Source organism: Canis lupus, chromosome 22, assembly GCF_003254725.2.
Source record: "Canis lupus dingo isolate Sandy chromosome 22, ASM325472v2, whole genome shotgun sequence".
Taxonomy (NCBI): Eukaryota; Metazoa; Chordata; class Mammalia; order Carnivora; family Canidae; genus Canis; species Canis lupus.
Window position 1 is genome coordinate 17,045,151 of NC_064264.1, and position 144,179 is coordinate 17,189,329.

General features: G+C 35.4%; 1 protein-coding gene and 3 long non-coding RNA genes across 9 annotated transcripts; 2 read left to right on the forward strand and 2 right to left on the reverse strand.

The window, feature by feature from the left end:
• Positions 1–6,372: 6,372 nt before the first annotated feature.
• Positions 6,373–41,233, reverse strand: LOC118351930 (uncharacterized). Its single transcript, XR_004808177.2, has 3 exons — positions 40,605–41,233; positions 40,394–40,529; positions 6,373–6,614 (listed from the first exon to the last, which is right to left on the reverse strand). It is a non-coding gene; the product is annotated as an uncharacterized LOC118351930 (long non-coding RNA).
• Positions 33,003–68,923, forward strand: LOC112678785 (uncharacterized). Of its 2 annotated transcripts, XR_003147852.3 has the most exons (5): positions 33,003–33,144; positions 34,646–34,728; positions 63,332–63,408; positions 66,013–66,183; positions 68,581–68,923. It is a non-coding gene; the product is annotated as an uncharacterized LOC112678785 (long non-coding RNA). The 2 variants fall into 2 exon arrangements; XR_007404811.1 differs by lacking the exon at positions 68,581–68,923 and having other exon boundaries at positions 66,013–66,204.
• A 510-nt stretch (positions 68,924–69,433) lies between these two features.
• Positions 69,434–75,049, reverse strand: PCDH20 (protocadherin 20). Its single transcript, XM_025478104.3, has 2 exons — positions 74,698–75,049; positions 69,434–73,574 (listed from the first exon to the last, which is right to left on the reverse strand). Exons 1-2 carry the CDS (start codon positions 74,746–74,748, stop codon positions 70,848–70,850), a joined length of 2,778 nt encoding a protein of 925 aa, XP_025333889.1. The 5' UTR covers positions 74,749–75,049; the 3' UTR covers positions 69,434–70,847.
• A 444-nt stretch (positions 75,050–75,493) lies between these two features.
• Positions 75,494–118,043, forward strand: LOC112678783 (uncharacterized). Of its 5 annotated transcripts, none has more exons than XR_003147845.3 (8): positions 75,494–75,632; positions 76,212–77,575; positions 79,882–80,067; positions 81,033–81,129; positions 94,491–94,575; positions 97,260–97,463; positions 108,517–108,793; positions 116,713–118,043. It is a non-coding gene; the product is annotated as an uncharacterized LOC112678783 (long non-coding RNA). The 5 variants fall into 5 exon arrangements; XR_003147848.3 differs by having other exon boundaries at positions 108,621–108,793; XR_003147847.3 differs by having other exon boundaries at positions 76,212–76,554.
• The last annotated feature ends 26,136 nt before the right edge of the window (positions 118,044–144,179 follow it).

Consider the following 144,179-nt stretch of genomic DNA (forward strand, 5'->3'; position numbering starts at 1 on the left):
ATTGAAATTTTAATGTAGCTTTAAAGACCCTACAGTGAATTATTATTTGAATATAAAAGCTTTCCTCTCCTGAGGCAGATGCTAAAATCTGTAGTGTTGAGGTTTCAGGTATTGAAATTTGTTTAGATTTAAATAAATGTTTTCATTTCTGTAACACTAATGGCTTCCCATTGAAGGTATGAATGCACTCGGGGATTCCTGCCGCAGTTCATAAACTACTCAAGTGCTGTGGCCATCTTCTGAATTATGGTATTACAGTCATTTGATGATCATCTATTATCCTATATATCATAATCTTCCATTTCTAGGCTTTGAGTGCATAATTGAAATAATATGTTGGTGTTATATTATTAGAAATACGAATCTATAAGTTATCTTCTCTTGCCGAGTTTAGAGAAAATTTATTAGTATATGTCTCACTAAACTGATGGAGTTCATAAATACAGGTTACATAAATATCAGTTTTAAAGCTATGAATTTTTTTAGTACAGCTTCTCCAACTCATTTTTATCATTCGATTTTGAGGAAATGTCTTTTTTTCAAGGATTAAATAACTGAGCTGTGAAATTAGTTGTTGTTGACTATATATATCAGATGAAAGTAGAATGGGAGGGGGCAAGTGAAAGTAACTCTTCCTTGAGACTTCAGTGAGCCAAGTTCCTGGGAAATGCTTAGTGAGAAACAATAAATTAAAAAGAGTTGAAGGAAGTGCCTTTTATGCAACTCATAATTAACCCTTGGAACCCTGCCATAATATATTATGAAGGCAAATAACTTAGCAAGATTCAACAAGAAATTAGATACTATATCTGAATCAGAATGTCACTTGCAGTTAATCTGCCTCTAGTAAAAATTATAGAGGTTATCAATTGTTAACTTTAAACAGAGCAAAGAGCAATTTTATTTAAGTAAAAAAAAAAAGTTCATTCTGGAATAGCAGAGGAATTACAATTCTGGACAAGCAGGCTATGTTGAACCATAGGCAAATTTGAAGAGACAAAGGGAAGGTCAACTTTAATTAGGTTTCAGGAGGAAATTGGGAGAGGATTGTTTTGAACAAAAGTTTATTGGAAAAGAACAAGAGTATTGGGTCGTGGCTAATACCCATTGGTGGTTAGTGTGCTCTTCCTGGGGCAGGGAGGGATCTTCTTTTCTTCAAAGCAGGAGATAAAATTCCTATGTGCACTATGTCCTCCCTTGTCAGAGTATTCCTCTTCCTTCTTCCTGCTGATTATGCAATCTTTTGAGAGAGGGACCTGAGTGAGAGTGCTCCCTTCAGGATGTTCTGACTTTGTTTTAAATGAAGCTCCCTCTACTTTCACACAATGCTCATTATGCTTACATTTTAAATGATCACAAACTAGGACAAAAGAATAACATTATTTATGAATTAGCACCAGAAGCTGAGCTACATGTTTTGGAGTTTGGTTAGATCGTGCTACCATGGAGTTTTTAGCTCTTACAAATTTTATTCTTCTGACGTCTATGGTAGTGTTGCAAAAAAACAAAAACAAAAACAACAAACAACAAACAAAAAACAAACAAAACAAAACAAAAACAAACAAACAAACAAAAAAAACCCCAGAAGTATTCTGTCTTTTTCTTTCTGGATCAAAACATCAGATTATTCTTTTTTTCCTCACCTTACTCCCACCCTCATTCATATTTTTAATTACAATGGCAGCTTTCATCATGCCCCTCGACACTGGATAGTGAAAACAGTGAATAGCAGGAACTAAAAGATGCTCTGAATTGTTGTTCGTATTGAATTGGATGTTCATCCGGTTATCATCTCACATGTTGAATTAGGCAGTGGACAGGAGTCTTTTTTAACTTAGCCAAGTAGGTCTATGAGGGTAGACATGCATGTGCTTTCTCGCCTCAGAGGAATAAACTGCCCTGGGAAAATAAGCTATGCAGAACCTCCACAAAATAAAGTGGATCCTGATTTGTTAAGGGTTCAACCCAATTGGAATTTACAAAAATTTAAAATTAGATAATTCCTTTGAGATGTAGGCTAAAGAAAATCTGAGCATTTTCTATTACCCAAAGTCAAAAAGGAGAGTTTGGACTCATTGCTGTCTCTAGTCTGTCCTAGTGATACTGGCTCTTATTTTCAGTATTTTTATATTCATTTCAGTATGTGACTTGCCATGTGATTTTACTTATGACAAGAAAGAGAAGGCAACGGAGTAGGAAAAATCAAAACACAGCAGAAAAGTGCCAAAGTGAGAAACTGTCAGTTTGTGTCATTTGAATACCGTGTCTCCGGTTTGGAATCAGTTCCAGCTCTATCAGTTTGGCCATTTTGTTCCTATTAGTCAGAATATCATACTTCGAGTTATTATTAGGTTCATCCTTATTTATCCTCCTTAAAGGAATGAACTATGAAGAAGCAAAGATTTTTTTTTATCAGAATAAATTAGATATCAAGATATGAACAAATATCCAACAGCATTTTTTAAAAATTAGTATTTGGAAGAGCACTTTTTGTTGAAGCTAAACTACATGTTTCTGTTCTGTGTGTCTGAAGACTTCTCATAGAATTTAATGTGAAAGACTGATGTGGGTTTTCTAAGACAAAGTGAAAGCTTCCTTTCATCAAGTCATAAGTTAGATAATTATAGTAATAATTTTGAATATTTTGCAGTATAATCTTCCAAGCATTTTTACTTTGCCGGAATAACACAAGCCATCTCAACTGTTAATCTTCTGAAAGACAGTACGGTTGCAGGTCTTTTGTTTTATAATGTCCTGTATATGAGCAGATCTGTCTGGTCCCATATTCAGTTTGCAGTTATTAATATAAATACTTTGCGTATATAACTTATTTAAAAGTTTAATTTCTCATCTGTTCCAGTGATCACAGTTGTAAAATCTACTTTCTGGCTACATAGCTCGTTATTAAACTGTAATATTAGTTACCTTATTTTCATGAAAAACTGCGCTGGTTATACTGTGAATATATTAATGCCTATATAAAGTAAAAGTATTGATGCAGAAACTATCGACAGCCACATTTTTCTTCATTATAAATTTTCAATTTAGAAACAACCTGCCATTTTTTCCCTAGGTAAGAGAGCAATTTTTGGCCATTTGAGGGCATGCAAATGTTTCAGTTTAGTATTATAGAAAAGCAATGCTTACTGAATCTGTGGTGGTCTCAGAATTTTCATGTATACCTAGCAAGTTTACTATTAACTACATTTTATTTCTTTATCCCTATTTGGAAATTGTGATGGTAAGCATGTTTGTTTGTTTTTATTAGAGAAGAAAAGGACACAACAGCTGTAATATAAGTGCCTGACAGTTTTGGCATATATATTTTTTTATTGTAATGCAAGTGCCTGACTTAAGTTTTTGATTGCAGAGGCAGACATTTCAAAGACTGGCATCTTGAATAAACACATTGCAAGCCCCATAGTGAAGAGTTAGGCTGGTCCACCCCCCCCCCACCCCCGCCCCATCGTTTCCTTTGTTTTAGAGATACCTGATTGACTTAATAACAGATTTTTTTGACCTCTGATTTTCTTTTCCTTGCTTTAATGCCCACTCTGATGTTTTATATTCACCAAAGTGAACCTGAGAAACTCTACCCCCTACCCTCACCCCAATCAAAGCAGAACCCCAGGCCAGCACTCTCTCTACCAGCGACCTCACTGTATGGCCCTAGGCATGCTGTGTTCCCTCCAGGACTTATGAGTAATAAACCTTGTCTTTCAAAGTTTCCTGATGCAAGGAACGTTATTGCTTAGGGCATCTTGCAATCATAATAAGAGCCATAAAGGCTGGCCCAGCCACAACATTGGTTTTGAAAGGGGAGAAGTCTGCAAGGAGCTTGCCTGGCTCAGGTGAGTGCCCTCAAGCATTTTTAGCTGGTAACATCTCTACTGATAGGCTGGATCCAGCACACATAGCAACACACCTCTTTAAATCAGTTGGGTTCAAATTTATGAGTCTTGCTTATAGGGTAGAGTGAAAGAAAGCCTATTATGGGTGAAAAATGTTGCCAGATATTTTATATTCACATGTCTTGGTACATTTAAGGTTCACTCAGACTCTACTGAAAGTATGCCTCATTTACATTATCTGGAAAATTGAGGTATTGAAATAAATGCATCTTCAGTAATAGGGCAGGGTTTTGAGATACACACAGAGACTTTCTCTTCTTACTCTGAGTTGCTCAGAGGTTCACCTCGTGATTCAGAGCGCAGCCTGTGGTTCACATTCACTGGGTTTACTGAACCCTAGTTTCGCCCTTCACTACCTTCTACGATCTTAGGCAAAATGGTTAACTCTCTTAGGATATTTTCTGATTTTCCAGTTATAAAGAAGAGAGTAATAATAGAGCCTGCCTCATTCCACATGATGGTTGTTACAGGGATAAATGAAGCAATCCATGTAAAGTGCCGAGCATGGTTCCTGGCATACCAAGCCTAGATACTTATCAAAATTAGTTACTATCATTTACATTTATAAGTGCTCACATATATCCTTGCACAATCTAAAAGATTTCAAAACGGAGCAAGCAAGTAAGCCTCCTTAAGACAGTCTCTTTTTAAAAAAGGGTTTCGTTATTTTTTTTTTTTTAAGATTTTATTTACTTATTCATGAGAAAGGCAGAGACACAGGCAGAGGGAGAAACAGACTCCTCACAGGGAGCCCAATGTGGGACTCGATCCTGGATACCAGCATCATGCCCTGAGCCAAAGACAGACGCTCAACTGCTCCCTAAAGTAGGGTTTTTGAGACTATAAGATAAGAGGAATTTATGCATATTCTCACAGGAGGAACCTTGAACTTTTTAAAAAACCTTTCAGCCAGCCATGAGCCTAATCATTCCCATTCTTGGGAGCCAGTGTGATTTCACAAGTTTCAATACCTCATTTACATATCAACTCAACCAATCCCAGTTAATCTAGTTTTGATCCCTGTTTTGAATAGAGGACCCGAATGAGAACTACACTCATAGCCTTTTGCCTATATAACTCTACCTTCCTCTTTGTTTTTCTGGGAGCACAGTTCAGGTTTCTGTTTGAATCTGTGTCCCCCAAATTGCAATTCTAATTGCCTGATTAAATTCCTGTTTTCTTAAATTTTTACTTAAGTCTTGGTCTACATCAAATATATCCTTTCTCTACTCCCATACCTAACATCATAGCAATTATCAGAGCTAGACTTCAATTCAGAGCTTCCACTTTTTATTTTTCTCTTTTTTTCTCTTTATTTTGGAATATCTATACCATGAAACATAGAGTCTGAAATAAAAAAAAATTAAATATATAACAACTGAAATTTAAAAAAATATGAAACCTGGTACAATTTACTGTATGTCATTAAAAAACAAAATTCAGCCCAGTAAATTTGAAGATCTAATTGTCTTTAGACAATGATTTATGAATTGGGCAACATCCCAACTAGCAAGTAGAGGGGAGCTCCAAGGCGCTGTATAATATGGAACGTTTTTAAAGGCAGAGATGAGGTGGGGAAAAAAAGGAATTTAATAGCAAGGAATATGTTGCTTTCAGCAAGGCCCTAACCTTCTGGAAGGGAACTGAAGGAGCAATTAGGGATCATCTCCTGGTGTTAACCAGGAATTTCCAGCTTGGCTGGAAATTAACGTTTATATTCCTAGGGAGGTTGAAACTGTAGTTAGGTTAGCTATTAAATCTTGATTTACTACCATGGGGCCTTAACATAAGTGACTCCATTTGGGGCCTGTGATTTTCTTTTTAACAATGTTCACATGTTGTTTCATTTGCTTTGAATATTTTATCAGAATTTTATAATTCTTTGGGTGCAATTGCTTAAGCCTCCTTTATACTTTATCTCTCCGTAGACACTCCATTCCAATCCCTCTTTTGCTTCTTAGAATAAATCACCACTCTGCAGCTTGTATCTCTCCCAGTCAAGTTTTTAAAAATTCACCGCATGTGTATGTGTTCAAAAATAATGTACTGATATTGTTTTGTAAGTTTTAAAGTTTTATGTAAATGGCATTATGCCATGTGTATCTTTCTGCAAATTGCTTTTGCCTTCAATATTGTAGTTCTGCAATTTATTTATGGTGAATATAAAGATACAGTTGGTTTATTTGAACAGTTCTAGAATATAACCTGTGTGACTATATCCATTCTCCTATTGATAACACGTAGATTGTTTCCAATTTTCTCTATTACAAAAAGTACAGCAATGAACAACTGTATTCATATCAGATTGTGCAAAAGTGCAAGAATTTCTCAAGAGCTTATATTTAGAATAGAATTGCTGACTAATAGGGCATGTACCTCTCCTGCTCTATTAGTTTTTTATGGATACTGTAATGAATTATCACAGACTGTCTTAAAACAACACTTATTTATTATCTTATTTTTCAGTAGACTCTCAGTATGCCACAGTCTCACTGAGCTTAAATCAGTGTTTCAGCAGGGCTGCATTTCTTACTGGAGCTGTACAGAGAATCTGTTTCCTTGCCTTTTCTTGGTTTTAGAGGCTGTCTGCATTCTTTGGCTCGTGATACCCTTCTTCCATATTCAAAGCCAGCGATGAAGAGTTGAGTCCTCTCATTTCATTCCCTGGACATCTTCCATAGTCAGATCTCCCTCTGACTAGAGCTGAGAAAGATCCATATTTAAGAACTCAGGTTATTACATTGGGTCCAGTTAGATAATCCAGAATAATCACCCTATTTTAAGGTCAAGTGATCACACTTGATCTTAGCCAAAAGGCTGAGAAGCCATTAAGGGTCAAATGATCAGTATCCTGAATTCCATCTGCCACTGTAATCCTCTTTTGCTTGTAACCTAACATATTCATAGGTTCCTAGGTTTAGGACACTGACATTTTTGAGGTCGTTATTCTGTCTACCACATCAGCATTTTGTAATATTGTCTAATAGCTCTCTAAGATGTTTGTACCTGCTATGTTCCCACAAGGAGTGGCCGAGTATTCCCTTTTCTTTATCTCTGGTCAATGTTGAATATTGTTGGGTATTTGCATTTTTGCCAGTCTGAAGTCTCTCATTGTTGGTTTAATTTTTATTTTCTTAATTAATAGTGAAATTAAACTTTTTATGATATATTCATTAATTATTTTGACCTCCCCTTTTGAGAATTGTTCTGTTATCTATTGTTCCTTTTGCTAGCTGCATTGCTTTTGTTTTCATATTAATTTCAGGAGTTACTTATGTTATCTGTTAATTCTTGGTAGGTTGGGTGGCTTCTCTCAGACTGTCACCTTATTAAAAACTGCTTTTTTAAAAAAAATAAATAATGCTTTTCCCTGATTTTTATTTAAGAGTTAAAATTTCAATGCAACAAAATTTATCAATCTTTTTTAGTTTGTATATTTTATTTTTTATTTAAGAAGCCACTCTTAATCACAGGTTAGATATTGCCTTATTTTTCTTTAATATTTAAAAAAGGTTTTTCCTTAACACATTTAAGTCCTTAATCCACCTGGAATTTTCTGGGCTGTAAGGCAAAGACTCAATTTTATTTTATTTTCCATATGGATTGCAATTGTTTCAATCCCATATTGAAACATATACTGAATTTTCAATCCTTTCCCCATGCCTTTCCTCCTTCTGGAAGCCTGCCATTACAGATTTCTATTTAAGATTTAATCCTTTGTCTTTAACTACTTACCTGCTTCTACTATAACCCTACTCTCACCAACATTTAATGAATGCTTATCTGCTCTACCTTAACCTGGGTTTTGAGGACATTCATGTATTAGTTTTGCTGCAATAATAAATGGCTTCTAATTTCTTTTAGTTTTCAACACAAAAGTTTATCTGCCATTTAGGTTACATGTTGACTGTGTGTCAGTTGCTCCCCTGCTTCTGCCCCATATGTCTTTTCATTTTTGAATCCAGGCTGAAGTTGGAGATGTTCCCTCTCTGGAAAGTACAGGAAAAAGAGAAAGAGAGCTGTTGGAATCATGTAGTGACTCTCAAAGTCTCTGCTTGAATGTGGACTGCATCATATCCATGCATTTCCATTTGTCAGAGTCATGTGATTAAGCCATATCTTAATGGGGCCAGACAGTACCCCCCTTCAGCAGAAGACATTGCAACTCACAACATACAGAGCAAAGGATGTAGAATTCTTTTTTTTATTTATTTATTTATTTTTTTTTTAGCATTCTCTTTCAGAATGGGAGAGTGAATAATTGTAAAAATTAATAAGTTTGCCAGAATGAGTATGATTGTATCACTTATATTTGTTAATTGTATATGTTTTAGGCACTTGCATATTTGATATATTTTACATTAAAAATAGTAAATTAATAATCTGTACATCCCAACTGAAAGACTTACTGGATGCAATAGCAGAAAGTATGAAACAAAAAATGAAGAAACTCATGTAGTTTACACTCAGAATATCCCGGTAGAGATAATGATGACATGGTAATATAAAGTTTGAAGAAAAATAAAGAATATTTTCTAGAAATAATGTTTCACATACAGATGAGAAAGGAGCTCACACAGTTCCAACCAAGATGGATAAATGACAAAGTAAAGGAGGAAATTCATAAAAAGGAAGAATTGGTTGAACCTGTTACTAATGCCATGTCAATGAAGCTTAGAGTTTTAAGCTGAAGATGTAGCATGTTAGATTCATCCATATATGATTCATCCTGAATTCATTTTCATAGATCATACCAGTTTCCTCTCCATTCTTCTTAAGATCTTTACTTGCCATTTCAGGCATATTGATTTTTTATTTTCTTAAACAGTCATGCTCTTTCATTCCTGCCCAGGCAGTTCTTACTGCCTGGACTTTCCTTCATCTTTTCTATGCTAATAATCACCCCATCCTCTGTGCTTCATTGACCTTTATACATACTTTTGTTATAGTCCTTATCACTCAAGGTATACTATGCTTCTCTCTATTTCTACTTACCGACTAATATCTAGGGGAGCAACTTACAGAGTATTTGATTAGTGGGGGAATTGTGCCCCTTACTTTTTTCAGTACTTTTTCCAACTTTTCTGCTGAGATTTAACCCATCATTCAATACAGTAATTTTTAATGGTAGTCACACCATTCAAGTAGTGCCTCCTGAGAGGAGTAGAAATAATTTTGGGAAAGTGCCACTTCAAGGAAACTTTGGCCTGAAGTCACAGATTCTGTCTTAAGTGTTGAGTGGTCTAAGTGGTTATTTTAGTCTAAGTCTTCTTTATCAAGAAAAAACAAGCCTTAATTAACTTAAAGGTGTTAGAAGGAAAAGTAAGAGATGCCCATTCATTTTTATCATTGCTGTGAAAATAACTTATTATTATAATTACTTTGAGCATAAACAGCACAACTGATCACTTGATTAATGATAAAGACTTTATAAATTGTGGTGAAACCTATATTTTTAAATTATAAGATAAAAATTTAAATAATTTTTCCTTACAGTTTTTGTAACTTTGAATCTCAGGCCTTATTTTTACTATGATAAAATAAAAGATGAATTACAGAAGTGTTTTCATGACCTACAAGTGAGCCAAATATTGTGTTACATGTATTAGAGAGGTACACAATGATAACTTATCTGGGATTTATAAATCCCAGTGGAACAGAGCAAATAGACACCAGTGTCTATTTGATGCAGTTTAAAATTATGAAATACCAACCACATTATAGGATAAGGCAAGGCAGAGGCAGCAAAATTAGGTACCTGGGGGTACCTAATTACCTACCTAATTTATTTTAGTCATCCTCTTTAGAGTGTTCAGTATAATCTAATTTGATTAAATTTGATTTTGAAGGCTGCTTTCATAAATTAGATAGCTGAATGAATATCTGATTTGGGGGTTGGATAACTTAGACTACTATATATTTAGACATTTATATCTTTATATTTGAGTAATTTAGGAAACATTAAGTGTATTTATTCTTATAGTAGTGAATGCTTGAAAATGTAATACAACCAATTAAGCCCAAGGAGGAAAAATAAACCAGAGGTAGTAAAGAGAATGAAAACATAAAGAAGTGTCATAATTTTGAAACATATTGGATATATTATGCCATATAAACTTACAAGAAGTAGTAAAACTTTTGTCTTACATAAATTGTTTATAATGTACTAGAATTCATAGACATATTGGTGGAGGGTTTTGTTTTCTTTTTTTACTTTAGTTTACTTTTTTTTTTTTTCACTTTCTTATATTGCACTAAATAATTTCGTTTTGGGCAGCCCAATATCTAAACCCATTCCATTCCAGTTTGGGTGAAATCTTACATGAATCATTGTATGTGGCAGAGGCCATGTTTCCCATAATAATAGAATCAGCCATTCTGTCTCTTCTAATGACCCATACCTTGTACATCTTCAAGAATTGTTTAGGTTAACACAGATTTTGTGCTATAGATGTCTATGACTTAAAAAAAATAAACAAGAAGTTATTAAATGGATTCAGATTGCCACAATTCTAAAGAGACTCAACTAGTTAGCAGTCAATTTGGGGTCTCTTTGTACAAAGATCTGTGAATGGTTTGAGATTTTACCTACTTTCAAGTTAACAAGTTTGTCTGTCACAGTTTAATGGATCCTGGTAAAGATATAAGACTTCGGCATCAGAGAAAAAGGATAGTTTTTCCACTCACAGGAACATGCTCACAGCAATAGCAGTAGCCAAAGTACTAGCACTTTTGCATGTTTCCTGAGTCCCATTGTCTTCAGAGCTATATGAAGAGTGGTAGATGACACTTGTATACTCAGTGAGGTGCATGACAAAATAGGAGCATTGAGAGTCTGAATCTTTCATGGACAACAAGCATACCTACTCTTTGCTACAGAAGGAAGCACTATCCGACTCTTGTTTTCTCAAGTGCTTCACTATACAAACATCCTTGAAGGGTAGTAAGTGCCTTGCTCACAAGATGTACAGAAATTTGATTGACTGATCAAAAGTTTTTTGATATCCAACACTCATGTATCAGGATTATTCTATATTATAAGATCTATGCCTCAGAATAGTATGCTCTTAAGTGATAACAAGAAAGAAAACTTTAATCTGGAATTTTTTTTTTATAATTTTGTATTAATGCTACTATTCTTAAGTAGAAAACACTTATATAAAGAATATCAAATTTAAATTCCATTTACAGGTCTCTTATGAGGAAGAAAAGTGGTAAAGTGTTCTGAGTATAAAGTTTTATAACTCTCAACAAAGATTACCACATATATATTTAATAACTGTTTTATGTCTATTAAAGCCAATGATGAGAGGCAAATCTAATTCTGTTCTAAAGACTAATCATTGACTAACTTATTCCTTGTGATTTAGGAAAAGTTTTGTTTTGTTTTTACAATTTGAAAAGATTCATTCCATTTTAATGCTAGGTTTATAACAAGCAAACATACTGGTTGAACATGAATTTTTAAGATTTTTTCCCCATGTTTATTAGACATGTTTTATGGTATATTCATTGTTTGATTTTTATTTATTTATTTTTTAATATTTTTTTTTATTTATTTGAAAGAGAGAGAGAGAGAGAAAGAGGGAAAGCAGCAGGTGGGTTTGGGGGGAGGCAGAAGAAGCAAGAGTCCTAAGCAGATTCTGATGCAGGGGCTCGATCCCACAGCCTTGAGATCAGGACCTTCAGGACCCCAGCTGAAACCAAGAGTCAGATGCTCAACCAACTATACCACCCAGATAAATATTCATTGTTTTAAATGCACACACAGAATTGTTTCTTCAATTTCTTTTTTCCCCCTTGATAATGCCATTTCTGTGGCATTAGCAACTGAATGCTATTTTTTCCATTGTCATGAATAATAGTGACAATGGCATTAGTACCAGATACACAAGTGGCTCTGATAATACATAATCTGACCTTTATCTCTAATCTGATCAGCATGGGCTGCCACCCTTCTAGCTGTGACATAACAGCTGTTTTGATAGCTGACTGCAATCAATCATTGCACTTGCCTGATTCAGCAATGTTGAATTGCTTTGAGCTTTTCTCTGAGAAAGACTACTTCACTCTGGGAGTTGGTGGCTAATATTTGTCTTCCTCTATGTGGCTTTTGAGAAAATCTGATGGAATTATTAATAAAACAGAATGACAATGCATATGCAAGCCTAATTTAAATAAACATATGTTTAAAACTATGTTGTGAACCAAAATTAAAATTAGGGAGCTGGTTTTAGAAGTTTGGAATGAATGTCTTAGATACCAAAGTTAAAAAAAGAAAATCTAAGGCCACTTTACATACTTGTTAGGCTCTAATATTAATCTTATTAACTAACAATAAAACTGAATGCCAGTAGAAAACAATGTTTTCTAAGACCTAAAAATTAAACAAAGGTAGACATATTGAATTAAAAGTGCCATTTTATTTATCTTTACTTTTAATACTTGGGGAATATGAGAACTCTGAGAATCTGAGAGGTCATTATATACATGCCCATTGTTTTGTGGGTTCAAAAACTAAAGTATGGAGATATTAAGTGATGTTTCCAACAACCATGGTGGTACCAGAGGAGAGCCTTGGTCAGAAAAAAGACATGTAGTAGAAGTCCACTTATAGAGCTAGAAGAAAGGGGTGAGAGCCTCTGAGAGCCAGTTTTCCTCAAGGCAGAAGTATATAGGTATCAGTAAACTCACCACTAGACGGGGCTTTAAATGACTTATCTGTCCAAATACATAATATATTGGTTTCTTTATGACTGCTGGCAGCCCTATATACACTGTCCAACCAGAATCTAGTGATGTCTTTGGGGTGCCAGTACAATTACCAATTCATAGTACTGTAATGGAACCAACATGAGTTTTTTCCTTGGTGAGTCAGAAACGACACCAGGTTGAGTTGTCCCACAAAGAAAAGTTGATCTGTAGCACACAAGGAGATCACAAAGAATGGCTTCCAAAGCCATGATGCCCCAAGCAAGCCTTTTATTTAAGGTTCCTTTTATTTAGGGTTAGGGTGAATATTTAGACAGGGAAGCTTTGTCATCAGATGTATATAGAGGTGGGCAGAAGGTTGCACATGTGCCTTAAGGAAACATGCCAATACATACATTGTATCTTATGTAAACAAGGCTTGTGCCTTCCTTGGCTGGAGATTTTAGTATTCTAATGAGGTAATGGTTATCACTGGTCACACCAGAGGTCACTCCATGGTCCATCTGCACAGATACGAGTCAGGAGTTAAGCTCAAACTGGTCTGAGTGGTCTGGGCCTACTGGAGGTCTTGTCTGGGCAGGTGCAGTTACTCAAGAAGCAGTTTTGCTTTCCATTTACCTGAGTTAAGAGATAAGCTGGAAAGAAGAGCTTAAGGGAAAATATGGGACAAGGTTGGTGAGTATAAGTAGGTGGGCAGTAAAGGTCAGATCTTAGGGTCTAGCTGGTGGCAGTACTACCATAGCCATTTATTTCACCTTGATTTTTTGCTGTAATATTTTAAACTGTCATCTTGTAACTAAGTAGGCTTTTAAAGAGCTGAATAAGGAAATTCTTTTTAAAATGTTTAATAGGGAAATTTTAGCTGATGTTTTTCTTTTCTTCCCTTTAGCAATTTCCCTTATAGCAAGCAGATGCATTTATAATAATTTCTTCGACCTTAAAGGCTACTCAAAGCATGGTGGAAACTGATCAGTAATTTTACATCATTGATAATATGATGTTAGTGTTTCTTCAGCTGAAAAGCCAATTATTTAGCTACTTTCTTCATCACAAGGCAAAGTGTCTCTTTCCAGCTCAGCTGAAATAGTTTATTAATTATATTTCCTTATCTATCTAGACTCAACATTTTGTTTGATATTACTTTCACTTGCAAAAGCCAATGTACATACAAATGTGGGTGTAAAAAGTACAAACAAATGGATTCGCATGCATATTCCATGCATTGATATGAATGAAGGCTGTTACTCCTGGTGGTCGATATTAATTAATGAGGTCATAGGAGGAGGTGATGGTTTTCTATGATGTTATACATGTACACATTTCACATACACAATTAAATTTGATAATGTTATTCCATGTCTTATGTTTATACCTATTTTCCCTTTGCTTATGCCTAATGAACATAGACCACATCTTCTAATACTTTCTACTGAGTACTTCTTTTTAAAAAGTATTTTATTTAAATTTGCCAACATATAGTATAACACCCAGTGCTCATCATATCACATACCCTCCTTAATGTCTGTCACCCAGTTACCCAGCCCCTCACCCCCCTTCTGTAACCCTTTGTTTCCCATAATTAGGAGTCTCTCATGGTTTGTCTTCCTCTTTAATTTTTCCCCACTCAGTTTCCTTCCTTTCCCTTATAGTCTCTTTTGCTATTTCTTATATTCCACATATAAGTGAAACCATATCATGATTATCTTTCTCCAATTGACTTATTTTACTCAGCATTATACCCTCCAGTTCCATCCATGTCAAAGCAAATGGTGGGTATTCATCCCTTCTGAATGGCTGAATAATATTCCATTATGTATATATATAATATATATATGTATTATACACATATATGCATATACATATATATACCACCTCTTTTTTATCCTTTCATCTGTCAAAGGACATCGTGGCTCCTTCCACAGTTTGGCTATTGTGGACATTGCTGCTATGAACATTGGGGTGCATATGTCCCATTGTTTCACTACATCTGTATCTTTGGGGTAAACACCCAGTACTGAGTACTTCTAATACTTCTAACACTAATTCCTTTAAAATTATTTCTCAACATTGTTCTCCATATACTATGAACAATTTCTTGTTTTTAGTGGTGGGGAGGGGACAGGGGCAAAGGGAGAAAGAGAGAGAGAATCCCAGCCAGGCTCCACACCCAATGCGGAGCTTAATGCAGGTTCAATTTCATGACCTTGATCATGACCTGAGCCAAAATCAAGAGTCAGATGCCCAACCTACTGAGCCACATAGCCCCGCTATGTACAATTTCTAAATTATGTTGACTTGTATTATAAAATATAAGACTGCACCTATTCTCTCAAAATGTGCTTGTATTAACTAAAAGTTATACTCTGGCAAACTACTGAGCAGAGAGTTTACTTCAATGTTTTTTTTGATAGTAAATAAACACCTAGGTTAGAACACATTTAATACTATTTTCTTCTGTCTCCTTTATCCTACTCTACTTTTAAAAATTACTAATTTTGACATCCTATTTCATGATGAAGGAAAATGCACTTTTAAATTAGAGTTGTGCAGTTTTAGAATTAGAAGGAATGCCTTATCACCACCAAGTAACCTGATATTTCTGTTGACTTTATTTTTGGTATTAAGTATTTATTTCATTGCTTTTTTTATTTTCAAGCTTTGTTGAGATCATTAACATATAGCATTGTGTAAGTTTAATGTTTATGGTGTGATGATTTGACTTATGCTTATACTGATAAATTATTAACAAAATAAGGTTGGTTAACATATCCATCATCTCACATCATTATCATTTTGCTTATGAGTGTACTAATAACTTTTCAGATTTACTCTTAGCAACTGTTAACAATATAGTATTGTTAACTATAGCCACCATATGGTACATAATATTCCCAGAACTTATTTATATGATAATTACATATTATAACCATTGGACTACATGCGCTTCTCCCCAGTCCCTCCACCAGCTTATTCTCTATAGACCTCACCAGTGGAGGGCATCTGGGTGGCTCAGTGTTTGAGCATCTGCTTTTGGCTCAGGTCTTGATCCCGGGATCCTGGGATGGACTCCTGCATTGGTTTGCTGTGGGGAGCTTGCTTCTCCCTCTGCCTATGTCTCTGCCTCTTTTTCTGTGACTCTCATGAATAAATAAATAAAATCTTAAAAAAAAAAACATAAATTTTCTGGTCCTGAGTTTTCTTTATTGGGAGCTTATTAATTACTGATTCAATTATGTTATCATTACTAATGGTCAATTAGGTTATCATTCAGGTTTTCTGTGTTTCTTCATGACTCAGTCTGGGTCAATTTTACCTTTCTAAAACTTCATCTATATTTTGCGAGGTTGTCCAGTTTGTTGGTGTGTAGTGTTCATAGTAATCTCTTATGGTTCTTTATAGTTCTGGGATATCTCTTTTAAAGTCTCTTCTTTAACTCATAAATTTATTGATTTGAATCCTCTATCAAAATTTCTTGTTAGTCTACCTAAGGTTTTGTCAGTTTTCTTTATCATTTAAAGAGCCAACACAGTTTTAAAAATATTTTCTGTTGTTTTCCTACCCTCAATTTCATTTATTTCTGCTCTGATCTTTATTGTTTCCTCTCTTCTGCTAACATTGGGCTTAGTTTCTTCTTCTTTCTCTAGTTCTTTGACGTGTATAGTTTGGTTGATTGATATTTTTATTCTTGATATATGTATTTAGCTGTAAATTTTCCTCTTGGAATTGCTTTTGCTGCATACCATAATTTTTGGTATGTTGTGTTTCCATTTTTACTTGACTCAATATATATTTTTTAATTTGAAAAATTTCAATTCCAGTATAATTGACGTATAATATTATATTAGTTTCAGGTGTACAATATAGTGATTCAAAAATTCTATACATCATTACTAGTGATGATCAAGATAAATGTACTCATAATCCCCTTTATATATTTTGTCCACCCCTCCCATCCACCTCCCCTCTGGTAACCATCAATTCTCTATCGTTATGGGTTTATTTTTTTGTTTGTCTATTTTTTTCTTTGTTCGTTTAGTTTTTTAAATTCCACATATAAGTGAAATCATATGGTATTTGTCTTTGTCTGACTGACTTATTTCACTTAGTATTATACCCCCTAGATCCATCCATGTTGTTGCAAATGGCAAGATTTCATTCGTTTATATGTCTGAGTAATATCCCATTGTATATATACAAAGTATACATATACACTTGTTTTATCCATTCATATGGATATCAGTGGGCCCTTGGGCTGCCTCCATAATTTGATTATTGTAAGTAATGCTACAATAGACAAGGGTCCATATATCTTTCTGAGTTAGTGTTTTCATGTTCTTTGGGTAAATACCCCATAGTGGAATTACTGGGTCATATGGTAGTTCTATTTTTAATTTTTTCAGGGATGTTTATATAGTTTTTCACAGTGGCTGTTTGCATTCCCACCAACAGTGCATGAGGTTTCCTTTTTATCTACATCCTCACCAACACTTGTTTCTTGTGTTTTTTATTTTAGCCATTCTAACAGGTATGAGGTGATATGTCATTAGAGTTTTGATTTTCATTTCCCTCATGATGAGTGATGTTGAGCATTTTTGCAGGTGTCTGTTGGCCATCTGTATGTCTTTGGAGAAATACCTGTTCATGTCTTCTGTCCATTTTTAATCGGTTTATTTGTTTTTCTGGTGTTGAGTTCTATAAGTTCTTTATTTATTTAGGACATTAACCCTTTATTAGATATGTCATTTGAAAATACCTATTCTCATTCAGTAGCTTGTCTTTTAGTTTTGTTGACTGTTTCCTTTGCTGTGCAAAAGCTTTTCATTTTGATATACTCTCAATAGTTTATTTTTGCTTTTGTTTCCCTTGCCTCAGGGGATATATCTAGAAAAATGTTGCCAATGTAAGAGAAATTAATGCCGGTGCTCTCTCCTAGGATTTTTATGGTTTCAGGTCTCACATTTAAGTCCTTAATCCCCAATCTGAGTATTATCTATGAGGTGAGCCTATTATCTTCCTATTTCACCATTTTCCTCAGAAGTATTGTCCCAGTGTATTTTTGATTACCCATTTGATTTCTTATTTGACCCATTGGTTATTCAGGAATGTGTTGTTTAGTTTCCACATATTTGTGAATTTTCTAGTTTTCCTCCTATTCCTCCAGTTTTATACCATTATGTTTGGAAAGATTCCTGATACAGTTTCTATCTTCTTGAATTTGTTGAAATTTGGTTTGTGGCCAAACATGATAGATGCTGGAAATGTTCTGTGTGTGCTTAAAAGAATGTGTATTCTTCTGTTGTTGGATGCAATGTTCTGTATATGTCTATTAGGTCGATTTGGTGTATATTGTTATAAAATCTGCTTTTGCTATATTGATTTTCTGTCTAGATAATCTATCCACTGTTGATAGTGGAGTATTAAAGCTCCATTTATTATTATACTGCTGTATATTTTCCTTTTAGTTCTGTTAGATTTGCTTTATATATTTAGGTGCTCTGATATTAGGTGCATAAATATTTACAATTGTTTAGCTTCTTTTTTTAAAAATATTTTTAAAATTTATTTATTCATGAGAGACACACACACACACAGAGAGAGAGAGAGAGAGAGAGAGAGGAAGAGACACAGGCAGCAGGAGAAGCAGACTCCATGCAGGGAGCCTGATGCAGGACTTGAGGATCAAGCCCTGGGCCAAAGGTGGCACTAAACCGCCAAGCCACCCAGACTGCCCTGTTTTAGCTTCTTGATAATTTGATCCCCCTATCATTATATAATGACCTTTTGTGTCTCTTCTGAACATTTTAATTTTATTTTATTTTTAAAGAGTTTATTTATTTATTTGAGCGAGAAAGAGAAGGTGTGTGAAAGAGAGACCACAAGTATGGGAAAGGGCAGTGGGAGAGGGGGAATTGCTTTCTATCCCAGATATTTTGTTTCTTGCTTCCTCTCATGCTCTCCTCCTTTGTGACTTGATGATTTTGTGGCCATGTGCTTTGATTCCTTTATCATAATCTCTTCTGTATCAGCTATAGGATTTTCCTTTCTGGTTACCTTGAGACTTACATAAAATGTTTTCATAACATTCTATTTTAAGCTCAAAACAATGTACAGAACTTAATACTTTTACTTTTCCTTCCTCACAGTTTAGGTTACTGATGTTACAATTTATATCCATTTCATATTTTGTACCCAATAACAAATTATGATAGTTATAGTTATTTTTAAATAATTTGCTTTTTAGGGATCCCTGGGTGGCACAGCGGTTTGGCGCCTGCCTTTGGCCCAGGGCGCGATCCTGGAGACCCGAGATCGAGTCCCACGTCGGGCTCCCGGTGCATGGAGCCTGCTTCTCCCTCTGCCTGTGTCTCTGCCTCTCTCTCTCTCACTGTGTGCCTATCATAAATAAATAAAAAAAATAAATAAATAATAATTTGCTTTTTAACTTTTAAACTAGAATTTTGTTGATACACCACCATTATAATATTACAGAATCTGACTTTAACTCTATATTTACCTTTACCTATAAGTTTTATACATTCATATGTTTTTACAATGTTCATTAGCATTCTCTCATTTCAACTTGAAGTTCTGTCTTTAGCATTTCTTGTAAAGACATGTCTAGTTATAAAGAATTCCCTCACTTTTTGTTTGCCTGGGAAAGCCTTTGTTTTTCCTTAATTTATTTTTTTTTAAGATTTTATTTATTTATTCATGAGACACAGAGAGAGAGAGGCAGAGACATAGGCAGAGGGAGAAGCAGGCCCTCCGAAGGGAGCCCAATGTGGAACTCGATCCCAGGACCCTGGGATCATGTCCCAAGCCAGAGGCAGATGCTCAGCCACTACGCCACCCAGGCATCCCTCTTTCATTTCTTATGAACTGTTTGGCAGTATAGCATTCTTGGATGACAGTTTTTTTTCTTTCAGTATATTGAATATATCATTCCACTCTTTCCTGGCCTATAAAGCTTCTGCTAAGAAACCCACTTATAGTCTTATGGGGGCTCTCTTGTATGTGATGAGTTGCTTTTCTCTTGCTAGTTTCAAAATTCTGTCTTTGTCCTTTACTTTTGACAATTATGATATTTCTCATTGCAACCCTTTTCCAATTCAACTTACTTGGATTCTATTGGACCTCAAGAATCTGGAGGTTCATTTCTCTTCCCAAATTTTTGGAGATGCCCAACCATTACTGCTTTCTATCCTTTTATCCTTTTCTGTTTCTTCCAGGAATCTTATAATGAGAATACTGTTACTTTCAGTCCTGTCCATGTGGTCTTTCTTCATCCTATTTCATTTTTTTTTTCCCCAATAGCTTCTTTGACTGAAGAATTTAAAATAATTTGTTTTCTATATCATTGATTCTTTCTTCTGTTTGGTTGAGTTGATGTAGAAGCTCTTTATTAAATTCTTCAGATTAGCCATATCTTTAGTTCTAGGATTTCTGTTTTCTTTTTCTTTTGATGGTTTCTGTGTCTTTTTGGAACTTATTTTCATCATTCATTATTTTTCTTACTTCTTTTAGTTGTCTGTCTGTGTTCTAGGTTGCTGACATTATTTAAAAGGATTATTCTTAAGTATTGGTCAGACAATTCATAGATTCCCATTTCTTCAGGGTCAGTTATCAGAGTTTAATAGTATCCATTGCTGGTGTGAAGTTTATCTGATCCTTTGTAATCATGGTATCCTTGTAGTTAGTATCTGTGCATTTGAATAAGTTGTTCAGACGTTACAGGTTCTCCTTTTCAAGGGAGGACCTTCACCAGTCAGTTCAACTTGGACTCCAGGATGGATCAGCGGGTAGTGTCCCTGGATAGGCAGGCTTGCTATTACATCTCTAGTTGGGTAAGGTCACTGCCTGTGCTCTGAGGTCAAGGAGGGTGCTGCTGATTGGGCTCTATAGTTGGGTGAACCACTGCTAGCTATGTTCCACAGTCTAATGGAGCCACTGTGTGGTCTGTCTGCTAGGCCAAGCCTGCTGGGTGTGTTATGTCATCAAATGGGGCCACTAGCTTATCTCTACAATCACGTCTGGTCAGGTGTGATCATAGGCTGTGTTTCCTAGTGAGGTAATACTACTGGTTGAAAATCTGCAATTGGGCAGGCTATGGGCTATGGTCTTTCATTGTTTCTGGTCAGTCAGGCCTCTAGTTTTGCTCTTAACTGGTTGGTGCTGCTGGCTGAACTCCATGTTTAAGAAGGACATAGGCTGTGCTTCATGGTCAGATAGTTTCTTTGATTCTATTCTGTAGTCAGGCAGGGCTCCAGGCTGTGTTTTGAAGTTGAGCAGGGCTGCAGGCTAGGCTTCACAGAGGTCATTGGCTATGTTTCAGTGTTGGGCATTGGACCTTGTGGCTGGTTGCAGTCAGGCTCTTTCATCAAGTAGAGCTTTCACCTGTACCCTACAGTAGGGTATTGCTGGAAATTGCTGTGTGATTAGGCTGGGTGACTGTCCAGACTTCACTGTTGGGTAAAGCTCCAGAATATGCTCCATATTTGGGCAGGATCATGGCTGGGCTTCCTGCTTGGGTAAGGCTACAGGCTGTGTTCAGCAATCAGGCAGCAATTAGGGTGGGCTCTTCTGCTTGCTGAAATTTTAGACTGGATTCTGTGGCTAGACAGTGCTGTAGACTGGGCTCCAAGGCTCAGGGTTAATGGTTGTAGACTGTTGTTAATGCTGTAGACTGGGCTCCTTGGTACACACAGATGACAGGCATCTGTGGCCAGACTTCCCAGTGGGCTGAGACTGGAAGCTATGCTTTGAAACTGAGTAAGGCTGCTAATTTTGCTCCCCTGCCTTGGTGAGAATATAGAATAGTCTCCATGGCCAGTATGGCCCTTTAGCTGAGAACTCAAATCAGGTAGAACTATCAATCAAGTTCCCTAGCCAGACCTAGCTCAGTTCTACAGATGGATAGAGCCAATGGCTGAGATTTCTGTTTGGGTGCTGCTGCAAGCAAGATTTTGGGTCTACAAGATCTAAGCACTAATAACTGTTCTCTACCCCTTTCAATTTCTGTCAGATCCCCAATGTTAGAGTTCCACAATTTCTCTGTGTGATCCCTGTGAGGTAAGATCTGTGTGGGCCTCTTAAAAAATGTTTTGCGATACTGCAAATGCAAATGCCCACCTTCAGTCTCTTTTTCCCTTTGGAAAAACAGTAGGCCCAAGAGGGCGTTCTTGGTGCTGCACTACACCAATCTGGTGGGGGTGGGGCATGATGCAGTCAAAGCAAAGCTGTTCCTCTTAACTCCTTTAATGGGGTTCTTCCCAGTCTTTGTGTTTTGGGAGACTGCTTCACCTTTATACCCAGGTTCTGGGATTTTCACAACGGTGTCTTGCCTATGGAAAGTTGTTAGTTGGCCTTCTTGTCAGGGGAACAGAAATTAGGGACAACCTCTGTCAACATCTTAATGTTACTCTTCTACTGGCTCTTTTTTAAGTTTGAGGCCATAGAGCTACTTCAGGAGTGTAGTCAGAATAGAAATCCTAAATTTAGGCCAACAGAGCTTTTTCAAGATGCTACTCTGATATTTAAAGATTATTGGATTTTCCTGGGCAGAAATCATATCTCATTAACCTGCTTACCATTCTCTCTCAATATCAAAATTTTCCTCAAAGGTCAGTTTCAGTTATTTATTTTTTTGAACCTCAAATCCTAGCTTATATCTATTATTTGTCAAGATCACAGTGATCCTGTGCATTTCACAACTTTTGCTGAAATGTAACCTTAGGGACTGACAGTGAAGAAACAAATTAGAATTTTCCTGCTGATCAAACCCCCAGGGTAAAATGAATTGCTTCAGAGCGTTCTGTGGAAAGAGAAGGCAAAGGGGACAATTTATGTGTATCAGTTTAACCTCTCTGGGCTGTTGACATTGGAACTGCCTAATGGCAAACTGTTAAGACCTATTAAGTTCTCATTAGCGATGCCCCTGGATTAGTGCCATGTGGTACAGGACATCATTTAATAGTAAATATTAAAACATATTTATGAAAAGAAGAGAAAGGCACATCTGCATTATTTAAAAGAAAATAGAAGAGTAGAACTTAATTGGTATCAAAACCAGGTCAGAGACTAATTATGATTTCAGTTCCATGTAACTTTACCTTCTCATTTCTTGACTTAGTAATTGTTTCGGGCAGTGCTATGGCTAGAAGAATAAAGTGCTTTCAGAAATGTGAGCAGCTCAGAATCATTATTAACCTCAGGCTGTCTACACAATTAATAATTCAATGTAATTTTATCTATACTAGTTTTCAGAATGCTTTGTTATGAGATAAGGTATTATTAATCCATCTGCCAGGGAGCAATCTCTAAAAAAGAATACAACTCATATATCAATTAATTTATTGTTAGTTTGGAAGTCTGTATGTGGACTGCAGTGTGGCATGCCAATTATTAATGATTTAAATCTGAGTGAATCCTTAAATATCATTGAAATATTAAGGTACAATAAAGCAAACGTAGCAACACATATTGTCATGCTGATAGCACTGAAAAGATCTATATAAAACGTGTGCAAAAGCTGAGTGTATTTCAAGGCATCAGAAGAAAAACTTAGTCACACCTTATGAAAAACATCATATTCATTTGTGAGCTTTATGTACATATATTTTAAATTTCTTATAATAAACACATAATTACGTGGTCAAAACAGTATATATTGTATGAAGACATTAAGTGGCCATTTTATTTAAGTTCAGTTCTCTTAAATTTGATTAGCTCTCCTTAAGTACTTACCTGGAGACCACTTGTTAGACTGTTTTAAACAAATTAGATTTATTATTATTATACATTGAATGTTTGTTTTTTGTGTCTAAGATTGTTTATTGTCTAAAATTGTCTGATCTATGAAAAAAAATTAACATAAAACTTTGAAGATCAAAAAAACTTTAGCAATGCAGAATTTAAAACTAGGGACAATGTAAACACCCAGAATTAAAATTTAGATAAAAACAGTATTTTACTGAAAGAAATTGTTAACCTTTTTATATTCTGCTTTTGTCTTACTGTGTGACCATATGCACATCAGTGTGCCTGTCTATTTTGACTTCCTTATCTGTAATGTGCAGTTAATACATTCTACTTAGTTTATTAGTTTGTAGTGAGAGTGTAAAAGTGAAGTATAGTGTTATATTTGTAAAGCACCCAGTTTGGGTGTTAATGGCAGATGAAAATCTCATTAACATTCTGAGAGCCGGGATCTCTGGGTGGCGCAGCGGTTTGGCGCCTGCCTTTGGCCCAGGGCGTGATCCTGGAGACCCAGGATCGAATCCCACGTCGGGCTCCTGGTGCATGGAGCCTGCTTCTCCCTCTGCCTGTGTCTCTGTCTCTCTCTCTCTCTCTCTCTCTGTGACTATCGTAAATAAATAAAAAAAATTAAAAAAAAAATTCTGAGAGCCGTTTAATCTCTCTCTTTTTCTTCGTTTGCAAAGTGTTCTGAGTATTACAGATAAACTGTCAAGCACCAGGCACACAGTAGGTATTTAGCCAGTGGATCTATTTTCTAATCTTATTTACTACACAAGACTCTGTAGGAAGACTGATAACCTATTGTAAATTTCTCAAAGTGCAGTTTTCCGCTAACACTGAGGAAAGGACAATGTTGTGCAAATAACAATATATGCACATAACAATATATGCACAAATAACAATATGAAACCATGATTTTGGTATGTACATTCAATCAAACTATTATGACAAATTATACTTCATGATGATAGATGATTTTGTCTAAACACTTAGCTCTTTAGCAGTCTCCATTTTATTTATTTATTTTTTTAAATTTTTTTATATTTATTTAAGATTTTATTTATTTGACAGAGAGAGAACACAAGCAGGGGAAGCAGATGGCAGAGGGAGAGGCAGACTTCCTGCTGTGCAGGGAGCCTGACATGGTGTGTGTTGGGGGGTTGATCCCAGGACCCTGGGATCATGACCTGAGCTGAAGGCAGATGCTTAACCCACATAGCTACCCAGGAGCCCCTCAGAGTGTCTATTTTAATTGTGAATTTTATCCTACAGGTATCTATTGGGTACTGAAAATTCACAATACTTTTTTTTTTCCACAGAAAGTTTTAGGGTTCCCAAGTAAAAGCCAATTTCCTGCCATATTCAACAGAAACATAAGTAGCAGTTTTGAATCTCTATTACCTAGAAGACATAGTTTGATAGCAATAATTCCAAATTGCTCCTTTGAATGTCTTTGAATCTCAAGTATTAAACTCCCAACCCAGCCTGGTTTGGGAGCTGAGTCAAGAGGTGAATGGAGCTTAACTGGATTGAGAATAATGGTAACTTCAGCAGCATGGAAATTAAAAGGGAGAGTCAATGAAGGGAAAGTCTCTAGCAGCAGGGAGGCAGGGTAAAAAGTAAAAACTTATGCCTATAGTTCATTGAAGGTTGAAGATTGACAATGTCTTCCCTTATGATTTACTACGTACATATGCCAGATGTGGTGGGATGTAATGTATGACACTCTTGACATGTGTATCTATGTTATAAGTCATAGAATCTCACATTTGGAGGAGACATTAGTGATTATTTACTATAACCCGTGTGCAATTTCAAATCTCATAAGCTCAATTTATAAGTTATCCTTGGATTAAATGAGAACTTCAGTATCAGTATTTATTTTGATGTACCTGTTTTATATCCTCTCTTTTTCACTTTAATAAGAATATATGTGATTTAGACTTTGTGCCATTTAGTTCAATTTAAATTGACAGCTTATAGAGCAGGAGCCCTCTTGTTGACTACTGAACACTAGTAAAATGAATGATTGGCAACTTTGACTCTGCTCATTACTTAAAAAAGAAAAAGAAAAAAAAAGAAATTTGATGATAATAGTAATAATAAAGTGAAGGTTCTGTAGCAACATATTTCCAGTTAGTTGATACCCACTTAATACTTAGCTGCTTTTGGAAAAAACAACAAAAAGCCACTAGAATACACAATGCTATTTATAGTGACCAAATCTAGAAAAACCATAATATTTTTCTTAGAGGATCAGTGGGGATTTTTATCAAAAGCTGGAAGTGACAGCTGATAGATTTTATTTTATTATTTGCTATAAGAAAGGGATACATTTTGTCTCCTGAATGTGTGGCATATACTTTGTCAAAGGAAACAATAGTACCTTCCAAATGGATTTAAATCACATATATATAATAATTCCCATTATCTCAAAAAGCTGCTTTGTGTCTATTCATAGATTATAAAAAGAAACCCTTAATAATTTAAAATTATAAATTTTTAAATTGTTTATGATTGGATATAAGGACAAGAAGGTGGTATTTTCCACACCTTTCATTTTTTATACATTAGAAACCCGTAACAACCACCACAAATAGAGATTTGGTTTGGGCTTTATTTGTTTATTTTCTCTTGTGGTTTTGATCTATAAATTTTAGGTATTTTTAAAGACATGAATTACCAGAGATGGAAAATTCTTAGCTAAAAATATAGGATAATAAAGCAAATTCCTTTAGATGAGCTTAACTGCCATAAAAAAGATAAAGGTATTTTATGTTATGGCCTGAGGCATTATATCTAGACTTGTGAATATCCACATACTATGAAATTTTTATATCTTGGGAAATTATAAAATAAAAGCACCTAGTGGTGTAGAACCTGTATAAAGTATATTTTGGAGAGTAGAAAAAGAGAAAAAGAGGACAATTTGGAGGCACCAAAATGTTAATTTACATTTGATTTAGTTGTAAACACTTCCAAGTTGTGATGCTAAAATTATAAGATCTTAATCTTATAAGCATAGACATGTCTTGATTATCACTAAAATATTATTCATGCCCCAAAGTAGTCTGCAGTTTCTACACTCTTTAACTTCTGTGCACCTCTCCATAATCTGGAACTAAACTTTGGTTGGCTAATCAAAAACTGAATACTCAGCCTTCTGTTAGTTTTCACTGTAGTGAGGAAATAAGGTTTTACTACTCAACCATGACCTCTCTAGGTTTGGTTAGGCTTTTCTGAGCTCTCTAAAGACAAGGGAAGAATAGTCTTTTTTGTACCTGTTATTTCCCAGCTACCTTCAATGACATAAATATATTATTTTAAGGAAATTTGCCAATACATTGTAGCATACAATGCACTCCTACTCAGATTTTCAGGAGAGATATTAGCATGTGATGGCAAGGAAAGTGATGATAAATTATCTAAGAGAGTTAAGAAAAATTGTGTGTGCATTTAATAGGAAATTTTAAAAATAGACACTTGACAACAAAATTGACTTAAATTTTAAGCAAGAGAAAAATATATTAGATATGTTTCTTGGAGCTATAGACTATCACTGTGATAAGGTCATAATTACATTTAATTAGTTTTACATGGTTATTTTGTTTCTTTTAATCTTGGGCATGCCAGAGAGTGCAGATAACTTTGACGGATAAAAGGTAAAGACTTTTCAAATATGCCAGGCTTTACTGTTTGTTGCAAATGGAGCTATTGACAGCTTCACTTGAAATTTTCTGGCAAATTTGGTAGGCCATCTTTACCAATAATATGAATAACCCCAGGGTAAAAAAAAAATGTAGTTGTTGATTTTAAATGACATAATAAATTGTCAACTGATAGAGTGGAAAATTTAATTCATGGCCCAGGAAAGAAATCTATAAAATATACAAGTTATATTTTTGCTTTTGTTTGATTGCTTTTTTCCATGCGACCAGTCATCTCTTTTTCTTTCTTTCTTTCTTTCTTTCTTTCTTTCTTTCTTTCTTTCTTTCTTTCTGAGAGAGATAATCAGAGCATGAGCGGGGTGAGGGGCAGAGGGAGAAGTGGACTCTCCGCTGAGCAGGGCGCCGAACATGAATCTTGATCCTAGAATTCTAGGATCATGACCTGAGCCAAAAGTGGACACTCAACTGACTGAGCCACCCAGGCATCCCAGGACTAGTCATCTTCTAAAATGTTCTCTCCATATTTTCCAAAGATTTTACTATTTAATAGATGTGAATTTGTATGTGTGGGTATGTGGATGTATGGGGAGAGATAGACAGATAGACAGGTAGACAGACAACAGATAATGTAACCACAAGAGAAATAAAATGTGTTATCTAATAGTCTTGGGTTATTGATTTCAACAATAAAGATCACTGGTGTTTGAGTTTGTCCTGCATGATCACTCATGAGGTGAAAAGTCTGAACATTTGTTTATGGATTAGCAAGAAGTTTTTATTTTATTTTAGTTTTATTCATTCTAACCACAAGTCGATCACATACAACTTCACTAATTGACATAATTGGCAACTCTTCAGACTAGTTTCGAACATTAAGATTCATTGTGACATCTTTCCTTTTGGGACAACTTAACACTAAAGTAACCCATCTACCTGATGGAGCATATAGTCTCAATCAAATCAGTACTGGAAAATTTTCAAAGTAAGAAAGATTCATTTGTGGAAACAATAGGTATTTTTTTCTTATAAAACAATTTAAAATACTGAAAGCATATATAGTTATATATGTACAACATAAAATATTACATTTTTGTTGTCTGTTGTTGATTAATAATGTGAATCACTGGGCAGCCCAGGTGGCTCAGCGGTTTGGCGCCACCTTCGGCCCAGGGCGTGATCCTGTAGACCCAAGATCAAGTCCTGCATCTGGCTCCCTGCATGGAGCCTGCTTCTCCCTCTGCCTGTGTCTCTGCCTCTCTCTCTTTCTCTGTCTCTAATAAATAATAAATAAAATCTTAAAAAATAATAATACTGTGAATCATCCTAAAACATTAGTAGCTTAAACACAATATTTTTCTGTAACAATTCTGTGGCTTGGCAAGGCTCAAATAGGTGGTTCTATCTTTCATGTGATTATTGTCAGAAAGCTGTTGGGCTGGAGATGTCTGGAGACCCAGCTGGACCAGATATCCAAGATGGCTTGCTCACATGGATGACAGTTGATGCTACTTGTCATCAGAGAGCAGAGTGGCTGTCTACAGTACCTTGTGCATAGTCTCCTGAGATGTTTTAGGCTCCTTACAGCAAGGCAGTTGAGTTCCAAGAATGAGTAATTTGAGAGGCAGGAAACGGCTGCCAATATTGTAAGGCCCACAGACAGAAACTGTGTCAACATTTCCACCATGGTATGTCAAAGTGGACACAAAACCTGCTCACCTTCCCAGGAAGAAAATATTAACCTCACTTTTCCATGGTAGGAGTAAAAGGAATTTGTGGCTGATTTTATTTCCCCATAATATTTGTTTTATAAATAATTTCAGTAATGTACTACATAGTCTTGCTTTTTGTGAAAACGAGGAAAGTACTATCTTTCCCAGTTCCATTCTGTTCCCTTGATAAATCATTTTATTTTGGTAACTAGATTTGCATAACTTGAATAAAATTTTCATAAATGAAATAATTTTCTATGAGAAAGACTTGGGAAATACATAAATAATATGTAAATAATAAATAGCTAATTATCAATCTGCGTCTAGTGATCAATCTATGATCTAAGTTAAACAATTAAAGATTTCAGAATAATTGAGCCAAACATCCATATAAATGTATTGCACTATGACTCTGGTAGATAGGTACAAATTAACAATTTATAAAGAACTTTCAACTTTTAAATGCTTAGTGACTTTTAAATTATTTTGTCTCATTGACTTTATGACAGTTTACTATGGTTTTTTCAAAGTGAGGAAGATTTCAGTTATTCTTTTAATATCTGAAAATTATCAAAAAAATTATCATACCAAATGCCTACGGATTGGTAGATTCTGAAGAATAATTTGGGAGTGGGCTATGAGTAAAATCAAAAGCTACAAACGTTTCAGAATAGAGTACTTCTGAAAATTGGTACATTTTTCCTTCTCATTTGACATTTATTATGGTCTTCACTGCATTTCTCTTTGAACAGTGTCTTTTTTAATTATTAATTTTTTTTAAAGTTGGCTCTGTGCCCAACATGGGGCTCAAAATTCATAATCTTGAGATCACAGTTACCAACTCTACCAACTCTGCCAGCAGGAAGCCCCTGAACACTGTCTTTTTATTCCTTTAATTATTTGTTTCACTGATACAGTAATCATAATATATCATTATAAATGTTGCATAGTGAATATGGTGATAGAGTATTTTAACAAAAAATATTGAAAAAGGGAAATTAGTGTTATTTTACCTTTCTCCACCTTTATGATACAAATAGGAATTTACATATTTGTGGTGACTTACCTTTTATAAATGTATGTAGCTGTAACTGTATTTAAAATGAATACAGTATAATAAAAGGTGATGATAATTAAATGTAATATAAGAAATTTTCTTATTAGACATTTTGTCTACCAAAAAAAATTAATGAAATAGTATGTCAAATACCTGCAATGAGCCATACTTCCTTTCTTGTTAAATAACCCTAAATGAAGCAAATCAGATTTTTTTTCAATTGATTCCACATTATAGAATGACATAGTACCTGAGCTAACTTTGAGTTCCCTTTGGTCAATTGCCCTGAAATGATAATCTTCAAAGTTTGTAGGTGAAATGTAATGATAGTTTTTGTAAGTCTCCACTAAAAGAACAAACAACAGAAGAATGTGTAAGAAGAATATGTACAAGGGATCCCTGGGTGGCGCAGCGGTTTGGCGCCTGCCTTTGGCCTAGGGCGTGATCCTGGAGACCCAGGATCGAATCCCACGTCGGGCTCCTGGTGCATGGAGCCTGCTTCTCCCTCTGCCTGTGTCTCTGCCTCTCTCTCTCTCTCTCTCTCTCTCTCTGTGACTACCATAAATAAATAAAATTAAAAAAAAAAAAAAAAAGAAGAATATGTACAATTCTAGGCTGCCATGTTATTCATAGTGTTAATACTTTTCTACCTTATTATTCTAGAATATCAATGATGGTCTCATCTCAAATTTATATTTTCCTAGAAGTAGAATAGATTCTTAGACTTCCTTTAGAATAACCTGTTTTTGCAGGCATAATTAAATCCTTATTATTATAAAAAGTATGTCATAACCTCTTAAAAAGTTTTACAAATGAAACCTTTCAAACATCTATTTCGAGCCGTATCTTCCTAAACTATGACTTTAATTGCCTAATTTAGGTACACATTTCTTTGTTGTTAAGATATAATTTCATATCATTTGAGAAAAAGATTTTGCTTACCGTAGAAAGAAGAATCCTGAACAAAATTATTGCATAAGACATTACCATGAGTCATATCAAATTCATTGTTTAAAAAAGAGGTAAAATTTCAACAACTGTGAAAATTTAAAAATTTTATCCTACTTAGAAGCTAACAAATTAGCCTACCATAGTTTCATGAATGGTGATAGAAGACATGAGACTCTTGGGTCAGAGATGGACAGTTTATTGTTCACAGCAATAGAAGACACAGTGTTATCATTTTGCTCCATTTTACAAAACTCCAATTGTCATACAGAAACATTAAAGAGAGTCAACTGATACATGTGCATATGGTAGATGCATTATAGGAGAGGAACCCTGAATTTAGGGGACCTGAAGTATGCCTATTCTTTGCCCTTCAGGAGACATTATCTTTATTCCATCAAACAGTAAGCATATATTGCTTTTGCTCCAGAGGGGCATGATCTGTATGTTGGAAGGCTTTAAGCAAGCCTGTCCTTTCATACTTTTTACTATACAAACATCCTTAAAAAGACAATGTGGATCAATGGGTCATCAGTGCCTCACTTTGCTAAATGAGCAAAAATATAAGAAACCCATGGAGAATTGTTTCTCAACAGTAAAATGTACAATATAAATTTCCTAAAACAAAAATAAGATAGAAATAAAGACTAGCAGTGTAACACATTGACTGTTCATTCATAATGCCTCAATTGAATGTCTAATTGGGTAGCAACTTTTCAAGTTTCTTATTTATACAAAATATTGAAATAGTAAGTTTTAGGAAAATATCAGTCATTTGACTTTTTCCACAAAATCTGAAAGTGAACAAATGGTACCTCGTTTTTGCAAATTTATGCTAGGCATTATGGCAGTACCAAAAAATTATATGCTCTGAAATAATGTATGATTTCTTTGGAGAGACATAATGTCCATATATAAAGCAAGCTAGAGAACAACTTATTGTACTGTATATTGAAATACTAGATTGTGGATATAGAATTAATATCCTATTGATTTAATTTATAAACCATTTTAGCATATATTGCCTCATTTTGTATCCATGCCTCATTTGTATTATGATATTTTATTGATTTTTGCAATTTAAAATTTTTATCATCTCTGAAATAACCATGGATCTTATATTTGGTGGCATCTTACAAATAAAACAGCAGTATTTTCTGAGTGGTACAGACAATAATGGTACATTTTTCATCATTTGAAATGCATAATTTCCATTTGGAGAAGAAAGTGAAGCTCAAAAATATTAAGTTATTTTCCCAGGATGTCACAGCCAGTAGATGTAGAAGACATAATTTCTATCTAGGTCTTTTTATTCTATCACTGTTTAATCTAAGAAGAAGTGCTTTCTGCCTCTTGGCTTAACACCTCATGCTATTTCATTATTGATAGCACTGAGAGTTTCAAAAGAATACTATTTGCTCAGATTAGCTTAATATCAAACAGATCTTTTGTTTTAGTCCCACTGAGAATATCTTCAAAGAGTTTAAAGGTTAAATACAATAAGGCTGATGCGAAAATGAAGGAAAATACTATATGTTTGCCTGCGACCATCTGAGCTGTGTTTTTCTTCCTCTTTAGTATATAGATCTTTTACTGTATTAGTAACATAAAAACTTTGTCATAAGTATTTAAGATGTTTTCATTTTTTAGTTTTTGTTGGTTTTATGCTCTGTCTTTTGCTAAACTAGAATAATCTATATTTCAAGCCTTCAATATAAATTTATAAACTTTCACATAGTTTGTTTATGCACTCTTTCATATGTGTGGTTTTTATTTTCATTATTGACATTGATATTTTTACTTTTATTATTATTATTATTATTATTATTATTTGTTTATTTTAACAAATCAGTCTTTTCTGTTTCTTTTGTAATTGTTTGAAGATTTGTGAGTCTGGATAAGGTAAGATGGATCACAAAGTGGTCCAGTTTTAAGGACTGATGAAGTTACCGGATTCACCCAAGGCAACTTCTACTAAATTTATAAATTAGCATTGCAATACTCCAAATGTTTGCATATGAAACAAATGAGTGTCAGGATCCTCAGTGGGTACCACAACCTGGTCCCTCCCTTCTTCCTCTGGCAGATACTCCCTAAAGTTTGGTCTAAACTATGGATGCAGATTGAGGAATAGTTTGAAAGAAGTTCCTGACCGTACTTTTTAGTAGGAATTGGGGCACAGTGGTAACCCACGTTGCTTGAACCTAAAGTACAGATTCCAAGTTTTTGCTGTCGTAGAGTTCTATATTCTAGTTACAGAATGCTTACAAATTCACTGTTTTCATATTTTATTTCAGATTTCATCTCCACAGGCTCTGTTATGGTCTCCCACAGTAGGATGCTAGGGGGAGGTTAATTATAGTTCTGTGCTTAAGAGAATGTCTGTAAGTATAAACAAGCCAAAGATATGTGGCCTATTTTGGGGTTTCCTGGGGCCTGATGACTCATAGAAGTACAGGCCATGCTATTTGTCTTTTTGATCTCCTAGGTAACTCATATTTTTATGGTCTTTTCTTAATAGTTAGGAAGTAATAGAAATTCTCCTTATCTTCATACCTTGAGAAATAGGACTTTTTAATTTCATTTTTTTCTCTCCTTTTTAGTTTCTTCTTTCATTTTTCTTTTCTTTTTTTGATGGGAGCAGTACCAGAGAACCTGTATCATGTCATCTCCTAATCAGTACTCTCAAAACTAAACACCATATTGACTTTTCTTACCTTCAGTGTCTTGCAAAATTATCTGGAAAGAGAGAGGTCACACCTTCTTATTCTCAAAGGGATCTGTATCCCTCAAAAGTTAACTAACATTTTTCTGGAAGTGTAATCATTATGATACTATAGTGAGTTGTTGAAAGAAAAGAGTGTAAAAGTGTATTATCTTAGAACCACTTAGTTTTAACTTCAAATATAATACCAGGTACTGCATACTATAAAAATGTAGCAAACAGGAAGTAGAGGATCTAGAAAAATAAAATGTATTGATCATCTACTGTGTGTCAGGCATTACATTTGAATTATTTCTAGTTTAGTGATTACTGTGATGCATTTCAGATTCCCAAGACAGTGTTTAGAAACATTGTGAAAGAGAGATAGCAATTATGGGCATCTGGATTGCCCTAGGCATGACTCAAACATTTTTATCTATCCTCTCCTTTTAAATGAGAGTGGTATCTAACACTGACTGCCTAGATAAGAATATTGCCAAGAACAGTAATGAAATTACAAAGTCTTAATTGCTGTATATTTTTATGATTGAAATTTATTATTACTTGAAATTTCTTTTGTCTTTTTTTGCAACTTGCTGAGAATTTGTTTTTAGAGGATGGTCTTATTACCTTATAATAATCTAGTAATTTCCTCCAAGATTCTTCAACCTGGGTTTTTCAACTTAGGTTCATAGGCTTTGAGGGGAACTAGAAAAGGTTAGACATCAGGATCTTTCATTACTTCTTACTCTTATTTATAGTTTAAATAAGTATGGGTCTGTAAACATTCTACTCCATTTTTCCTGCTTCCTTTTTATATTTTACTATAAATACAAATGACTATAATCATTGAGTATATATTATTTTTTTGTCTGGCTTAATATTGTGAGATTCTTCTGTATTGTCATTAAAAAATTTATACATTCAGGTGAGGGCTTAATAGTATCTCATGATATTGATGGCCATTTCTCTGAATATTTTCCATCTGGATAATCTTCATAACAGTTTATTGCAAATTATGCTGTTGTTAAATATAAGAGAGGAAAAAATAACCATGATAATGAAGAAAAAAGGGAAAAAAGAGAAAAAAAGAAAAAAGACAATTTGGTGATTTACAATAGAAAATATATTTTTCATACACGGTCCTCAGTCATCTTGAGTTGACTGACTCTCCTCCATAGGTTCTATACCCTGGGACCTAAGCTGATGAAGAAGCCTCATTACGAGCATTGCTTGTCTCATGCCAAATGGAAAGGAGAACATGGTAGGTACACCCCATGGCTGAAAGCTTTTACTCAGAAGTGACACATGTCACTAGTATTTTTACTCAGAAGTGACACATTTTCACTAGTATTTCATTAGCCATAGGAATTTTCATGGTGAAAATTTTTCATCATTGATCCATTTTTCTCCTTGATCAGTTTTCCTTCCAACTTGTTAGTGCTTTTACTTTGGTTTTGTTGGTCTTCCTTTATTTTTTTCTATTTTATTAGTTCCCCATTTTATCTTTGCTATTTATTTATAATAATCCTTAATTTAGTGTGTCTTTCATATATTGACCTCTGATGTATACTTGGCTTGTTGATTACCAACATTCTCATTTTTAATATATACATTTGATGGTATACATAATGATATATATTTCCCTCTGATTTAAGTTGTACCTCACAAGTTTTAACATGTGCTATTTTCATTGTCATTCAAAGTACTTTTAAAAAAAATTAAATCATGACTTTTTAATTCAATCAATAAGTTAAAATTTCTAAACACCTTGAGATTTACTCATTCATTTGTAGCTTAATTGTGGTTATGGAAATACTTTGTATGATTTCCATCTCTTCACCTTAATTGTCAGGAATAGGGAAGTTATGTAATAAGTGTTCTCTATGCAGAAAAAGGTATATTGTAGTTATTAATAGGGAAATGGCCTACATGCACATTCTTATAAGATCAATTTATTAATCTCTTTTGTTCAGTATATTATATCAAGTGGTGTGGAAAGCTCAAGACAACTTTCCTGGGGCTAATCTACGTATTTTTTCCCTCCTCGAGATTAATGACAGATGTGGAGAGCTTGAAATCTGCCATGGTGGGAGAACTAACGCCACAAAAATTAGTAAATCCTCCAAACCAGGGCTTTTATTCTTGAGAGCCAGTAATTACACATTTACCAGGACCAGTGGCTATATTCTTATGTGTTTGTATGTGCATTCATACTACCAGCCATTGAGAATAAGTATGTTAACGTTTCCCGCAAATATCATGTATAGATATATTCCTGGTAGGGTTGTCAATGGTTATATATTTTGAAGCTACATCATTCTAAATTTAAAATGGTTACTTCTGATTGCTGAATTGAACCTTTTATTACAATGAGCTGTCCTTCTTTATCTCTAGTGATAGTTTTGCTTTATCATCTTTGAAATTAACAGCAACACCAGTTACTTTTATGAGATTTTCCATGGAATATATCTTTCTATTCTTTGCTTCCATCCTGAAAAGTTATGTTTAAATATGCCTCTCCTAAATAGAATATAATTGAGGTTTTATTTTTTATTCAATTGACAATCTTGTCTAATAAATGAAGCACTTAGTTGATTTACATTTAATATTGTTATTCACATATTTCAGTTTAAATCTCCCAATTTATTAAGTGATTTGTCTTTGCTTCATCTGTACTATGTCTTGGTTCTGTTGGAAGTGATTGTGTGAATGTTATTATTTTATTTTTTCTTTTCTTCCAATTTAGAAATATTCTTTAAAATTCACTTTCAAGTGAATTTATATTTATATTCAGAAAAACAAAAATGGAAAGAATATTGTGTCTACTTAAATTAATATAGACAGAGAGAGGGGGTGTATTATAATATTAGGGAATATTTAACTTTTAAGCTAATGAAAAGAAAAATAAAACAAAATGCACATAGTCATTCCTGAAAGGTACAAGGACAGTGAGAAAAAAAAAAGCATAGAATGAAGCAAAGGGAAATCACTTAATAAAATGGTACATTTAAGTAACAATATCAAAAGTAAGTAAACTAAATGTTCCATTTATAAGGCCAGATTATTAAACCGGATGAAAATTTTCAATTATATTCTGTTTGTAATAGGTTTTATAGTTTTTTTTTTAAGTCTATTGCTAATAACTCCAGTATCTGTAGTGCTCATAGTTCTGCTTCTATTTTTTGTTGTTTCTCTGGGTTTTGTTAATTTATCTACTCAATTTTTGGATTATTTTTATAGTGTGTTAGATATTGAATTTGCAATATTGTTTATAGAAATATTTGTATGGCTGGCATGTTATTCCTCCAAGAAGGATTTACAGTTGTTTCTGCCAGTCAGCCATAGAAAGTAGCCATCCAGAATCACAGCAATCAGTTTCATGTATTGAGTTAATTGGAAGCTGAATTTAAGTCCTAGTGGTAGTCTGTCATTTCTTACTCAGATTCATGCCTGAATTTCAGCCCTTTGTTAGTTCAGCCAAAGCAAGGACTTTCATCAAGGATCTTCTAAAGAGTCCTTTGATTACATCTCTGTACCCCTGAGTGCCCTAGGCCACTAAATTCTCTCTCAGCATCTCTGCTTCTCAGTTGTCTCTCTCTTCAACGGAAGGTTCCGATTTCTTGTCTTACTTCTCTTAAACATTTGAGAACTTAAAAATATTTTTCCAGCAGGATACTTATTCCAGTTTTAGTCAATCATTACTGAAAAGTAAGCCGTTGATATCATGGGAATTTATTTTGATAAATTTGACAAAAAGCTATTATCTTTTAGTGCCTTACTTTTTTAGCAAGCTGTTCCAGTCTTTATCGTTAGGAAATTCATTTTCCTTTTAAGTTGAAATATGGAAAGGAATCATCTCCATTGTACACACAACACAATTAAGACATAGGATATGAGGCATGAATATGTTAGTTTATTATATATCTCATTAACATGGATACAAAGTTGGGGATTTGAGTACTTAACTTCTTTCTACATAAGTAGCATTAGCAGTGATAGAGGATCCTGGCTACAGCTGAACTAGGAGAAATGGCCATATTAAGATTTCTCCTTTTTCTTTTACATACCAAATGGCTGACCTTAAGAATAACACACCTTCCCTAGGCTTATGTCTTATTTAGATGAAAAGTGATTGTTAGGGATCCCTGGGTGGCGCAGCGGTTTGGCGCCTGCCTTTGGCCCAGGGCGTGATCCTGGAGACCCGGGATCGAATCCCACATCGGCCTCCCGGTGCATGGAGCCTGCTTCTCCCTCTGCCTGTGTCTCTGTCTTTCTCTCTCTCTCTCTGTGTGTGACTATCATAAATAAATAAAAATTTATAAAAAAAAAATAACCTAAATCCTTTCTAATGTTGTTCTATTGAAACTGAAATTCATTACAATATCTTTTTTTTCTTTTTTGCACATTAATGATATTTAATGATATGTTCTATAAGAAACAGTTGGATTTCTGGTTACATAAAAAATAATAACTTTCTATGTGGAACATAAAAATATAAAAGCATTCTCATGTCTATTTATCTGTGGCAACACATTTCATTTGGATATATCTGACAGAGAATGGTATTTTAATATAGTTGAGATTAAGATTTCTCTTGAAAGATTAAGAAAAAGCATTTCAAAATTTTATAACCTATCTATCGGATCCTATATGATGTTTATTACCCACCATAGGTCTTTCCTCACTTATTATAGTTTGCATCCCCAGAGCTGTACAATAGGTCACTGCTCATATTTATAGGCAGTTTCATCTGGATGAAATCAGGAAAGAATTCTTTTAATTAGATAAATTAAATGCAATCTGGGGAATTTACACTTCTGTATGTGCAGCAAATTTATCTCCTCCACTAGGTTTGGTAACATAAAATGAAAACCTGTAATAATGAGATTAACATGAATTATTATACATGATTATAGCTGTCAGAAGGGAATTGGATATATATAAACAGATGCATGCTCTAATCTTCCTTGAGGGTCATCATATTCTAGGATGTGATTGCAAAATACCGGCAGTGTGATTGGTGGCTGTGTTTCCCCTATCACATTAAACTTGTCAAAATTTTATAATAAAACTAATCTAGGAAAGACTAGGAGAATGAGAAGTCATCTCGTTACTTGTTTCTCTTAATCCCTAATCTGTCCTCCCTTTCCTCAAAGGGAATTTTGACAGGGCAGTCAAAGTGATATAAAAATTACAAACAGTAGTCCAACAGGAGGAAAAATGTAATAACGTAGTAGTAATGTAGTATGAATGAAGCAAGAGGTATTGCTACTTTTTGATCTAATTCCATAAAAGAAGGTAATGGCTACTTGCCTGTGCTGTGCGATTATAGAAATGTCAGTATAATTTTAAGGTTTTATATAGCCCATGGGTTTTTAACTTAAATTAGATCCAGCAAGAATAGAAAAGATTTAAAGACAAGCCAAGAGATAGTCATTTAGTGTGGTATTCAAAGAGGATTCTGCTATAACTGGAAGTAGTATGAGTAGTATGAAAAATATTTATATCTTTTCCAGTTTAGTGATTAACCAATAATTCACAAAAGGAACCTACTAACATCAGATATTTTCCAAATTTTATGGAGTTTCTTCTGAATAATCTGATAGATGGTGGCTTTTACTGTTCATGTTGCATTTTAGCTTCCAAAGGCAGTATATTAGAGATTTTTACGGGAGAGAGATAGCAATTAGGGACACCTGGAATGCTCCGGGCATGACCCAAACATTTTCTACTTGTCTTCTCTTCAATGAGAATAATGATATCTAACCCTGACTGCCTTGGTGAGAACTTTGCCAAGAACAGTAATAAAATTACACAGTATCTTTTTACAATTAAAATGTAATATCACCATGGAAATTTATGTACTATTTATGCAACATGTTGAGAATTTAGAAGATGGGCTTTTTGCCTTATAATAACCTAATCATTTCTTCCAGTGTAGAATTCCTTAATCAGGGGACAAGGATTTTGTGGGATTTATAAATGGGATGGACCTCAGGAACCAGAAGCACAATTTATGGATTTCATGGCTTCTTCACATTCTGAAAGGAATCTTCATTCCCCAAAAGCTAACACTCATTTGAGAATGAGATCCTTACATTACTACATCGCATTTTGAAAGAAAAGCACATGAGGAAGAGTCATATCCTAGGATGGTATATTTATAATTAGCACATAAAACACTTACTGTTATTAGGACATTTAAATGTAGATTATTAAAGCACAGCAAACAGGAAGGGAAAGTCCTAGATAAACTAAATGCATTGATGACGAGTATATATATTCCTTCAGGCATTATGTTGTGCCCATCATGCAGATTTCATTCTTGTAGAATAAGTTGTATACTTGTACATAGCTAAATATGATGACTATTTGGGATAAAAATGGTTTTTATGGGGTTTTTAAATGTCAACAATGTCAAATGGTTTTTAATGTCAACATTAATTATACTTTAATGGAAATCATTGGGTTTGGCAGAAGCTAATGATTGGTGGCTCTCCACCTTTGCTCCATATTAGTTAGAATCACCCTGGAAATTTTTTTAAAACTCCAGAGCAAAGTCCCATCCAGATTATTTGGATCAAAAACTCTAGGGGGAAGGGTTGTGCGCTGGTGTTTTAAAATATCTCCTTAGGTGACTCCATTGTTCAGAGGGTGTTGAGAACTAGTGCTCAACTACTGAAATGAATAATACCTAATTATATCATTTAAGCAGTAAGTACATTCAAGTACAATTTTACTTAATTTATCCTGACAAACTAACAATTCGTTCATTCATTATTCATTAAATATACATTTATAGAATGCCTGCTGACAAGTGAGCATTTTCTAAGATGTTGACAATTAGTGATAAATGTTTGGGTTTTATTCTCAAGGACATTACAGACATAAAAGGAAAATTATTATTCTATTTAGGTTTGACTTACCATTCACAGAAAGTTGCTCAAGTAGTTTTGAGAGAAAAGTGGTTTTAAAAAATTCTTTGTGGTTTTGATATCGTGAGGTTTTTCAAATAGACCAGACATTTTTTTTTTCGTAGTCTTCATTGTTCATTTCATCCCACTGTCAAAAATTTAGCACAGTCTTATTATACTTCCTACACTGGCAACTGAACTCAAACAGAGTAAAACACTTTACCTTTTATCTCTACATGCAAGACTCTAAAATCTTCTTTGAGCATTCAGTAGAGAGCAGCAGTCCTACTTTATTTCCTTATAAGCTAACTTTTAAATTTTTCTTACAGGTTAGAACTAACAAATGAGTTCAGCCATATTGCAAGTTCACAGATAAATATGTAAAATCAAGTATACTCTATGTACTTGTAAATGGTATGAACATGAGAGTAAGAAAACAATTGTATGTAAAATAGCGGGCTGGAGGAGGGAAGGGGTGAAATGAGCTTGGGTTTCTTTGTGAGGTGAGGACAATGTTCTAAAATGGATTGTGTGGCTGGTTGCAAAATTCTGGTAAGCTACTAGAAAACAATTGAATTGTATACTTAAGATAGTGAAATTTTCTGGTATGGGAGTTATATTTTAATAATTTCATTAAAAAGTTCCATTATAGGACTATCACATGTCATCTCTCCTCCCGACAGTACCACCTCTATAATCATTTTCCGCTTAACTCTGGCCTTCTATTTCTTAAAACAAAAAAGCCAAAAAACAAAAACAAAACCAAGAAAAAAACCACTCAAGAGGAGTGAAAGTGCACCCCTAATTTTCTAGCCTCAATGCAGCACTAATTTTCTAGCTTCCTCTGGGTTCTTTAGGGTTTCTTTTTCCCCCTGAGTTCTCTGTGTTGGCATTCTAGATTCTATCCATGGAACTCTACATAGGCCAAGTTCTTAGATAATCAGAACCAGTCTCATGGCATCGAATACTCTCCACATACTAATGAATTCCATGTGGATCTCTAGCTTAGTGTTTGTCTTAAACTCTGTAGCTGTCTGTCCTGGCTGCCAACTCAATATCTAAAACTTCATTTCCAGTGCTTAACTCATTATTATTCCATACACGTTCCAAACCTTTTTCTCCCTCCATGTTCTTCACTGTCTCAGCAAATGACAACTTGAGCCTTCTATGTGTTTAGACCCAAACCTGTGGAATCTTTCTTGATTTCTTTCTCTAGCTAAATCTCGAAGATGAGTTTTCATTTCCTGGGCTGCTACCATCCTAGTCTATACCACAATGATAACATTAAGTCTCATTCTGGTGCTCTGGGTGTCCAGTGGGGAAATACTAACATTCAAAATGTTTACTTAATCACCATGATTTTAGTGCAGTGCCTCTCTGTTCTTAGTATGACATACATTCTATATTTCAGAAGCTCTCTTGTGCAACCACTAAAAAGTACTCTTCTGGTCTTTTTGTTGGAGTAGCAGTCCTCCGTCAGAGTAGAGAGGGACAGGAGATTTAGGCCTGTTTCTTTTTTATATATTATTTCAACCAACATCTCTGTACTCAATCCAATCTGTTTAACCAGTTTCTTTCTTTCTTTTTAAGAATTTATTTATTTATTTGAGAGACAGTGAGCGAGAGAGAGCACAAGCAGGGGAAAGAGCAGAGGGAGAAGGCTGGATCCCAGGATCCTGACATCATGACCTGACCCAAAGGCAGATGCTTAACCAACTGAGCCACCCAGGCATCCCTCAATGACCTTCAGAAACACCTGGTATTATTCAGTAATGCACTGTTTGAGAGCTTTCCCCATGGTCAGCTGAATTTTCAGTTTTCTAGGTTTGCTCTTCCAGTTGCCACTTTTCAGGTTTTTGCCGTATCTAAAATTTTGTATCTATTATTTCCTCAGACCCTGTCTTTTGATGTTTTTCCCTTAAAATATTTTTTTTTCTGTCATTGGAATGCAGTCTCTGGAGAACCAGCAATAAGCAGTTTTTAAAACTTATGTTTGCTCATATACCCATTATCTTTTTAATTAATTCCAATTAAGTTTTCATCTTTACCACTTCACTTAAGCTATTCTTTTCATGGCCTCAAATATTTCAGTTTGCTAATCCAGTGCTCAACATCTCAACAACTTTTAACAAAATCGTTCACTCATCTAGTCTTGAAATATCATTAACACTTGGTTTTCAGAATACCATTTTCTCACTCATTTATGGTTTTTCTTCCACTTCAGGGGACACACCATCCATATTGGTTTTCTTAGCCGGCTTCTATTTTTCTTCTAGGCCTTGATGTATTGGTGAATTCCAAGGGTTCTGGTTTTAGATTTCTCTTTTCTATCTACATTTTCTTTAAATGAGTTCATTTATTTACCATGGACTTCAACTTTGTTTAAATGCATAACTCTAAGATTTATATACAATCCTGACCTCTTCCTTAAGGTACAAAGCTAATTGTACACATATCTTGTCTACAACTAAGTAGACAATACAAGACTTGCTTATATCTTGTTCATATTGCCACTCCATTCCCTTTCTTAATCTGATCCCATTCTCTTCCCTTATTACCTCATCTTCATTATTTCCACAGAGATATTCAGGTCAGTTGCCTTGGGCTGTAAGGCCTTAGGGCTTATTCCATTTTCTACTTCTTCTAAATGGAGAACTCAATCATCTCATCACTGCTCTTTATTTTAGCTCCTGTATCAGCACAATGGTTCCTTCCCCAGTATTTCTCTTCATTCTGAGTTTATCTTTTTTTGAACCTTTTGGATTTTGCTCGTCCCATACCTTCTCATGCTTGTTATCCATCTCAGGATAGTTTGTTCATTATCTTGCTTACTTAAGCTTTCCCTTAAAATTTCAGTCTCTTGTCAAAAGAAAGAATAAATGAATATATCATACAATGAGAGAAGAACATTAGTATTTAAGGAGATGGTGTTTGACACTGAGTCACCAAAACAGTCTGGTGTTAACATTAAGATAGCTGCTTAACCTTAGTTTCATTTTCCTCAAAATTGAACATGCAGACTATCAGAAAAAAACAATGGCTAGTGTTAGTTAATAAGGAGCAATCAGAAAGTTAGTAATACATCAGAAAGCATGCTGTAATAGGAGTGAGGAAAGAAGTCTTCAAAAGGAGGACATGTCCAACAAGTGTCAGGTCATTCTAAGATATTAAGTTAGATATGGAATGAAAAGGGCCTCCTAGATGATGCAAGGGACAAAAGGAGAACTGAATATATTGGTTTTCTTGGATTTTTTTCTTTATGAAGGAAAGTCAAAAGATGGTGGGATATTGGATGTGAGAGAGCAGGGCTTTGACTAAACTCATTTGATAGTGGAAGAGCACTCACCATTTGGGGAGAGAGAAATAGCTGCCCACTTTTCTTCAGTGGGATAAACCTTGGTTATTTGAGTTCAGTGATAAACAGTATAGAACTGTACAGTCTCTTTCTAATAAACTTTAGGTAGCCTCTCTTTCATGTGCCTCAAACTGGTTTTACCATGGCATAAATTCCTTTGTTATTTGCTTACAATTCAGTTCTATCTGCCTTGTATTTATTGGCTAAGCATCCCATATTTTGGCATTAGGTTGTCCTTTCCATTTAGTTTTCAGGGTTATGTATTTTGATCATTTTTCTATATATGTGTAGGCACTTCATTTAGAGGGCTACATAGTTGAGCTACATTAATGCAGAAGTCTGTCAAGACTTTCATAAGGTGTCTTGTAGTTTTTGTTCTTAAAGTTCTTCCTATTTCCAGTTGGATTATAAAAAATTATGTATGACACATGTATTATTTAATACATGTGATGTATAAAGTTTATTGCTTACAGAAATACTTATCTTCCCTATTTGTGGAGAGTTGAATAAAAGATATCCATCTGATAATATTTCATGTGCTTTGGCAAAGTATTTGATAAATACATTGGCTAATATGATGCAATCTATTGTACAGTAAAATACTGTAACAAGGAAAGAAGACATGTAAGAGGGCTTCAGGAGTGATCTTCTTCTGATCTTAAATAAAACATTGTCCATCTAGCTACAACATATTAATCTAGAAAAGAATTTCGGTCTATTTAGATATGCTGTAAACCAAATAACTCTTTGGAGCTCTTTCTTTTAATTGTGTTGAACAAGCTATTCACTTCCTCTCAGTTAGGAAATCAAGCATGTATCAGAATTGTAGAGCGATGTATATGTTTCTAAGATAACTTCTAGCAAAATACCTATAATTCTACCTAGGGACTCTACCAGAAAACTCTCAGAACTAATAAATCAGTTCAGGGAAGTTGCAGGATGCAATCAACATAGAAAAATCAGTTATGTTTCTATACACAATGAACTATCTAAAAGAAAAATAAATAAAACAGTACTATTCACAATAGCATCAAAATCAATAAAAGACTTAATAAGTTCAACCAAGGAGGTAAAATATTTATATTAAGAAAAGTAAGACATTGATGAGAGAAATTGAAGAGAAAACAATTAAAATAAAAGGTACTTCATGTTCAGGGATTGGAAGAATGACTATTTCTAACATTCCTCTGCCACCCAAAGTCATCTATAGATTTAACACAATCCCTATCAGAATTTTAATGGTAAGATTTACAGAGTAGAAACAACAATTATGAAATTTTATAACCACAAGGACTCCAAGATTGCTAAAGCAATCCTGAGAAGGAAGAACAAAGCTGGAGGCATGACACTTCCTACTTCAAAATATATTACAGAGTAATAATAATCAAAACAGCATGGGACTGGCATTGAAACAAACACATAGATAAGTAGAACAGAATCAAGAAATTAGAAAGAAATCCTCATATATTTGGTCAACTAACATTTGACAGGGGAGCCAAGAATACTCAGTGAGAACAGGATAGTTTCTTCAATAAAGGGTGATGAGATAATTGGATATTCACACACACAAGAATGAAACTGAACCACTTCTTATACCACTCACAAAAATTACCTTGAAATGTATTAAAGATATAAATGTAAAACCTGAAACTGTAAACTCCTAGAAAAAAAAACATAGGGAAAACTTCCTTAATAATCTTAGCAACAGTATTCTTTAAATGATACCAAAGCACAAACAGAATAGAAAATAAACAAGTGGGACTACATCAAACTAAAAGCCTTCCAGATAACAAAGGATATTATCAACAGGTTGGAAAGACAGCCAAAGGAATGGAAAAAGTATTGGCAAACCATCAATATGACAGGGAGTTAATATCCAAAATACATAAAGAACTCATAAAGCTCGATAACAAAAAAACAAATAATCCAATTAAAAATGGACAGAGGAACTGAACATAAATTTTTCAAAAGAAAACATACAAATGCTCAACAGGTACCTAAAAAGACACTCAACATCACTAACCATCTGAGAAAAATACATCCAAACCACAGTGAGTTACTGCCTCATACCTATCAGAATGGCTGTTGTCAAAGACAAGAGAGAACAAGTATTGGCGAGGATGTGATGAAAAAGGAACCCTGGTGCACCGTTGGTGGGAATGTAAATTAGTGTAATCGCTATGTAAAACAATATTGATGTTCCAAAAAAAATTAAATATAGAACTACCATCTGTTCTTAGCAATCCCACTTCTGTGTATACATTTATAGGAAATGCGATTACTTATCTTGAAGAGAGAATCTGCATCACCATATATATCGCAACATTATTCACAATAGCCAAGCATGGAAACAACTTGAATATCCATCAATGGGTTAATGGATTAAGAAAATGTGGTGTGTGTATATGTGTGTGTCTGTATATGTGTATGCATGTGTGTATAGTATACATTGAAATAGTATTTAGTCATAAAAAGATGAAAATCCTATCTTTGCTTCAATATATATGGGCATTATGCTAGGTAAACTATGTCAGACAGAAAAAGTCAAATATTGTATAATATCATTTATATGTAGAATCTAAAAGAGCCCAACCTTTAGAAATAGATTGTAGATTGGTGATTGAAAGGGGCCAGGAGCTGGGAGAATAGGGAGATGTTGGCCTAAATGTATAAACTTCCAGTTATAAGATGAATAAGTTCTGGGAATCTAATGTACAGTATGATAACTATATTTTAACAATAGTGTATTATATATTCCAAAGATCTTAAATTTTCCCACCACACACACACACACATTGGTAATTTACATGAGGTTATGGATATGTTAACTAATCTTATTGTGATAATCCTTTCACAACATATGCACATATCAAATCATCACATTGTACATGTTTAGCTTACACAGGAAGTCAATGATAGATATCTCAATAAAGCTAGAAAAAAAGTTGATATGTGTTTGTTCTAAAATTAACTTGGAATTTCTTTAAGCAACTCCAAGGATTAAGAAATAGGCCTCAAGTCCATTAAGTCACTACTGAATAGGAAAGAATAAAACTGTAACTCCAATTTCAGAAATTATTTTAAAAATGTAACTGTCCAAAGAGTAAAATATCAAAAAATTATTTAAAGAGATAGAAGATAGATTATTATATAAATAAAGTAGATTACTCAAGCGATCAGAATTGAGTGCAGCTCCATATGGGTACCTGCTAGAAGAGCACAAGATAGAAGTACAGGGAGGCAATATTTCAAATATGCTTGCTATGTATCTATTATGGGTAAATCCACTTGTGAAGAAGTAAAACATGTCTCAGAGAATAATCTAAATCATCAAAATATTAGAAAAAAGCCCAATTACTTTACTGTAAGGTCATAACACAACTGAATTTCTTCTTGATAGAACTAAATGATTTTTTACTTTGAATAAAAGTTACTGCCTCTTTGGAAATTTTTCATTTTTCTTTGTAGGAAAATAAGCTCAAACTTTTATGTTGAAAATGCCAGGTAAACACTTGCCTTATACTGTATTTATCATTTAAAACTTCAACCTCCTACTAATTGAAAACTGAAGAAAAATAAAAAAATAAAAAATAATAATAAAACTTCAGCTTCCTGTCTGTTTTCCTAAGGCCAGTGGCATGCATTCTTATTAAAGGCTGAAGTAGGGATCCCTGGGTGGCGCAGCGGTTTGGCGCCTGCCTTTGGCCCAGGGCGCGATCCTGGAGACCCAGGATCGAATCCCACATCGGGCTCCCGGTGCATGGAGCCTGCTTCTCCCTCTGCCTGTGTCTCTGCCTCTCTCTCTCTCTCTCTCTCTCTGTGACTATCATAAATAAATAAAAGTTAAAAAAAAATAAAATAAAATAAAGGCTGAAGTAAATGACAAGCTAACTCCTTGAGGAGTAAGGGTGACTGACATTAAAATACTTAAAAGCCAGATTTCTAAAGTGATGTTATTAAATATTAAGCATCATTATAATAATACTTTAATAAAAAGCCACTAGTTCTATTTAATTTAAACTCAGAAAAATGATTTATTTTGATGAATAAAAAGGCAAGAAGAGCATTAATTTAATCTAGACTTCATGTCATTTATTTAATTTATGCAATTATAGAATTATTACAGACACATTTCAAGTGATCTTTTGTGAAAGAAATATTAATGCTCATGAAAAGACAAACTCAAGTGAGTGTAGGTAGGGTGCACTATATGCTATTTAAGAGACCTATAAAGAAGTGCACAATAACTTTAGTATGTTCTAATTCAGTTACACAGAGAGTGATAGGTCCTGGACAGACCATGGTTGTGCTAAGAGTAAACTCCAGGTCTGTTAAGGGATTCACTACTGGGGCCCATTAGTGGCACAGAGGGTCATGATATTCCATACATATGAATCTGGCCTGCCTCTATTTCTGGCTCAAATGGAAGCCAGATCTCCTAATTGGTCACTGACTACAACTGGTACATCATCCTCTGTGTGAGGAGTGTGTGTGTGTGTGTGTATGTGTGTGTATCTTCTATATAGCATTATCTTTTAATACACACCAAAGATCTACTGAAAAAAAATTTCTTGGAGAATCACATCAATCTCTTACAGAATACAGCCTACCTTCCACACTGTCGTAGTTCTGAACAAGCATAGATTTCCTCCAAAAAACCCGAGCAACAGAAAGCATATCCTGCAAAAAACATGCTGCTGATAAAACGCATGTGGCAACCAGGTCTCTGGAGATTTGGAGACACTGCCTTCCTTCAAAATAGATTTAAACTCACAAACAGGAAACACTGTGAGTTCTGTTCTCCATGTGAATGAAGAAGACATTGCACTTGTAAATAGAATACCTAGGGAGTGTTCTTAAGGAACAGTTTGCACATTTTAATTTAATTTAATTTAATTTAAATTTAATTTATTTAATTTTAAGACCCTTTTATAGTGCTTATTCTGTGTAACGCAATTTTTTTTTTCCTTGGTAGTCATGCACTGTTTAATCCTGAAAACAAACCAAGGAAGAAGATACTATTTTTACTCTATTTTACAGATGAGGTGTACATAGTACTTTTTAAAAGTGATTATGTTTGTCATGATATTCTGCTGCTGCAGAGAATGTGATTGAACAGTTCTAAGGGCTGTCTTTTGAAATCCATCACCATGTTTGTGCCAAGGCTGTATGTCACACAGGCGGCTCTAGGACAGTGACTTAGTTGGTAGGATATTAAGGGAAACTGGTTTTTGGCAGACATGTGGCTGCCAGGACTCCTAGATGGCTGACTTTGCCAAACATTCTTGAAACTGCCCCTTGAATGGTGATGCAAGATGCTTCCACACAACCTTTTCTTTTTTTTTTTTTCTTAAGATTTATTTATTTGTTTTAGAGAGAGGGAGAGAGAGAGAGAAGAAGCAGAGAGAAAGAATCTCCTTACTGAGCATGGAGCCTGATACTGGGCTTGATTTCATCTCTTTGAGATGATGACCTGAGCCAAAATCAGGACTCAGACACTTACCCGACAGAGCCACCAGGCACCCCTCCACTCAACCTTTTCTAAGCTCAATTCTGCCTAATTGTTCCAAAGGATGAAACACGGAAATGTTTTATTTTGTGATTTTAGTTTGTTCCTAAATTGTGAAAAAAATTTAAAGAATGCAATGAATGAAGAAAAAACAACAAAAACAAATTAATTTCCATTGTGTTTGATTGCACTTATGATGTAAGTGCAGAATCCTAATTAATATGCCTGAAAATAATTCAACACCATATTCAAGAAAATCAGAAATGAGTACCAATAGTTTTTAAAAAATGTGATGAAATACCACCTCACACCTGTCAGAATGGCAAAATTAACAACACAGGAAACAACAGATGTAGGCGAGGATGTGGGGAAAGGGCAATCCTTTTGACTGTTGGTGGGAATGCAAACTGGTGCAGCCACTCTGGAAAACAGTATGGAGATTCCTCAGAGAGTTAAAAATAGAACTACCCTATAACCTAGCAATTGTACTACTAGGTATTTACCCAAAGGATACAAAAACACTGATTGGAAGGGGCACATGCACCCCAATGTTTATAGCATTATTATCTTATTATCAACAATAGCCAAATTAAGGAAAGAACCCAAATGTTCAAAATGCACATCAACTGATGAATGGATAAAAAAAGTGATATATATATATACATATATATATATATGTATATATATATATATATACACACACACACACATATATATAGCCTATCTTGCCATTGCATATATATGCAAATCTTGGCATTTGCAATGATTGGGATGGAGTTAAGAGTGTAATATGCCAAGTAAAACCAGAGAGGGACAAATAGCATATGATTTCACTCATATGTGGAATTTAAGAAACAAAACAGATTAACATAGGGGAAGGGGAAAAAGGAGAGAGAAACAAACCATAAGAGACTCTTAACTATAGAGAGCAAACTGAGGGTTGCTGGAGGAAAGGTGGGTGGGGGGTTGGGCTAAATAGATGATGGGTATTAAGGAGGGCACTTGTGATGAGCACTGGGTGTTATATGTAAGTGATGAATCCTAATTAATGTGCCTGAAATAGGTCAATTCTAATCCTGAAACCAATATTACAGTATATGTTAACTGACTAGAATTTAAATAGTTAAAAAAATAAAATAAGAATTTGAAAAAATGTGATGTGGAAACATATTTGCTAATACTCAAAATTCATTCTTCAAAAGAAATTAGATTGATAGTGTGAGGTTACTTTTTGTAACATGATAAAACTATCTCATATTGTATTAGTTCTTCTAAGTTTATAAATGGGACTGATCACTTTTCCAGGATAACTGTTAAAATTGCTGGATCTATAAATAAAAGATTTATAAAATTAATGTCAAAGCTGAAGGAAAGTAAGTTTAAAAAATTTTTAAAGTAAAGTTATTAAACATTAGCTTAGTTTTCTAATTGAAGAAAAAAACCTCTAATCTTTAGCATGCGAAACAACACTCCTGAGATATCAAAAGTCCTATATTTTAAGACTATTATATAAAGGCACCTAATATTTCCTGATGAGAGTTTCTGTGAATTCTAAGTGAATTTTTTTCTGTTAAGAAGAAAAAAATAATAATCTTTTGAGAACTGACACAAAATTCTGGATTTTTAAAATGATGATAAATATCATAATTCAACTGATAACTTAAAACATAAAACTAATTGTTAAATTTATATATTGTATTACACATTCATATGAATGTGTAATGTGAAATATACAAATATATAACATTATTTTGTCATTTTATGCTAATTTTTAAAAAGTCTCCAAATTCTAGAATATTTTAGGTAAATATAGTGCACAAAATAAAAAAAAAGTTAAGATTGAGGCATGTATTATTCTATTTATTAGAAGTAAGATTTCAGTTCTGTCAAAGTCTTGTGCTTGAGTCAATAACTCTGACTTAGAGCTGCATTCCAAGCCACATATAGCTTTTGCAAATACTTTCTATTCAATTGTCTTCATACTAGATTATAGATGACTTGCGTACAAGAGCCAAGACTTATTCACTTTTGCATTCCAACCAAGAGGAAACCAGATATGAAACTTTTTTTTTCAGTGAAAATCCGTGTAATACATATTGTATTTTATTGAAACTTAGATATCATTGATTATAACATGTAGTGCTAAGACAGCAAAAACACTGCCAATTCTTAACATCCATCTCTATTTAGGAGATGATACATGTACAAAATGTTGCCTCTTAGGATTCATGAGATATAATACTGCCACTTTTACTATCGATTCTGGGATCCTCCGTGAAACTTTAAAAGAAATACCCGTGGTCTCAAGCTTTGGTCCTCTTGATTAATCTCTTGAATTCAGCCAAACCATAGTCAGTACCTTTCAGGACTGGAGTAAAATATTCACAGACTTCAATCCCTTGTGTAACTTAATCTACAGTAAACCAACCCTAAGTGTCTCGAGTATCTTCTCCTCCCAAATTCCTACCTCCTATTTTTTATGGGATCATCAGTAGTAATTTTGTTCAAAACCCACCATTTTGTGTTTTTGTGGTCTATATTCTATACACATGCTTCTTCAGTCTGTTCAACTCATTTTGTCCTGTCTTTTGAGCCTGTTTCCCACTCATCTGTCTCCTGGTTTTTTAATTTGCCTGACCCAAACTCTACTGTGTTTATAGCAGGTACCTACTTTATTGTTTCTTATTCAAATGTGTAAAAATGTAACTGTCTTTTTCTATAACTCAATTTCATTCCACTCAGTAATGGAATACTTAATCTTGCCAATTCCAAGTAAATTCAGTCAAATTTATTTGTTTAATATGGGTTTATAATTCAATCATGTTAAGATTTAAATGTATTTCTGAGGTTTTCTCCTTACTCTTCCATAATGAGGTTAATTAAATTATGAGCCTGCTAGGCACACCTGTTGCTAGAGGGTCATTATGAACATAGGACACTCTAGATTCTTCAGGATATAAAACAGACCTGAGGTCTTATGCTTGGGCATAAGAATGGTGAACTGAATGGAATTAAAGTATATTTTTTCTATTTCCCTTTTTGTCTTCTGCCACTAATGACCCACTAATACATGAGCTCTATCTTCATATAATTTCCAGTGGGGATGTTCCAGGCTGTACTGGGAAAACCATCTCATGGCAGGCCCAGTAACTTTCTTGCAGTGACTTTCTACACCTTATTTAGAGACAAGGAGAGCTTTCAGATTCCAGACATCATGAGTGATTGCTAGACATCAGAAGCCTTCAAATGCTTCACATTTCCATAATGAGATTTCTTGTCTCCAACACTAAGTTTATTGTTTCTGCCTCAACTCAGATATAAAAACACAGGTATCCCTACTCTTGGACTCCAAATTTGAAGGTGGATTCCAGATTGGGAGGTGGAGGCAGTGATTTTACACCACTACCCACCTACTCTCTGCCACCTATCTGTCCTCTACCACACACACAAATTACTTCTAACACATTAGCTTCCCCCCCCCCCCCCAAAAAAAAAAAAAACTTTCTCTTTTTCACAAATCCTGAGTTTTCAGGCAGGGAAGAACTTCTTTGGCCAATACATGTGGAATTTCTTAATTTATGTTCCAGATTAGTATCCTGCCACACTCAGTTAACGTCCTCATAGTCTTTTAACTTTTTCCTTCATTTTCTGGGATGAGAGAGACATGGCTTTTTCCAGAGGGTGCTACTAATTTAAAGCCCTCTTAATCCTCTATTTTCCTACACTTCCTTTAGCTCAGGTTCAAGAGATGTTATGAGTCTCTTTACTCTATGACCCTGGGAATAACTTTCATCACTCCAATCTCCTGTGGGCATTCCTCTCATGAGCATTTCCAAAAACTCAGGGCATTGGGGTGCCTGGGGGGCTCAGTCAGATGATCATCTGACTATTGATTTTGGCTCAGGTCATGATCTTGGGGTCCTGGGATGGAACTCCATCTGGCTCCCCACTCACTGAGGAGTCGGCTTGTCTCCCTCTTTCTCTCTGCTCCCCTCCCCGCCTGCTTGTATGCTTGCTCTTGCTCTCTCTCAAATAAATAAATCTTTTTTTAAAAATTCAGAGTATTTATATGATTAAATTTTAAAGTGGACACTGAGCTAATGAGATGTAATTGATATCATCTTTCATACTGTGATAACAAAGGTGAGAATTTTCAAATAATTTGGATGAAACCAGCTATGTGACTTTAAATGCCTATTTGATTTAAGGTATAGCAGGGCTGAGAATGAGAATATGAATGAAAGAGGATTTGGGGTTGAAATATGTTTTGATATTTAGAGTTGATAAAAGGTGGTTCCTTACATTTTTTAATTAAAAAAATAATTTAAGATTCATCAGAGAAGTCATGAAACCTCTGATTTTGCATTTGGGGACAGTGAGTAAATGAATAAATGCTAAGGAACACTGGGAAAAAAGCCAAGCTTTTTGTTTCATGCCACAAATAGTTTTTTAGAAGGATACATTTATATTCTGCTATACTTTTTCTTGGTCACTGCCAACCCCAAAGTTCATTGTCTTTCCCATTTATTCACTGAAAAGACAGCATATTCCTCGTAGTCATCCCTACTTCCTGAAGTTCTGACACTTTCTGAGTTACCTTATTGTCCAGGTAGTTGATCCAGGCACTACTGTAATATTTCACTGCCTTCTCTCCAGTGACTCTCTTCCTGGCACTGTGAAAGCTTCCCACGCCCCCACCTCCTGGGTCACACTTTGGACCATGCAGTTGTCCAGAACTGCTTCACTTCTAAAATAATAAATACGTTGTTTTGTCTGACCAAATCCATCTAACCTACTCTTTCAATTTAAGTAACTCAATTCCTTCACGTTATTATGTATTCCTAACCCATGGAGTCCTCTGCTTTCTCCACTGCAGCTCTCTCGTCAGAATTCTTTTACGTCTTTCATAAGCTTTAGTGTTATGTCTACTTCAACCACCCTCTTTCTAGTATCTTCATCTCCTCTGCCCCATTTTCTTTTCATCACCCCTGTCTTGTAAAGTCTGTCTTGGTTGACATTCATACATCCCCTTTCTCCATGCTGGCATCTGTGTGCATGAAGAATGATTTAGATGATCACAAAATCACACAAGTTCATGTTTGAAGTATCCATTGCTGTCCTTGACATAATTAGCTCTTTTTCCTTTCCAAAAGCAGTTATTTCAAACGTTCTTCACTGTCCACAAATTTCTAACTCTCCCATTTCCTCTTAATTCTCAACAGATGATTTCATCTTTCAACTTCTTTATACTTCACAGAGAACATAGGTAATTACTCTTTTAAGTTCCTTCAACCAACTTATAATTTCAACCATTCTACAATTTCATCCCTCTTTGGCCTCTACCTCTTCTTTGGATAACATACTCTCCTGAATTATCTTCAACTTGAGCTACTGATTCTTCTCTATTTTCTCCTTCCAAATCTCCTTTCTATTAATTCCACTATGTCCAGTGTTTTTCACAGGATGAAAGGCAGGAGAAAGGAAAACCTTCAATCATGTATCCTTCTTCAATTTTGTCCTATATTTCCCCTCTCTCTCTTAAAGCCAAATTTCATGAAGGGAATTGTCTGCCTTTACTTTCTGATGAGTCTAAATTCTACTGCAGTTTTGCCTACCCTCACACCACACAGTGAAACTCCTCTTGTCGAGGTCACAGTGACCTCTTTGTTGCTAAATCAAATCCAGCACTTTAGAATATACAAATTATTTTCACCTTCCTGCTTTTCTTTTAGTATTATTTCACAGTATTATCTACATTTTCAGAGTAAGAAACATATTCTTAAAGCTAATTTGGTTAACCTTACGGACATAACTATAGCTGGCAAAAGTTGATCTTGAATCAAGGGTTTCTGACTCGGGATACTATATTTTGCTACGATAAAACAAGGCGAACCAATTTTATTCTTGTATTCATTATTCCATGGATAATTACATTTATTTTTTGCTTATTATCATATAGTTCCATGGCCTACATTGATAGCAGATTCCACAGTATCTGAAGTTATTAATAATTTAGATGACCCAGAAATTTCTGGGAAAAGGGAAAGCTAATGAGAACAGTTTTGCCTCATGAATTTCTGAGCAAACATAAAGACACTGAACATGTTAAAGACATTCCTCCTAAGTAATGTAAATTGACCTAAGCAAAAATCTAAAAAAATAAAATAAAACAGTGAAAGAGTAAAATCTTAGCCATTATGAGGAACTAGACTGGGCTAAAAAAACAAATATTGAATGATAGATCTCTGATCCGGTTTGAAAAAAATCCAATCTTTTCTCTTTTTCTTTATAAATCTCTTTTCATTGAGAAACTTATATTTTGGCGATAAGAAAATTATGCAGAAGAATAGTTATAATCCACAAGAATTTTCAGTTCATTGCTATAGTATTGGTATGTGTAAAGCGCTCTGAAAGCAGAAAATAAGCTCTCCAGAGCAGGCTTTTCAGAAGAAATAGCACTTGAGCTAAGACTTAATGGATTACAGATGTTTTTCAGGTGGTTAAGAAAGGAAAGACATCTAAGCAGAGGGACCAGCATGTGCAAGATGCAGAAATATAGATATCCTGATGTATTTAGAGAACTACAACCCATTGTTCCAAGGAAGTATTAGTTAAGGCTTTAAAAAATATAATTGCCAGGGTGACAACTCAAAATAATTTGGAGGAATAAAACCCACAGAGTGGATTTATTCTTCACACAGTGGAAAATCTCCAGAGTGGCTGGTTTCAAGCACAGATGGATGGAAAGATTTAAAAGATGCCATCAATTCTGTTTTGTGTTCCTTTCTTGTCTTTCTCTCCCTTTACTTCCTCTCCTCCCTCTCCCTCTTTTCTCTTTTTCCTTCTATGTTAGACTGATCCTCACACAGGCTCTTACTTACCACAGAGAAATCAAAATAGCTACCAGCAGTGCTAAGCTAATAAGCTCATTCTTGTATTCCTGAGTCACAAAGTATGTATTCATTTTATGACTAGTGTCCTGTGCATAAGTGCAAATTTCTTGATAATGTGTACTATACAGCCCTATCTCATTTTATTTTCTATTGTTTACCTATATTTCAATTATACACATACCAGGTTAAGAAACTTCTAGATGAATGGGGAGCATTTGTCAGGAGTATAATAGATTCTTATGTGGGAAAAATAAGATAACTCTAGTAATTTTAGAGATAATACAGGGAGACAAAAAGTTGCTGTCATTTGTGACAATTCAGACAATTATTGTCTTTACTATGTTTTTTTTTAAAGATTTTATTTATGTATTAGAGAGAGAGAAAGAGAGAGAGAGATTGAGAAAGGCAGAGACATAGGCAGAGGGAGAAGCAGGCTCCATGCTGGGAACCCAACGTGGGATTAGATCCCGGGTCTCCAGGATCACACCCTGGGCTGAAGGCGGCACTAAACCGCTGAGCCACCAGGGCTGCCCCTCTTTACTATGTTTATGTCATAATTTAACCAATTAAGTACCAATGTAAACAGAGTTTTTTAATTACTATTAAACTGCAAAAAGTTTGCTTGTACACACAAGTTTGAAGCTATTCCCTTTGGTTATCTTTTTAGAAGTGGAAATGCAAAGGGAAAAAAATGCACAATTTCGAATGTACATATATTGGCCAATAGCCTTCCAGAAAATAATTCCCGGTTTTTAGTTGCATTAGCAATCTACTTGTTTGAATTTTCTAGCAGTACACATTCCTTGAAATTCTGTAGCTTTCTAATTGTCAATATGATAATACAATTCTATTAGCAGAGAATTTCTTTGTGTATATTTTCACAAAGCAGGATCTGTCTATAGTTATTTTATGTGTCCATTTATGGAGTGGTTAGTAAAGGGTGAAAGAGATGATTGTTTTCACACTTTTACTATCTGGTGACTTAATTTTTAATCATAATATGTTAGTGTGTCCACCTCATGTAGTATGACATGTGTGAGAAGGGATTGACAAATCCAACATTTTTACAAAAACAATAGGTTAGCAGCGCAGATTAGAAAGAAAGGAGCCAAATGAAGATGGCATATATTACTGGCATCCTGTCTTAGATGGAAGGGCCAGGAAAACAAATGAGAGAACCATTTGGATGTAATTAGGAAGCAGGAGGCAGGAAAAAGAAAGAAAAGTCTGTAAACGAAGGAGCAGATGATGCCTCGATAGCCAAACTCCCCAAATCTTTCAGCTTGCCTTGCCTGCTTGTTCGGCTGAAACAATGTATGTGGACTCTCACTGAAATGTACTCAGCCTTGAGATTATTAATAATTTTGAAACTGAAACCAGCTGCATACAAAATACTGTAGACCAAATGCTTCAATTGATTCTCCTGGCTTTATTGATCCCCTATTAAGACATTTATCTCCTTAAATTGCAGTTTTATTTTCAGTGTCCTTAACTAAACTCTGAGCTCCAAAGAACAGTTCCGATAGCACGTTTGAAAAGTATCTCTGTATGTGCCGCATACTAGATGCTTAATGAGAATTTTTAATAAACTAATTTATGAATCAATTTTCACATGTCTTCACGTGGTTCCCTCCCACCTCCCATTCAAAGCAACTGAAACCCAGAATAATACCTACCACCTTTTAAAAATCATTTGTCCATTTAACAAAATATTTAGTCTTAGGTCCTGAGGATACAATAATTGGCCTTGGAAATTTCTATGCCCTTGATGTGTCATACTTTAAATAAAGTGGTGCAGGCAAATGAGAAGTAAAAAGGAACTAGTATTTGAACGATTGACCACCATGTACAAGACATAGTGTTCTGCCCTTATGTGCATTATCTGCAATCCTCAGAACAGCTCCAGGGTCATCCTCCTGTGTGCATGGGGGGAAAATAGGGCTCATGGCTACTTATGAAATGTCTCTAAGGTTTTAATACTGGTGGTAAGAAGATCCAGGATGTAAATGCCTATTTTCTTTGCCCTGTTAAATGTTGCTAGTCCTTATTTACTTTATGGGGCTAGACAGTATTTTTCTATTTATTTCCAGTCAGATACAATGAGAGGGTAGTGAGATCATCATCAGCACCTCTTTCGTTCCTAACAATGAAAATTGATACTAATTCCATATTTTGTCTCCCTCAGGTTTTCATGCCTAAAATATATTTTCTATATTTTTCTCCAATTCTTCTTCCTTATTATACACTTCTCATACTAGTAGTTGAAATGGGGTTTCCAGGTCCTGGAAAAGATAACCTCTTGAATAACTATATCTTTTGCACCAGTGGCCATACATGATACTTCTGTTACCTACTTCATCACTTTTGCATGAGCCAGAACGTTAGGTCTTATGATGATGGTGCAGATCGCACCTGTTCTCACCACAGAGTCTCCTTAGAGTAGCACTCCCAGGCTTAGCTCCAAGCCTCTGCTAAATTGCCTTTTAAAGTCAAGATACAATAGTTTTCTTCTCAAGTATATAATTATTCTGATTTATGTATGAGGACTACCTGCCATTCTTGCTTTCACTCATTCCACATTATTTAGGTTCTAAAGCTACAGCTTTTTGTTTTTTAGACAAAGTTTCTGTGTATATCAGGCTTAAATTCTAGTAACTGTCCTAGACCAGAATTCCTAGAAGGTAAGAAGAGACATACTTGTTACCATTCTAGCTACTTTGCCTCCTTTTGATGATGATGATAACAACATTCTGATGAAAAAAAAAAAAAAAAGACCTGATTCATGCTAATTTAGGAGTTCAGTCTTTAGGGAATGTTGGAAATTGTGTCCTTTTTTATAGCAGGTTTGGAGAGGATGCCAGTGATGAAATAAATCCCAAATTGGCTGGATATTAGAGTATCAAGAAAAAATGGCACATTAAAGGAATAATGAGAGTCAAATCTGGTGATTCTCAGACTTTGTTTCCCATACAAATCATCTGGGGAGTTTTTAAGAAAGTCTTGATTTCCATCCTACACCCCATACCCATTAAATTAGAAAGAGGGTAGGTAGGACCTAGAAATCAGGCTGTTGTTGGTTTTTTGGTTTTTGGTTTTAACTCCCTGGGTTATTTCAGCATGCAGACAAGCTTGAGAGCCAATAATCCAAATGCATTTTTTATCAATCTTTAATGTACATGTACATCAACTGGGGATCTTATTAAATACAGATTCTGGTTTAATAGATCTGGAGTGGGCCCTGGGTTCCGCATGTCCCAAGAGCAACTGGATGTTGCTACTGCTGCTCTGCATGGTGCACATCTAATAGCAAGGGTCTAAACAACAATTCTCACCCTGTCAGGACTGGAAGAGCTAGGTAGCCACTAGCCCTTTTCTGGGCAGTGGTTACTTCAAACCCTATTCACGACGGTGGAGGCATGTCAATGTTCCATGATGAGGACCACTTAAAAAGCTTTCAGGGAAGAGACTGCAATGTCTAGGTTTTCTGACAAGTTTGAAAACCTCTCCTTCTTGATCCAAGCCTGAGCAAGAACTGTGGTGACCTACATCTGTAGGTGCTGATCCCCTTCAAGGTCTTCGGGAAATACCATTATCAGGACTTGGCTTCTATTTACCCAAAGGCCAAACCTCTAGGAGAGAAGAAAAGGCCAGGCTTTTCATCAACATGTGAAACTCCAGTTCTGTAGCTTTTGTCCATTCTAAATGTGTTTCATAAATGAATAACTTAACTATGAATTGCCACACAACGTAGTGGGTGATTAGACAGATGGTAGGAAAGACCTGGTCCTTTTGTGAAGGTACAGCTTAGAATTGGGCAATGTTTAGAAATGAGCTATTTAACCTCGTGAGTGATCACCCCAGTTTCTTACAAAAATATGTTCTAATTGTTTACATAAGGTCCCTTGCTTCTCCACCTCCCCCCAGTTCTTTTCTCTTAGCTACATGAAAATTCTATTCTTGGAATATGTTTTTATTTTAAGATTTTTTAATGTTTGATTTTTAAATGTACTTGAACCAGTATCCCCAATTTTTTTCTTAGATTAGAATTTAGAACAAAAACCCTACAATCATCAAAAATGGCTGACATACAAAAAGAAAGAGAAATGTATACGTTGAAGAAAGAGACCATTTTTGCCAAATGAGGAATAAAATGACTTTGCATTTTAACCTTTCAGTCACAGGAGTCCTGATACGAATCCAAAATATTTGACTGCACTTGCAAAATGATATTCTTCCAATACAAAACATATTCTGTAATGTAGTCCTATTGGACTGTTATGTATTGGTTATGCCAATAATAAATGCCCAATAAAAGTCAGTGCACACTAAATCAATGATTCTAATGAACTTCATCTTCTACTGTGAATTTATTGTATAGAGTTAAGCAGCTTTTGAATAGGAAGTGGAGTTAGTAGAAAAGTAGAGTAAGAATGTGTTAAAGAGAAAAAAAAAGACTCCCAAAATGCTTGTTTTCAAAGAATTAAAGATTACAAGTCACTTCAAATGATCCATCGATTAGAGAGACTCACCCATTAGAAAGGCTCTTTGTCTGCAGTAACAAAAGAAAGATACATTTTAACATGCATCTTTTTTTTTATATCAGAGCAACCTTTTACATATGCAATCATAACACATCCACCCACAGTAGTTCTCTATTACAAATATCAGCCATTCAGTTCATCTCATCCCAAACTGGGTCTGAGATGAATTCAACAATTCAGCACTGTTCATGCCAGCTGTAATCAACCAAGAAAATCCTTTATGGAAATAAAAACACTTCTGGTTTTCTGTTTATTTCTGTGACCTAGTGAAAGTAAAATCAACATACACTTTAACTAGCAGGGTTCTGTTGACTAGAACACAGTAGGTTCACAGTACATAATTTTATTTTCCATAGTATGCATATTGATTATTCTAAGATTTGTTTTTTTCTTTCCTTAGCAAAAGGATAATTAGGTATGTACTTAACACTCTTATAAAGGAAAATTCAAACTTCTATTGTAAAAGTTGCCCAAAATACAAGCAGATTTTGTTACAATGCATCAACTAAACTCAGCCTTTAATGGATGTGTAATGTATTTTTCAGGAGACTATAGTAGTTTCCATTACTGCTTTAACAAATTACCACAAAATTAACAGCTCAGAGTAACATCCATTTATTAACTGCCATTCCTCTCTCGTCAGAAGTGAGTACAGAGTGGCTTAATCAGTCCTCTACTTGGTACTTTGCAATGCAGAAATCAAGGTGTTAGCGGGGTTGTACTTTCTGGAAGTTCTGTGGATGAATCCACTTCCAAGCTCATTCAGGTTGTTTGTGAATTCAGTTTCATATGGTTATAGGACTGAAGTCCCTTTTTCTTGTTAACTGTGACTTAGGAGTCTTTATATTTCCTTAAGTCAGGAAATCTCCCTATTTTAAGGTCTATAGTGTCAATTACATTTGCAAGTTCCCTTTTGCCATATTACATAATGTATTCATAGATTCCACACACTCAGGCATGGATATCTTTGGGGCACCATAATCCTTACACATAGGCTAATATAGGTATTCTGAGAACATTGTGCTTCCCTTATGGAACACCAGTAGGATGGTTGATTATGATCAAGGAAGCTCAAAGGGGAATAAAACATTGATGTCTGAAGATTCCTCCTGGTTCAGTGAGACAAATATTTTCTAAGTCTTTGTGTATATTTACCTGTCTTTTCCAATATGTACTTTTACCACTAAGGTCTTTTAGAAATAATCTCCAGCTGGGCTAATTGACAATTACCACCAAACGGTTTGATTGAGAATGTTGGTATATCATGGCACTTCAAACTGTGTGTCCTGAGTCAAGCATAAAGCACAAAAATGAAATTAATTTGATCCATTTCAGTTGTATTAAATCTCTTATTTCAAAGAAACTTATAAGCCAACTTATATTCAGTTATTCTTCACAGAAATCTGTATATTAAATTGCTAAACACATTTGTAAATGAGATGGGGGAAATGGTAGTGGTTTTTGTAGGATAAAGTCTTTTGTGGACTAGATGGAGAAATCAGACATGCAGGATGGTTGGCTTTGCTAAATTTGAATGCTTAGATGATTCAGTGTAAGTGTTTTAAAGATAAGATAAATACCTGTATTGAAATTTCTCTCGTTGCAGTGAATGTTAACGGCTATTTACAAAAAATTCTGTAAATAAAATGAAGGTTTTTACTGTCGAAAAATGAAAGGATCATAAATTGAAAGCTGTCTCAAAGCAATAGTGCTTTTTAGCACCTGTTTTATGGTTAGCATTGCACACACTCATTTGGATTTTGAGAACATGTGGGATCTTAAAATTTAAGACAGAAATGTGAAGGAAACTGCTTTCCCAAGTTAATAAGGCAGTGGGGGTGAGTGATGAGGAGGAGGGTGGATGATGCTTTTCAAAAGGGAAAAAAACTTTTAGGTAAGTAATTTAATTTTTTAGGATTTTAAAATTATTATTCACTTAAATTTTTCTTCCTCTGACCATCCCACTCTCCCTTTAAAGTACAGTGTTTTTTTTTACCATGAATTTTCTAGAGTTACCTTCTCTGGAGTATTTTTTCTTCATAATAAAATGGAGAATTCAGAATGTATGTGCAGTAATTTTTATACATTAACATTAAAATGTCCTCTCATCATACATTTCACCAGATCTCATAACTTTGAAAAACACTGTTACATAGTATTACTTGAAAGATTTACATAACAATTCCCAAAGTACATTTTACACTCCCATTAAATCAAAACTTCACAATGCCAAGAAAACACCTTAAGAAAGCTTATTAACACAAAACTATGAATTTGAAATGATTTAATGTATATTTGAAAAATAGAAGTCTGTGCTATTTGTGAAACATAGTATGTGTGTACATATGTACAAATGTAGAGTCAATGAATATCATAATTACGTTTTAATTATTCTGGAGTCTAAAATTTATGATCTTTCTGAAAGGAGTGACTGGTTAACAGTGCCTGTTGCATTGATTTCTTTAAGTTTTTAAGTGGAAGTTTCCTTTAGAGTTACAGGGAATTCCAATTTTCAAAATGAGTAAAAGAAATAGATGTTGTAAAAGTCTTTAAATTTGCCCATTCTATCCACAGAAAACAATTTCCATTTACTAATTCATATACATTGCAAAGATGATATTCTTCTAATAATTTTGATATTCTCTTTATTAGCTTCTAGATATACCACATATCTCTGGGCAGCACTTTGATCTACTATCATGACCGTTGTCTCTCTGGTAGAGGTACAGGTAAGAGACACAGGTGAAAGAGTAGATGAGAGACACAATATTAATTTCTATATTTGTGTGGTTCACATTCGTTTTTCCCAAACTGGAGAGTAATCTTTTTGAGGATGGAAGAAGATTTATCCTTGTGCCAAGCATTAATGTCTTGCTTATAATAAGCATAGGCTAATATGTTTAGTAAATAAATAGTTAATGGTAATACTTTTATCTTTGTTAAAGACTCAGGATATAATACCCAAATCTGTAAGGAAAAGGACAATAATCCAAAGTTCCTTTGAGGTTGTGCAGTTTGTGATTTAGTGAGTTCCTAACGTTCAGTCATTCTGAGTTTACCTTCATTTAACTTACTATATATATAAGCCTGGTCATCTTCATTTTCTTTCTTCTTTCTTTCTTCTTTCTTTCTTTCTTTCTTTCTTTCTTTCTTTCTTTCTTTCTTTCTTTCTTTCTTTCTTTCTTTCTTTCTTTCTTTTCTTTCTTTCTTTCTTTCTTTCTTTCTTTCTTTCTTTCTTTCTTTCTTTCTTTCTTTCTTTCTTCTTTCTTTCTTCTTTCTTTCTCTTTTTTCTTTTTCTTTATTAGGGAAAGGGGGAGGGACAGAGGGAGAAGGAGAGAAAGAACCACAAGCAGGCTCCATTCCCAGGACAGAGCCCAATGTGGAACTTAATCTCACATCCCTGAGATCATGACCTGAGCCAAAATCAAGAGTCTGATGTGTAATGGACTGAGCCACTGATTGCGCCAATTCATTTTCAAATCAGTTATATCCCTATAAACACACTCGGACTTACATTTTCTATCATATACAAGTTTTGCATAAGTAAATATTCATTCCCACATTTTAAATCAGGTTTATTCCTTCTGTGTTTCTGTAGGGTTCATGGAATTGTCCTTGATTATTCTCCCTTACTCTCTAATCTCTTAAAGTTTTATGCTTTCTTACTATTTCTTTGCAGTTATAATTATCAAATACATAATTGGAGGGGCACCTGGGTGGCTCAATCGGTTAAGCGTCTGCCTTTCGCTCAGGCCATGATCTTGGGGTCCTGGGATCAGAGTCTCTCACCCAGTTCCCTGGTCAGCAGGAAGTCTGCTTCTTCCTCTGCCCCTCCTCCTGCTCTTGCTTTCTCTCTTTCTTTCTCTCTCTCTCTCAAATAAAATCTTTAAAAAACTATAAAATTAAAAATACATAATTTTATCATTTTCTATATTTCTTCCTTTATGAGGAATAGCTTTATCTTTAAAATTGTGTCAATATTTTTTCTCCCAGTGCAAGCAGGGAAGATACATAAATCTCAATAAATCAAGTGAATAATTAGTTTTGATGGACCTCAGTTTTAGATGAGATTTCATTGCAGAGATTTTTTTTAATTTTAATTTTTAGTATTGTCTTTATAAAACTTTGGTGAACTTTCTGATGAAGGTAAAATTAAAGTATATGTTGTAAGGGAAATATTTCAAAGTTGGATTTTGTATTTAGAAGGATTTTGAATATTTTTTACATTCATAAATCCTGTTTTGTTCTTCTTATCCCCTAAATTGTCAAACTTTTCCTTGGTATTCTGTATTTTAGTTTCTTCAACTGAAAAATGAGAGAGTTGCAAGTTCCGTGGTCTGACAACTTAAAGTCCTGGCCCTCATGAGATTTCCAAAAGAAAAAGGACATATGAATTCATTTTAAGAAAAAAAAAAAAGGGGGGAAAAAGTCAAAGGGCTTAAGAAATGAATAAATATATTAGATTGCTTTGAGCATATGGGCCTTGAATCTAAAACAGTATCAATTTTATGGATTTTTGTTGTATAATAAGGACGTTGATTCAATGAATGTGATGGAAGAATGAGTGAAAAAACTGCTAAGACAATTTCATGGCAAACTAGTTAATTCCAAAAGCAATAATAATAGCCCCCCTTTTTTGTGGAGCCCTTCATTTGTGTGAAATATATTGCATGAATTAATTTATTTGATTTCCAAACTTCACAAGGAGATAGAACAAATACATAATTTTCATGTAGACAAGTCTTAGGGCAGTTATTTTGGAAAAGAGGACAATTTTTCTCAAAGCTAGGACTGCATACAATACTGTTTTTACACCTGTTATATGTTTATTTAGCCTGGGTTTGAAACTTCCACCAGTGAGTACTAGATACTAGTAAATTATTCATTTACACAGATAAACTCAGCCTAAGATATGTTCAATGACTTCTTTCATCCCAAAGTGATGTTAAACCTCAAGACCTAGGTATCTCTTTTTTTTTTTAAATAAAGATTTTATGTATTTATTCATGAGAGAGAGAGAGAAGCAGAGACATAGGCAGAGGGAGAAGCAGGCTCCCTGTGGGGAGCCCAACGCAGCACTTGATCCCAGGGCCGCGGGATCACAACCTGAGCCAAAAGCAGATGTTCAACCACTGAGCCACTCAGGTGCCCCCAAGACCTATGTATTTCTTGACGGTATTTACCCTTTTCACCTGCTCATAGTTCCTTGATCTTGTTCAGAATTGCCTGCAACAGACATATCATGTTTCTTGAAATGCACAAAACACTTGAAATTATGTTTGCATCTTATACTGTCCATTTGATATTTTATTCTTTTTTTCTTAAATTTTTAGTATGACTCTTCTGCCTGTGGAGATGTTTAGTGCAACTGCAAGCAAAATATTGCAAATGGATGAAATATTCTTCATGAAGTCAACCTCATGCTGGACTGTCTACCACATGCGCACACAATAATGTTTGTTAAATTGAATAGAATTGACAGTCATAAATACGAAATAAATTGGGTAAGTTAGTGCCCTTTATAATTCCATCTGTATCATAAAACCCAACATTAGAAAGGGGGTTATGGCTCCAGTGCTTTCATTGATCATTTAATGTTTAGTAAATGAGTTCCCTGCCTTTTCAAATTTGTAAAATAGGCTTGAAAGCCAAATATGAAAATTGTGAATTTTCTGGTCTCTCACATATCGATTTTTAATTTCTATTGGTATCACAAGTTTATAGCTTTAGTTTATAGCTTTATCAGCTATAAATTATTTACCTGCCATATCCTATACTATATCTTGTTCATATTCCCTGATTTAAGACCCAAACTTTCCCTTGAATTATCACTACTACCTTGTAGTGAGTCTCTATAATCTTCCTCAACAGAAGCTTCATACATGGCCAAAACGGTCAGTTTAAAACACAGATTCCCTAGGATAAAATTGCAACCTCCAAGTAGAACAATGAATCCCTTCATTATTTGCAGTATATGTACAGCTCCAAGCTCCTTACTCATTCTTTTCATCCCTTCAACCAAAAACATTGATTTTTCAATCATGACATGCTCTTTCACCTGTGTGCTTGGACATTATTCTCTCTTCCTTGAATACCCTTCTCTCTCCTCTGCCAACTTCTCCTAGTTAAATTTTCAATTAGACATCACCTCCTTTGAGAGGTCCCAAATTAGAAATTGCCCTCTTTGGGAAGCTTTATCTAATACTTTGTAATATTGGGTTAGGTCCTGCTCACTTGACACTCGACATCCTGGGAGTAATCATTTATCCCACACAATGTTTTGAGATTGAAGGGTTTTCTATTCTATTGGATTTCCACACTATAAAGTCATTGAGGGTCAAAGACTCTGCCTTGTTCTCAATTAAATTCCTGGTAATTAAGAGTACTAAAATAAATACAAATGGAATGAATAACTGAATTATTTTTTTTTAAATCATCCTGGTATTCTTCTTGACATTAGTGGGTTAAGGTTTAAAGTTCATCCAGTTTTGTTCTATGCCAATAAAGGAATACATTCCCATTTTAGGGGTTTATCAGAGAAAAAAAAATGCTACCATTTTAAAAGCAATTCTGTACAATATTTGACATTTAAAAATTATTATAGATTGTATGCATGTATGTACATATGAATCTGAAAAGTTTTATGATCTTTTCTTATCAGATGTGGAAACAACTAGAAAATACATTATAGTGGGGTTTTTTCCTCAGGAATTACCAATTAAAATTTTTTTTTCCTGCTTCGAGTCTATTTGCAGGACTGTCATTTCTCTACCTTTTAATAAATATTTATTTACAATTCACACTGTGAAGGCACATGGCTAGGCAGAGATAGTCAGCAAAATGGTATTTTGGAGCAATTGACTAGATCCTTGCAGTGAGCAGATCTACCTTAGAGGGAAGAAAATGGTCAGATATCTAGGTCTCTGGTCCCTCTGAGCTTAGACTGCCCAATGTTGAGTTGAAAAGCACCATATGTTTAGTATTGTCTTTCCTTACATTTTCCATGATCTGTAAGAGGCAAGAACCCCACAGAATCTTCACTTCTCCAAGGAGAGATTGAGACCTGAGTCTCCACTGACTCAGGAGAGCATTGCATAGTTCCTCCTTTTACAGTTGTTAATTGAGACATTTTCTGGGAGTACAAACTGGAATCCTTATGAGATATCTAACTGGAATCACGTCAACTCCATACCATCCTTAATATAGCCTCGGTATGTCTTTCATAGCAGGATTATGCCCATTGTTTTCATAAAACACATCCGGAACACAAAGGATTTGGATTTTTATTTTCATTAAAAGAAAATAAAATTGTTTTAAAAGAAGGACCATCCCCCCCCCCCCCCCCCCCCCCCCCCCCCCCCCCTTTAAACCACCATTGATAGAAGCAGAACTGCGGAGAAAACTTTTTTTTTTTTTTTTTTTTTTTTTTTTTTTTTTAAATAGGGTCAGGGAATCTACTCTGAAGACTCAAGTAATGTAAATTGTTTTTTCCCCTATAGCTGAAATTGCTTGTTGCTTTTAAATTTCCCAATCCAAATTAATGAACAATTTTCTCTGTAGTATAAGAATGGCTTTGGCAGTGCAGATCAGAGCAATCTCTTCTTCATTAAATTGGGCAAAGAGGATTCACTGGTTCTCAAACTGTTAAATGGATATTAGGGCTTTTAATGAATGGAACATTTATTTTTGTGCCAGCTCAACTAACAACATTGACATGATTAGCATACATTTTGGCAACTGTTCTAGCACAAGGTGTTAGTAAAAAGGGGCTTTTATCTTTGAGCTTAATTTACTTTAACCTTCCTTGTTATAAATGCTTTTAATGTGAATGAGATGTTTTTGTAAAGGAAATCCTGGCACAAGAAGTTATTCAGAAATATGTCTTTTTATTAACGTTACAGGCATTTCTCATGCTAGAGACGAAGCCTCTACCCCGAGGAACGTGAACTTTCTTCAAATTTAGAAATAAATAGAATATTTTGTTACTTTTACTCATGGTGAAATCACTGCCCTTAAGAGGATTTTTTTTACCTTAATGGTGCTACTTATTTAATATGTAGTTCCTTCCTTTAAAAAAGAGAAATAAGATACAAAGATGACTGGTAGAGGATGGTTTCCTCCACTGCCATACATCAATTATGAATGAAAAGTTTTGGGGGGTTAAATGATCTTAGTTTCTTAGCTCAGGTGCTTCTTATACAAAAGGAATTTCCAATAAAAATATAATTCCTTTTTGTAATAAACAGTACAGCTTCCTATGTTTGTTTTATTTATTCAAATTGTCAAACCGAAGAAAACAAGAGAAATGAGTTAATAATACAAATTCAAAAGGTCTTGGGTGTTTGCATTCAATTTTTTTTTGCAATGTATTTTAAAAATGTATTGAAAGCCATTGTAGCACAGCTAACAAAGGATTGGTTATAAGTATGTAGTAAAGCGAATGTCTATAGTTGATACTAGACCAAAAATTAATATGCGTGTGGACATGCCTGGGTATAAATTTTCATATGAACTCCTGTCAAACATATAGGCATACTATTATGTATATATATATACGTCTATGTCTACACACATATGAAATGATTTACCCAATGTTTAATTGAGTAATTAATTAGTTTAATATAAACTTTAGCAAACAGAATATTTGCACTTTACCCACATTTACCTCTAGAAGCAAACAAATGCCAATAGCAGGCACTTCAGTGAAAGAACAAGCCCATGTCCAAATATAAGATGGAAAAAATGAGAAAGAAATTATGAAAATATATACCTTTAATTTGCAGACATATAAACACGTTTGGTACAGTACAGACACGTGATGCCAAGAAGTAGAATGATCCAGTTTAAGCTAAACACATTCCTTGTGTATACAGATATTTTGCTATAGCTCTCGTATAAAATAAAATTCCCAGCTCACACAATGAAGTGAAAGAGATCAATCACTAAGGAACCAGCTTGCTTCATTGCAAAGGATTCAGTAAAAGCGAAGTTATCAAAGAAATCTGCTGCTGGGCTTACAAATAAACTCTTGGACCTAATCCAAAGCCAAAGAAAGGAAGCCAGAAATGGTAGCCAACAAACCTAAACAACAACAAAAAGATAAGTATAACTTTTCTATAAAGGGCTCAACTAAAACAACCGGTGATGTACACACTAGCTTCTAGAATAATTCTGCTTTAACATGATTTTTATTTTCTCCTGTGATAAATGAGTTCAAGCGCATGAAAACCTAAAATATAACCCAAGTAGAAAGTACTACTGACAAGTTGTCAAAGCACTAAAATGTCGTGAACACCTAGGAAGCACCTAAGGATTGAAACATTTCTTTGCTCCTGGCTGTTTTCCTTGGACACAATTTCTAGTTACAATGTCTTTAAAAGGAGAATATACACATTTCCCCTGTAATAATAGCAAGTGCAGTGGTACAGGGAACAGAAAGCAATTTGAGTACACAGAAAGTGAAAGACTCTTCAGCAGGTCAAATCTTTAACACATGGCAATGCCTTCACCCTTGCTAAAAAGAAACTGCGCTTCTTGGTAATGCTTTCTCTTTCAAACTATACATGATGTACTGGTGAGGTAATAAACATTCTGCTTACGGATGCATTTCCTTTCTTGCAATATCATACATTGAAGTGCAGTGAAATTCAATTTATTTCAATTTCATATTTCTTAAATGTTAAAAACAATATATTTAAAATATACTCTTTCACTAATTTCATGTACAACAACTGTCCTGTACAATACCTCAAAACAGTTCCCTGCAAAGGAGCAGCTGATGCCCTCTTGTGGTTAAAGGACTTTTTCCACCAAAAAAAAAAAAAAAAGCAATGTACCATTTCTTACCTTATTCCCAGGTTCTATCAATCTGCTTGGTGAATGAAAGCTGCAAATCATGTCCAAGCTTTTTTTTTTTTTTAAATATATATATATATATATATTTATAACAGTTCTATAGCTGTTAGTACTAATTTTCATTAAAAAATGCTGTACACATTTTATAACCTCTGATTTCGAATTTAAAAACCTGTAAACAGCTTATTTACAATATAGTACAAGTTATAAATTAGTTGTTCTTCATTGGAACTGTCATCTACACACTCTTGTTTAGGTGATGAAGACTACCCAAAGCCAGTTAAAACAGTTCTGTGTTATTCACAAGAAAATATCAAATATTAGAAATAGCCATTGGTTTCCTCTCTCTCATATGCAAGTCAATTTTTCCTTTGAGTGGAATTTGTACTTCCAAATTTTCGTCTTCCCTGTGGTGCTTTTTCCCCCTCCTTAAACAGATGTATATGCCCATCCCTGTTACAAGTGTGATAGAACCCAAGCTTATTACAGACAGAGCTACGAGGGTGGGCACACAGGACCCAGACTCGATTTTCCTATGGGTTGGTTCTATTGAGATCTGTGGTTCTTTCTCCTCTATGTTAATTTCTGGTTCCTTTCTTAAAAGACTCTCGATGTAGCTCTCATTACTGACAGTGTCATTGACAAACAGGTTCACCATGACTGTGGAATGGAGAGGTTCTGGATAACCATGATCGCTCACTTTCACTAGTAAACGATGGAGTCCATAGTGTGTCTGCAGCAGCGCCTCTTCCAAAGTAATATTGCCGGTTTTAGGGTCAATCCTAAAGGACTCAGGCCGAGGACCTCTTCTTCCAATGATGCTGTAAGCTATGACAGCATTCATGCCTGTGTCTTTGTCAACAGCATAGACCTCTGTAACTGGGGAGCCGGGAAGTGTAGAAGGCAGTACCAACAGGTAGGACATGTTAGACTGAGGAAATAAAACAAGAGGAGGGTTGTCATTGATATCAAGAAGCAGAATTGTGATTTTTGCAGTCGAAGAGAGGGCAGGCTCACCCCCGTCAACAGCTTCGACCCACAAAGTATAGGAGCTTTGCTGCTCTCTGTCCAAAGAGACTTTGGCTCTCAGCATGCCCTTTCCTGTGTCTATGACAAAAATATCACTCTGGTTCACCACCGAGAGGGCAACCCATCCGTTTCGTCCGGCATCGGCATCTGTTACACTAATTACCCCAATCTCACCATACCCTGGAAAGTTTTCTGGCACAAAAAAGCTGAAGTCCTTGTTGATAAACCGAGGGCTGTTGTCATTTTTATCCAACACTGTGAGAGCCACAGTGGCTACTGATTCCCTGGGTGGCTTTCCAGAGTCAACAGCTCTGACTGTGTACCTGTACTTTTCTTTCTCTTCTCGGTCCAGCTGAGTGGAAACTGTCAGAATTCCTGTGACACTGTCTAAGGAAAAATATGATGGGGCATCAGGTCCCAGGAAATATGAAACTTGGCCTCTCTCTCCACTGTCAGCATCTGTCGCATACAGCTTAGTCAAAAAGGCATTGGGTGCATTATTTTCTTCAATAGTTAGTTCCAGCAAGGGTTGAAGGAAAACAGGAGCATTGTCATTGTCATCTAAAAGTTGCACTTTAATAATTTTTTTGACATGAAATCCCTCAGAGTTCCAGGCCACCACAGCTATTTCATAGAACTGCTGTAGCTCATAGTCCATTAGTTTTGTGGTTTCCAGCAAATACTCATTATTGTATGGTTTGTAGGGTGATAACCTAAATGGTCCTTCACCGTCCAGGTAGCAGTTCACCTTGTATTTACCTTCTGGATCTCTTATGGTGAAGAATGCAATTGGAGTGTTAATGGGTTCTAGTTCTTTCAGGTAAACAATACCATCTACCTCATTTGCTATATAACGAGGAACAATTTCAGGTGGTCTGAAAATAACTTTGATAATGGTCACCAGGGCTGTGGTCACAGCAGGGATGCAGCCCGGCCCATTAGCAAGGATGGTGAGCTTGTGAGTTTGCAGAACACTTCCCCCAATCTTACTGAAAAGTTTAATGACTCCGGTGGTTTCATCCAGATGGAATAAATCCTTGGACGCTTGTGGAACTTTCTGGCTGTAAGAGTAGGTGATCTGAGCATTGGTTCCCAAGTCTCTATCCACAGCCTGGACAGCTGCGACCGGTGTGCCCACTGTAGCATTCCCAAACACAGTGACATTGATTTGTGAGTCAGCGAAGAGAGGGCAATTGTCATTAATGTCAGTTATGCCAATGGTGAGGGTGGCGCTGCCCAACAGTGGTGGAGACCCACCATCCTCTGCTATGATGATGCTCACGTACTGGTCCTGGGTCTCCCTGTCCAATAGTCCCATGACAATGAGGTAGGGAGTGCGCTCCCCATTCTCGTTCTCCTCCACATCCAGGGTGAACATGCGATGGTAGTCCAGTAAGCGGTAGGTCTGCACCCCATTAGTGCCTATATCTGGGTCCATGGCAGGATGCTCTATGGCGAGCCGGGTGTTTATAGGTGCATTTTCCGGGACCCAGACAGAGATCTGGGAAACGGGGAACTGCGGGGCATTGTCATTGACGTCCCGGATGGCGATCTTCACCTTGACAAACCTAAAGTATTCCTGAGGCAGGACCAGTACATCCAAAAGCAAAAGACAAGAGTCCGAGGAAGGGGAGGAGGAGATGGAAATGCTGCCGCCCCAGGCAGCTCCCCCACCTCCTTCGAGACACAGGGCCTCCCGGTCGATCTCCTGGGCAGAAGTGTGCAGCTCCCCGGAGCGGTTGTCGAGGGTCACGTACTGGCCGCTCAGTCCCCGGGAGGCCAGGCTGAAGGAGAGAGGGGGGTTGCGCTCCGCGACCGCGCGCTCGGGCAGCTGCGACAGCTGGTCCTGCCTCCCGGGCGCGCGGGGCACCAGCCGCAGGTCCTCGGCCAGGCTGCCGATGAGCACCCCCGCCGGCAGTCCCTCGTTCAGGCTGTACAGAAGCTCCGTGGCCCGGCTGTAACTCGCCAGGCAGTTGAAGGGTCCCACGAAGAGGAAAAGCAGGAACAGATGCTGCAAGGGGGGGGTGGGGGGAGAAGGCTCGTTACAGCCGCGCGGGAACACGGGGGCTGGGGTCCGAAACCCGGGCGGCTGGGTCATCGTCTTTGCCCCCATCCCCGTTACCAAGGGCAACCCCTGCAGTCGGAGAGGGGCGACGAGGAGGAAACTTGCTGCAAGGCAGAAGTGTAAGGGGCAACATTGTCGCCCAAACTTACATTTTCTGTTCCCTTTCCAGCCTCCCCTCCCCCCCCGCCCCCCGCCGCTCTCCATCAGCCCCCTCCCGAGCCGGAGAGCATCCCTGGAAACACACGCCAAGACTGGAGGCCCCCGACTCCGGGACTGCGCCACGCCGCGGGGAAGCCACGGGGAGGCTACCGAGAGGGGGGAGGCTGGGGGGAGCCAGGGCCGGCAATTCATCAACTGACTTCCCAGTGAAACGTTTCTACCACTGAGGTCTCCGGAACGCGACGTGGGTCGCATCCCTGAATACGAGACCCCCCGCAGCAGCAGCAGCAGCAACAACAACATCGGTAATAGTAATAATAATATGGAAAACGTAGAGGTGCTTTCCCTTCCAAACCAGCCCCCCCCCCCAATTAAATAAACACTTTAGGTCAGAGAAGTGATTTTCATTTTGGCTCTCCTCTAGTGTCAAATCGGAAGGATCCGGATCTCCACCTCTTATCAAGCCCTCACTAACCACCCCCCCACCCGGCCCCCCGAGCGACCAGAAGTAGACGCTGAAAATGCTTAACGCAAAAACAATTTGTCCATTACAGCGGCCAGTCCGGGCAGGTGCCGACAGCAAGAAAGAATCCCCGCGCCCCAGTATCTCCAGTGGATCGAGCCCCCCCCCAGCCCCAACCTCATCTGCCTACATTTCAATTTCGGAAACTTACTCTCCCGACCCAAGGGCTTTGCCAATCTCGTGCTAAGACACCTTAACCCCCCAAAACTCCTTTTCCCTCCCTTCCAGCCTTCGCGTGAAGTTTGGATTCCGGGGAGAGGTTTTTTTTTGTTTTGTTTTTGTTTTTGTTTTTTGGTTTTTTTTTTTTTTTTTTGCAAAAGCTGCCTCGCGCGCGGCACCGCCGCAACCGGGCGGGGGGCTGCAGGGCTCCCGGACCCCAACCCTTACCGGCAGGCGGCTGCGGCTGCGGCTGCTCCTGGGACGACTTAGACGCCCCATATCCAGGCGCGGGTGCCGGGTCGCCGGGCGCCAGCTCAGAGCCGGGGCCCGCGAGCGGCGCGCGTTCCCTCGGCCGCGCACTCCCAGGGCGGCTGCGGTCGGCGCGCTCCTGACCGGAGGGCGGCACAAGACACTCCCTCTCGGTTCATGCAAATCGCTGGGGGAACTTCAGCCAATAGTCACCGGCTCGTCAATTAAGGACGGGGGCTAACGGGCGTTGGGGGGTGCGGAAAGGGCGCGGGGCCCGAGGGCACGGGCTGGGGCCGGACGCCGCGGGAGGCGCCACCCGGCCCGGGCCCCGCGGCGCGCGCGCCCACCAGCCTCGCCGGTCGCAGCCCGAGTCCACAGGTTGCGGGCGCGGGAGGGAGAATCCGCATCAATCAAGAAGCCTGCTCGTAGATCCGCTGGAGAGAGGGAGAGGGGGGAAGTGGGCGCCACCGAGCAGCCGCAGGCGCGAGCCCCAAAACGCTTCGCTTTGCCACCAGCTCTTCGGAGACACTTGCAACCGAGCGGGGTTTGCACAGGGAAGGGGCGGGGGCGGGGCGGGGGCGGGGGAATCCGCGCTCCTCTGCGGAGCGAAGGGACTTAAAACTCTCTTTGAAGGTGGTTTGAGCCCAAAAGGCAGCTCGAGCGCCGCGGCGTCGCTGAGGGCCTCGACGTGCTCTCGTCCCGCGTCCTCGCGGGCGGCGGCGGCAGAGCGCGCGGGGGGTTCTGGGTGTCCCGGCCGCGCGGTCTGCACCTGAGAGGCGGGTCGTGGCTTCCGGCCCCGGGAGGGAGCCCGGCGGCGGCGGCGGTGTGGAAGCAGCTGTGGGGAGACTGACCCGAGGGGTTCTGCCGGCCCGCAGGTTGCACCGACTTCTCTGAGGGGGGGCCTGAAGCCTTAGGTAGGAAAAAAAAAAATTGTTACTTTTCAAATTATCCCTTTTTTTTTCTTCCTGGGAAAAGTGGCCCTTTCGAAAGGAACCCTGAAGGGGTGTGGTGCAAAAAAAAAAAAAAAATGCTGAGATTATTTCCTCAGACTGTCACACTACGTTGCCACCAGAGCTGTTTCCTCATTTATAAAATCAGGACTGGGGAGAGACTCCAATACATTAAGTCTGTGAAACACTTTTTGATCTGTGGGGTGCCATATAAATAATGGAAAAGGCCATTGACCTTTTCCCTGAGTAGACATTTCTCTTCATGCCTGGGCTTCCACATAGCCTCTGCACTGCCCTGAACAAAAAAAAAAAAAAAAAAAAATTCCTCCCCACTGCATATTTAGTGGCTGGGCCCAGAATAGAAAAATCTTCCTTTTGGGTCAGAGAAGGATCTGACATCCTGTGCTTTACATAGGAACCACTTTAATTTTCCTAGTCTACCGTATACTAACTAGAATATGAATTGGGCGGGGGGGGGGGGGGGGGGAGGGGGACCAATTGTTTAGCTCCTTCCTATTATCTCTTCATCTCTGTTAATTCTAGAGACACGGAGTCCTGCAACGGACAACACCCTACATCAAAACACTCGGTCTGTGTAACTGTTTCTTATTGCACGAATGCGACCGTCCGCGGAGTCCACAAGCAAAATTCCCTATTATACGTATCTAGCTTATGACATGGATCTGATTTATGAAATTAACTCCTTTAAGCTCTTTACAGTGAAATTGGAGGGCTGCGAAGAGGTGAACACACACAGCAACACGTACACGTGGGTGTGAAGCCATTCTACAGCTGATAAAGCAGTCCGGGAAGTGATCAAGCACACGTACATCTCTTCTTCTTCAGCAGCTGACTCTGCCCTACAGCTGAACTTTTACCATAATTGGTAAATGTTTACCGAGGGATCTGTAGTTGAAACATATCTGACTCCAAAAATCAGTATCAAGCTCCTTCTAAAATGCGTTTAATTTGTGTCTTCACACAATACCCACAGCTTCTGGAAGTTTGGGGCACATGGCCAGAGGCAGGCAGTAAGTCAGCAGTCAGAATACATGCAAGCAGGGCCCACTGTCTGAATTTTTTTATATATAAAGATTTTATTTATTCTTGAGAGACACAGAGAGGGAGGCAGAGATACAGGCAGAGGGAGAAGCAGGCTCCATGCTGGGAGCCCAATGTGGGACTCGATCCCAGGACCCCGGGATCATGCCCTGAGCCAAAGGCAGATGCTCAACCGCTGAGCCACCCAGGTGCCCCCCACTGTCTGAATTAATTTTACATCTCTACAAACAGCAACAGTGCTACACTGTATATCCCCCTCACAGTTCATGTCCTCTCCAATAAGTTAAAATCACTCACCTTTTATTTTGGTGAAGATATAAAATCTCTCTTCCTAATTTGTCCTTTGCTTACAATGACACTACACAGGAGCTGTAGTTTACGAAGACGATCCAATTGAAGTGACATCACCTCTTTGTAATTATTTTGAGGACAACCTTTAATTCTCCCTGGACTCTTGCACTCTTTCTTTCTCTAATTTGCAGTGGATACTTTGGGCACAGATGTACCATTTTCAAGTGTCCCCATCCCACATCCCAGCAGAGTTTTGGTCTTCTGACCATATCCAGCTGGTTTCTATGAAAAGGTTAAGTGTTCCTCTTACGCTTCATGAAGTAGGCAAGAAACGAAATCTATGTATTCTGTAATACATAGAATTTAGTAATATAATATTTCTAGAGTTTCTAAAAAGCATGGTCATATGAATTATAATGTAAGTTGAAACGCAGAAGTTAAACATTCTGGAGATAATGCTTAGAATGACAATAATAACTCCTGTCGCTTTGTGATTGCAAAGTCCCTGGATGGAAGTTTGTCATCAAAACTGGAAGACCTTGGGACAATTTGAGGTAAAACCTTCAGGTCACAATTCAAACTGTTAACTGAGGTACTTGTTATTATCTTTCCTTTTTGAAGATCTAAGCAGAGGTTTCATGCAGGGTTACACTGTAATTTGGCCTCAGGGAAAAAAAAAAAAAAACAGACCAAATACCCTTCTTTTTTCTCCCATACCTTCATCCTGGCTACAGTGAAAACATTCCCAGACTCTTGTTCCTTATGATGCCAGCCCTGTGACCTGCCATCTGGTGTCACATAGTTCTTTCTAAAGATGACCTGGAGAGCTTCTGTTCTATTCCTCCCTTGAAAATAATACTTATGAACTTCTCAGATGTCTCAACTGCACTGGGCTTGCTTCCCAGGTGTTTTATAAAAATTGATATAGAAGAATAGTTAGATTATATACCTCCCAAGCCTATTTTTCCTATAGAAAAGGAAAACAATTTGATAAGAATAGATGGTACACTGAGCAGAGTGAGGAAATTTGGATTCTCTGGGTTTTCTGGGTTATTGCTAGGATACTGTGTGACTTTAGGTAAGAAATCACACCTCTCTGTTTCAAATTTCCCGTAAATACACCCCTACACTCTACAAGGACTTATATTCATTAAATAGCTTCCCTAATATCTGTCATTAACAGACACTAAATAATGATACACAGGTTAGATAATTATTTTCTGCATGACATCCCTGAAAGTTAATAATAATTCTCATTTACTGCAAGGTTCTCTCCTTGTAGTCTTATCTCTTTATGAAGTGTGAGCATGCTTGTAAGTGTCCATCAGGATATCATCTTCAAACTTTGTACATTTATCAAATATACCCTAAAACTTTAAAAATATTTGAGGTAACTATGTTTTCCAGGTAGCTTTTATTTTGAACTATTTAAAGTATTTAAAATATATACACAGATATTTAAACCTATTTTGAACCATAGTTCTATAAATGCTCTAATTAATTCAAGATTGAGAATAGGTATAAATTTATAATATGACCTTAAGATTATTCCATTTCTGCTTGTTAATATATGAAATTAGCAGTCCTTTTAGATGACTTAGATGTATGTATATATGATGTTTATTATATATGCATAAATATAAATAGTATAAAATATAAGATATAAAAATTCAGTATAATATAAAATAATATAAATAGGTAATTAAATATGCATGTATATACAATATTTTATACATATATTCTTTTACATAATATGTGTGTATGGAATGCATGTTTATACACACACACACACATTCCTTTTCTGATCCAACAATCAAGACTGAGAGCTGATCACATTTATAAAACCAATGCAATATTTGAAAAATAATAAAATTGACCATTTATTGTCACTTATGTTTTAAACATGCTACTGGGTGTTTTACATGTCTATTTGCTTACTGTTCATAACAATTTTACAATGTAGGTATCATTATTTCAATTTTACAGACCTAAGTCACATGCGTATCAATATCTGTGGCCTCCAAAGCTCACATTCTTTCTGTTCTGGTACGCCCTTCTCATCTGAATAGACGGATCTAGGGCCTATATACATTTAGATATATTTCAAGCCAACAAACATTAATCACTCAAATACAGTAGGAAAAACATTGGAGGCATAGATTTGCTATATAATGCCTTTTTGAAGTAAGAACTTCTTTAGTCAGTTACTATGTTCTAAACATATATATACAGAAACACAAACTCTTCTGTGTCTGACTAGCTTCACTCTTCTTACAACTTGTAGACTTAGAATACATTTTGTGTGTAGATTTATTGTGTGTACTTGAAAGTCCTGAAAAGTTCTAAGTAATTTTATGGATTGCCCAGCTAACCCTCATTTTATACATTAGTTGAAAGCAAGATAAGTGGTGCATAACTAATTCAAGTCTTAAAAATACTCCTATTTCTTGGAATAGTAGATTTTGGCCTCAGGATTGGATCTGATGTTAGAGGATAACTTAGAAAAAGAACAGTTATTTTCTTACCACCCTTGACTTCCAAAAGCCTTGATATTAAACATTGCTATATGTACTAGTCAGTTATTTTATATTATTTTTCCAATTTACAAATATGTTTAAGAAACAATACTGCAGTAGCTCCCCCTTATTTGCAGGGCTTATGTTCCAAGACCTTCAGGGGATGCCTGAAGCCATACATCATACTGAGAGCTGTTTTTCCTATACATATGTACCTTTGATAAAGCTTAATTTATAAGTTAGGTACAATAAAAGATTAACAATGATAACAATAAAGTAGAACAATTTTAACAATATACTGTAATAAAAGTTATGTGAATATGGCCTTTCTCTGTCTCTCTCAGAAATCTTACCATTCTGTACTCACCCTAGTTGTGATGACGTGAGATGATAAGACATCTACACAATCAGGTGGAGTGAGGGGTGAACAGAATGGCACGGGGACTGTGACCTAGCATTAGGCTACTGTTGACCTTCTGACAACATGTCAGAAGGAAGATCATCTGCTTCTAGACTACAGCTGCCCATGGGTAACTAAAACCCCTGGAAAAATTGAGGAAAAAGGGTGGCTGTCGGGGGGGGGGGGGGCTTTAATTTAGGTAAATTGTTGTTCAAGTATATTAAACTTAAAAAAAAAAAAGCCTACTTGCATTTTTCCTACACAGCTCAGAGATTAATTGTGCAGCTAATAGGAAATTACCAGATCGGTTCTTTTGCTAAAAAAAGCTGTATAATTACTTTAGTAAATAAATATACTATTTATACTACTTGTACAAAAGGATGCAAATAAGATAATTTAGTATAATACAAACTTGTCTTCTAAAACATTTAACACTGAACTGTGCAATTTATGTGACTTTTGTAAGCATTAGACTATACTGATACTTTCTTTTTGTTTTAGAAAACTGGGTGTAAATGGATCTTACATTTCTCCTCTTTCCCCACATATTCCAATAGGAAGGGTAGAGTAGGGTAGAACAGTTAGTAGGGTAGAGCAGTTCTTTTATTTTCAGAACTTAATTAGCCTCACTTTAACAGGGATAAGTATAGCTAGGCAAAGTCATCAGAAAACCCCAGGCCTAATTTTAGCTCACATTTTCAACTTTCTCTCCTTATCCTCAAAATAAATTTTAAAAGTCATTTCCAACTCATTTAAATTTCACATTCTTTCTTCTCACTTCTGGTAGAGGTGATAATGAGCAGTGAAATCATCAAAAGAAAGGTAGTAGGATTGAGGAGGAGACAAAATGAAAGGCGTGGAAAATCCACAAAGTGGATCAGCAGTGGCTGAATAATGAACAGTTCAGTGAATGCAGTTTATCGATGACAGTGTGCCTTACTTCCCGGAGTCAGACCCTGGGAGACTAGAAAGAAGGCAGAGGTATGGGCTGTGAGAGGATAAACTAATCATAAGCCCTATAAATTAGCATAGAAATTAGGTCAGGGGCAAAACAAATCCATTGAAGGAGAGAAATCATTTTACGTTTTATTTTAGGGCACTGATCCCATGCCCCGTGTTCTTCAGATGCCAGTTCTTCACTCGCAGGCTGAAGTGTTACATTTGGAAAAGCTTCATGAAAATTTGTGCTCAGGTAATGTTTTTACACAGATCGACAGATCTTTAGCCTGGCTTTACAACATCTCTTTTTATCTGATTCTTTGAATCTAAGGTAGGATTGTTAAAACCTGCGTGACGGCTCTGATCCCAGGGTGTGTGGTATATGAAAGCACTGAGCTAGTATTGCAGGGCCAATGAAAGGCTTTTTCAGTGACGTAGAAAGTCAACATTTTCATGGTGCAGAACTATGATCGCTAGCTGCTTCTTTCTGGATTATCTTTTTAGGGAGAGGGTAGGGATTGCTGACCTCAATTTCACTTACTGCTAACATCTACCAATTACTGAGCACCTAACTTTTGCCAGGTGCATGGTGAGCATTAGCTCTGATCTTCACAAGGACCCTGCAAGTTAATAATGACCCCATTTTAAAGATAAAGAATCTGAGAATTTCAGAGGGTAAGTAGGTTGCCTGAGGTTACACAGCTGGAAAGTGGCCAAGCTAGGACTGAACAAGAAAAATTTGAGGTAGTTTATTTTAAGGTTGGTGAATCTTTCTCCTATATATTCACTGAAATAAGCACACATATTGAGTATTGAATATGTGCACGTTATAAACAATGCATAGAATGTGATAGCAACAGGATCATTAAAAAATACCAAACTTGTAGGAAAATTGGACAATTATTGACAAAATGTAAATGTCATATTTATGAAATGATGCATAGTTTCTTCTTTATTTTGATTATCAAGAAAAGGAAGTCATTAATGGTCTGAAGTTATATGCCAATAAGACTTTTTTTAAAAAAGATTTTTTATTTATTTATTTGACGGAGAGAGAAAGTGAGCAGACGAAGCAGGAGAGGGAGAACCAGACTCCCTGCTGAGCAGGGAGCCCAATGTGGGGCTCATTGTGGAGCTGGATCCCAGGACTATGGGATCATGACCTGAGCCTAAGGCAGGCTCTTAACCAACTCAGCCACCCAGGCGCCCACCAATGAGACATTTATTTGGTGAAAGTAATAATGCTTATTGATAATGAAATAATAAATATTCTAAAGGCTACCTAATTCTTAATTATAGGTGATATTTAAATCCTGTCAAGTTGGTACTAACTTGATTTAAAATACAATATTAATAAGTATAGTTTTTTCTCTCTTTATGGATAAACTTTTAATGACAAAATTGTTTTATTAACTTTATTTTAAATATTTCTACCTGCCTTTAGGGTTTAAAATGAGATAAATGTAGATAAGGTGACTATTACTAGATTAATATTTGTCATTACCCAGAATTTAGATTTTGTGCAATTTAACACTCATGGACAAAGGGGAAAAGAAAGCTAGAAAGAGAAAAAGGATAAAAAGAAAAAAATTGATTTGTGTGGGAAGCAAACTTTTTATATGATATTTTTCTCTAAATGGAAAGGATTAAAAATGTCTTGAATGTGCCATAAGCATGACATATATTCTCTATAGAAGCAATTTTTTTTACTTTACATGTGGAAATATATGATGTACTTTCTTGAACAAAAAGAATATTTCCACCTCCATATTTCAATACATTAAAAAAACACCCAAATCTATTAGAGTCATGTCAGAGCTTGTTAAACGATTAAGTAATGATCATAAAAGGCATTTGACACACAACCTATACTAGTCATAAAGCTGAAAAAAACCTAAGATAGACTTGTTAGCTGTGCACATGAATATTTTAGCATTTTTGTGTTATTTCTGGATCAAGATTGAGTCCAGGTGCCATTTCCACATAACTGTGTATATGAAAGTGAGGTTCTTCTAGGCTAGACATGAACAGATCCTTGGAATCTACATCATGGCCAGTCTGGCTATCTATGGTGTTATACCACAGCCTACATTTAACTTCTTAATACTGCAATCAAAGCAGCAGTGAATTTTTTTTTTTTTTTTTGTAAAAGGATAGGTTTTCACTTCTACTTACTGTTAATAAAAAAAATACTAGCTATCTTGAGTCACCTTTATATTTTTCTCTCCAGTAGATTTTGGCAATTAGGCAGCATATCCTTAGACATCATCAGACGCTGAAGGACAGTAAAAACAACATAAAAGGTGCTTGACCCTTTTTATTGTCATTGCCTTTGTGTATTTATAGCCCACTTTCCTTGACTTTACATGTTCATAGTCCACTTTTCCCAACTCTGTGACACTACACTTAAGTATGTTTCATATCTAATACCTCTGACCTCTATTGACTTTGTTGGATTTCCTCTTCTCACCATTTAACTATAGGTTTCACCAAAGATTCTATTTCCTTCTAGTCACTCACTGGGAAGCCCTCCCATTTTAATTCTAGTCATCTCTTTCTATATCTAGCCTTCCTGATGCCACTCCTAAAGTCCCCAAATTCTATACATCCAAAACTTCTCCTGTTACCAGAAGTCATCTACAGTTGAAAAAAGCTTTCTCCCAGGTGACACTGAAGTCCCTCCCTAAGGATACTTACTCCTTTTCATTCAAAATGGCCTGTTCTAGGTCAAATAATGTAACATGGGATGGTACCTTTAGCACAGAACAGAAATATCCATGCTCATAAACATACTGATTACCGATTTGTGAATATTTACTTTATAAATATTGTGAAACCAACAACTAATCTTGTCATTTGTTGAGAGAAGGCAAAACTGAGAGGCATAGTTTTGTTTTCACCCTATCAATACATACAGAGCTAACCATTCCTGGAACATAGCAGATACTGAAGTACAAGAAATCACACAGCAGGGAATGCCTGGGTGGCTCAGCAGTTGGGTGTCTGCCTTTGGCTCAGGCATGATCTGCAATTCTGGGATCGAGTCCCACATCAGGCTCCCTGCATGGAGCCTGCTTTTTCCTCTGCCTCTGTCTCTGCCTCTCTCTCTGTATGTCTCTCATGAATAAATAAATAAAATCTTAAAAAAAAAAAAAAAAAGAAATCACACAGCAGTACAGAGCATTGTCGCCTGAGAAAAGTCTGCAACCTATCTCACAAGGGGCCTCAGAGAGTTGAACTAGAGTGGTAAGGAAATAATAACAGCCATCAGTTTTTGAGCATTCACTGAACTAAGATATACAGTTGACTCTGGATCAACACAGGGGTCAGGGGCTGACCCCCTCCACCCATGCAATTGAAAATCCATGTATAACTTTTGACTCCCCTCAAACTTAACTACTGGCCTTACCAATAAGCATAAAAAAAAATCAATGAACACATATTTCATATATGTATTATATACTGTATTCTTACAATAAAGTCAGCTAGAGGATCTAAAATTTTATTAAGAAAATCATAAGGAAGAGAAAATACATTTACACTATACTGTAGCTGTTTACTGAAAAAATCCACGCATAAGTGTATCTATGCAGTTCAAATCCATGTCATTCAAGGGTTGACTGTATATACATATTCACATATATAGACACACATATATTTATATGTGTATTTGAGTGTACATATGTGTGTGTTGTACATAAATTCTCACAACAGTCCTATCAGATGGGAATTATTGTTTCCAATTTAAAATAGGGACAGTAGAGTTTAAAGATTTATATATGTTATCCAAGATCACACGGCCACATTTAAAGATTTTTTTCTTTTATTTTTAAGTAATCTCTATACCCAACATGGGGCTTGAACTTACAACCCCAAGATCAAGAGTTGCATGCTCTACTGACTGAGCCAGCCAGGCACCCCCACACAGCCATATTAAAAACCTTCCAAGCATACCTTAACTCGGGCACTATATATTGGTATGCTACATAGTTGCACAGGCTGAAAATCTAATTTTGGGAAGGAGAGGAGATGGAGTATTTTAAAATCTAATGCTTAACTTATATTGACTTAGCTATATGTCCCAATTTCCTAAGTCCCTTTTAGCCTATTGTCTTAGGGCATTGATAAAAAAGTACCTTCTTTCACTCTAAAATACTGTGGTTTAGATAATGAAATATAAGGCCAACTTAAGTGAACCATATGTACAAGATTGGTGCAGAAACTCAATGTGCAATGAAAATATAACTGTTACAAAGACTTTCACGCTTCTGTGGCATGGTCAGTGTATTCTTTTCTGAAGACAGATCTAAGTGGGAAGCAAAAGAACTAGGAGAATCAAACTATAAAGTGAGTCAAATGTTAATTCATAGCCGGCTGAGTCCAGGACTATGCAGCCAATGGAAATGGGATTCTCATAGCCATTTGCTTCAGTTCCAGTTACCGCTCTTCAATGCACACTTCCTCTGGGATACTCCTTTTATTGTTTCCAAAGCTGGTTGGTCTCTCTGCTGATGAACACATGCTTTATTAAAAAAAAAAAAAAAGACAAAAAAAACAAACAAAAAAACCACATAAATACCTTTCTCAGGGTATGACAGCAAGCTTGATGACCGGGAACCATTCTGTTTTCACTGGAGAGCAGTTTTATGCTTCTGCTCTGATTCTGTGATCAGGAAGAAGGTGTTTTTCCTATTGCCAAGGTATGGAAGGGCGTTTCATGGTAGCCTGTAGGTCGGGGCAAAGGGCCCACATTGTGCCTATGAGCCTAGGCTTTGCAGACCTGGCTTCCCCCATTCTACAAGTTACTGGTGATATATCCTAGAGTTTTACTTACAATTTTGAAGAGTCAGTTTTTCCATTTGATGAAAAGGGTTGAAAATTATCAACACTTGCCACTTGCCATGCACTGTCACAGGAACACTATCCATGGTAAAGCATTTAAGTTTCATGACAATCATATATCCAGGGACTGTTAACTGTGGATGTTTTAATATGAGGTATAAAGAGGCTCATGAATTTGCCCCAGATCATGCAGCCAGTAATGAAGGAGCTGAGATTGGAAATGAGGCAGTGTGCCCCAGAACCTGCACTCTCTGACCCCCATGTATTTTGTCTTGTAAAACAGGACTGAGAGTACTTATCTACTAGTGGTTCATATTTAAATGAGTGAATGCTTTTAAAGCCTGTCACGGTTCTGGCACAGAGTAAGGTTCAATCAATGCTAGCTATAAAGGTTATAGTTCCATTCACTCCTTTCTCTCTCCTTCCCATCCTTCATTTTCACCCAAGTTAGACCATGATTCTTTTTATTTTCGATACCACATAATTATTGCTGTTTTTATATCTTTTTCACCAATTAAAAAGTCCTATGCTGTCTGCTTAGCTTTTTCAAAATATGCTTATTCTTCACAGTCCAGCATATGGAACCTTTTTCATTCAACTTTTTTGGTGCCTTCATCCATGTCAATTTTGATTCCTAGGAGTTTTATTATAATTAGATTTCTGGAATAAGTTATGATCATTTTGCAGGTGTTCACATATTCTATATCATTTTTGGACAGAATAAAATTTACTCATATAGGTTTGCCATGTGGATATAAACATTTTACTTATTTCAGCATTGCATATAAATATCTTTTCAATGAAGCATCCACAACTTTGCAAACATTTATGATTGTCTACTACGTTACTAAATATTGGATATGTGTTTTAAATGGGGTGTAAAATTAAGGTTTTCTGGTATGTTTCAGTAAATATATCTCAAGAATTTTTTGGTAGTTTGTAATAGCACCTGTAGTGTATGAGGATACTCATTTGTCTACAGTGATATCATTACTAGATAACATAAAGATTTATTTCCAATATGATAGTTCCAAATAGCATTTATTATTGTTTTTACTAGAATGGTAATAATTTGAGAACATAGAAAATTTCTTTTATGTTTTAATTTTGGGGGAAATGAGTAGTTTTTATTATTGCTTTATAGACTTCATTAAACAATAGAGGTGATGGTGCCATTTTTTTCTTTCAAATGCTTGGTAAATTTCTTATTTGCTTTGACTTGGCTTGTATTTGCCCAACTAAATAACAAGCTCTGTATAGTATCATGGTAACACAAATAGTTAATGTTTAACTAATAATTTTCAAATGGCTAAAAATGCTAATATTTTAGATTTTAATTATTTATTAGATATTCTAAAATGTCTTCAAGTTTCACTAGCAGCACAGATAATAAATTTCTAAACACAGGAGACTCGTCTGGTTATACAGTACTTGCATAGCACTATTTATTTAATTTTAATGAACATAATATTGTGTATTAACATTAACGTACTTTGACTATAGTATGTATTATGTAGTACTCCAATGTGAGCATACACAGTGTAATTAGTATTCCCTTACGAGTTAAAATGTAATGTGTGGCTAACTTTGTTTAGTGAAGCAATTTGAAATTCTTTCTTGCCAGATTCAATATAGGCAATGTCATATTCTCATTCTCATCTCTGCTAGATGGACCTCCTAGCATCCAGAGATGGTTGGTCCCATGAGATCTGCTAATCCATTTGTTCCTTTCCTTGGTCAATAAATTCTTCCCCAGAGTTCAGCAAAATGACAATAATGTAAATATACTTTGCTCCTCCAGGGAAAATATTTCCTTTTTTTCTTTGCTTTGATAAACTGTTCTTTTCATTTTTGGCTCTAGTTTAAAACATGAGGGAGAGCAATAAATGAACAACTGAATGAAAATGAAAACTTAGAGTTGCTTCCCCAGTAGAGTAAATGCCTCTGGGTAATGAGAGACTCTCTTTTATTCTGCCTGTGGTCTATGGTATATTTTTCTTATCTGCAAAGTACAGGAAATAATACCTTTCTCTGATGTTGTGCAGATTAACTAAAAGTATGTCTATAAAGAGCTTAAATTTCTGTAGCAAAAAAAAAAACAAACTCTTTTTTCACTCTCAGTGTTCAAGTAGTCTTCAATCCCAAATCTTGATATATAAAGCTATCATCGGAGCATTACGGAAGAATCCTTTTGTACTGAAGTGTCTATTAGTCTCCACTATTGTCTTTCTACCCTCTCCTACTTCTCCCTTTTCTCTGGCTTATATTTCCTTTGTGTAATAGAAAAAATATGTTGTTTCTAAAAATCAAAAGTATCATTAGGGATCCCTGGGTGGCGCAACGGTTTGGCGCCTGCCTTTGGCCCAGGGCGCGATCCTGGAGACCCGGGATCGAGTCCCACGTCGGGCTCCCGGTGCATGGAGCCTGCTTCTCCCTCTGCCTGTGTCTCTGCCTCTCTCTCTCTCTCTCTCTCTGCCTCTCATGAATAAATAAAATCTTTAAAAAAAAAAAAAGTATCATTAGTAAGTCAGAAACTGGGATGTTTCAGTCAAGATACAGATATTTCACATGACAAAAGTATTATATATCCTGGTAAAGCCATTTTATATTACAGCAGAATTTGAGACTTTTATTTTTAATTTGAGATGATATGCATTGCAGAAATGTGAACTCACTGCTGACTAAATCTGGATTTTATGACAGGTTCTCTAAAATCTAGTAAGCTGGCATATATAAACTGTACTAGGGTGTACACAAACTAGTACTATTAATAGGAATTTAAAAACTGTATTGATTTTATACTGCAATAAAGTCTTGCTGACAACCATAAAAATAATTGGATGCTGTTATATTCCCAGTTACAGACGAGGAAACTGAGACACAGTGAATATATTAGATATATTAGGCAAGGTCATGCTGCAATAACAAGTTAATTCCAAGCTCTTGGCTGCTTCACACAACCAAGATTTATTTCTTGCTTATATTACATGTCCACTGTTAGTCTCCCTGTACTGTCACCCAGGACCAGGCTGATGAAATTTCCATTGCTTGTAACACTTCTATCTCATTTCTTAACGTTGAGGGACACTGTGTTGGGAAGGAGAAAACATGGGGAACTCATATTGATCTCTGCCCCACTACGCACATGTCTTTTCTACTGATAGGTCATTGGCCAGAACTCACCACATCTCTTGCTCATCTTGTAAGAGATAGAGAAATATAGTCCTCCCTTATGCTTAAGATGGGGAATCAGATTTAAACCCTTAGAATGATTTCCAAAAAAAGCTTAAGTAGCTTGTCCAAGGTCCAATAACCGGTATATAATGGAACTGGGATTTAAATCCAGACAAGCTGGCTCCAGACCCTGTACTCTTAACAGCCTCACTATTGTTAATATCTGATAACACATGATGTCATTTTATGACCTCCATTCTTGCTACAAATTATACACTTAGTGACTGATTCTGGAATAATTTACTTCAAATATCCATTGCTTTAAAAAATAATAGAGATGGCTCCTTTAAGAATCATAGATTTACTATTATCTAATATACCTCCACAGGTGACTACAGCTATGGAGCATGTTCTCAATATTATATATATTTAAATTCTCTATATAAGTATCACATATAATTAACATATATAGTAAATATATTTATATATTTATTATGTTATATTTACAACAAACAGCAATAACAGACTGTTCCAATGTCTGTCTGGTTTACTTGATATTTTAAAGAAGTGTACCTTAATTGCTCAGTCTCTTCAGATTCTTAAACGCCATACTCTATCTGTTACTTTGTAAGGCTACTAGTCAAGAAGGAGGACAAAGCATTCAGGATGGTCTACCCATATACTGGGGCTATCAAAATTCTTTTTTCTCAGTCTACAATAAAAAATTAATATTTTAGTAACTCTAAGCCTGGGAACACTCTACCTGGTGTCCTAAGTAAACAGATGATGAATTTCAGATTTTTCTTTATTACAATCTACATAGACTCTATAAAAGCTGTAAATGCTGAAATTTGATTTTCCAACCCATACCTTTAGTCTAGTCAAGGAAAACAAAAAACTAAACACACATTAGATTTCAGAATATTTTCTTGTTACTGCCTGCTCAACAGCAAATAATATGAGGATCATAAAGTCTTGAAGAAGATACTGAATTTCTTGTGGGAATGGATAAAAGTGCTCCCTGGTGTGCTAAACTCATTTTAAAGAGTGCTTACTGGGAAGGAAAGACATTTTATTGTCAAAGGAATTTAGGTGTACATAAGGTTACAAATTTGTATGGGCCTGCTAGAAAAAGTATGTGCAAAAATGAAATAAAGAATTTAGGATATTGAAGTTCCTGTTTTTTTGTGCTTAGAGATTGATGTCTTTCTTTTGATTTGTATTAAACTGTAACTCATTCTAATCAATTATTTTATGACCCTGTAAACATATATTGAAATCATTGACAGCAATATAACACCACATGTTAAGAATTTAATAAAACCCTTTAGCAGTGCAAAATAGATAAATGCAGGTAAACTGAAACTTGTACAATTGTTGTCTTGTACAATTTGGAAAGTTAGAATTATCTTTTTTTTTTTTAAGATTTTATTTATTTATTCATAGAGATGCAGAGAGAGAGAGAGGCAGAGACACAGGCAGAGGGAGAAGCAGGCTCCATGCAGAGAGCCTGACATGGGACTGGATCCCGTGACTCCAGGATACATGCCCTGGGCTGCAGGTGGCGCTAAACCGCTGCACCACTGGGGCTGCCCGAAAGTTAGAATTATCTATTAGATTTACACACTTTTAGAGTACTAAGATGCCTTAGGGCCCAATTCATGTTATAAATCTCTCATTTTATGTATGGGGAAACTAGGCTCAGAAAGGTGAAGGTCATGCCACTAAATGTCTCACTAATGGCAAAGTAGAATAAGTGAATTCTATTTACAGTTATTTTACATTGTTACATATTTCTCTTTATCTTTCATTGAATTACAGTTCTGATAAATCTTCAGTTTGGATATTATGATCTGTTATAATTATAGATGATGATGCCTACTATAAATTTCTTAAGTTTCATAGAATAAACAACAACAGCATTGAGGCAATGCAGAAGTAATCTTATATTGGCATATAATGAATTAGGCACTGATTAGCTTGACATTATAATGAACTTAGTTGTGACTTTAGAAGGCTCAATTGGCTTCTCACTTTCTTATTACACAGAAAGTTATTGCTTATTACATATTCCTTCTTATTCCACATCCTCCTTCAATACCATTTTAGTCATGTCAGAGAAGAAATCCTTTTTTTCTTTTAGAGTCTATGAGATCATGATATGAACAATTACATAAAATAGCTTTTTATTGCAAAAATATGGTGTAATTACAAGCCTTTACATTTTTGTACCAAACGCATTTTTTTCCAAATGCATTTTTTAATGGTAGATCTAAAGTTTTATTATTGTAATATTTATTTCAGAATCTCTTATTTTACATTCCTTCAGAGAAGTTATTTGTGTTGTTCCAAAACAACGCATGACAGCAGGAAGCCTATTTTTATCAGTCAACAATGAAGATATAACAATAGCCAAAAGCAGATCTAAAATACTAATAACATATTGAAATTACCTCTACCTGCTCACAGATTTCTAATCTTTCTTTGAGTCAACTATAAACCAGTCCCAGTTTAGGCTGGCATAGAATCCTGTAGGATGATATAGAATCCTGGACTAACAGGAATAAGATATAGATTTTAATTCTCTCAATTTTTCTATGATCTTAATCAGATTTTTTGATCTGTGTCTCAATTTTATAATTAATTTAACATGTTGGATTAGAATCTCTAAATTTCATTACTTAAAAATTCTGACTTTGAGGGTTTCTATAATACCCTTTATGATTTAAAATTGGATAATGGTGAAATATAGAGTAACTTTATTTTTTGAATTGACTACTTTTTTCCTTATATTCCACTAGTTAAAAGACAATTGATCCTTTAATTCACATAGACTTTGGAGTTATTTGCCAAACTAATCACATCATACTTTACCAAGATCATAGTCCTGTATTGAAAACTCACATTGGGTAGCAAGAAGCAACAGGTAGAGAATATTAGTTCTTATTTTAATCAAAGGATCAATAAAGAAATAGAATTAGCTTTATTAGTAGTCAGAGACATTAAAATTAAGACTTTATTGAGTTGGCATGTTTATACTTGCTAAATTGGTGAAAATTAGGAAGTCTGACTAAACAAGTATGGATAAACATGAGAATCAGTAGGAATAGTCATAGATTGGTGGTATGTTGGTGGTAGATCAAAAAATCCCTCCTACCTTAGGAAACAATTTAGCACTGTTCAAGGATACTTACATGTGTAAAAGAACTTTCTTTTAAAAAAGGGAATTATGAATATACAATTCAGACTAGTATTTATAGATGAGAGCAAGGCAGGGGATGACAGAGAAAAGGAACGAAGATTGAAAATCATGGGTTTTGGTCTAGTTAAGTTGGGTAGTGGGTTAATTTATCATTTTTATTCAGAATTTATACATGACATATTCTTTTGTTTTTATCAAGTATTATGCAATGTAAACATTAGCTAGTAATTATAGCACATATATACTTTTATAAAACGAATCTCAACTTTCTGTTAAAAATTTTTCTGGAAACTCTAAGAAATTTTATATAAGAGTGAGTTAGTTTTTTCCCCAAAGGGAAAAATTATTACTAGGGGATGAATTAATACTCAATGAATTGGTATCAAAGAACTTCAAGATCTAGTTGTATACAAAAGTGAGAAATAATCAGACTTCTGGAAACAGAAGGACAGCAAATGATTATAATATCCTATCACATAAAGAGGACTTGAAAAGTGTTAATGGAAGCACCTAAAAGAAATCCCCATTAAGTCTTAGGAAGTCAATGGCATTTTAAAGTTAAAAATATTACAAAAAGAATTTACTGGACAGGAAAAGAAGTAGAGCCAACAGCATGGCCAAAGATGCTCAGGAATACTAAAGCAAAATGTTTTGGGAGAACAAGTTGCCCAGTGAGTGTGACATTTGGAGGTCATGAAATAAAATGCTAGGGATATGTTAATAGGAAAACCAAGATATGAGGAATGTGCTTTCCATATTAATACATTTGGATGATAATTGGTAAAGAATTGAGAAAATTTCTGGATGACTGTAATTTCTTTCTTTGGAAACTGGGAGCATATTTGATGGGGAAAGGTGACAAATAATCTATTAAACTTGTTAGGTTTCATATTCCTTATTTGAGAAAGAATGACATGCAAGAGTACTTAGACAGGCAGGCCAATTTCTGGGGAGAGGTGAGACTTAGAGATGTAATTATATTCTTAAAAAAATCAGCTTAGAAGTGGCAGGTGAACCATGGACTGGATAAAAACATTTTGGGATAATGGTGAGGGAAATGAGAGTCAAAGGCAGAAATCTGGATTATATAATCAAGATGCTGTCATAAGAGGCTGAGAAAGAGAAATCAGATTGGTAGGGCCGACAAAAGAGGTAATCATTTCAGTAGGGAATAAAGGGTACTCTTAATAGAGTGCTTAGGTGTGAGACATTGTACTGAGCCCTTTACACACTTTATTTCATGTCATCCTCCCCACAGTCTTCGAATATGTTATGTTCCTAATTTTAAAAATGAGTTGAATGAAGTAAAGAACAGTTAAATTTACTTAATGTCAGACATACCTAGTAAGTGTTAGAGATGAAGTTCAAACTCTGTTCTGTCTGGCTGTAGCTAACACTCTTAAATGCCCCTCTATACAGAATAGATTGAGAGTTGATAATGCCCAAAGCCAGAAATTAATCAAATGGAAATTAATTAGAAAATGAAATCAAGGGCAGCCCCGGTGGCTCAGCGGTTTAGCGCAGCCTGCAGCCCAGGGCGTGATCCTGGAGACCTGGGATTGAGTCCCACGTCAGGCTCTGCATGGAGCCTGCTTCTCCCTCTGCCTGTATCTCTGCCTCTCTCTCTCTCTCTCTCACTCTGCATCTCTATGAATAAATAAATAAAATCTTTAAAAAAATAAAAAAGAAAATGAAATCAAGATTGAAAAAGAGGTCATTAGATTTAGTAGTAGTGACGGCAAATTTGGTGTATTAGAATGAGAAATTAATTAAATCATGAGGAATTTATGGAAAAATATTTTTTGAATGTAACTTGGAAGAAGGTTACAAAGGAATTATAAGACAAAGATGATATGCAGCAATGATCTGTATCATTAGACAAACTGAATAATAATGGACAAGATACATAATATTTCAGTATGTTTTCTCCTCTCTGAAATGTAAATAATCTTCAGTTTATTTTGGATGGATAAATTGAGCAACATACATAAAATCTGTCACTATGAGCATTAGATAATGGAAGTTTTAATAACATTTGCAATCCCCTACTGTGTGATTTTACTCAGTTCTACCTTTGAAGAGTGAGAAAGCTGGAAACCAGATCACACTATGCTTATTATGTCAAGGAATAGATGAGAATACAGTAGTGGAGATGATGAATGTAGAATATTTTGTAGCATTTGACAGTGAAAAGAATTGCACTAGGGATGTTGTTGAATGAGGTCATGGGAATTAAAGGAAGAAAAATTCAGAGAATAGAGGGAAAGATCAACTGAGGATGGGGGCAAGATGGCTCAGCACCTTAAAAGAGGAGGGTGGGATAGAGTTCAGTTATATGCCAGCAAAAGATAAGATTTTAGTGGATTCCCTGATTATTTGTTTCTTTCACTTTTTAGCCCCTTTGAATAACAAGTATTGGGTCATCTTGCAGTGGAAATTATATTAGACCAATTTTCAGAATATCTGAGACAGGGTCCTCAGGTGAGTCTCAGTGTCTGCTACAGACTAAATGTTTGTGTCTCCCTCAAATTCATATGTTGATCGTGTTTGGAGGAGGGGTTTGGGGGAGGTAATTAGGGTTGGATTAGGCCATGAGAGTGAGAACCTCATGATGAGATCAGTGCTCTTACAAAAAGAGAAAGAGAGGAGCCTGGGTGGTTCAGTGGTTGAACTTCTGCCTTCCACTCAGGGTGTGATCCCAGAGTCCCAAGATCGAGTCCTGCATTGGGCACGCCATAGGAAGCCTGCTTCTCCCTCTGCCTGTCACTGCCTCTCTCACTGTGTCTCTCATGAATAAATAAATAAAATCTAAAAAAAAAAGAAGAGACAAGGGATCTTCCTCAGCGTATGATACCAAGGAAAGTGTGTATGATACCAAGGAAAGTGTGTGTGAAAGGGAACTGACCATGTTGGTACATTAATCTCCGATTAATTTCATGTTTCATTAATGAAACAATGAAACATGAGAAATAAATTTTTGTTGTTTAAGCCACCTAGTCTCTATGATATTTCTTTTATTTTTTTAAAAAGATTTTATTTATTTATTTGAGAGTACTAGGAGTAGGAGCAGGGGGGAGGGGCAGGGAAGAAGGGCAGCGAAAGAGGGTGAAGCAGGCCCCCTGCTCAACAGGCTTGATCCCAGGACCCTGGGATCATGACTTGAGCCACCCAGATACCCCTATATGGTATTTCATTATAGCAGCTTCAACTGACTGATAAAACAGTGTCCCAGCGCTTACTTGGTTTCATTTTGTATAACGAGGTCACTGGACTGAATCCTTGAGATCCTTTTCTGTTCTGTCTTCAGTTCTGACAGTGTCTAAAACAGGTTCTTCCTGAATTTGGTATGTGTCATTTTTTTTTTTCTGTGTTCTTCACCCAACACTAACCCCTAAACTTTTGGGGGGGAAATCACAGAAGGCAGCCTGAGATGCATGAGAGTGGTTAGGGGAAGGGGTTTTTGAGTAGTTGCCTAGAGAAGCCCAGAGGTTTATGGGCTAATTGTATACCTATCAGGATCAGAGCTTTTGGTGTTTTCTTCTCTCTTTCTCTCTCTCCCACCCTGTTTCTTTCTTTCCTTTCTTTTGTTAAAAAGCAAATGGAGACCAGCCTTGAAAATTCCCTGAGCAGACAAAACCAATTTAGTCATACAAACAAAGCTTAGGTTAGCTTATTTTCCAAGACTAACATGACCCGGGTCATTTCTTGCTTGTGCCACTGGAAATCATCAGCAAAACTTGAACTCTTTTCCAAAATTGGTATGAGGTAACCACTAATCAATTCCCTATCATTTAAGAGAATTCTAATATTGCAGCCAATCACTGTGAAGAGTCAACAGTCACTGCTTTCTCACTGTGTAAGCTGCTTTATAACAATACACCTCAGAGCCTCATTCCATCTTTTGGTCCTGGTTTACAGATTGTCTTTTTGGTATGTGCACAGGGGACGTTTACGAATTACTGCTTCAGTAATTCATTGGTTTTACTTCAGCAATTTCTAACTTTTCACACTTTCTTTTCATTCCTTCCTTTCTTCCTTTATCCCTCCCCTCCCACCATCCAAAATGAAATTAGTAAATCGAAAAAGTAGGTCCTTTAATTCTATATATGTATATTTTTAAAAGATTTTTATTTATTCATGAGAGACAGAGAGAGAGAGAGAGAAAGAGAGAGGGACAGAGACACAGGCAGAGGGAGAAGCAGGCTCCATGCCAGGAGCCTGATGTGGGACTTGATCCCCGGTCTCCAGGATCATGCCCTGGGCTGAAGGCAGCGCTAAACCGCTGAGCCCCTGGGGCTGTCCCTATTCTATATATTCAAATAAGATAGCTGAGCCATTTTATGGATGAAACATTTTAGATAATTTTGTTACAGATATTAAATATTGATTTACTTATGGATTTTTATTTTAAAATTTGTCCATTTTTTCTAAAGAACAGAACAGGAATTCCCTAGTGCATATATGACATGTATATTTCTTCACAAGTCATTTGGAAGATATGAAAGTCAACATTTTACTTGATTTCATGGACCCTTCCCAGCTCTAATTTTATGTTTACTGCCTATTCTTGTAGAAGCACATTCACATACCTTGTACTCACATCCCACACAGACCTTCACACATATTCAGTCAGATACACACTCTCCAAACACATCCATGTGCACATACAACCACATTTCTGCCAATAGATAAGTAGGAATACAAATTTTCGAACAAAAATTATTTTATGACATTTCTGGAAGACACTGTAAACTAAATGTTTTCAAACTATTTCAATTTGGGGAAGAGTTTTAAAGATTTCCTCTTTTTAAGGAAAAATGTTAAAATCTCAATGTATTTTAGATCTTCTATCCCATTAGCTTTTTTCCCCAATTATTTCTTAGGAAGAAAGTCTTAACATAATAATGATTTCTGTATTGTGCTGGAGAAAAGCAAGGTCTATGATACAGTGCTAATATGATACAGCTGAAATGCTTAATACCATAAGTCTTTCATACCATTTCTTATCACATTAACACAGAGACAGCATTCCTCTCCTGACTAGCTTAGTCTCCTCATTGCCTCCAACTATTGGAGATTCATGAATATTTAAAAGTTGTGAAAAAGCTCTTGTTGACTCTGTGCTATGGCTGAAGGGCTGAAGTTGGCTTTCTTTTTTCTTTCAGAAGTTGGATTCTCTCAAGGAAGATTCTATCACCTGTAGTGGAGTGCAGCACCTGAGAGAAATGAGTAGGTCTTGCCAGATACTTCTCAGAACATAGGAATGAGGATTCTCTGATAGCGTTCTAGCGTTCTGTGTCATCCAGTTGATGACACAGAACCAATGGGCTACAGGCAGCATGTCTTCCATGTTGGCAGTGAAAGGAGAGGTATGTATGTCCAAAGAGTTTTCTGTTTCTTAATTACCAAGCTTGCCGACTTGCCAGTGTAGCAATTTGACAGTTTACTATTGATCTCCTTTAAGCTGATAGTTTTGCATAAATACTTAGCATAGTCATTAAGCCTTTTCCTGTATTTGGCTGTGTAATTCTGTATTATACCTGATTCCTTTTCATTGAAAGACCAAAAAAAAAAAAAAAAAAAAAGGCAGTGAATGAATCTGTATTCCCTTGTGACTTCTAATTTGTTAAGTTTTTCTTTTTGCAAAATACAGAAGACATCATTCATTCAATATATATGGAATGTGCTGACAGTCATCTAAAAATAGATATATAATTTCTTATGAAAATATCCTTTTTTAAGTAATCTCTTTTGGTTTTAATATGACTTAGATAAAATTACTATGTATTAGGTGTAGGTGAATGGTCATTCAATCAATTCACATTTATTCATAGTTCAGAGGCTTTGGACACTGTCCTAAATTCTGAGCACAATAAAATGAATGTATTTAAACTTGATTAGTTTAGATTCTTTGGAAAAAATTCTATCCTTACTGGAAGGAAATTTTTCAACATTGATACAATGTTTTTCTATAATTTTCACACCTTTGATCTATAGTCAGTCTAAACTTCGCAGAGAAGAAAGTATTACTTCAACTTCCGACTTCAGTTATTATTTGTTATGAGTCAACAGTAATTTAATATTTATTATCTGATATTAAAGTGTAAGATTGTGAATGACTGTAAATGTCCACAAGATTCTCAGTCAAGTTGACTTAAACATTGACACTTACTATCTCCCATGACAGAAGGCCTAAAAGATAAGGTGAATTCTAGATAGGCATCATCAGGGTTGTGATTCTATTGCTCCTTGGTTTTCTTCTCTGTATACTCTTCCTTACATCAATGTTTTTGTCCTCAGGCTGACAAACTTCATGATTATGTCACAGCAAAATTTGCACTAGGCAAAGTCAAAGAGACATCGAATATCTTATTCAAAGCTATTGAGTGGATCTAGAAGGTATAGTGCTAAGTGAAATAAATCAGAAAAAGATATCATATGATCTCACTCATATATGGAATTTAAGAAACAAAATAAACAAACAAAAAAGAGATTAACAAATGAACAAAACCCTAGACTCTTAAATACAGAGAAAACAGTGGTACTTTCCAGAGGGGAAGTGGAAAGTGGGAATGGATGAAATAGATAAAGGAGATAAACAGCATATTTATCGTCCTGGGTAGCTCAGTCAGTTAAGTGTCTGCTCTCAGCTCAAGTCATGATCCTGGGATCTGGGGATTGATCCTCAATGTCGGGCTCCCTGCTTAGTGGGGAGTCTGTCTCTCCTTCTCTTTCTGCTTTTCTCCCCTTGCTCATGCTCTCTCTTTCTCTCTCTCTCTATCTGTATCTCAAATAAATAAATAAAATCTTAAGAAAAAAGAGTACATTTATCAGAATGAATGCTGAGTAATATATAGAATTGTTGAATCATTTTATTGTACACCTGAAACTGATATAACTCTGTATGTTCATTATACTTCAATAAATAATAATAATAATAATAATAATAATAATAATAAAGCTATTGCAATAGGAGAGTGTGCTCACAACTGAGTCTAAACTTAACTATGATATAAAGCAGGAGGGTTTTTAAGAGTTCAGGGGAGTGTATCATGGGCCATCTCTGTGGCCTATCCCAACTGGCTAATTGCTAATTGGCTTTACTTAAAAGAAAACTAAGCTATCTCATCCTTCCATACTAGGAACTAGCTTTAGAACTTGGAGCAAGGGGACTGCAGAAGGTAGGCTCCTACTCTCCCATGAAATTGGGAGGGAGAGGCATCTTCCTGGATGCTTACATTTCAAGGAGATGGCTTTAAGTCCTTGAGAAAGTCCTGTTCTACAAAACTGGCAAGTCTTTTTTGAGGATTTCTATCTCAAAAGGGCAAAACAAGATTTACAATGACAAGTTTTCTAAAGTAAATCTTATAGAAAAGGGAAGTCAGGGGCTGCTGAGTCAGAAAGAAACCTGTCTCAAGCGTGGTTTAGCTGGGGTGTGGGGAGGCTACAAAGGCTCTCTTGGTCAGTTATAATGTGGTTTTCCGTAGCAATGAAAACAGCTTGTTTCTTTAAGGTTAGTTGGAGAAAGAAAGTAAATCCATCTTCCTAGTATGGATTATAAATTTTTCTTCATTGTCTGGTTAGTAAACTCAGTGCACATGCTCACTCCTAAAGAGCAATAATGATGAACAGGAGAACGTCATATGGTGATTGTCCTAAGGACTCCTGAGTCAGTCATTAGAGATAGGTATTTTATTATTGGTTTACACTCACCTTGGAATTGGCAATAAAGAGACTACTTGAGTTAAATCTAAGTTCTATTGGAAAAAAAGAAAGGAGAAATGGATCCTGTGTAGGCAAGAGCCATTGTCACTGTGTCTTATTTTAAACATTTTCTTCATTTATGCATGTGTTTTATTTGGGAGAGGGATATAGGCAGTTCATTGTTGAATGGATGTAGAGTTTCATTTTTGCAAAATGAAAAAGTTTTAGAGATTGGTTGTACATACATTTTTAATACAAAAATTTTAAAAGATATATCCATAAAAATATTGGAGTAATTGAGGATAATTCAAATTACTCAGCCATTTTTTTATTATCCATTTTGTTTGTGAAATTTTGTTTTTAATTCTTAAGAATATATTTTGTTCTTAAGGATATTTTAATTTTAATTTTTGTTTCATGATAGTATGAATCAGTGCAAACACTGCTGCACTGAATATGATTTACTTTTCTCTGGAAATATTTATTATATTAGCCTGTTAAACACATCGGAGTTAATTAGCTTATCTTTAGTACAAAAGGCAGAAAAATAAATGCAGATATATAAGACATAAGGGTGATGCATTTTAAATCCACAAATCATTTAGAAAACTGTAAACTTCCTCCTTATACACATCTAAAACTACCATTATCTCCCTCAGAAGAATATATACAACTCTTAGCTGTACTGTAAGAAAGTGACTTGCTTTTGCTTCTGAAAATATAACATGGAAAAAGCTTTGATTGTATTAAGGAAGTAATTTTAAAACTTGGGAATGAATATAAAGAAAGATACATAAGACATTAAAATATCTTACGGATATATAATATTACAGGACAGACTTTCAGAAGTTAATGTCCCATGAGAAAGTTATTTTGGAACAAAATAAAGCATGCAACTTTCCTAATCATGATAAATCTTCTAAAATAAATGTGAAATACTTCTCCATTAAGATAAAATTTATGGGTTCTGTTTTATGAGTCATTAGTACATGAATACGTTACTTGAATTAGGAAGGACATATGCCAGCTTGTTACGAATTAATAAAATTGGATAATGGCTATAATTGTTTGCTTAAATTTTGGTTTTTATAGAATACAAACTTACTTATTAACTTTTAGATGTAAACTTTTTGAGTTTATTCCAAGATTATTCAGAATATTTAGGCATATGCAATATAACTCCACTCAAATAAGGGAAGCATAATTTTACCAATAAGAAGTTGGTTTTTGTCAATTTAATTGGATGGTTTATTTCACAAACTAAATATTTGGCTACAATGTTAAAAAGTGGAAGTAGACATATATTATGAAATCTCTGTAACTATCAAACTCAAACAAACATGTACTTTTGGATATCTGAAACTCAGGGGATAAGAGAGGCATTGGGAGGAGAGGAGAAAACTCAAAGCCACCTGGATAATCTATTCTAAATTCATTTGATAAAATGGTGAAGTTACCTCATTCTTAATCCTTCATATTTTTGTTTTCAGGAAAAATAACTACTGATATTGAGGAAGAGATTATATACCTGTAGTTATGAACAACTTTTTTTTTTTACAAATATAAAGTTTACATATAAAAAGTTCAGGCATAATTTTTTATTTAGTTTAAGATACTGTTATTAGCATTCAAGTTATAAATTTGTTTAGTTTGATCATTTTTAGAACTGAATTAATAGTGATTATTTGGGATCATTTGGCTTTTCTATGTGTAAAATGACTTCTAAATGGGGAATTTTGTCATCATTTCTTGTCATTAGCATATATTTTTAAAAGATTTATGTATTTATTTGAGAGAGCAGGAGGGAGGGGCAAAGGCACGGAGAGAGAGAGAGAATCTCAGGCATACACCCTGCTGAACACAGAGCCGAACACATGGGCTCCATATCAAGACCCTGAGATCATGATCTGAGCTGAAATCATCAGACACTTAACTGATTGTACCATCCAGTCGCCCTTGCCGTTAACATATTCTTATGTTTCACTTTAAATAAAACAGCAGCAATATAGTCTCATCGGACAAGAACTATGAAGAGAAATGATAGAAAAAACAAAAGTTATAGGGACGCCTGGGTGGTTCAGTGGTTGAGCGTCTGCCTTTGGCTCAAGGTGTGATCCTGGAATCTGGGATCGAGTCCCGCGTTGGGCTCCCTGCATGGAACCTCCTTCTCCCTCTGGCTGTATCTCTGCCTCTCTTTCTCTGTGTCTTTCATGAATAAATAAAGGAATCTTAAAAAAATAATAATAAGAGCAAAGCACGATACAAGTGTAAAAAAAGTTACATGACATTAATGTTTTCCATTTCTCTTTATATAAAAATTCTATGAGCTTTGTAGCCATTATTAAAAAAAGAAAAACTTCAAAAAAGCAACTGAAATGCTAACAATATTACTATTAATCCATCCAAATTTTTAGGAAAAGATAAGAATCCAGATATTTAAACCTAGCACTACAAATTGCCTTTACCCTGTGGACATTTGCTTATGCAGACCAAACAGCTAGGAAACAGAGATATGTTTTTGTCAGCATTAAAGGAAAAAAAGATAAGAGCCCAAAACCAGGTTTTGCACAAGATAAAGTCTGATACTCTTCCCCATCTTAAGCTGGGACCTGATTGGCTACAATTTCATGGCAAAAATTATTGGAATTATCAGGACCTTATCAATCAGTTTAGTGTTCGGCACCTGAATGGTCCAGTGACCTTCACATGTAAAAATTGGACTAAATATTTCCTGGAAATATAGTGCTTATGGGATTCCAGATGAAGCTAATGAACTTCTTTTCTGGGAAAAAGATCTGCTAACCCAGACCTCAAATTACCTCATAAATTAATTTTCCCAAAGTGTTCAAGTTATAGCCTGAAATAACTAGACACACAATAGAATACAATGAATTAAAATCAGTGAAAAACATAAAAAACCCCAAAGGCATAAAAATTTGAGATATTGAAATTATTAGACACAGGTTATGAAATAACCAAATAAATAACCAACTCTAAAAGACATGAGGAAAAATCTTGGAAATAATTACAGAGAATAAGAAACTATAAATGTAAAATACTGATTTGGAAAATAAACAGAAACTAAAAGTGGAAAACACAAAAATTAAAGTTGAAAACTATAGATTAAACACAACTGAATGAAGCTTATTATTCAGAATTATTGAAGAATACAGAGGAAAATATGGAAAACACAGCAAAGAAAATAAGAGACTTTGAGGATACTATGAAATTATAGTAATCTATTACTTATATCTTCTGTAATATATATTTACATTAGAATGAGAAAACTTTGATTTAAGAAAAAATCTAACCTGGAATGCTATACCCAATGAATATGTATTTCAAAATCACTTTCAAAATACACATTTCTTTCTTTTTTTTAAATACACGTTTTCAAAGAAGTATATAAACATATAATTCACCACCCAGAGAAGTACACTAAAGTAAATTATAAAGGATATATATTAGTGTAAAGCAAAGTGATCCAAAAATGGAAAATTTGAGGGATAAGAAAAAATGAAGAGCCAAAACAATGGGGTACATATTTGAGAAGGGGTGACAATGAGCATTAATTGCAACAAAAACCAAAACGAAAACCAAAAAAAAAAAAAAAAAAAAAAAAAACCCAAAACGAAAACCAAAAAAAAAAACCCAAAACAAATAAGAAAAAAACTCCAAACACAAGAAAATCTTTTGGATTATAAAATAGAGAATGAAAACCAATAGAGAAATGGGACATAGACTGACAGAGAATAAACTCTTTCAATAATTTAATTACTTTATCAAGTAAGAGAGCAAAAATTTTGATTCATGTTGGATTTGAAAAGTAGAGAATGCATGTTGAAATCCAGATGAACTAATACAAAAGACCTGATTTTCAAATCAAACTCCGACCCCTTCTCAGGCTTTATTGTTAATTTCAAGAATAGAGGTGATAAAGAGGCTATGCAGAGCAGGGAGAGAGGTATGGGCAGGAGGTAGCTACTCAAGTCTTTCCTTCTCTTAGGGGATATCCAGTCTCTGGTCCAGACTGGAAGTCACTTCTAAGTGAGGCACATAAGTTATCACCTCACACAGCTAAGAGTGTTCATTCATGTCTGTTTCATACTCCCAGCTTATCTGATATATTCTTAGAGAAATGTGCTTCATAAATTTATGGATTCTAAAAGGCTTACTAATATAAGTAATCCTTTAGCCTGAGATTGCTGTTTAAAACATTCCATAATGGGACACTTGGGTGTCTCAGCGGTTGAGCATCTGCCTTCTGCTCAAGTCATGATCCTGGAATCCTGGTATCGAGTCCCGCATTGGGCTCCTTGTAGGAAGTCTGCTTCTCACTCTGCCTTTGTCTCTGCCTCTCTCTCTCTCTCTCTCTCGTGTGTCTCTCTCTCTTGTGTCTCTCATTTTAAAGCATAAAATCTTTAAAAATAAATAAATAAAATATTCCATAAAGACTCGCCACCTAGAAAATATCATTGATCTATTTACATAGAATACCAGTAGTCATGTTGATCAGGAAATTAGGCCAGGTCACCTGACTTATTTTCTTTCCCTTGTGTATATCCTTCCTGTAATCTGGAAAGGAATGAATTAGAGGTTAGCTATGTAACTCCCTTCTTTCCACTATGGTAGCCAATGAAAGAAACAAAACTCTCATACTGGTACAAAAGACAAAGTGGAATGGTAACAAAATAATCATAGAATTCTACAGAAGGCAAAAACAGAAAAACAGAGGACAAATAGAAAGCACAAAAAAGATGATAGAATTAAATGTAAATCTTGCAGCCATCATATTATATATATGTTAATGTTCAAGTATGTTCAATTCAAAGATGATAATTATTTGATAAAAAATAAAATACAAAAATCCAATCACAAATTGTGATAAATCTGAAATGGAATATAAAAAGGTTTGATGTAACATTTACATTCAGATAGGCATGAAAATACCAACCAAAAGAAAGCAATTTTAAGTACATTTCTGATATTCAAAATATACTTTGTTGCAAAAAAGCATTATTAGATATAAAAATTACTTCAAAAAGCTGTTAAGATTTGATTTGCCAAGAAAGTGTGTATTTTGATATGTCTCAATAATGTTCTTAAATTATGTAAGGCAATTGAAAAAAAAACCATAATCGTAGTGGTTGATTTTATTTATTTACTTAGTTATTGTCATATATATCAAGTTAGGCATTCATTTACTCAGCAAATACTTGTTCAGTGTCTCCCTGTGTACCAAGAACCCTTTTTTCCAGCTTTATTGAGGTATAATTGACAAACGTAATTCTAATATTTTATGAAGTGTATAGTCTGATGATTTCATGTACATATACATTATGAAATGATTACCCCAATCAAGCTAACTAACATATTCATTATCTTACATAATTAACGTTTTATATATATATGGTAAAAACACTTAAGATTTACTCTCTTAGCAAATTTCAAATATATATTAACTATAGTCACCAGAACACATTAGGTCTCCAGAACACATTCTTTTTAAAACTTAAAAGTTTGTATCTTTTGGCTAATCTCCTCTTTTCTTCCAGTGGCCAGCCCTGTTACCACCTTTCTATAGTCTGTTTCTCTGAGTTCAACTATTTTTTTTTAAAGATTTCCCCATATAAGTGATGCCATACAGAATTTGCCTTTCTCTGATTTATTTCACTTACATAATGCCTTCCAGATTAATCCATGCTGTTGCATATGGCAAGATCTCCTTTTTATTGGCTGAATATTTGTTTGTCCATTGATCAACACATAGGTTGTTTCTGTGTCTTGGTTGTTGTGAATAATGCTGCAGTGAACATGGGGGTACAGTTTTCTTTTCAATATAGTGACTTAGTAGTAGTGACTTAGTAGTCCTTTAAAAAAATAGTAGTGGAATTCAGGATCATATGGTAATCAATTTTAATTGGTAGTCACTTTTTTTTTTGAGAAATCTCTATACAGTTTTCCACAGTGACTGTACCAATTTACATTCCCTTTCCCACCAACAGTACATAAGAGTTCCCTTTTCTCTATATCCTTACTGACATTAATTAGCTCTTGTCTTTTTTTTTTAATATATTTTTAAAAGATTTTATTTATTTAGTCATGAGAAACAGAGAGGAGAGAGAGACAGAGACATAGGCAGAGGGAGAAGCAGGCTCCATGCAGGGAGCCTGATGTGGGACTCGATCCCAGGTCTCCAGGATCACGCCCGGGGCTGAAGGCGGCGCTAAACCGCTGAGCCACCCGGGCTGCCCAGCTCTTGTCTTTTTGATGATGGCCATTCAAACAGGTGTGAGATGAGACTTCATTGTAGTTTTGGCGTGCACTTCCCAAAGATCAATGATGATGACATCTTTTCATATACCTGTAAGCCATTTGCATGTCTTTTTCAGAAGTTGTCTACTCAGTTCCTTTGCTCATTTTTTAATTGTGTTACTGAGGATTTTTTTTTGCCATTGAGTTGGAAGAATTTCTTACATGTTTTGGATATTGACTCCTTATGAGATAGGTGGTTTACAAATATTTTTCCCATTCTGTAGGTTGTCTTTTCGTTTTGTTGATGGTTTCCATAGTTGTGGGAAAGATAGTTTTGATGTAGTCAAACTGGTTTATTTTGGCTTCTTTCTATACTTTTCTTTTTTTGCCAGTGCTTTTGGTGTCAGATCCCAAAAATAATTCCAAAACGAATGTCAAGGAATTTACTCCCTATTTTCCCCGAAGATTTTTATGGTTTTTTATTTTATGTTTAAGCGTTTTATTAATTTAAGCTGATTTTTGCATGTAATGTAAGATAGAGGTTCAGTTTCATTAATTTGCATAAGGATATCCAGTTTTCCCAACATCACTTATTAGAGAGACTATCCATTCTTCATTGTGTATTCTTGGTGCCTTTGTTGAAAATTAGTTCATGTATTAGTGTGGGCTTATTTATGGGCCCTCTATTCTGTTCCATTGTTCTATATGTCTGTTTTTATGCCAATACCATAATATTTTAATTACTATAGCATTGTAGTATAGTTTGAAATAGGAAGTGTGATGCCTCTAGTTTTGCTTTTCTTGTTCAGGATTGTTTCAGCTCTTTGGGGTCATATATAGTTCCACAGGAATTTTAGGTCTGTTTTACCTCTTTTTAAACTCCTTTCTATTAGTAATTAGTGAAACAGGCCAAAATATTTACCTAGTATGTAGAGTATCTAAGAAACATTTTAATAGTTTTACCCTAGTGGCATATATAAAATATTTCACCGAACAACTATAAAATATACTACATTATTTTGAGCATATATAACATAATTACAAATATTATTCATGTGCTAGTCCATAAATCATGTCTCAATAAATTTCAAATGATTCAAATCATACAGAGTGTACTCTTTGACAATGGTATCTTAGCCTAGCTATCAGTTATAAGAGATAATTTAAAGTCCTCATGTATGTGGGGATTAAAACATGTAACTCTGTATGACAAACTTAAAAGCTAAATGCTAACCTCTAAAAGCTCCTGGTTTGGAGTTGATAGGGATAGGTGAAGGGTAGAAAAATAAATATATAAAAGTCAGTTATATATAAAAGGAAAAAAATGAGAGCCAAAGAGCACCAACTGATTTTCTTTTTTTTTTTTTTTTTTTTACCAACTGATTTTCTATTCATAAATTTATTTCTCACAAGACTATGAAGTGAGTATAAAGGCAGAGTAAGGCATCTGTAAGCATGAAAAGGTTTATAGAATTGATCTCCAGTGCACACTTTATTGCTAGGATACTGAAGAATGTACTTCATAAAAAGAAGTGAGTAAACCAGTTGAGGTAAAAAGCAAAGATACAAGAAACAGTGCAACTGACTGAAGAGAGTAGCAACAAGGAATTTCAGGATGGGCTGTAAACCTACAGATAAAGATAGATTGGAGGTGGAAGATTCTAGGAGGAGAAGTCCAGGAAAACAAACAGACAAACACAGAAAGCTTATTAATTAATTAATTAATTAATTAATTAATTAAAATTTAGAAAAGAACTTTATGATGCCAGATTAATAGTTATCAACCATGATTGTCTATCACATTACCATGCCTAGGGAGCAATAAAATGATAACAATGACTGGGTACCACTAAAAAGTTTTTGATTTAATGAGCCTGGGTAAGGTAAGTGGGATGTGTGTGGTAGATTTTTGGGGGAAGGGAAGGGTACCTCATAGGCAGAAGGCTGAGTTCATCACACTCCTCACTTTATGGCCATTATTGTCATTGGTCTTTGCAAGATTCCACTCCTAATTTTCTTATTTCCTTTAATCCCTATGCCACACTTCATTTCTTCTTCCCATAAGAAACCATTTTGATATATTTTTTATGTATTGTTTATATCTGTAATAACTGTGCAAATGGGTATTATTTTGAATGCATATATTTAAGTAATATAAGTACTAATGATTGATCCATCTCATTCTAATTTCTTTTTTTTTCCTTTCTGTTGAACACTATGTTATAAGCTCACTCCATGTTCTTTGTATTTATTTAATTATTTCTGTGGGATACACAATTTACATGAAACAACAGTGGATTATTGCCTCTCATGATTCTAGAGCAATTATTCTGCTGGTTGGGCAGAATTACATTTACATTTGTTATGTAAGGTCTTTAAGGGTTAGGGTGGCATGGCCTCTCTCACTCCTTGGGGTGTTTTACCTTGGCTTCTTTTTTTCGTGTTGTCTCATGGTTCCTACAGAGTAAAAGCAGAAACCTCCATTGAGGTCCTTTGAGACTGAATCTAGGAAGTAGAACAATATCCTTTCATTCTCATTTCATTGGTCAAAACAAGTCAAATTACAGCCCAGATTCAGGAGGAAGAGGAAAAGGCTGTTCCTGGAATGAACAACAATAGCAAAGTTACATTGTAAAGGGCATGGACGAAGAGAGGCATGCTTCATTGGAGCTCTCAATTGTAACTGTCAGCCATAGAAGTAAAAGAAAAAGACTCTCCAAAAATCATAAATGAAGGAAAGGTAAGAAAATGAAAAAAAAATATATATATAGAGAGAGACCATTACTTGGCTCTGAATAATATTTTCATGACCATTATAATAATGTAAATATTATGTCAGTTTGAGTACAGAATGTGGTAATTTTGAGAAGGCTAAATGGTCATCCAGCATCACAAAATATTAGCAAATAATTTGTTAGATGAATAAATTAAGGGAAAGTAGTAAAATTCAGAGTAAATACTTGAAGAAATAACTTGAAGAATTGAAAGTTGTTGCCAGTAGGGAGTGGTTTGTGGACTGGAAAAAACGGGACTTCCTGCTTTTCAAATGGACCTTTTGTCAGCATTGTAATGTGTGTACAAGAGTTATTATGATTGAATTTTAAGGAAAATAAAAACAAAATGAAACCCAGATGCTTAAACAAATAAAAATAATTAAGTTGATGATTTTTTCTTAGAATATCTCTTGATTAGCATCCCTACAACAAATTCTTCCAACAACTAACTAGCAAATATAAGACACCGAATAAGGCAAAATCTCTCACACACTGTCAACGGGGATTTGAAATCAGCATGTTTATTTTGACATGCCTATATTAATAGACTCTAGGAAGAAGTTTTCCTAAGGATGAGGAGAATTGTCTTTTTAAAAAGGCACAGACTATGTTTCATCACCCAAATAAGTCTTCAGAAATTTGAGTGGACTCAGAAATTCAACCTGAAAACCAAGCAGACGTACCCTCTGACATGATAGCCATGGACCATTCCAGAACAGCCTGAATAGGAGTCTTTGAACTAACAACATCTGAACCCATCCCTAGATTGCAACAACAAATGTTTGGAAGGAAATCTTTGTGACTGTGGGTTAAGTGTGGGCTGGGGGAACTGAGGCTCATCACTGGTGCATTACATTTTGCAAGAGTCCTAGCAATCAGAGTGCTTTAGGCAGGTCAAAACCAGAAAGAAGCCTGGTAACAATTCAAAAGCTTTTGCATTTTTGTATTATGTTTTGCATTTAGTTTGTATACAATTCTGTACTATAGTTTTGTTTTTTTATGAGCCCCTTCTCTTTTAAGAGCCTAGCACACGGGAAAAGAATATCCTATTTCAATTCAGAAAAACAGCAGTAAAAGAAAGCCTGTTTGACATAGGGGTTTGAAATGGAAGCTATGCAGATGAACAGGCTTGCAAGCTGTAAAATGAAGGTATAATTTGAGTAGAAACTATTTTTGCGTACTATTTTTATTACATTTATGGAAAATACACATAGGAAAATGAATATAAAAAGATGCTGTATCATGTTTAGGATGACTGTATCAAGGCTGTAGGATTCTGGATTTCTTTCTTTTTACCTCTAAATATTTGTATTCTCTGTAGTAACCACAAACTACTTTTAGGATGGAAAACAGCTATATTAATTTTTAAAAAGACTTAATAGGACAGTGACCTTTCTATTGGAAAACCAGGAAAAGAAGCATTACAAAAAATTCTGGATGCAATCAACTTAGCAGAAAGATTGTATTCAATAGTAAAAATAACAAAAGAAAAGTCAATTGCTGCACAGGGTGGGCAGCTGTCAGTTGGTTCTTCTGTTAGTGCTCTCCTCTTTAAATGTTCCTGGCATTTTTGATCACCATGATTACAACTTTGTCCATGCTTTTTCTTGATTCTGGTTTTCTCTCTCCTTCTGAGATGGTTAGTAAATTTGTAGTATTCTTATATGCCGTTTACTTCCTGGTAGCACTCTGACAATGGAAACAAAATCTTGAAGGCTGGTAAGTTGACCTCATTAGATGGTATGATGTTATTTATTTAAGAGAACTTAAACCTCACGCTTAAATGAAGTACACCTGAATAGCTAAATATAGTGTGACATAGTAAAAATACTTAAGTGTAATAAAATCTATTTGCTATTCTTTCACCCCTCCTTCCCATTAAAGCTGCAGTCTGTTTCCCTGTTTGTTGACCTTGGGCTTGGCCACTTGAACTATGCTTGTATGATTAGGCTTGTTCTTATGTCACAGCCATTACCATAACAGGAATTCAGCAAGGTTATCTAACTGGTCCAAAGAAGATAAGAGACATGTGGAACTGAGTTGTCCCCAGATGAGCCCTGCTCCAATCGGTCAACCACCCAGGCATGGGAACAATAATAAATTATTGTTATTTGAAGCTGCTGTGTTTAGAGATGCATTGTTATACTGTTATAGAAATTGTTGCTGTTAAGTGGAGTGCTATAATTATATATATATTTAGAATTGTGAAGTGGTAGATGAGCAACCTGTTAAAAGATATAAGAATATTGTAATAGGAAGCTTTAAAATTTGCAAGCCATGTTATGAGTTATATAGTAGTACAGTAACTAGCTATTACAGCCTGTCTAAAACTGAGAGATTTCTTGGAATGTGGGACATTCATTGCTAAAACCGGGAAAGTTATGGACAAATCAGGATGAATTGATGACCATATGAAATGTTGAAATATTTGGTAGGGTTGTTGCCTGCAGTAACATATAATATAGTACATGAACTTAAGAACTTGTCCACTTGAGTAAGATGGCAGCCAGGTGGACATCAAAATCATGATAGCTGCATGTAATACAATTCTGCAACATGTAGGCTCAGGAAAGAATTGATCAGTTTGCAAGCAGAATTATTGGCTTGGAAACTAGAACTTTTTCTTATCTCTATACACTTCTACTAGCAAAATTTCAAAACAAGAGTGCAGACATTATGCTCAGGGTAAAACCAAGTTAAGGATATACTTCCAACACCCTTTGGTTAAATTCTCTAGAAATGGGGCATCTAGGTGGTTCAGTTGGTTGAGCGACCAACTCTTGGTTTCAGCTCAGGTCACGATCTCCTGGTTGTAGGATTGAGCCCCGTATTGAACTATGTTCAGTGCAGAATCTGCTTCAGATTCTCTCTCTCCCTCTCTCTCTCTCTCTGCCTCTCAAATAATTAAATACAACCTTTAAAAATAATTCTCTAGAAATGATAAGGTAGTTTCTAGTAGACACTTTCAGGTAGGCGGTAGGTCTTCTAGGAAATGTGTGGGCCAGATATGCCCCAAAACCGAATTATTAAGTCTGGAGGGAAAGATGTTTACCTCCAAGAATGGTGGAATCAGATACATAGAATGCCCACAAGCTATTTGGAAGAGATAACTTACAAAAGTGCCATAAATCTGAACTAAAAGGTACTAATCCTGTTTTAAATAGTAAATAAGACAAAAATAAAGCAAAAATATTTTGGGGCTCCCAACTTTCTGCATGCAGAAAGCAGTCAGGGAAAGGGGAAGCTGTTTCATTACTAAAAAAATTCATTTTATAATGCTGTCTTCAGATATGATGGAGGAAGATAAAAAACATGCGGAGCAGCCCTTGATCCAATGAGCTTTGGCCAGGAGCAGGGCTCCCCTTTGCCTATTCACAGAGCCATGAAAATAAATGCTCATTCTAAGCCACTTAGAATTGGGATGTTTTGTTACAATCAGCAATAGCTGGCTGATACAAAGCCTCTGTGTATGTTCACAAACCAATGTGAGGCTCCATCCCTACTATAAAGGTAATTTAAAATTGGTAAAATAGGGATCCGGGTGGCGCAGCGGTTTGGCGCCTGCCTTTGGCCCAGGGTGCGATCCTGGAGACCCGGGATCGAATCCCACATCGGGCTCCCGGTGCATGGAGCCTGCTTCTCCCTCTGCCTATGTCTCTGCCTCTCTCTCTCTCTCTCTCTCTCTCTCTCTCTGTGACTATCATAAATAAATAAAAATTAAAAAAAAATAAAATTGGTAAAATAAACAAATGCTTGCCTTCAAGAACTGCATTTCTTCTTCTAATTGCAAAATGAATATTTAATAATTCATTGACTTGGTATATGGCCTAGGGTTGCCAGGATTTTGGAATGTGGGAGAGATATACTCTGTATCTGAGTATTATTGGAATATCTGGGCAATGTGGTCCGTTCCTTGCATGATCTGTACTAAAAAGTAAAGAGGGAATTGGAAGTAGTAAAGCATGTGTGATGTAAATCAAAATATTCTGCTGAAGCCAATCACATGGGAAATAGCTTACAATCTTGATATGATATTTCATTATGTTTTTACAGTAGAAAGAATGCCTCAATAAGACTTAAACCTCCTAATATTATGAAAAATGTCAATGTTACAAATAGACTCGAAGTAATTATGAGTTATAGAGAAATTAAAGTTTACAAAGTAAAAAGCAAAATAAATACATAATTAGATGATTGAGCAAAATGATTTTGCTGTTTTGGAAAATGAGTTATGCATATGAGTCTTCATTGATAAAAATACTAATTATTATTTTATCATTTTAATTAATGTTTGTGGTTTATTTGATTCTAGTTACTTTAAAATAATACTTGCTATTTTATATTCCTAGAAACTGCATCTCTGCAGTTTTCAAAGCGGAATGATTTTATAGCAGAATTAAGGATAAGAGATAACCTTAGTTTATATGCATAAAAGGACTGGATAGGGTTAATTTTTCTCTTTAGCAAGAAAGAATTTTCCACTATGCTACTATTATAATACACATTGGGTAGTCAGTCAAAACCATTTGTTGAGTACTTACTTGGGGCAAAGTGCTGGGGGACTATATAAATGTTTCCTTATCTTTTTAAATGCCACTTAAATAAAGAAGCAGAGAGAAAAAGTAAAAATTAAAACCCCAAATATTAGAAATGTGTAGTAGATATATAAATTTCATTTGTAAAAATTTACTAAAAGATCTAAAGAGTAATTGGAGTGTTTAGAATTCAAGGAAATTTCCTGAGGTTCTCAGAAAATAACTTGGATTTATAAAAGTAAATGCATTGCTGATTAATGCTCTTCACTCTTTTCTTAGATGCCTAACATACAATCACCTCCATTCCCAGGAAGTAAATTTTAACTTCAGTCTCTAAAAACAGAACTCAGTGCTAACTGTATAATTATGTGATTCAATCAGGAAATAACCTTCTTACCACCTTTCTTATCAATTCACTTCTGTTTTGCAATCTGGGAAGCCATCAACCTTCCTACGAGGGCAGCTCTGTCTCAGCATAATGAGAAGTTGCCCCTGAGAAACGAGACCTGGGCTACACTGATCTAGAGCTATTGTCTGGAGAAACTGACATCGTTGCCACTCATGTATCTGTTCATTGCACAAACCTTCACTTAGGCAACAAAGAACCTAAAAATAGCCAAACATCCACAAAAATGCTGTTCCGACTTCATACTCTGTTAGTCATCGAGTAAAATGATCTTGTTATCACCCTATTAAAAATAAAAAGGGAAACATTGTTTAGATTTAACATTCCCAAGCTCCACTTTGCCTCCTCTTCTCTCACCTCCTACTTATTCTTCCTCTGTTTTTTTTTTTTTTTTTTCTCTCAGGAAATGGCATCACAATCTACCCCACTGCCTAAGCTGAGCACTTCACAGTTATCTTTGCCCTTCTGTCAGAGATCCAGGTTCAGATAACTTCCGAAATATCTTTCTCTCTATTTTTAACTTTTATTCCCACTGTGCCTGGCACATGATATACAATCAATAAATGAGAATCACTAGTATATATTTTTCAGCAAGGCCCTTTGCTGCAGTCCACTGTCCTAATCTCATCTGTAGCTCTATCTTCTCATGCTCACTGCACTCTACAGTGTTTCCTAGACACTCACATTCAAATAGTGACTTTGCACAAGCTAGGAGCGCTGTTTGGGCTGTCTTCCCCTATTTTTTCTACCAGGTGAACTGCTACTCAATATCAAATTCCCAGTCTACATAAATTTCCCTAGTATTTAACAACTCCCTGATTATGTTCCTATCAAGTTTTCTATCCACTTTTTTAAAAAAGATTTTATTTATTCATGATAGACACACACACACACACACAAAGAGAGAGAGAGAGAAAGAGAGAGAGAGAGAGAGAGAGAGAGAGAGAGAGGAAGAGAGGAAGAGATACAGGCAGAGGGAGAAGCAAGCCCCATGCAGGGCGCCTGACGTAGGACTCTCTCCCGGAACCCCAGGATCACGCCCTGGACTGGAGGTGGTGCTAAACCGCTGGGCCACCCGGGCTGCCTTCTATCCACTTTTAACACATCACTTTCACCTTGCATTTTAGATATTTGTCCTTGTTTCCTATGGTGGCATCCTGAGAGTAGGAGTCTTGTCTTATTTATTTTTGAATTTCCAGAGAATGGCAGAGTGCTTGAAATATTGAAGGTGCTCAATAGGTTGTTTGTATTATTCTGTCCTCTAACAAACATTATGAAAATCTTATGATTTCTGAAAGACTTTAATGTAATAATGGTCACTGTGCTTTGCCAGGTGCAGAAGTAGTCATCATTTGGAACCACAGATGATGGAAATATTTATTAGGCTACTGTGAGTCCTATAGATGCAGATGAGTCTGCCAGATTCAGCAAAAATACAGGACCTTCAGTTAAATGAAGGTTAGAGGGAATAAATAACTTTTAGCATAAGTCAACTTCAACTATTGCATGGGACATACTTATACTGAAAATTTATTTACTTATTATCTGTCAGACCTTCAAATTTAACTGGGCATCCTTTTTTTTATTAGGCATGTATAAACCCTGGTTTGCCCTTAGGAGGACTGGTTTATATTTATTGTCTTTGTGTTACTTTCCCACTTTTGATGGTTCCCGCTTTGACCCTCAAATATGACCAGATTTGGACATGAATTATGTGATCATGGCAAATATCAATAGTAGCTCAAATCATTATTTAACAAAGATGACAAGTATAATATCATGATTAGTTCTAGCAATACATTGTTAAAATTACTACAAACCCAAACGTACAACTTCAGCAGCAGAGGAGGCCAATTGGAAGTGTGACTTTTCTGGACAGTATGAAAAATGGTGGATGGATTTGGAGACACTCATTCAGCTGAGATTTGAGAAACAGACTTGGTAACTACTGTCACATATAATGTTGGACAGGGTGTACATGTACTGGATATCACTTTAGGGAGGAGATAGTAGCAAATTTAGAAGGACCCTTGGGGCCTTAACTCTGCCTGGCCTCTACTACCTCTCTAGTTTCCTCTTGCAACTTTTTCCTTCTTGTACAATTTGCTTCACATACTTTGTCCCTTTTTCGGCTTCTTGAATGCAGCTGTCTGCCTCGGAACCTACACATCTAGTCTTCCTCACACTGATCTCTGAAGTGAAACAGGCTTTCCTCTCCTCCTCTCCTCTTGGTACCCTCCACTCCTGTCCCCCAACCTCCATTTAAATCCCCTCTTCTTAGTTCAGCAATAGGACTTTTTAAAGCCTGTTTCTGTGTGAGTGTGAGCCCCTGAAGGACATCAGATTTCCCAACTGAACATTAACAGTAACTTTTTTCTTCCCTTTTCTACATTCATCTCAATTTATAATAATATATCTGTGCCATTATTTGGTTATTCTGTGTCCTTTCTATTGGACTATTAGTTCTGTGATTTCAATGTATTTGACATTATCTGACATGAAATAAATACTTGTAGCAAGTATGTGTGACTATAGGGAAACAGTTTAATAGAAGTAAAATTTAATAAATACTCCAGCTGTCCAGATGCAAAATGAGCTGCCTTTAAATTACTGAGCTTGTGATCACTTGACATTTTTAACCAAAGGATGAATGACCATCTGTCAGTGATAAGGATGTTCCAGGACGGTTTATACCAAAAATGGAGTGGGGAAGTTGATGGCCTCTGAAGTCTTTTCTGACCTTTATAGTCTGTGACTAACAAATGAACTTTACAGTACAACTTGCTTATAAATTAGAACTGCCAGTATTTTATAAATAATCTTAATTATTCTGAAATACTAATAGAATGAGACCCACTGATGATTGAACATTAAATTTCTGATCAATATTGATTAAAACAATGAGAATGAGAGATGACTTTCCTGGTTTTTTGTTCTTTTCCAGATGAGGATTTGAAGACATACATTGATTCAAGGAGGTGTCAATTTGAAGTTTGGGATAGATTGAGATTTAGGACTCAAGATTCAGGAATTCTCCTTTGCATGTTGGATAGTGAGTTTCTGAATTTTTTAAAACATAAGAAAATAAGCATACTATTTGGCATACTGAATAATTAGCATTGAAATGACATAAAAGCATTTTCAATTTCTCAATGAAATTACAAACAAATTCAGAAAATGCTGCAGTTTTCATTCACTTTGCTTTCTGATATCACAAATTACATACAATGCCAAATATTATAATGTCTAATTCCTTCCCATAAAATTAGTACTTCAAAACATACAACTGTTTGCTCTAAGTACTTATCATCTTATTAAAAAAACCTTTATAAAATTAGATATTTGTAATGTATCAGGTGCCATCATAAAAATACTATTTCACTTACTCAAAGCAATGTTTTCAGTAATAAGTAATGTTAATTAAAATTTGAATTATGTGTTATGAAATGCATTCACCATTATCTGTATGCATGATGTTTCTTTTCTTTTTATTTTACTTAATTCTTTTATAATGCTTACCTAATCATACACACTATTTATTTATTTATTTATTTATTTATTTATTTATTTATTTATTTATGACTTTATTTTTAAGTAATCTCTCTACCCAGTGTGGACCTTGACCTTAGAATCAAGAATCATGTGCTCTACCAACTGAGCCAGCCCCAGTACCCCTGGCATATGCTTTTTAAATATTAGAGCGTTAAGCCCTGAGAAGAACCCTCCAATAGAACCACTTTTAATTTTTAAATTCACAAAAGAGGAAACTAAGATGAATAGGTATTTAAGATAGATAAATAGATGTTTAGTGAATTGTCTAAGGCCCTAGGTTGTTAAGTAGTGAAACTAAGATTTGAACCAAGGCAATCCGGTTGTAGATTGATACTCTTAGTCATTATGTGATAGCAACTAAAATATTAACAGTGCAGTACAATTAAAAATAAGATTAAAATATCTTGCCACATTCCTTCCTCATATCTTTTACCACTTCTTAGAGTTAAACATACTTAATCTTTAGTGTTCATAACTATTTCTTGTAGGAATCACCATAACTTTAAACACCTTTAAATACCTTTATTTACTAATTTTTTAAATGTGTAAATTTGAACATACTACTTCTAATTCTTTTTCAACTTCCATCCTCATATTTTTGTTAGTTGTGTTTTGGTTAATGTAGTTCCTGACAAATTATGCTTATGTAATCATTATTTAATGTAGAACCAAACACTATGAAAGACATATAATCCAATGCCATTAAAATTTGGGATTACTTTACCTTCTGTCCTTATAATTGTTCAGAATTATGCTACACTTTTCTTTGCCTAAATGAAGACCATGCTTTTATCATATAACTTTAGTTGGTATGATAAGATCCATAGACTCTCTGTATTTTTTATTTGCTTTATTGAAGAGATATTACAATGTCCTCCTGATTCTTTGGTCATATATGTCAAATATCTGTCAGATTCCATTTTATGCATAATCATTGCAACAGTGTTTATAATATGGATATTTCCTATGATAATATCAGTATGTTTTTATGTATATATACCTAAATGAATCACTCATTATACTTAATGATTTTTATAGATAAGATAATAATTATTTGTGTAATAGGAAAATTACATAATGTCATTATATATGCAGTAAATTTATGAATTATTCCAGCTTGAAATTTATTAATATTACATAGGATGTATTTTTAGTTATTTAGTTAATAGAGCCATTTATATTCCTAGATAATCCTCTCGTCCCCAGGGAATATAATGTATAATACTTAGTTACCCTTTCCTCACTGGTCAGCTACACATATCCTTTTCTATCCTCGCAGTAAAATCAGTAATTCTGAGACATTTAAACAAACCCAGTTCACTTTGTCCAGTACATTAAGATATTATGGTTACTTACTGCGGTTGTCACTTAAATTTTCAAGGAAATGTTTTAATGTAGTCTCATCATTAGATGCAGTTTATTTATCTCCTTCTTATAATGCTATTGAACAAAGTGCTAAATAATCTGAGTGGCCTAGTTGCTGAGATTTCTTTGTTAAGGGAATATGGGCATTCCTCACTTCTACCCCATTTAAGGGGAGGATCCAGGAGAAAAAGAGAAGGGGGAGACATCATTAGTAGGATGACAGTAATCTAAAGTAAAACAATGGAAATGATGTCTACTGTACTAACTTATATCTAGTAACAACATGCACATTTTATTCATATGGAGAATTTTATTTTCCTATTGAATTTATTCAGTGTCTAATTTTTAACATTATTTTTTATCCCATTTGAAATATTAAGATTCAGACAACTATACCATAACAGCATTGAACATGCATATAATATTAATATTAACCACCTCACACCAGTGAGAATGGGGAAAATTAACAAGGCAGGAAACCACAAATGTTGGAGAGGATGCGGAGAAAAGGGAACCCTCCTGCATGGTTGGTGGGAATGTGAACTGGTGCAGCCACTCTGGAAAACTTGTGGAGGTTCCTCAAAGAGTTAAAAATAGACCTGCCCTGCCACCCAGCAATTGCACTGCTGGGGATTTACCCCAAAGATACAGATGCAATGAAACGCCAGGACACCTGCACCCCGATGTTTATAGCAGCAATGTCCACAATAGCCAAACTGTAGAAGGAGCCTCGGTGTCCATTGAAAGATGATGGATAAAGAAGATGTGGTTTATGTATACAATGGAATATTACTCAGCCATTAGAAACCACAACAACCCACCATTTGCTTCAACGTGGATGGAACTGGAGGTATTATGCTGAGTGAAATGAGTCAATCGGAGAAGGACAAACATTATATGTTCTCATTCATTTGGGGAATATAAATAATAGTGAAAAGGAATAGAAGGGAAGGGAGAAGAAATGTGTGGGAAATATCAGAAAGGGAGACTGAACAAGAGAGACTCCCAACTCTGGGAAACGAACTAGGGGTGGTGGAAGGGGAGGAGGGCGGGGGGTGGGGGTGAATGGGTGATGGGCACTGAAGGGGGCACTTGACGGGATGACCACTGGGTGTTATTCTGTATGTTGGCAAATTGAACACTAATAAAAAATAAATTTATTGTTAAAAAAACACACACAAATTAATATTAACAATGTTAAATCTCAGAATAATCAATATATTCTTTTGAAATTTTTAGTTAGGGAATCCCTGGGTGGCTCAGCGGTTTAGCATCTGCCTTCGGCCTAGGGCATGATCCTGGGGTCCCGGGATGGGGTCCCACGTCGGGCTTCCTGCATGGAGCCTGCTTCTCCCTCTGCCTGTGTCTCTGCCTCTGTCTCTCTCAGTCTGTGTGTCTCATGAATAAATAAAATCTTAAAAAATTTTAAAAATAAAAAAGAAAATTTTAGTTAAATAATTAATAATTAAAAGTGCTTTATAGGGGTGCCTGAGTGGCTTAGTCAGTTAAGCATCTCTCTTTTGCTCAGGTCATGATCTCAGGATCCTGAGCAGGGAGCCTGCTTCTCTCTCTCCCTCTCCTGTTCCCACTGCTTGTGCTCTCTGCCTCCCACCCCAATAAATAAATAACATCTTTTTTTAAAAAGTGCCTTATAAACATGGTACAAAATATAAGACTGTATTATAGAAAGGAAATTTCTACCAAAACCTTTTTTTAGTAAAATGGTAAGTAAAGTTTGCCTCAGAGTTTAACATGAAGATATTTTATATATAAAAATCTATTATATAATTTTATAATATTATAAATTATATAATATATGATTATATATATAATTGCTGCGAGAATAATCATGCTCAAATATAATTAATGAATGTCCATGAATGGAATACCCATATCTGCTGAGTAATCAGAAAGCTTTCACATCCATGTATTTTGGGGGGAAATACCTAAATAAACATCTATTAATGCCATACAGAATGACTCATATAATGTCTAATATTTTATTAATATATTAATATGTACAAAATAACATATGTTACTTGTGTAAAGTTTATGCAAAAATAATAACTCATCAAAGTTTGAATCGATGTTTCCAGAGATAGGTGTGTTTAGGTAGTAACTATCACCCCATTCACAATTCAAATCACCCATACATCCATAACTTCACCCCAGACTGATGGTGTTTATCATGGTGAGCATTTTGGGGTTTTACTAAAGTTTTAAATCAATTTATGGAGTAGAAAGAGAAAAATTTAACCATTGATTAAATCTTAAATAAATTCCTCAAGTTTTTATGGGATGATGCTGTTGACTTCAGTACCTGTTCTGAAAAAAACAAGGATATGCCAATACTTACATAAGGACAAATGAGAACAACTATGTTTTATGTATGCTTACTTTGTTAAGAAATAGAAAATGTTGGATGTATTCTCACTTTGGAAGGAGGTGATTACTTTCAATTTTGGCACTGAAAATAGTATTTTCCCATGATTTTAACCTATCATTCTAAAAAACTGTCTTGTTTGACAACAGCTATCAAACATTTATTGCTAGATAGGATGATAATAGCATAAGGGTGAATGAAACATACCTGCATCAAACTCAGTAATTGGCTAGATAACATTAAAGTTCCCATAGAAAAACAAACAATCTAAAACATCTTTTTATTTTTTTATTATTTTTTAAAAACATTTTTTTGTATAACACTTTATTTTTTAATTTTTTATAACACTTTCTTTGAGTTGAGTTTATCTTAAAGTGACTAGAGTGTTTAAGAATAAGAGAAGGTTAAAAATGTGTTATAAAAGAAATAAGTATGATCAGTTTGAAAAGAAGACAAATATATTCACTTAAGTAGGAATGAAATATAAATAGGCTCCTTTATTGGAGTAAGATGGGAATCTTAATTTCCTTGATTCTGAGAAAATGTTTATTGGGTTAGGGACAATTATGAAGGGGCAGTCTCAGGCAGAGTAAAGAAAATAATATTGTGATGATTCTTTTAAATCAGAATCTTACAGAGGGAATGGATAATCAAATCAGTGCTGCATTGTCTTCTTACCTTGCTCTTGGTCTTTTTCTACTAGCATCTTTTGTCATAGGGAAGTTAATGTAATTTATGTTTGATAATACATTTTTTATTTAAAGACCTCAGTGGTTCCTTACTGCTGAGAGAGTAAGTCTACAACTACAGAGCAAGGTAATTGTAAATGTGGCTCCAGTTTTCTTTTCAATTTCATGCTCTTTGTATCACCAATAGGTCCTACAGGCACCAGACCACCCTGGTACTCTGAACTGAGCTCCATTTCCCTGAACAACATGCATTTGTGCTTACACTCTGCTTTGACTTCAGCCTTCAAGGCTCTCAGAACAAATGCCATCAACATCTGACTCTTTCTTAGGTGAAGCAATCACTAGTATAATACAATCTATACTGTTTTGAAAATACTTCTGTGTCTGTTACTGTGATTAGTCTGGGAGGTCCTAGAGAGCTTACATATGGCTTTATTCATCTTCATAACTGTTTTCCAGGCACAGTAGAAATTCTGTAAATTATTTTGTAAATGAAGGCCGATGTTTTTTGTGTGTGTGCGTCTGCATGTGTGTGTTTAATTGTGTGCTTAGATTTTTATGACCAGACATTAGTGGACAAAAAGGACTTTAATAAAAATCTCTTAATGTGTAATTTATTTTTTTCAAAGACTGATTTATTTATTTTAGAGAGAGAAAGAGAGAGAGCACGAGCAAGAGAAGGGGAGGAGCAGAGGGAGAGAGAGAATCTTAACCAGGCTCCAAGTGCAGCAGGGAGCCGGACTTGGGGCTTGATCCTGCCACTCTGAGATCATGACCTGAAATCAAGAGTCAGATGGCTGACCAACTGAGCCAACAGGCACTGCAAAGGTTTATTAATGTGTAATGTAAAAGAAAAATCAAAGTTGCATATCCAACTCAGTTTTCCCTTTAAGGGAGTGACTCAAATTTTGCAATTTAAGGTTAATTAAGGTATCAGAGACATGAGAGTCGATGCCATCATTTTTCTCTTTTTTCTTTTGTTTGTTCCATTATATTTATTTGCTTGGTAAATATTAGAGATCTTCTTTGTCTAATCACATCAGTCTTGCTCATACTATATGAGTGACTTAGAACAGACTACATTGATCGGAATGATATTAAGTAACATCTTTGAAGAATTATAATGTTCATTATAAAAATACATATTTTAATTAAAATAAAAGAAGAGTTTAACTATAGAAATCAATAGAGAGATTCTTTAATTAAAATAACATGATATTTTGAAGTAGGAACATTTATTTCCAATTGAATATACATGTCCAAAAGTTTAAAATGTTTTCCAAATATAGACTAAAGTTTTTAGAAACTCACATAATTGAATGTAAGCAAATCAGGAAAGTTCTTAGGCACATACATAAACACACACACACACACACACACACAGGTACACATAAAATTTGTTTTTAGATTGTTAGCCTACAAACAACCCCAAAATGTCAATAATGAATAAAAGATAGCCATTTGTTAAGGTGAATACTCAAATATGTATAGTCATAGAAATAATTTATGTGGTTTATGAGTTATCATCTAGAAAATTAATTTTCCCATCTAATTTTTCTTTTTTAATTTATAGTGGTTACCCATGTCCTTATAAGTTTTGTGTATGTATGTGTGTGTGCATATAATTAATCATCACCCAAGTTGTAATATACATTATTATTCAGTACCCAAATACACACACTTTATTAGATTTTTGATGAAAGAAAATATATTTTCAGTATTAGGAAATATTTAACAAAGAATGATTTTGTATTGACAGTTTTGCCTCTAATCACAGATTGTATATTGCACATGCCCATAATTTTTGAACAATAATTTTGGAGAAACCTCTATGTATCATGTCATTTGTAGATACTTAAAAAGTCTGTGACTATAATGACAACAATACATTCCTCTTAACATTAAAACAGTATATTCTTAAGAAGTAGTTACAAGAATAGAGCTTGGTGTAAATGCTCATTCAAAGAAAATATTTCTTTTCCTTTTTTTCTTTTCTGTCTCTTAAGTATTGGTAGACTTTGGGGATCTGTGCTATTGTTTAGCATCTTCTTTTTTTCCCACATTCTTTTCTATGTGAACCTACCAAGTGTCTACCTACCTACCAAGGTTCACATTCTTTTCCATGTGAACCTACCAAGAATGCTCTCACATTTTATTGTGATTTATTTTTCTCAAAACACAAACCAAACCATGTGACCCCACTGTTTAGTAATCCTCAGTGGTTCCTCAGGGCTAAGAGGGCTAACGGGGACAGAGGACTTTTTTCAGGGTTACCTGGATGGCTCAGTTGGTTAAGCATTGGACTCTTGATGTCAGCTCGAGTGGTGATCTCGGGGTTGTGATATCGAGCCCTGCATCAGGTTCCACACTCAGTGAGGAATCTGCTTGAAATTCTCTCTCCCTTTCTCTCTCTTTCCCTACCCACACACTCTTTCTCTCTCCCTAAATAGATAAATAAAATCTTAAAAAAAAGACTCTCTTCAGTCTGGTCCTGCCTGTCTTTCTAGACTTATCTCTCAACATTTGTTGATCAGATGCTTTCCACTTGGGCTATTTGTGGGTCTGCATTAAGCCATGCAATTTCATGTTTCCATGACTTCCCCTTGTAAACTTCGAAAACTTATATTCTTCAAGATGCAACTCAAAATGCTGTCACTTGCATTCTTCCTCTATCCTATACATATCTGTATGTATAGCCCAGACACCATCAATTCATCTTTATTTTATTAGCGGTATATATCTGATCCATACCTGACTAGGAATGTCTCTAAATCTTTGCATCTCCTTAGAATGCTATACTTAGTATAAAAAGATAGAATGACTGACATTGGGGTAAATTAAGTATTTATCTTGCAAAACAATTGCTACTGGTAAGTTTGGACATGAATAATTTAGAATATAGGATTTTTTGTGTGTTTTTTTGTGTATTTTTTTAATTGGAGTTCGATTTGCCAACATATACTATAATACCCAGTGCTCATCCCATCAAGTGCCCCCCTCAGTGCCCGTCACCCAGTCACCCCAACCCTCCTGCTCACCTCCCCTTCCACTACCGCTTGTTCGTTTCCCAGAGTTAGGAGTCTCTCATGTTCTCTCACCCTCTCTGATATTTCCCACTCATTTTCTCTCCTTTCCCCTTTAATCACTTTTACTATTTTTCATATTCCCCAAATGAATGAAACCATTTAGTGTTTGTCTTTCTCCGATTGACTTACTTCACTCAGCATAACACCCTCTGGTTCTATCCATGTTGAAGAAAATGGTGGGTATTTGTCATTTCTAATGGCTGAGGAATATTCCATTGTATACATAGACCACATCTTTATCCATTCATCTTTCGGTGGACACCCAGGCTCCTTCCACAGTTTGGCTATTGTGGACATTGCTGCTATAAATATTGGGGTGCAGGTGTCCTGCCGTTTCTCTGCATCTGTATCTTTGGGGTAAATCCCCAGCAGTGCAATTGCTGTGTCCTAGGGTAGCTCTATTTTTTACTCTTTGAGGGACCTCCACACAGTTTTCCAGAGTGGCTGCACCAGTTCACATCCCCACTAACAGTGCCAGAGGGTTCCCCTTTCTCCACATCCTCTCCAACATTTGTTGTTTCCTGTCTTGTTAATTTTCACCATTCTCACTGGTGTGACGTGGTATCTCATTGTGGTTTTGATTTGTATTTCTCTGATGGCAAGTGATGCGAGCAGATGGCAAGCTCTCGCTTGATGATGGCAAGCATTTTCTCATGTACATATTGGCCATGTTGATGTCTTCTTTGGTGAAATTGCTGTTCATGTGTTTTACCCATTTCAAGATTGGATTGTTTGTTTCTTTGCTGTTGAGTTTAAGAAGTTCTTTATAGATCTTGGATACTAGCCCTTTCTCTGATATGTCTTTTGCAAATATCTTCTCCCATTCTGTAGGTTGTCATTTAGTTTTGTTGACTCTTTCTTTTGCTGTGCAGAAGCTTTTTATCTAGATTAAGTCCCAATAGTTCATTTTTGCTTTTGTTTCCTTTGCCTTCCTAGATGTATCTTGTAAGAAGTTACTGTGGCCAAGTTCAAAAAGGGTGTTGCCTGTGTTGTCCTCTAGGATTTTGATGAATTCTTGTCTCACATTTAGATCTTTCATCCATTTTGAGTTTATCTTTGTGGATGGTGTAAGAGAATGGTCTAGTTTCATTCTTCTGCATGTGGCTGTCCAATTTTCCCAGTACCATTTAGTGAAGAGACTCTTTTTTCCAGTGGATAGTCTTTCCTGCTTTGTTGAATATTAGTTGACTATAGAGTTGAGGGCCCATTTCTGGGTTCTCTATTCTGTTCCATTGATCTATGTGTCTGTTTTTGTGCCAGTGCCACACTGTCTTGATGACCACAGCTTTGTAGTACAACCTAAAATCCAGCATTATGATGCCCCTAGCTCTGGTTTTCTTTTTCAATATTCCCCTGGCTATTCGGGGTCTTTTGTGATTCCACATAAATCTTAAGATGATTTGTTCCAACTCTCTGAAGAAAGTCCATGGTATTTTGATAGGGATTGCATTAAATGTGTAAATTGCCCTGGGTAACATTGACATTTTCACAATATTAATTCTTCCAATCCATGAGCATGGAATATTTTTCCGTCTCTTTGTGTCTTCCTCAATTTCTTTCAGAAGCGTTCTGTAATATTTAAGGTAGAGATCCTTTACCTCTTGGGTTAGATTTATTCCTAGGTATCTTATGCTTTTGGGTGCAGTTGTAAATGGGTTTGACTCCTTAATTTCTCTTTCTTCAGTCTCATTGTTAGAGTATAGAAATGTCACTGATTTCTGGGCATTGATTTTGTATCCTGCCACACTGCCGAATGGTTGTTTGAGTTCTAGCAATCTTGGGGTGGAGGCTTTTGGGTTTTCTATGTAGAGTATCATGTCATCGGTGAAGAGGGAGAGTTTGACTTCTTCTTTGCCAATTTGAATGCCTTTAATTTCTTTTTGTTGCCTGATTGCTGAGGCTAGGACTTCTAGTACTATGTTGAATAGCAGTGGTGAGAGTGGACATCACTGTCATGTTCCTGATATTAGGGGAAAGGCTCCCAGTGCTTCCCCATTGAGAATGATATTTGCTGTGGGCTTTTTGTAGATGACTTTTAAGATACTGAGGAATGTTCCCTCTATTCCTACACTCTGAAGAGTTTTGATCAGGAATGTATGCTGTATTTTGTCAAATGCTTTCTCTGCATCTATTGAGAGAATCATATGGTTCTGTTTCTTCTCTTGTTGATATGATCTACCATGAGTGTTGAACCAGCCTTGCATCCCGGGGATAAATCCCACTTGGTCATGGTGAATAATCTTCTTAATATACTGTTGGATCCTATTGGCCAGTATCTTGTTGAGAATTTTTGCATCTGTGTTCATCAGGGATATTGGTCTATAATTCTCCTTTTTGGTGGGGTCTTTGTCCGGTTTTGGAATTAAGGTGATGCTGGCCTCATAAAATGAGTTTGGAAGTATTCCATCCCTTTCTATCTTTTGAAATAGCTTTAGTAGAATAAGTATTGTTTCTTCTTTAAACATTTGATAGATTCCCCTGGGAAGCCATCTGGCCCTGAACTTTTGTGTCTTGGGAGGTTTTTGATGACTGCTTCAATTTCTTCCCTGGTTATTGGCCTGTTCAGGTTTTCTGTTTCTTCCTGTTCCAGTTTTGGTGGCTTGTGGTTTTCCAGGAATGCGTCCATTTCTTCTAGATTGCCCAATTTATTGGCGTATAGCTGCTCATAATATGTTTTATTTATTTTATTTATTTATTTATTTATTTTTCATAATATGTTTTAAAAATCATTTGTATTTCCTTGGTATTGGTTGTGATCTCTCCTTTTTCATTTGTGATTTTATTAATTAGAGTCTTTTCTCTTGTTTTTAATAAGGCAGGCTAATGGTTTATCTATCTTATTAATTCTTTCAAAGAACCAAATCCTCGTTTTGTTTATCTGTTCTATAGTTCTTCTGGCCTCTATTTCATTGAGTTCTGCTTGAATCTTTATGAACTCTCTTCTTCTGCTTGGTGTAGGTTTTATTTGCTGTTCTTTCTCCAGTTCCTTTAGGTGCAAGGTTAGCTTGTGTATTTGTTTTTTTCCAGTATTTTGAGGGATCCTTGTATTGCGATCTATTTCGATCAGGACTGCTTTTGCTGTATCCCAAAGATTTTGAACAGTTGTATCTTCATTCTCATTAGTTTCCATGAATCTTTTTAATTCTTCTCTAATTTCATGGTTGACCCTTCCATCTTTTAGCAGGATGCTCTTTAACCTCCATGTGTTTGAGTTTCTTCCAAATTTATTTTTGTGATTGAGTTTAACTTTCAAAGCATTATGGTCTGAAAATATGCAGGAGACCATCCCAATCTTTCGGTATCAGTTGAGACCTGATTTGTGACCCTTTATGTGGTCTATTCTGGAGAAAGTTCCATGTGCACTTGAGAAGAATGGGTATTCAGTTGCGTTTGGATGTAAAGTTCTGTAAATATCTGTGAAATCCATCTGGTCCAGTGTATCATTTAAAGCTCTTGTTTCTTTCGAGATGCTGTGCTTAGAAGATCTGTCATTTGCAGAAAGTGCTGTGTTGAAGTCTCCCAGGATTAGTGTATTATTATCTAAGTATGTCTTTACTTTGGTTATTAATTGATTGATGTACTTGGCAGCTCCCACATTAGGTGCATAAATATTCATGATTGTTAGGTCCTCTTGTTGGATAGATCCTTTAAGTATGGTATAGTGTCCCTCTACACCTCTTACTACAGTCTTTGGGATAAACTTTAATTTATCTGATATGAGGATTGCTACCTCTGCTTTCTTTTGAGGACCGTTTGAATGATAAATGGTTCTCCAACCTTTTATTTTCAGGCTGGAGGTGTCCTTAGGTCTCAAATGAGTCTCTTGTAGACAGCAAATAGATGGGTCTTGCTTTTCTATCCTGTGCCTTTTGATGGGATCATTAAGCCCATTCACGTTCAGAGTTACTATTGAAAGATATGAATTTAGTGTTATCATAATACCTATTCCATCCCTGTTTTTGTGGATTATTTCTTTGGACTTCTTTCTTTTACAGAGTACCCCTTAATATTTCTTGCAGAGCTGGTTTGGTGGTCACATATTCTTTCAGTTTCTGCCTATGTTGGAAGCTCTTTATCTCTCCTTCTATTCTGAATGAGAGCTTTGCTGGATAAAGTATTCTTGGCTGCATGTTCTTCTCATTTAGGATCCTGAATATATCCTGCCAGCCCTTTCTGGCCTGCCAGGTCTCTGTGGAGAGGTCTGCTGTTAATATATATATACACACACACGTATATATGTACTTAAAGTGGCTATAAATATAATATTTATATATATTGACTTTAATATACCTAAAGAATAAGTATACAGTAAGGGATGCTGAATACTTGTGTCACAGTTGTCTATTCCTTTATGGGAAACCATATTCTGAATTAGCAGGGAGGTAGCTTTGTAGTAGATATTGAGTTAAACTTTTGTTTGCTGATTCATGCATTTTAACTAAAAAACTACATAGACATTATTTTAATATACTCTTATAAAAACCCTAATCTTCATTGATGATGGATGGTTTTATTCAGTGAAAACAAACATGTTTAATCCATATTACCTGCCTTCAAGGAAGATATAATTTGTTGCAGTATATTGTCAACAGACTATTCCAATACAAGTCAGAATAAAGAATGTCTTGTAATAGAGTTAGAAGTAAAGCAAAAATAAGATGGAGTAATCATATCTGATTGGGTTTAAAACAATCATCATTAAGAAGATGACTTTTGAGCTAGGTTTTGAAGAATTAGGAAGATTTCCATAAATGAAGGATAAAGGTAGCAAGTTGCAGTTTCAGGCAACATATTCTTTTTTATAGTCAATTAAATTTAACTTCTGATAATGCATTTTGTTTTTTACAAATTTTCAATAAAAATGTGAGATTGTAGTTTATCATAATCTGATCATAATACATGAGAGTAAATTCAGATAAATTGTCACTGCCTCTGTACTCTAATTTTTAGAATACATGCCATTTCTTTACATAAGTTAGCTCATAGTAAAATCATAAACATTTTGAAAATTTCTAAAAGTAAATACTTTTGATTCTAATTTTTTTATCACATAAGCATGTACTTTGTGCTGTATTGCAGTTAGTAAATTTATTTCTCTTTGCTTTCTCATGGCCTCTAAGCACATGAAAGAGAGACTCTACAGTTTCATTTCCGTTTATATATGACATAGCAGTGCAAATTAAGGATGGAGTGGTAAATAGAGATCAGTTCATGCACAGCTATATAATTAAGTTAAAAATTCTAAAGTTAATACTGAGAGAGTAGGGGATATTTAGAATAGGGAAACCAAATAGGATAATGCTGTTGGGTAAGAGATGGTTGTAGGAAAGACAGAGGTAACTGCACAGAATAAACATAGGAAGTACAGGGAATATAAGTTATGATAGTATGAGCATAGACAAGTAGGAAAGCAGAGATTATAGAGGACTTTTGGGCTTGAGTTTCAGAAGCTGGATTGAAGCTGGTGTCCTGTGGAAGTGGTGAATGGAACAGGACAGAGGCAGGAAAATGAGGACTCCTCTTTCTGACATGCTGAAGGTGAGAGATCTCTGTATACTTAACAGAAATACTCAAGTTCAGGAAAAAAAACTGGGCTTGAAATATAGGGGCACACATCGTTAGCATATAGTTGACATCTTATATGGTAGGAATAGATGTGAATACAAAGGAAAAATGGCTGATAGGAGAAGGCAAGAGAGCCTGGTTGAGATGCCCCCAAACTCTGAAATAATTAGGACCTTTTCTTCTGACACTCTCTATCTCTATCACTTGTTACTTCTTTCCAGGCACACCTTCTCCCCCAGGATGCACAGGTTCAATATAATATTGCATTATTGGTACTAAGTGACTTACCTCCTGTCTTTCATTTATAAGGGCAAACTTCTCACGTCCCCAAAAAGATCAATAGATCACATTGGGCTGCTTCTACCAGTCCTTACTATGCTGGGTGCTAATTTATGTGACTCTTCCCAGGTAGTTCAAAGGCTCTGAAGAGGAGATGAACTGGGTTATGTTGATCCTACCTACCCAGGAGGTCAGTAGAAGGCCGATATTAGAAGACTATATTCCCAATTCCTCGCAGGAGATGAAGCATTAAGGCTGTACCAGCAGAAGTGGTCTCTTAAAATGTTTTAATCCAATTAATTATGCACTAACAAATGACTACTGTTGGGCATTCCATTCCCTGGAGGATGGGCAAAGAGAACTCTGCTTATACTTCCTGTGAACATCTCTCAGATTATGCTATGATAGAATCTGGCTCCCCTGCAAGGCAACATAACCTGTTCTAAGTGTCAGGAAATATTCCAGCCTAACCACCTGCAAAATTACAATGAAGGCAGAGAATAGTGCTATAAGTGTGTGTCTGATTTCCTTTCCCCTTCCCCAGTGGTATTCCTCTCCTGTGACTATGGGTACCCTCTCACTACATGATATTTTGCACCCCCATGGCTTTAAATAAACTCCGGATGGTGATGATTTCCAAGTGAAGAGCCCAAGCTTTTGCCACCTCTCTCATCACATACTATTTCTTCAAGTTTGGACTCTTATCGCCTCCTTCTTTCTTAATGTCACTGTGATATTGATATTGAATATCTAATAGACATCTTAGTTGTATGCATATATCAAATACCTGACTCTTGATTCTACTGCCCCATCATTTACCTGTAGCTCAAGCCAACATACTGACAGCATCCTCGATTTGTCTCCTTTCCTCTCAAACACAGCGATCTGATCAACCTTTAAACTCAACATTCAAAACTATACAGTTTTAAACTCAACATTCAAACTACAGTCTCAATCTAATGAAGACCACTTCTGCTGATACAGCCTTAATGCTTCATCTCTTGCAAGGAATTGGGAATATAGTCTTCTAACATCTGCCTTCTACCTACCTCCTGGGTAGGTAGGGTCAACATAACCCAGTTCATCTCCTCTTCAGGGCCTTTGAACTTGCTGGTCTATTTGCATAATATTTTTCCCCTTTACATCTTTGCGTGGCTCATTCCCTTAATGAATTTAAGTCTCTGCTCAGATGAGACAACTTCAGAAAGAGGTAGAATGATTGCCCTTTGTGAATTGTCCCCCACCCTCATCACTTTTTGTCTGGTGTCTCTGTTGTTTTTTTTTTTTTTAAGATTTTATTTATTTATTCATAGAGACACACAGAGAGAGAGGTGTAGAGACACAGGCAGAGGGAGAAGCAGGCATCATACAGAGAGCCTGACGTGGGAATCGATCCAGAGTCTCCAGGATCACGCCCTGGGTTGCAGGCGGCGCCAAACCGCTGTGCCCCCGGGGCTGCACTGGTGTCTCTGTGTTTTCATCAGAGTATTGACATTTTATTATATGTTTATTTTTATTTTTATCTGTTTGTCATCTGCCTCCTTCAATTATGTAAGTCCTATGAAGGCAAGGACCTTTCCTTCTCCACTTCTGTATCCAAGGTCTTAAAATATTACCTGAATATGAATATTCAGAGTTACTTGTTTGGTGAAGGAATGGAATATTCAATAGATTTAAAATTCAGGTCTTTTATGTTTGACATGACTCTACCTTAAACCTTTACGATTCCATTGGAAGGAATATAGGCAAAATATTTAAGGATGATGGAAGGCCAAATATAACAGCATTCTCTGATTAGTTCCATTAATGATCTTACACATTTGCCTGTGAAAACCTGCTTCTCCTAAGTGAGCATTCAAGTTTTATCTGTTGCCTTTATGTTTGTATTAAGAGTCTTGAAAGAATGCAACCAGACTGCCTTCTTCCTAAGAGTTTTATTTCCTCATGCTGAATGTAGGACTTTTATATTTAGAAGCACAAACTCTTTCCTAATTATATACAACCCACTGTTCTAAATTTTGCATGCCACTTTGCAGTTTAGTGCTATGCGATTTACTTGCTACCAATTTTGGTGTCAGAAATTTGACATTTAGATTGCTTTTGAAAAGTAATGGTAAAGTGGATTTTGTACTGAATGAAACTTAGCAATCTGCTTTCTTGGCTTCTTCTTAATTGTTTGTTTCTTTCACTTATGTCTAATGATCCACCCACAAAGTCATGATACTAGGTCAAATACTCACCAGGACTTAGAAATTAAGAGAAAATATTTTTTAACCCTCAGTAAGCTAATTTTCCTGAGATATTTTTCACAGAAAACAAAGAAGTAGAATACAAATTTTAGAGTTTGTTAAAGAAATGCCTACACGTTAATACACACTTATTAAAGACATTGTAATTTATAGAAAGAACCTAGCAGAAGTGTTGGTTTATTATGGATTTCTACCATTAACTAGATTCATATCATGGTTTGGAATTTTAACTAACAAATGAATTATCCCGTAACTATTGAACAGCATCACTTATATTTGTGGTTATATGTTGGGTCTCTCTCTCTCTCTCTCTACCTCCCTCCCTCCATCTATAAATATATCTGTACACATAGGTATACACATACCTGTATGTGTGATATATATAATTGTGTGTAACTATAAATATTATAAATATTCAATCAACAAAGCATTTAATTAAAATTCATAGCAGTTAAAATGGACAAAAATTCAAATCTTCTTGTTTTGCTTACTGCCTGTTCTTCTACTTCTATTCACTAATTCATAAAATTGAGTTTGTGGGCATTATGTTAAAATACTGCAAAGAGTGTATGGTAAAATATGGTAATATCTTTTAATAGGACATAAATAACAATATTATTCAAAATTTCCCTTAGGACGTTACCTAATTTTAGTTGTACTGTGAGGCAGCTTGAAAAAGGGCAAACTCATTAAAGGACTTCATTGTGAATATTTTTCCAACCTGTAAAATAAGATTGAAATTACTTTATTTACAGTTTTGTCTTTGAGCTATTTTTTTCCTTTGTTGTAAAAGAGAGCAGCTGGTGATATTCCCAAATGTTAGCCTAACTTGAAACATTCTCACACTCCTTTTTGCTTGTTTGATATTATCTTTAGATATCACAGCTACATAATAAGAATCTCTTTTGGCATATGAAAATTAAAGATGTGAAGGGCTCAAATACACATTCTAGAGTATAGGCAAGTACATTTCTCTTACAAAAAATCATATTTGACATTATTCTTATTTTCCATTAATTCCATGATTTCTAAGCTAAAACTTTCATCTACTGTTTACAGAATACAATCCAATTTTGCACATCATCACTGTCAATTTTACATTTGACTAAGATGGGCAATATATGTTGCTGCAAATGGCAAGATATAATTCTGAATTATAAATGGCTGAATTATAAATGGCTGAATAATAAATGGCTGAATAATATTCTGTTGTATGTATATATGCTATTCCTCTTTATCCATTCATCTATCATTGGACACTTGGATTGCTTCCATATCATGAATTGTAAATAATGTTGCAATAAACGTAGAGGTGCGTAATCTTTTTGAATTAGTGTTTTCATTTTCTTTGAATAAATACCCAGTAGTGGAGTTACTAGATCAAAAAAGAATGAGAGATTGCAATTTGTAACAACATGGACAGACTCAAAGTGTATAATGCTAAGTAAAGTAAGTCAGACAGAGAAAGGCAAACACCTAAGATTTTGCCCATTTGTGGAATTTAAGAAACAAAATAAACAACAAAAAAATCCACAAAAACCAGATTTTTATTTTTATTTTTTTTAAAGATTTTATTTATTTACTAATAGAGACAGAGAGAGAGAGGCAGAGACACAGGCAGAGGGAGAAGCAGGCTCCATGCAGAGAGCCTGACGTGGGACTCGATCCAGGGTCTCCAGGATCACGCCCTGGGCTGCAGGCGAGGCTAAACTGCTGCGCCACCAGGGCTACCCAAAAAAACAGATTTTTAAATTCAGAGAACAAACTAGTGGTTGCCAGAGGGAAAGTGGGTAGAAGGTTGAATGAAATAACTGAAGGAGATTAAGAGTACATTTATAGTGATGAGAACTGAGTAATGTATAGAATTGTTGAATCATTGTATTATATTGTACACCTAAAATTAATATAACACTGTATGCTAATTATACTTCAATTTAAGACAATTTATGAATAAATTAATGGGCTATATAATATTTTTTCAAAGTAAGTAAAAGATTTCAGGTTGTTTTGGTTTTGTTTTTACAGGAAAGAATGTGATAACCTGATTATGTCTTCAATAATTTTGTTTCTTGGTACATATTCTTCCCATAATTTTCAACTATCTCAAATTTTGTATCTTTTTTTTGAAAGAAAGATCTTTATACATTACTCAGTGCTCACCACCATAAATATAGTCACCATCTGTAGGCTCACCTGTAAAGAAAACTATTTCTGGTGTTTGATATTTGGCATGCAAAATGATTATAAAATGACGTTCTTACTCCAAATCTTCTTTTACAATATTTTTCAAAACATATCAAGCAAACATTCAGTAAGTATAAATTCAAATAGATCCTTTTATTGTAAAAAATGTTCAGTTGCATGATTTAGTTTATTATTTTCTTTAATGATAAATTATACTGTCATTAATATTTGTTCATAATTTTTGGCAATTTCCTCTGCTCTCCTTCTGCTGTAGAATATTTCTCTGTGTCTCATTTCCCTTTGGCCAATTCTTACTCCATATAAGCTGCTAATCCTTATTATCAATCTAAACTAGAAAGTAGAAAAAAGAAGGGAATTGAATGCACATCACTCAATACATTCTGTTTTTGTTATTTTCTATTAAAGCTACCCTACTCAAATAATAATTATTTCTGAATTTTTACACAAAATGGAAGTTATACAGATGAAATACAACTTTCTTCTTGCATTAGCTGGGATCCTTTTTCTTTTCTTGTTTTTGTTTTACAAATGCAAGAAATCCACTTGAAGTAGCAAACAATCAAGAACTTATATAACAGTAATGTCTCATGGTTTATTATGACTTTAGGCAAGGCTTGGTCCAGTGGATAAAACAATTTTGCTATTTGCCTTTCTCCATCTCCTGTATTTGCCTTCATCTGTCATGGCATCATTTGGAGGCACACTGTCTCTGAAGTGGGGAAATGGCTTATGTAGTCCTTATAGCAGCCCCATGTATATACACCTCTGTAGGTGGTTCTTACTGCTTAAAATTTAGAAATTTTTTTCACAGGAAAATTATTGGAATTGAATAGTTAAGAAATCTATTAAGAACTTGAGAAAATTGTGTTGGCTAAAAAGCCATATAGTTGAGAGAAAAGTCTTTTTGGTGTAAACCTAAACTCATATGGTGGTCCCCCATACTTGCATAAGAAACTGTGAGAACAGTATAGTCCCAACTACATCACATTCAACAAGACCCACTTCAGTATGTTCTGTATGTGAAAAGAAGAGAGCAGTGAGCTATCTGGTGACAACAAAACCAGACTTACAAAAAATGCTGGGATTCACCAACATTTATGTTTTTGCATTTTCGTGGACACACAGCTAGATAGCATTTCCCCTCTTATTTCATCTAGATGGGGCATGTGACTGGCTCTTGCCATTGGAATGTGAAATGTCTCATGTGCAGGACAAGGTGGTTGAGCTTACTCTCAACTCTTTCTAGTTTTTTTTCTCCTTTCTTATCTGCTGGCTGGATGTGACAGCCATTAAAGAATGCTATAAGACCTAGAATATGACAGAAAAGAACCAGGTGCCTCAGTTGTTCCATCGAGAAGAGTCCTGGTTACACATATCAAGCTGTGATGTATGTAAGAAATACCCTTGTATTTGTGTTAAACCACTAAAGTTTGGTGTAATTAATTTGATTTTTTTTTGTTTTGTTTTACTGGTGATCTAGAAACTCAAAGGAAATGGAAAGAAGAGAAATCTGGGTAAATATAGCAACGTGTGATAAACCTAAGAGAATAAGTGCATGAAACAGAAAAAAAAAAAGCAATAAAAATGGGATATATGAACTAAGTCACATTTGATTCCTTGAAAAGATGATAAGGTATAGGACATTGGCATTACAGATTATTAAAGAAAGGGAGAAAGGCAAAGAATAAAACATAACATGGAGAAAAGCAAAGAATAAAACATAACACAGAGAATTAAAGATTAATGGAAGATAAAATTTGAGCATCTTAAAATATGACCTAAAACTGTATGTCTGATCCACTGAATCATGAATTAGATTTTCAGTGACAAAACAATAACAATTGTTAAAATATTAGCCAGTGGTTTATTTTATTTTCAAATGGAAAATGCCATAAACAGTTTTGCTTTTCTCAGTGGAAAGTATTTTTATGGTTTTAGAAAATGTTCTCCCACAAAATAAGAGCATTTTTCTAAGGTACACATCTGAAAGAATGAAATTTAAAATTTTTAAAAATATAGACAGATGTTGTAGCAAATAAACAGACATATTTTTCCATCACTGCCTGTGAATAATTATATTATATCAATCAACAATAGATTAAGCCTATAGGATAAACTTGATGTGTTATGGGAAAGGGAGATGGAAGATTTTATTATTTCAGAGTTTTAAGTAAATATAAAATTGAATTATACATTTTTCCTGCTGTTTGCCTTTATTCTTTCAGAGCCATTTATTGGAGACCAATTGTATTCCAGGCACTCTGCTACACATTAGGATATAATATGAAGAAGATACCTGTCCTTGTGACTTCTACTGTTCTCTTCTTAACCCCAAATATGATCTCATGCACATAGAGCCTGATGCAGGCCCAGATGTCTCCTCAGCTAGATGAAGGCAATTATTCCGATACATGAGTTAGAATTTTATGACTTTATAATGTAGCTGTTTGGGTGTGAACAATAGAGTCTAGACTGTATTCTTTCATTTCTGTCCTGGATTCATTTCTGTCCTTAAATGTTCTATTGACTGTGCTTAATCTCCTCTATAATTTTAACTGTGTATCCGACTCTTTTAATGTCCCATGTTGAATCCTCTAGATCTGACCTGTCTCTAGGACTTTTTGCTCATTATTTTCCAACTCAAGTGCATGTTGTGCTAATCAACTGTTTGAATTCTGACCCACTTCCATTGGAGCAACCATTCCTGAGTTGCTGCATCTCTCACATCATGCCCCAGCACTTCCTATTAATGATGATGGTTGAGACACTAGAGGCACCTTTCATGCACAGCCTGGGAGTTCAGTCTGTGGAATGAACCTTTCACCAATGAGATCACTGCAATTGTTATCTCAGGACACCCTGAGATGTACTCGGTTGGGCCTTTGAGAATGAGTAAGCAGTCATGCTTGATGGCAAGCAGTGGTCAGCCCAGTCATAGAGACTTTATTGGTTTGATTGACCCCTTTTCTATCCCTTTCCTTCTATGAGACTTTAGTCCCTAGTAAAGTAATAGTACAGGAGCCTTAGCCACATGATGAGCTTTCTAGGCAATCCAGATGAAGAAATTCTTCCTTCCTACTGATTCTGTAAATAGATTTTATCTCTGGAACCTAATAAATCCCTCCTCTCTCCTTGGCCTCACCTGACTTACTACAGGCTGAGTTGCCACAAAGCTGTGAAGTTTAGGGTGTTCCAATACACAAGCTTTTCTAAAGCCTACTGCCTAATATGTCCACATGACCTACTGATATAAACTGGAAGTTCCACAAAAACTAGCCCTACTTCAGGCTAGCTATTACACTGTCATTTGGCTTTCAACATGGTCCAATCTCTTGAAAACTGCCCACCTTTACTACCTGCCCTTTTTCAGATCCAACTATGGTATGTTCCAACACTACTGAACCATTAAAATTGTCCTTACTAATTTCCCCAGTGAGCTCCTCATAGAAATCCAGTGGACACTATTCTGGCCTTATTTTGCTTTCCTTCCTCACTTTTTAAAAACATTACTAATCATTTCTTCCAATAAACACTCTTCCCTTGTCCTCTCCAAAGCCATGCTATCTTGATTTGTCTTACCATTCTTTTCCAGATTTTGTTCTGACTCTTCCCTAGGTACTTATTACTCCAGATATTTTCATTTTTATTTTAGTTTTTACTTTCTTTTCTTTTCTATTCATGTATGAATCCTGTGTAATGTTACATAGTCCTCATGATATTTATTACTATCTATTTAAAGTTGATTCCCAAATACGTACATAGAGTTTATATTTCTTTCCTAATTTCTAAATATGTATATCCAACTATTAGCATCTTTCCTTGAATGTTTTCAAGGATGGAAATGTTTTCAAATGGAAACACATTTGAATATGTCTAAAAGAGAATTTATCCTCTTTTCCCCCAAATCTTTCTTTAGTTTTCTTTCACAGTTGATGGTACTGCTCTCCATCCAATCTGCCAACCCATAAACCTATAAATTATCCTGTTAATTTCCTTTTTCCAATACTTTCTCAGACTTGATCAAATAAACTAACTTTGATTTTCTAAATATCTTTCAACTATATTATTTCTATTTTCTTCCAAGTTTAAGTTCCTTGTTATGGCTCATAAAGCCCACCTTAAACTTCCTTAGTCTCACATATTATCACCTCTAGTCACAGACTTGACTCCAGTCATTTTAATATTCTTTAAATTCCTCTAATGTACTGAGCTCTAATAGGGCTTTCACATGTGTTCTATCTAACTGGAATATTTATTCCCTTTCAATCTCCCTCATCCTTCCACCTTGTCTTGTGGAATATAACATTCAGAAGTTGGGTAGAAGTGTTCCTCTTCACCACCATGCTCCTGCTTTTTATTTATTTTTTGTTTTAAATATTTTATTTATTTATTCATGAGAGACACAGAGAGAGAGGCAGAGACACAGGCAGAGGGAGAAGCAGGCTCCATGCAGAGAGCCTGATGTGGGACTCAACCCCGGGACCCCAGGATCACGCCTGGGCCTAAGGCAGGCTCTCAACCGTTGAGCCACTAGGGACCCCACTTTTTATTTTCTTAACCTTGTTGGCCTTAACAATAAGATTTATGATTAGTCAAGGTTGTGACTTCTCTCATTTCAGGACATTTCTTCATAAGAAATTTAATCCCAATATTAATCCCTGCTCCTTCTTTCCCTCCACAATTAAGAATATTTAATCTTGTTTCCAATGAAGACAACCTAAAATCACATCCAGTTACTAAAAATGCCTTAAGACTACAGTTTAAGTTGATGTCTCTTCTTTTTAGTTCTATAACAATGCTGCACTGGTATTTTCCCCTATGCGAATGAAACAGAAAATGCCACAATCACTGCATGATGTACATACATAGTAGAGAAGTGAAGTAGAAAGGTAAAAATAAAAATAAGGTACAGTAAGCTGGGGAATGCAAGAAGTTCCAGTTATATTTCATGTAACAGTTATAAGTAACAGTTATAAACAAACATATATGTTTTTGACTTTATTCCTCTGTTATACCTATTAGTACTATGTCCTTAATATTCAGTTATATTTTCAGTTGGTATGTTTCTTTTGCAAACAGGGTATCCTCAGATTTTCATCTTTGTGTCATCGAGGTTCACTGTGCCCAATGTAATGTTGAAGTTTTTTATTGAACAATTTGAACAACTTATAAAGACTGATTTTTTGTAACTTTTTAAAATTGGAAGTCTTCCAAAAAACAAGAAATTTTTAAAACAAAGAAGGATTTAAAAATGTTTTGCAATTTTATTCTAGAAATTACTTCAGCATCATTCATCAATTATTATTGCATGCTAAAAAAATGACCAAAATAATAAAGAAATAGACAAAGAAATCATCCAGAAGGATCATGCAATAGTAAAATAAATCAATACTGCGTATCATCTGTAGGTTTTCTTATTGTTCTATCAAATTATTTTATTATCTTCCATGAAGATATAAATGATATGGAGACACCATGTTTGTAAGTTTTAAAAACTCTTATTTTTATTAAACTGTTGAGAATTCAGAATTTTTAAAATTTTTTGTCCATGATGTCAATGAGAAAAAATTTTTAAAAATTACAAAAGAAGAAATTTCACAATCATGAGATAAATGCAGAGACCCATAGCAGACTCAGCTTCTAATAATGATAATATTGATTGTATTTTATTAGTCTTCATATAATGCTAACCTAAATGAACTTTCTTAAAAATGTAAAAAAGTTGAGGAATCTTTATTTTATTTTCTCTGAGAAATCAGAATAGGGGACAGGTTTTGAGGAAAGTGGAATATTTTAAAGAGCTGTTGAGATGAAAGGGAGAGAAAGATAAGGCAAAAGCAATTAAGGATTGTTTGGTTGTTGTCACTGATCATCAAATTATAGATATACCTTCCACCCTGTTCTATGCTTTTCTCCCCACAAAAAATACTGTTGCAATAATGCCTTTATGCTTATTTTATTAATGCTGAGCTCTCAGATACAGAAAAATGGAGCCTGATATCCTCTCCTTACCAGTTCTTTACCTCCCCCTTAGAAGAAGCAGGAAGATTTGTCTTGTTCCCGGAAAGGAAAATTTGTTTAGTTGCAAGAGAAAAGTCTTATTCTAGATTTAAAAGGTCCCTCAACCATGAAGAACAAATTTTTGGGAAGTAGCTTTTGATGATTTCTTCCAAATTCTGAAGTACTTGAAAGCTCACAGACACAAAAACTTTAGGTCTGTCAAATTTTGAGGATACAGCTTTTCTCGTCTCTGTGTTGATAAGAACTTGAGGAGTTAAGATACTCATTTAAATTAATTCCTTTCCAAAAATCTTGTACTTTTTTGATAAATAGGAATTTGAAATGTGGGGTTCTATCTATAGAATGTGCCTAATGTCTTCATGTAATTGTTAATAAAGTTCATTCTCATTATCAAAGAGATATAGTTGGATTGATAAATAATATGGTCAGCCTAGAATTTTTATGGGATTATAGAATTCTATAAAATGCTCCCATAAGTCAGTTCATCACTAGACAGACACTTTCATGATCACTTTAGGCAGAAGGAAATGTAAATTGGACAAACTATTATGCTTATACAATCAGGATTAACTGATACCTTCTTGGGACAAGTTGTATAATTATCTTCTTTAGTTCAGATATTTCTACACATGGTTGTAATGAAGAGTTAACGATGTTTATTGTAGAAGTTGAGAGCAGCTGAATGGATTAAATTAGATAATTACCAGCTGTTACTCACTTCAAAAATTGGCTGGAACTCAGAAAAGAGCCACTTACATGGCCTAAGAGAGTTGTATGACATGGTTAGATACTCAGGTGTCACACAGAAATGCAATGGCTGTGGTCTTTCTCCATATTAAAAAAGGGAAAGAAAGATTTATCAAGTGAAGGAATTTGGTGAAGATAATATTCAACTTTTATGAGGATTTACAAGCTTCATTTCCAATCTCAGTACTAGAATCATGGGATTTTGATAATAATCATGATTATTTTGGATTAACAGCTATATGTAAATTGGATAGCCAGCTTTCCAAATCCCTTTATGGACTTAAAAATATATATACACCGTATCAACACTCTGTTAAAGAGTTACATGATTGTTCTGAACTACCGCTGATAATATTTTTATATTTTTGTCATTTATGATTACATTTCTGTATTTCTTTCTTTTGTTTTTACATTTCTGTATTTCTGTCACTGCTGATTATATTTCTAGGAGTGCTGGTTATTTCTTAGCACTACTGATTGCAGAGATGTGGGCAATTTGTAGTTTCCCCCATAATAATTAGTTCTCCTTTGATGGCATATTTTCCCACTGTCATTGTTTGTATAGTGTGGTACTTGTTGACTTTTTTGAGATGTAGGTGAATAAATTGCTATTCATAAGGAAATGTTCAAGTGCTTCCATTTATGATGTAAATAAATAAGTTGTGATAGAGGAAATTTAGTTGATCATAGTAATTTATTAAATCAGTATACCACACATACCTATACTGATATATTTCAAAAAAAAGTTTTAAAATCTATCAATTATGCCAGTGAACTTTAAGTAATGACTTCAGCTTTATTATATAATAAACAAGTGTTGCAAGTGTAGGAGGCAGGACTATTTCATTCATTACCTTAGTAACGAGTTCTCTTGTTTAGTCTAGACCTGGATTTAATAAAAGCTTTAAGTGTGGGAAATTTCAAAGTGTTCCTTTTAACTTTACAAATTGTGTTCTGTTTTCCAGAACCACAATTATTTGATTAAAATGACTTCAACTTGAGTATGCATCAGAGCCAAAAATTAAAATCTGAAAATTTGTCATGTACAAATGAAGACTCAACACAATGCAATTTTTGTTCATTGGGACTGTTTATAAGCTGCTGAATAATGGGGTCAATTCTTCTCTCTTTGAAGGGCATGTGAGTTCAAGTCCGTGGGATAGTCAGCTTCACAATTTTTCTATATTTAGTGTTTCAATTTTCATTCAAAGATGTCACATTAGTTCTCAAATTATATCTCTTCATATAGACACATAACAACTTATACTAGAATATCAATTAATATAGGAAAAAATTAGAATAAACTAAATAAAGCATTGACTATGTCCTGAAGAGATGAGTTAAGGAAATTTTTCTAAGGCTTTTTTCAATAATAAAAGCATTTTCATTTACATTGAGCTTCACAAGTTGTTTCTTTAGGATAGTATAGCACCTGGGCTTTGGTATAAATTCATATGAAGCCATACCACATATAGTAGAGCAGAAAGAAGCCCAAAAATTTATGCTGAACTATTGCAGTGAAAAAATCCAAAATATAAACTAGGTCATTCTCCCATATTTGTTTTACAGCAGGATGTCTCTCCCAATTAAATAAAACCATCATCGTGACCCAGAGCACATTCAGATTTGTCTATAAATCTCCAATTGTAGCTCCAGCTTTAGTTCTTTAAGGGGAGATAACACAGTCTTCAATTTTAAGAGTATAAATCAACAATTAGTAGGTTAAATATTTTGTATTTAATATGATATGATCCAAAGTTTCTGTAAGTCAATAAAATCTTCTCCATCATATCTAATTATCTCATGATATGCCCTCTTCCACTCAGACTTGTACTTTGCACATACTAAGCATATTGACTCTGGTGTTTGTTCATGATATACACTTATTAATATTCTGTTTTTATTCACAGTCCATCTGGCTGCCCACTTCTGCTGCAAGGCATCTCTGACCACATGTCTTTAAATCTCATTGTGCTTTCCAGAATGCTCATGGAGCCCTGATAGATATTACTTTCTTCTTTCTCACAATTCTACTGCCTTCAAGTAACTCAGATTTTCAATGATCTAAAAATGGCCACTTGATATAAAACTTGGACATGTGATTATAAAACAAAGAGATTATATTTTAATATGGAAATCCCTCTCTTAATCTTTATTTTTCTCTACAATCAACCACTACATACCATTTGTATTTGCTTATTATCTTTTTTTCCCCTATAGGTTGTAAAGTCTACAAGTGAGACTGTTTTATTCATTACTGATTCCCCTAA

Bases quoted from the DNA above. Each gene is read 5' to 3' on its own strand.
- PCDH20 (XM_025478104.3), bottom strand. From the start codon at position 74,748: ATGGGGCGTCTAAGTCGTCCCAGGAGCAGCCGCAGCCGCAGCCGCCTG. The intron at 73,575-74,697 runs GTAAGGGTTGGG...CCCCCCTTGCAG, and splicing joins GCAGCCGCAGCCGCCTGCCG to CATCTGTTCCTGCTTTTCCT.